Consider the following 104,800-nt stretch of genomic DNA (forward strand, 5'->3'; position numbering starts at 1 on the left):
GACAAGGGTACACGCTTGTATAACTTCTTTAAAATATATAATAAGTTGATCTTCTTAAAAACCATATGATTCGTATCAATGTAATCACTAAAGCAACATTCAATACAAAATTAATAATGACTTAAGAAGCAATAATTAATACAACGTCGCAACTTAATACAACATCCATTAATTCTCAGTACTGGAATATATGAAGTTCTGTATTAATGAGAGAGAGACAGAGAGTTATGTGAATAAGGTGGATGAGAAAGAGAGGGAGGGGGAGGGAATGCTAGCAATCTATGTTACATGGACTCTTCAAAAAAAAAAGTTCACAACACACCTCACATTTGCTCTTGTACAAATTGCTATTGCAATACATCACAAGTTGCCTAGCCAAGAAATCTCACTACCGGATAAGATTGTTACCCACCAGGCCCAGATTGTATGATACAAATATTAAAAGCTATAAAATCATGTAAATAGTACACCTTTCAGAATTACAAACAGTATGCACTCCTAAGGAGATGGAGACCAACTGAACAAAGGTTACATTCTAAGGTGAAGTTTTATTCATAAGGTACCTATTCTGTAGGATTTTGTTTTTCTCAAAATTTGGGGGTCCATGGCCCCCCAAGTCCCCATATAGGTTCACCGGCTTGGGCTGAGATAGTACAATCTATAAAGTGGCTTAAGTTAAGTTAAAGGCACTATACCATTCACGTAGCTGACCCAAATTTAGTTGAAACAATCCTTGTTGAGCTAAGTTATTGGAAAGTACAATTTAGACAGAAATTCTACAAGCCTCAAAATAAATTAGAATAAATATGACCCACCTGTTCACACTTGAATTCAATGCCAAACCATATCATAACAAAATTAACATTCTATACTCAGCAACTTTGCATTAAAAGTTCAATGGTCTAAATCCATTGATAATATTCTGAATAAGATTGTAACCACAAGGCCCCTACTGTGTATAACGAAACACAAGTACAAAATCATACACGTTTATGTTATAGAAGGTAAAACACAGCAACATTACTTGAACTTGTACGGTGCAGTCTGCAAACACTTATTAAGGAACCCATTCATGTCAAAATTACTCGAAACTGGTTGCCGGTAAACTGCCTCCACTAGCCGATAGTAATAGCTTGGTCCAAATTCCGGAAATTGTAAGAATAATTCTTCAGACACGTCCAGGTGTAACATCCATGTATAGTCCTGCCAAAAACTTTGCCACAATGTTAAACAGAACTAGAAAAAGAAGAAGAAGAAGAAGATAAAAGACAAATATAAAGAAAAAAATATCTACCTCCTCCTTGCCCTTATCATTCACGTGTTCATGTGAATCCCTATTAAATTTAAAAAGTGGTGGATCTTTTTGTGCGGCGGGTGCAATATAGAATAAAGGACTATCCGATGGAATTCTCTTTTCCCAATTGGTCATATCTGTTGGACTCTTGTTCAACATTACTTCTGAAAATATTCGCCAGGAAGTTTTCATGTTATCAAATTTTCTCATCATCTGGTATCGCCCATCCGCATCACGGAATAATGGATTATTTTTTATGAAAAACCACAAACACCTGATTAAAATAAATATGGAAAACAATGTAAGATGACAGTATTTTTGAAAAAAATAAAAAATAAGAAGGCAATTACTTACTTCATGTCTGCATGTGAGTGACAGTTTGGAAGAAACTCTGAGATCATTTTCCAAAAGAGGGTGAGACAGCTACCCCACCCATCTTTAAATGCAATTGCTTTCTCAAAGGTATTTTTGGATTTTGCTGCGGCGGCAAGTCCAACTAAAGCTAGGAGATCTGTAAGATCTTTAAGAAGACCGTCTTTAGAATCTGTTTAAAAGAATTTCAAATCAGATCAGTCTTTATCCATCATCTTTCAGTTCAATTTTAAAATTTCAATTACTTGTTAAAAATACAATATATAAACGCGTGGAATGGCCTCATTCATGAAACTGAAGAGATTTTTGGGTGTAATGGTGCATACCTATATGGAGATCATCAGGCCAGCACAGTTTAACATCATTGTTTTCCAAAACCGATATTCCATTTATGAGGTTGCCGTGGTAGCCTTCCTTTTGGATAAAACAATCCAATCCTTTGATGATCCCCTTGAAAATGTGTAAAAAGTCTGTTCCAGGACCAATTATTATGTCATCTTTGCCTTGCCAAAGATCCAGATCGGATTTATAAATCCAGTCATAGTATTCGACACCCAATCGATCCAACACAATTGTGGTTTCACCTTCTTTGTATTTCAGGTAGATGATTTTCGCAATACAGGGACTGTCAGAGTAGTTCAATCTTTTCACAAGGTTTTTGGCTTTCGCTCGTTTATCTTTTTTGTATTGAGTTACTGATATTTCTACCGCATTTCCTGTGTTCCTAAATAAACCGTAACCATTTTTGAAATTTCCATAATCATCAGGAGTTTCTTCTGCACTCCACCACACACCGCCTTTTACCTGCAAAAAAAAAAAAAAAATTACAAAAAATATTACCTAAGGCATATTCCTCCTCCTGTGAACACCTCCTGTGAACACGTTCAAACCTTGCGTGGGATAACAGTTTCTGCCATATTCATGATCCTGCACCCAAAGAAGTAAAAAACTTTTCATATTTAACAATATCAAAGATTTTCACTGCATAAAAAAATATAAATTTAATTCCATCACAGCACCTTGGTCCACTATACAACTACCAACAATACATAAACCAATTGATGCAGATGCAAATAAACTCGACCAAAATCTTGGAGACTCAACAACCCGGAGAACTGTGAGCTCAAAGGACTAACAACCCTAGCATATAATTTTACAGTATACAGGACAGTCATAAACTAAAATAGAACACAATGGGACAGTTTATGAAAAGTACCCAAGGTTCAATTAGCTAGGAGAATATATACAAGTAAGCACAATATTTAATTTTATTAAGGCACAAAAACAATATTAGGAATTAAAAGGTATCAAGATTTCAGACATACACCCTAAATGACACTCTGATATTAAAGCACGAAGATAGTTACTTATATATGAGTTTGTAATAACAAGAAATCATCATAGTGTGTGTGTGATCAGTGAAATCATCACTATAAAAGAGTTGGCGACTTTAAAAAAAAAAAAAAAACAGATGGTGTGCTGAAATTTTAAACAGCCAAACTCCTGGAGATCAAATTCTAAGAAAGACAAAAAGATTAAATTTCCCTACTCAGTTCAACAGATCCTTATTCCTCTTCCTTCTGATCATGTTTACGACACACAATATCAATGACACTATATCCAATTACAATCGTAAGCCAGGTCTGATAATTGAGATCGCAACTTATCGTTTCTCAAACCCTTAAATCCAAAATAAAGTACATGAATATATGAAATACAAAGAAAATAAAATCAATTACTCTTGAAACAATTTTTACTTACCTAAAGAGAAGTATCTAATTTTGGTTAAGAATCTGTAATCCAGATCTGAAATCGTAAGAAATTTCTCATGAGATTACGAAACCCTCTATATGTTGAATAAACGAAGCAAATGAAGAAAAGCAAATATTCACTGAAATGGTGACTTACCGAAAGAGAAGTCGCTGAAATGGTATGTTGCTCTCTCCCAAACCCTAACTCGTGAGAATTCCAATATAGAGAGAGTGATATAGAGTATATGTTCTATGAGAGATATTAGATAGATATATGAACCGAGAGATACAGAGAGACACGGAAACGGCCTCGCGCGCCAAAACTTTTCCTCATGAATTATCTTCAGGACGAAAATAACCTACCTAAAATAAGCTGCAATCCAATTAAAATTAGGGACATTAATGTAATTTCAGAATTTCGGACGAAAATTAGCTAAAATAAGATGCCACCTCAATAAAATTAGGGGCGCAATTTCAGAATAAAGAGTATTGGACGAAAATAACCTGCCACCTCATTAAAGAGCACGTGTAAGTGAAATGTTTCTCCCTCTACCTCTCACCTCATCTCTCTGCTGACATGGCTTCCGCCACTCGAGAGGAAGGCGAGGGAGTGGAGATCGAGGTCGGCGGCGAGGGAAGAGTTGTCATAACGGATGGAGGAGTTGAGGTAGAGGCAGTGGTGGTGGGGTTGGAGCCCCGGAATACACAGTGGTGGTGGTTGTGGGGGTGGGGATAGTGGTTATGGTGCTGCCGATTGTGGTGGTGTTGGTGCTCCGGAATGCACAGTGATGGTGGTGGAGGCGCCACCGGTGGTGTTGGTGTAAAGGAATGCATGGTGGTGGTGGTGGTGGTGGTGGTGGTGTTGGTTGTCCAGGCGTTGCCGGTGGTTGTGGCGGTGCCGCGATCTGTTGCAGGGGCGGAGGGGCCAAAAATTTGGGAAATTTTTAGAGTTATATGGTCCATCATGGGCCAAAAATTTGTTCCCCAAATAACCATAGCCTTTACTTTTAAACCCGATTATTTTTAATTTATTTCAAGCCCAGCCCAATAGAAATAAAAATCATCCCTCTTATAATACTACTGTAATATTAGCCCATTCAATTATATTAAACACTTTGTTTACTTTATAGGGGCTCAAGGGGGAAAAGATAAATATTAAGAGTATGTTTTGGATGCGTTTTGATATGTTTAGTAATGTCTATTTGTTATAATTTTTTTAAAAGCAACCATATAAAAATATATTTGGCAAAAAAATGTTACAAGTTTGACAAGAATAATGATTAGTTTTAAAATATCATTTAAGAATTTTTCAAAAAAAAAAAAAAAGAAAAATTATTGTTGATTACCCTTGTTAGCGAAAACATGTAAAAATACCAAATTGGTATTTCAACTTTTGGCCGCTATTCACTCAATGCAAAACAAAACATTTTTTACTAAACGTATTTTTTTCACTATTTACTGCTATAGTATTCCCACAAAAATAAAAACACCAAAAACAAGATGTTCATTGTCTCTTCTAGTCTTATATTTTATATTTCTTTTTTCAGCTTTCTGTCTTCTTGTATAGTTGAATATACCTATGCGTAAAGATATATAAATATATTATATATTGTATACAAACAATTTTTTTTCCCCATAATTCATACATCTATGCAATATGTATATTTATATACATTTGTAAATATACATATAAATGTACCCCCCACCTTATGGTTTTGAGCTCGACTCCCCTCCTCCCTAATTCCTAACTACTAACCATTGCTACGATAAAATAAAAAAATGTAGTATAAAAAATAATATTAAATTTATGTATTTTTTAAAAAGAACCAATTATTTATTCAGTTGGAAAAACTCTGGATGCATACAATGCTTAGCTCCCCCACCACTGTGATGAAAGCACACATTTTAGCATAAAATTCCAGAGAGGAATCAAGGTCTCTCGTAAAATTCCAAAAATCTGAAGCTGAAACTTCCTTTTCGATTTTCTAAAATAAAATATGCTTTAAGATCATCAGTAAATTCCTGGTTCAAGAGAAGATCAGACTCCACTTGGTGAGTGGGTGGCCTGACAATATATATATATATATATATATATATATATATATATATATATATATCTCATAGGCGTACAAAAGAATTAGTTTGCTTTTCATTCGAAGGTATTTTTCTCGACTGTTTGAATATATTCTGGACATCTCTGATCAGGCATTCAAACTTTTTCTTATTTTTATTTATAAATGATTGATCAATCATAAAGATAGCTAAATGGTTTTTCAAGGCTAGAAGTTGGGTCTAGTTAGGTTCTATTGGTACTCACAATCTGGTCTGGTTCTAATTTTTATAAAACCGCGGGGACCGATTTGGTTCCAAAATACTCTCAAATCGGTCCAGACCGAACTGAATTGTGTGCACCTCTATAGCAAACATGCATAGTAATGGTATTCTGTTTAATATACTAAAGACGGATTTAATTATATACATATTCTAGACAAATTTTGTTATGCCCCAAAAATTAAATATAACATCTAGTTCTATACACAAATGAACTAAAAAATATGTTCCCCTTTTCCACCATATCCAATATTTTTGATAACACAAATAAATAGAATCTAAAGATGAAGTCCATCACATGAAGATAGCCACCACAATGTCATAAAAAGTTCCAACCTCTCTCCAAAACATAAATAAATATTAGTAGCTAGAGACAATAATGAAACTAGTTGTCACACATCATCTTTTCACAGCTGGATCTGCCGTTACCTGAAATTAAAAAAAAAAAAAAAAAAAAAAGGTTCACAGTTCAACAAGATTATAACCTAACAAGATGACCTTACCTCATCTCAATATACAACAGTACAATCAATTACAAAATGATATTATTACTTAACGAGTATACCAATTATATAGAATGCCTATACTGAGAATCCACAATCTAATCCATCATATAATTAGCTCTCCCTTCTTTCGTTTTTTTGGTTATAAATCTTGCAATTATTTACACAAACATATCTATTATATGAATTTAACTTCGGTTACATATTCAATTATCTATATAAGAGTTTCCTAAAAGTGATCTCCACACTACTAATTGACTCTAGTTTTCTTCACTTGCACTCCCCCTTTTAAATTTGAAGAGAAGTACAAGAGGAAAAAAGGAGATTTAGAAGTACAAAAGATAGATTGCAATTTCAGATTCATAATCAAAGTTCTCTCTCTGCCCGTGTGTGAATAGGTGGGTGGGGTACCAATCTATGCCAAAACTGGAATCATAATTTAATGGGGGAATATTGCTGCAATTCATCAGCCTATTTTCTGAGATTTCAAAACAAAAAAATGAATTTCTATATGCACCAGCCAATATAGATCCTCTTTTGCATATGGTAAAAGTAGAGCAAATTAAAACCCGATCCAGATCGTAGGATCGCCTGAGATTCCAAATTACTAAATTAATCCAGATCACATTAGAAATCCCATGGAAGCAGGATCACAATAGGACGACCGGTACAATCGGAATAGGATTGCATCATATGATCCTATTGATCGTATTGTTGACGTTATAAGTATAAAGATCACTCTTTAGCCTAACTGAATTAAAAATCATAATAAAAACTCAAAACTTAAAATGTTTACTCTATTTTCCTTGATTTCTCTTTCTTTCCTTTTCGTAACAAAAAATAGCTCTCTAATTTTCCTCTTATTCTTTTTTGCCCATTTTACACCCAAAAATATACTGCCTTTTCTTTTCCTCCCTCTATTCTCTCTCCCTATATTTTGTTCTGTCCTTGGAAACAAAAAATGGTCTTTCCAACTAAATTGGTCACCGATAATTGGACAACTAAATATGTTTTTCTCTCCTTGTTTATCTATTCCTTTTTCTCTTTGTTTAGGATTTAATTTAATTGTTTTTGTGATATTATGCGACTTTGCAGAGGAATGAAGATTCAAGAAATTAGTTTCAAAGTTTTTCTTGTCTTACTATCTTAGTATCTTTTTATGTTGTTTAATCTGTGCTAGAATGTTAATTTTATTGGTGTTTAGCCTTATTCACTAGTTATTTTTATTTTTTCCTTTTGACAAGTCTTATTCTCAATTATTCTGAAAATAATTTTATTTAGAAAGCTAGTTTGAGTTGTTTTTTTACTAGTTGTATAGATTCTTAAGATTTTCAATCCTATCTTACGGCCCTGATCCTATGTGGCACCATCGATACTACATAAAATCTCAACTCACACATACTATATACTAATACAACTAAAATAATACTCTAAGAAAGGTAGAGTTCAACTCAAATATTATCCAACCTAAACAACCACAAACTTATGCATCTCCTTTGCTTATTAACCACCATTTGCAATTTCCATCAAGAACCCAAGACGGAAAAAGAAGCAGCTCCTGCTCCTAGTGAGATATCCCACTGGCTTTGTTACGTCTCTAAGGTTCTTTGCCCCGGAAAACCTAGTAGCAGAATCACCAAGTTGAGACTAAACTACCTCCAAGTTGAAATCAATATGGGAAGAAACTTATGCATAAAATAAATATTATTTTATCACCAAAAAAATAAAAATAAAAATAAAGAAAGAAAGAAAAGAAAAGGAAGAAGAAGATGACGACAACTTTTTTTTTGGGAGGAAATATATTAGCATTTGCCAATTGAAATGGAAACTAGTTCACGATAAGAAAAATCAACCAAATCCAAATCCAAATCATATAAAAATCTCAAAGGGAATTAATGATAGAGAACATTTCTTAAGACCCTGTCACTATTAGTCAAAGATTTTGCTACTTGATCTTGAACGGTTAAAAATCTCTTTGAACAGATTCACTTAATATCTTTTACCAAGAAGTATCTAATTGCGTATTGTAATATAAAATTGGTCATTTATAGCATTCAAAGATAAATGTAAAAGTTAAACAATCTTAAGTATCTAATTGCGTGTTGTAATATAAAATTGGTCATTTATAGCATTCAAAGATAAATGTAAAAGTTAAACAATCTTAGACGTTAAAATTTTGTGGGAAAAAAAAACCATGAACTTCATTTGTTTTAACTTATTATAAATAATTTTTTCCTCTTTCCTATAAATCTAACATGACATCTTATTGCTCTAATGAGTAACCAGTTCTTTCGCAAGTCAGCTTTTAATGTGTATTACTTGTTTAAATTCAATATTGTCTTCATACCTTCGGTTATATCCAATATAGCACTTTTAATTAGATTAGATTAAAATGACCTCTTCTCCAAGTAAATCTCTCTTATTGATTGCTGAGATAAATGCATGATCTATTGACTATTGTTATTTTTGGTCATCTTGATTATTAAATTAATTTTCAATTATCAAGTTCACTTTTGTTAGAATGCAAAAAGGTGTATTTTGTATTTCTTATAAGAGCATGTTGGTCATTTTCTTCTAATATCAATTGTTATATAAATACTAGTGAGAGAAGATTGACAGGGAGAACCTCTAAACATTAAAACCCCAAACACAGTGGTGCCTCTTCTCTGTGAATCTTAAATTCAACAACTTCCAAGATCAATGATTGAAAGGTCAGCACGGAATGTGCTTTAGACTTTATAAAATCATAATCGACAAAAAAAAAATAAAAAAATAAAAACAAAGAAAATCAAACAATCACTAACACTTTTTTTTTTTTTGATAAGTAATAATTGAAATAAAAAGGTGTTCAAGAGGGGAATGCATCCCTTATACAAAAGTGGAACCAAGGTTTAAGGCCCCAAAGAAGCCAAAAAAAATAATTAAATCTTCGGGAGAGGAACAAGACTTCCTCTTCACATAACTGAAAAGAGAGCGTATGATGTGAAGTTTCAGAATCGCCGTGGACGATTCTTACCAATCACTAAGACTCTTATTAAATAAGTTTTGCAGTTTTACATTAATTGACAGTGTAGCACAAGTGCTGATTCAAATGGCTCTACGATTTTTAATACTACAAAATTGTCACAGAGTTCATGAATCATCATAAACTAAAAGAGAAGAAAGACTATCCTAGATTCAACTCTCAGTGATTTTAGAATCACCAAAATGTAAAACATAAAGACTCCAGGTCAAGATTTTTCTTTCAGATATTATCCCTAAGGTTTCTTAGGAATTGTAAGGTTTTATTCTCAGATTATTGCCTGTTGGTGGGATCTGATTTTTCACCTCGTTCTTCACAACTTTATTAATCTTAGTTGATTCAATTTCGGATCCTTTAGTATATTTTCTTCAAACCTTCAGCCTTTTGAATCAAATCTTTGATTCTTCATTAATCTTCATTTTATTTTATAGATTTTTTGAGAATAGATCTTTTTCAAGAATCTTTTTTTAATGATAGAAAGAACACTTTCAGCGACCATTTCTTTTGCAATAAGAACAATGCCCATTGAAAAATCTTAAATCTTATTAGATTCAATCCTTGTGATCTCACGTACTAGAAGACATCCACCATTCATGTCTAGAGCACATGCATCCACCATTATTTAAGGTCCAAACTTTAAACTTGCCTTATTAGTGCTGCTCAATTTAAGAATTGTCAAGTAAATTATTTTACATGTCTCCCATTAGTTCCCTACAAACTATAAGTCATGTAATTCTTAAAAATATATGGCAGACTTGGCAGTTCATTATCAAACCCTTCTCTCATTTACTTCTGTCAAAAGCTCATATATTTTATATTACTAATTCATTTATTCAAGTCTCTTTTCTATTTCTAATTTTCTTTAGGCTCTATTCGGTTAGATGGAAATGGCTGGAGAGAAAAGAAAATTGTATATATATATATATATTTTCAACATTTTACAAGTTTGGAAGGCAAGAAAGAATAATTTTGAGGGAAGTAATTTTCCATAACCACTTAACTTTTCCACAAATTCTTCCTCTAGAAAACATAAGAAAATTTCTTTCTTGGAAAGTGATATGAACCAACAGCTTGCCCTTAAATTCTCTTAAAAATAAAATGTGTTTATATATAAAAAAATTTAAATAAGGTATAATGGTTCATATCTCTCTCTAAATAAACTACAAAATTATTTACTTAAATTCTCCAATAAATTTTGTTTTTTCGAGAAAAATATTAATTCGAGACAAGCTTATTTAGATATGTTCAGCAAAAATGAGAAGAAAAAAAAAAGAACAAGAAAAAGGTAAATAATAATATTTTCTTGAAAATTTTAAGCTACCAAACTATTAAATTAAATTTGTAACAAAAATTTCATTCTAACCACAAACATGTTGAAAAAATATTTTTCCTTTCTTCCACTTCAATTTCTATTACTTCCACCTTCTAGTGTCTATTTCCTTTTAACTAAACAGAGCCTTAAGATTGCAACTTCATTTATTTTATCTTTTAGTTATTTATTTATTATCTTTTTCCTATAAACTTTTTAGTAGGATTTTCTCTCAACATTGAAATATAATGTATGCTTTTTTTTTTCTTTTTTTTTTTTTCCCCTTCCTTTTCAAAAAGCTAATGATACAAGCCCCTCTACAACAATCATTTTCTATCTCTTTTTTGTATAATATTTCTATAGGGAATTAATTAATTCACAATATATAGGTTGAATGGAGCATGGGAAGTGAGTGTGAGCATGAGAATGTGATTGGGTAGATTGACAGCAAACGTGGTTTATACAAAGATCATTAGTTTCTCTTTTCGTTTTCTCAACACCAAAGGCTTCGCAACACACTGGCGAGTTTTTCAATCCCACCCTAAAACACCAATTCTCCTAGAGTTCCAAAGTGATCCTTAAGTTCTCTGTTATTTGTACTCTTTTTTGCTGAGTTTCAGGGAGAGATTATAGATCTACGGAGGAAATTATTGTTTTTTTGGCCTCTCTGAAGGTCTAAGGCGCCCTTTAGCCTTTTGTTTTGTATCTTTGGATTCCGCTCCCCTTTTTGAGCGTTTTAAATAAATTCTTACTTATCAAAAAAAAAAAAAAGACAGGAAAGAAAATTTTTACGAAGGCAGAATCGTCCCCCCCGCGCCGAAGGTAGAGAGCAAAACTAACGAAACAAAACACTATCACTATTACCTGAATATAATTGAATTTCATAATAAACATATACACATAAATATAATAATATGTTACTGGGCAATAGTTGTCAAGGATGTATAAACCACATGAGAAATCAGAAGGCCTTTTAATTGTATCAGATCAAAATGGTATACTATATTTATTAACAATGGCACTACTAGAACAACATTAAGGTGCTGTTAGATACATTTTTCTAGACAAATGACATGTCAAATATCTAAAAGGAGAAAATACTGCACATTGTAATTCTAGATAATCAACTGCTACATGCAATAAAATAAATTTTCTTTCTTCTAACAAGTGTTCTACTTGTTCTTCCATACAACTATTCACTTTCTATAAAATATCCTTACTATCTTCAATTGTTACCAACTTATTTACCATCTAAAAAATTCCATAATCCACCAAACATTCTAACCAACCCACCTAAATTCCAGCAACAATAATACTATTCAGCTTTTCTAAAATATCCTACTATCTTCAAGTATTATCTACCATAAAAAGAGTTTCATTCTATCAACCAAACACTCTAACCATCCCACAACAATGAAGAAGAGCTGTTACGCCAGTGTTTTCACCCCTTCGGGACCAGAGCTCCCTTGAAGCTAGATGTGTGTGAGGTGAGCTTCCCGTGGGGTAAAATCATGAACCTAAATGCAGCGGGTATGGGAAAATCACAACAGAATGATATGGCCAATACCTAATGAAGCTTTAAGGAGTGATAATGCAATGAGGGCCCTAAATGACTCTCTCTAGTCAACGAAACCAAATCAACGAGTTTGGGGGTGAGCGTACACTTGGGGAAGGTGTTAGGCACCCCAAGACACCCATACCAAGTACAATTACTTGCTTTACTGTTTATGTTGCTTGTGAATGTAATGTCATCTAAAGAACAAATCAATTCTAGAAAGAGCTAGTACCTTGATAGGCAGATAAAGAATGTATGCAAATAAATGGAAGAATGTAAATGTGGGGTAACTGAACTTGGAATCTATTTGAGTGCCTACATATTTCATTCATGAGTGCCATGGTGAGAATCGGGTTGAATGCAATTTGTTGAAGCTACCAGGGCGGGGGGACCTAAGGGACATCAGAGTCTAAAGAGAGAGAAAGGGTGAGTGTTTCTACAATGCGTCTTGTGGATGAGAGATTGTTTCTAGAATGAGTGTCGTGGATGGGGGAGTGACCGAACCTAGCTATGATGGCTGCCTACATATCCTAATCAAGGAGGAATCAGGTCAAACTTAGTTCGCGCCTTTCTCAAAGGGAATTTGTGCCTTCGAGGGGCGGGGAAATCATATAAACAATTCTAAAGGTCATCTGAAACCTAATGAGGGTAACTAAATGATCTCGAAGACGATGTGTGCCTTCAAGGGCAAGGGAACTCACATAAACAATTCTAAAGGTCATTCAAGTCCTAAGGGAGGGTAACTAAATGGTTTTAAAGGCAATTTGTGCATTCACAGCTGACGGAAGTCATGTAAACAATTCTAAAGGTCATTCGAAACCTAATGAGGGAAACTAAATGATCTTGAAGGCGATTTGTGCCCTCGAGGGCGAGAAAATTAGATAAACAATTATCAAGGTCATTCGAACCTAATGAGGGAAACTAAATGATCTCAAAGGCGATTTGTGCCTTCGAGGGCGAGGGAAATCACATAAACAATTCTAAAGGTCATTTGAAACCTAATGAGGGAAACTAAATGATTTCGAAGGAGTTCGAGGGTGTGGGAGAAATCACATAAACAATCAAAGGTCATTTCAAACCTAATGAGGGTAACAAAATGGTCTCAAAAGTGATTTGTGCCTTCAAGAGCGAGGGGAACATTCTAAAGGCCATTCGAAACCTAAGAGGGTAACAAAGTGGTCTCAAAGGCGATTTATGCCTTCAAGGGCGAGGGAAATCACATAAACTATTCTAAAGGTCATTTGAAACCTAAGAGGGTAACAAAGTGGTTTCGAAGGTGATTTGTGCCTTCGAGGGCGAGGGAAATCACACAAACAAATCTAAAGGTCACTCGAAACCTATTGAGGGGAATTAAAGGCAATAAAGCAATCCTAAAGGCGTTTGTGCCTGTAAGGGTATTAAAAGGCATTTGAGTCCTAAAGGAGTAACAATGGTCTTGAAGGCGATTTGTGCCTTAAGGACAAGGGGAAACATATAAACAACTCTAATTCGAGTCCTAAGAGGGGTTAATTGAGTCTAAAAGAGGGCATGAGAGCCTAAGGAGGGCATTTCAGTCTAAAGGAGGGCGTGAGGGCCTGAGGACAAAAATCAAGTCTAAAAGAGGGTATGAGAACCTAAGAGGAACATCGGAGTCTAAAAGAGAGCGTGACAGCCTAAGAAGGACATTTGACTCTAAAAGAGGGGTTATGGAATTTTAAGAGTATCCAAGAGAATATTTTAGTCTAAAGAAAGAAGGCAGAAAACTTAAGAGGGTCTTGACTGAACTTAGGATTGCCTAAGGTGTTGTTTGATAAAACTGAAAAATTAAATACTGAGAATTTCAAGAGCTGAAGTTTTTAAATGGTAATTAAAAAATAAATAATTTTTTTATTTCTTTTTGAATTTTCAGCGTTATCACTTAAAATTTTATCCCATTTTAAGTGGTGCTTACCATTTTTAGTGATATTTAAATTGCGTTATCAAACACACTAAATTGAATAAGCGTTTAATCTGTTCAGATTAAGTAATTAAGTTATCAAACAACACCTAAGTTGCCTACGTATCCCAGCTAATGCGAAACATGGTGAGAATCAAATCAAACGTAGTTCACTCATAACTATAATGGAGGACTAAGGATCCTAAAGGGCCTTTGATTTCTACGGATCTAGTAAAGCAATGGGTGCCTTTAGGAGAGACAACAATATAACTTTAAAGGCATTAGAGTCCTAAGGATCTAATGAATATGGTCTAGAAGACGATGTCGGCCTCTAAATAACGAAAGGTGAGGGCTAGAATAATCCTAAGGAGGATTCGAGTCCTATCTGAAGTGTGTCGTGTCGTATCTGTTTCTATGCTTCTTAGGTTTGATGATATCCAATTTTAGTAAAGAAATAGTAAAATGATGGAGTATTAAATTTAATAACATAATTGTTTAACATTCCTTTCTATTATTTATATTTAAAATAATAAAAGATTATATGTTTTTTTAAGAGAAACATGGCTTTTAAAAAAAAAGATTATATGGTTTTTTTTTTTTTTTTTTGGTAAGATTATATGTTGTCAAGTACGGACTATTAGATTAGACAAATATTGAAAAAAAAGGGTTAGATGAGCCTCCCATCTATATAGTAGTTTATGGCCGACGCACACAAAAAAAACCCAGTAAAAAATTCACGAAACAAGTTGCCTCATTTTTTTTGCCTTTTTTTTGGCAAGTTGTTTTGGGCAATTAAAATTTTGGATAAGATGGGAATATCAAATAAAAAGGAATTCCTTTCACGTGAAAATATTCGCGTATTTTGTGAGGGAAAAGTTTTCGGGAGAATAGGCAAGACGTTTCTATTTCCTTCCATCCAAACTCCAAAAAAAAAATTAAAAATTTTCTCTTTCCTTTCTTTTCTAATTGATTCCATCTAACCAAACAAAGCCTTAGGTTTTTCCCCCACGTAACTTAGCACGTTTAAACGAACTACTTCGACCTAATTCTCACCATGGCATTTTCGAATGAGATACGTAGGCAACTCAAATAGGTTTCGGGTTTGATTGCCCCACATTCGCATTCTTCCATTTATTTGCATACATTCTTTACCCGCCCATTAAGGTACTAAATATCTTCTTTGTATAATTGGTCTGGTCCTTAGATAACATTACATTCACAAGTAACATGAAAGGTCTTGTAACCGCACTTGATACGACAACACATTCCTCAAGCATAAGCTAACCCCTTTTGGTTTCGTCGACAAGAGAGTCATTTAGGGCCTACATTGCATTATCACTCCCCAAAGCTTCATTAGATGACCTGGCAAACCAAAACTCAATGTTAGGTGGAACCTCCAAACAAATTGGCCCTATCCTTCAGTAGTAGTCACATTTAGGTTCAGGATACTAGCCCACAGGTTCCTACAGCTCACCTCCACATGGGGATACACACGTATAGCTTTAGGGGAGCTTGGGTCCCGAAGGGGGTGAAAAATGCGAGTGCGATAGTTGGCGATTCCACTAAAGATAAATAAGCATATGCTTAAGTAGGTTTAAGCCGAAATACCTTTCATGTTGCTTTTCTTTTTAGTGCATTATTATATGCTTATTTTATTATAAATTGCTTATTGCATTAAAAATAAAATGATGGTCATGCTTGTTTTGTTACATAAACATTATAACATGTCCATTTCTTACTTGCATTGTTGTATGCTTATTTTGTCCATTGCATTATAACATGTTCATTTTGCGGCATATTGTAGAATGCCCGTTGCTTAATAACATGATCATGCTTGTTTTATTTGAATGCATTATAACATGTTCAATTCTTGCTATGTTAAAGCATTTTTAACACCCACTGGATGAAGAGAACCGTGGCAGTGGCGGTTTATCCGGGTCAATTGGTTAGAATTTTTTTTATATAATAAAAAAAAAAAACCTAATATGGGTATCAAGTTATCAAACAGGCTTTTTGGAACATGACCAAAAAAAAAAATTTTGTGAAAAAATACTAAAACATTTGAGCCAATCAAAATTATCATCAAACATCTAAATACCAAGATCATCAAGAAACCCAAAAAGAAATTATGAACAATGCGGAGAGCTAAAAAGAGTCATAGAATTACTTACAGCAGCACAGCATCTATGCTTTTTGCTTCGGTTTCAAGCATATAAGTTTTGGTGGAGAGGACACGACATTGGAGGCTACCTTGTCGTTTCTCCATGTCAACCCGTTTTAAAACTCGCATTCTCTCGCATCGAACCCAACGGCCGGAGTAAAGCCAAATCAAGTAGAACTCATCACCACGAAAATGACTAAAATGCATCGAACCAATGCAGGAACGGCAAAAGCTAGGATCTACATCCATGATATGGCCGTGGATTATCATTTCGAGATCCAAATCGTAGGCACATAAGCCGCACCTATAAGTGTCGTAGTCCACAATCTGAATCCAGTAGAGAGTGTTATCAAAGAATGCAGGGCAACTGATACGTGTATCCATTGAAGCACTAAACCTTTTGGGTAGGACTCCCCAAGAAGCATCTCTCAGATCATAGACGATGAAGAAACCAGCAATCGAACCCAAAATAATCCTCCTTGAAGTATAATCATACACTGAAAAAACAAGATGATCACAATAAAGTGGCCTCATCTCTTGAGGCGGTGGATTAATAGCCTCCCAGGTGTTCTTGCTCGGGTCGAAAACCTCGACTACAAATTGTTCCTCACCAGGTTTTAGTCTAGAAAGGTTAGAACCACCACCAAAGACATAGATCTTACCATCGTCAGCCGTCACAGCCTCAGAAAATTCTCCTTCTCTTCTGATGTTCATGGAAGGAACGGCTTGCCATTGCAAACTAGTAGTAGGATTCGAAGTGTCCAATGCAAGGACATCGCGGCAGTCGCTGTTGGCGGCACTAGTGCAGTATATGGTGGAGCCCACGGCCGCAAAGCGGCTATAGAACGAGTGATGGGGGGTGTTCTTCAGGATCGATTTGAGATCAAGCTGGTTTTTTGATCCTTCCCCTCTTGTTCTTCTTCTTTTTCTGCACAGTACTAAACCAGCTCCTGTCATCGTCCATTTCTTCTGAGTGCAATCCTTGCTTGATAACTTAATAATGTACCAATCCGACACTATCTGTTTGTTGAACGACGAAGTCGCGCGAAAATACACGGTTTTCTCTATTTCCTCCTCCTCCTCCGGCAGAGACCTCGATGCAGCGATTACCCTTTTCCGGGATCTTTGCATTAGCACGAGTCCGATTGCCGTCGCCATCGATGTCCACCGGGTTTCGCTTCGCAATTGGAATACTTGAGGCCTCAATGCGAAGGAGGCTCTTTCCTTATATACCACAATGAGCCCTAGTAATCTGTTTGCCAACCAGCGACACCGTGAGCTTATTACATGCTACTGTTTTTATTTTGGAAGGTAAAAGTGCGGTATATATTTTAGGTTTTGTTTGAAACCAATTATTTTGGAATTTAAAAAAAGAATTGGAATTGGATTTAAATTTCATTTATATATTTGGAATAAATTTGATTCAAAGTTAGATTTGAAATGGGATTTGAAAAAAACATAAATATTATAGTATTTTATTTATCTTTGTTTTTTTTATTATTTTTAGGATAAAGTTTAAACAATTCTCCTTAAATTTTAAAGAAATTTGTAACTAACCTCCTAAATTATCAAAATTACAGAAAACTCCCTAAACTATGCAAAAAAACAATTGCAGATCACCCGGGCCAAGATCCGGTGAGAAATGGCCGTTAAAATTTGTTGAATATTGTAAAAGACCATACTGCCCTTAGAAGCATGAAAGGACAAGAATACCCTTAATAATTAGCAACAAAGCCAAACACGGCTTTTAACCAAATTTCCCGTTGTGCTACCGACAACCCAGAAACGGCGCCGACGAGGACAGAGGACGGTGGCACAAGGATTTACCGATGAGCATGCGAGCTGGGTGTGGCCGACGATGGCAGCGAGCTTGACGAAATGATTCCAGTAAGCACAGTGGAGAGGACGGCATGAATGAGCCACCAAATTTCCCGTGTGTCTTTTCTCTCTCCTCTTGTAGCCGCCGAAAATTTCCCCCCTCTTAGTCAACCAGTGTTCATTGAATCTCTGGAACACTTCCTTGGAGCAGGAAGATTGTAGTTGAGTCAACTATCAGCCTTCATCGACGTTTTTGCCGGAACTGTATCACAGACCAGAGAATATTGATGGAAAGCCGGTGAGATTGTTTCTGGCATTGTTCCGGTGAAAGGAGCTGCGGAACCAATCTGGGTATTATATATATTTGTGTTTGCCTCACATATTTTGATAAAATCTCTGCAAATAAAAAATAAAAAATAAAATAAAATAAAATAAAAATAAAAATAAAAAAACTCCATATGAGAAAAAAATAGAGAGAAACAGAAATCAATAACATATATTATATATATGGATACAGAGTGATACATATATAAAAGTATAAAATCAAAACAAACCTGTTTGTGATGAGTTCAGGAGGAAAGAAGTTGAGATGTCATGCTTCAACAGCCATGAGAGATGTTGTTTCTTGCTTAATTCTTGTGATTTTGGGTTGCTTTGTTGATAGATGGATAATAATTTGTGTAGAGAGAGAAAAGAGGATGGACAGCAAGGAGGAGATGAGCAGAGCATGCAATGAAAGTGGGGGAGTTGTTGCGTTTCCTTTGCTAAGAGTCTAGAGAGAGAGAAAAGGCAAGTCTTACACCGCAGCGGCGAAGCTGTAATCGTACTGTCCCTAGTTTCCATAAATTTTGGCGAAGCTCGCTGAAATCCCAACTGAGGAAATTCGCCGGAATTAACGTCTGGGCAATTTTCCGGCGACGATTCAATTGTCTGGTTCTGATTTTTGACTACCTTTTTGTTGAATTGAATTTTGCCATCCTCATATTTCTTAAACACGAAATATGAGGATGGCAAAATTTGGCTGTGGAGATGTCGCTTGGCTGTGACGAGTTTGGCTGTGGAGAAATCGGTGAGACCCACTGAGGTTAGGGTTTGGAGAGGTCGGCGGATGAGGAGAAGCTCGGCAGTGAGGTCGCGGCGGTGCTCAGAACACGGACGGCAGTGTGCTCAGCCGGTGGAGACGGCTGGTTCCGGACGGCTGATTCCGGTGATAGGCCGTTAAGAAGAAGCTCGGCCATCATCTTCCCAAACCCATTTCACCAATTTCACCAATTTCGTCAATTTCTATGCCTCATTTGGTTTAGCCTTCCTCTGCTTCGCAGCACCACCACCACCGTAAGCAAGACCCAGATTGATTATGCACTTGATTATCTTGCTGATTGGGTCTATAAGTAATGTGGGTCTTTGAGTCAGATTGGTTTGCCGGCAATGTTGCGAAGAGAGCTCACCGGAGCTAGATTAGACACCAAATTTGAGGAAGCCAAAGCACAATTAGAAGCCATTATATATTAATTATAAAATACATAAATATCAGCCATTATTGGTTGGTTTGATATTATAAGAATATTGGAAGGGTAGTTTCGTCTTTTTCCTTTTCCGGTGGCTTGTGTGCAGATTGCAACAAATTGAAATTGAAAGCTCAGAAAAATTTCTTATAGTTATATGCGGTTAGTCGCAAACCCCCATAGTTCAGGGGAGTTTTTTACACTCTACCCTTAATTTTATTCTCACATAGCACATACCGGAAGAATAGTTATTGATCGCATCATAACTGCTTTTAACTTCTTAATTTGGTGCGAATATTTAGTCATTTAAGAGAATGTTTGGTGCGCATTCATAGAACAACTCTTCTGTTCCTGGTCATTCGTGTTTTATTAGACATCTTGGAACTGATTGCATATGGTGCTATGAACTTGAAAGAAATCTAAGATCCATTGATCAGTGCTTCATTTTCAAACACATTATCTTCAATGTCTGATACAATTTTTTATTTATTTTTATGATTATTATTATATATTGAAATACATGTTACCCACCCATCTTATTGTATGCAAAGAACCAATGTTATAAATCTTCAACTTTGAAAGCATTATTATTCTTGTGCCCTTGACCACAACTTATCTGTAGTACGTGCATCAGACTTGGACCTTGATTTGAGGCTTCAAAATGTTCAATTTGGACTTCATGCTAGTATAAAACATCAATTCATATAATCTTTGTGCATTTAAATTTTGAGGAATGTACTTCATGCTAGTAAAAAACATCAATTCATATAATTGTGCATTTATATTAACATAGAGACAACTGCATGCGTTGTACTTGTCTTATAGAAGTAACCAAATCTTAACAAAAGCTCATTAATTCCTTATTGACTGCACCGCACAACAAAATCAGCCATTAATTCTCACGAAGGGGCCGGCATGATTATTAGAAACTCATAATGCACAGAGCCCTTTGTGGGGGCAGTATTGACCTTTTGTGTGCAGTGAGCTTAGAGATGAGCTAGGCTCCAACAATAAAATGTGTTGACAAAGTTGATTGATATACAAAAACTGAAAAAGTTGATTGATAGTATAATGTATACAAAGACCTTTCAAAGTTACCAATGCTTATGACCATGACTGTTCTCAGATCCTACTTTCTGCAAGTTCACTTATTAGATACTTTTGATACAAATATTGACAATTAAGCAAAACTCAGTCATACTGAAATTTTAATTTCTCAGTTTGTTTTCAACAAGTTGATGAGAATATATTTACGTATAAATATATTTTCTAGGACTATAAAAGGACCCTCAGGACAATAACATGGACGTTAAATTCATAACCAAAAACTTGTTATCAGACGGTGGAGTTCTAGCTCTGACAATGTTATTTGTGGGATGGTGGTACTAAAAGGAGGCAGGCAAGAAAAACATTCTAGGTTGATAGAATGGTGAGTTGGATGCAATATGTATGCTTATTTATGAATAAGTTATCAAAATAATTGAAGGATGGGGGGGTCAAAGATTGAACTTGGTTTTTAAAACCCCAACTTTTGATCTGTTACATTGGTATTGTTCTTTGTTTGGGGTAAACGTACATTCACTTCTTTCTTACAGCTTCTCATAATATATGATTTGAGAACAACATTGTAACACACTTATATAAGAAGATAAATGGATGCAAGTACTCAAAATTCTCCTCAGATGGTGTTTTTGGATGGCTGTGGGTCTGTCTCACAGCCATTAGGGTTGGGCTTTTTGATTGGGCCTTGTAAAGATTTATATAGTAGGGCGACAGAATTTATGCTTTTGTGTGAGCTTTACTCCCTGTGGGGTTTGTCCCCTTTTTTGGGGCTTGATGCCTATTGGGCTTTACTTGGTTTGTCCCATTTTTTGTTTGAATTTACGCTGTAAAAAAAAGACTCTACTCTTCTTTTATGGTACTACTAGTATACTTAAATTAGCTTGCATAGAATATCATAGATAAAATACAGTCACATTAAGGCCAATGCCGGACCGATAGTTCCAAAGAATCGAAACTACCTAAAATTTACCGAATGGTAAGAATACACACCACTAGAATTGAAGTGACTTCACTGAGCTCACAATAAGAATTAAAGTTCAATGACCAAGGCAATCAATACAAATATTTCACATGAAAGCTGAAACAATTCCACAAACTCTTGTCCATGGTACATAGAGGCACCCACACTTTCAAACCCACAGTTGAAAAAAGAATATTGCAAAAATGAGTTGAAGGCTAAACACAAAGTAATATAGAGAAACATGAAGCTAAAAGTCAAAAACTAATAACAATAAATTAAACCCACAAAATTACTAACTTTTACCACAAAAGAGAGAGAGAATTTATTCATATAGACATTAAAGTACCCAAAAGGGCCATTGTTGCAGAAGAAGCTTCTCTTTCTCTGAGTATATGTACCAAAATGAAAAAGTTTTCTTCCCTTCACACACAGAGAGAGAAAAGCTGTATGTATAACCCAAAAGAGACTACCAAGTTTGAATACCAACATCAATTAACCAGCAAAACAATATGATTAAGATCATAAAATCCCAACAATCAGAAAACCAGCACAACCAGTCACGAAACGATCCCCATGTAAGCTCCCCCCGTCAAGTCATCAACTAACTCGGAAACTGACACATCAATATCACACTCTCCAAGGCCCCTTGTTTTGTTGTAAATGTTCATGATAAACTCGTGAAAAAACTTCGGAAGAAAATCCGGATAAACTCTAAAGAGCTCCTCGGAGATCTCAGTAGTGGACTTCAGAATTTTCTTAACGACTGCCCTATCCCGCTTCTTTTTCTTCTTGCTCTTTGGCCTTTTCTGTCAACAGATAATAATTTATTCAATTTTGCCAGGGAAAAAAATAATAAATAAAAGAATTTTTTTTTTTTTTTGTTTATTCAATTTTGCCAGGGAAAAGAATAATAAATAAAAGAAATTTTTTTTTGTGTACCTCCTCGTTGGCGTGATCAAACGCCTGTCGATGAAATTCAAAAACTGCTATCGCACACTCATAATCAGCCAGATACTTCACCTTTCTTATATTGCACCAGGTTTGTCTTTTATCAGATCCGATTTTTTTCAAAAAGCTATCGCACACCTCAAGCTTCCAATACCAGTCTTTCATGATTGTTGAATATTTATCTAATTTTACCTGTTGAGAAGCCACAGTTTTGTCCAACACCAAGTAGAACTTACGAACAGTTTCATATCTGCCATAATAGGATCTTGAAATATTGGGTTTATTTTTGTTAAAACCCAGAAGTTCCTATCAATGTTATTGACAATCAGTTACAGTTCCTATCAATGTTATAGACATCATCAGTTACTAATTACAGCAAAACGAAAAAAGAAATATAAAATACTAACTTTTGTTGATTCATTGAGGTGCAGCAAGGTAGCACAGTTTTCACTATATCCAAGAAAAGCGATACGCATTCAATTCTATATGTACGTTCCTCCCCAAATGGCACTCCCTCACCTGCTGCCATAGCTAACTTCACTAGATCTGAAAGATCTACAAAATCCTTATGAAATCCAGGTACGGGATCTGTAAAAAAGTTATGAAGAAGAAATTATGTACTGCAAAATTATAACTTCGTGAAAACTAATAGACCACCTCATGCAAATCCACATATCTTGCGACCACTATACTTCAACAATAATGCACACAGTTAACTTGATCCTGTATCAAGTAAGGTCAGTTAGCCTAAATTCACTTAAACATGTTTTAGATGCCTTTGAATTCGTACTCAATTTAACAGATATCTTGCTCAAAACTAACCATTTTGGTGTAAACAAGCTTCCTAAATATGTCTGAAAGAACTTGCCTACTGTGTCGGTATCATTCATGGACTGCTAGGACTTCCAAAAAGAAAAAAACTAATTCTTAATTAAGATTTCAGATGAAGCAATGTTAAACTTATTTTCATTTATCAGCAAATATTTTTGTCTATATTCATCACCAATATTGGGATGACAAAAGTATTGATGTTTTAGCTTCCAGTTAATCAACTTTTCAGATCCCAATTAGAATGCAACAACATAAAACATTAACTCAGTCACGAGTTTCAAGAGCAGATAATGTTCTATTCCGAAATCACCAAACTCAAAGAGATGGTCGTGGACAAAAATCCATTTTAGTCCACTTCACTCACTTTGAAGCACCCCATACAATACAATAAATATAATAAAAGAGTTTTATGTATACTTACTAACCAGAATGCTTACAGGGTGAATGCCGAACATATATCATATACCATACCTACAACGCGGTGATTTTACACATTCAGAGGAGACTATTTAACACAGTAAATTTTTTCATTATGTGGCATAACCAACCAATCTATAAATTAGATTTCTTTTGAAGCCAGAAGGACCACTAGTAAATTTTATCAGTTTTTAAGTGTTGTAGTATAGTATTATTTCACTCCATGAAGAATATAGGGTAGAATCTACAGAATGTATTTTCAACAAAAATTTTCATAAAAAAAATATACTTGCCAACTCAATCATGGGGCACAAACTCAAACAGCAAGTCAACTTAAAAGTTCAAATCAATTCCTCGATGCCCATGTGCAACATAAGACATCCACAAATTATGTTTATAAAGCAAATAAAGAAATTTGCATCTTTCATACTCCACAGATTGTTTAAAATAGCACCAGATAATCCACAAATTAGGTTATCTAAGAACATCTGACAATAGATTCTGGTCCTACAATAATTTCATAATTATCACCATAATTCTGCAAAAAGCCCAACCAGTGTCCGAAAACCCCACAAATATATTTCCTTTTATTGATTTCAAACTTTTGAAAAAACAAAACAACCACCCTAAGAAATTCCAGTTCATTCTTAGTGACAGAGGGACAAATAAAGAGAAAACGCAAAGAAAATGCAGAAAAATAAAATAAATTCAATTCTAAAACCTAAATAATCATTGTTAAATGCTAATAAAGGGGAAAAACAATAAATAAATAAAAAATGGCTAGTTCAGTGGTGGTATTTTTTTGCACTTAGAAATATGCATTCAACATCTTTTTTTTTTTGACAAGTAAGAAAAAAAATATGCATTCAACATTTATATTCCGTATTTCCATTTTATTTTCTAACTTCCACGCAAAAGTAATTTCCTAGACATTTCTTGTTTTCCCTTTCACTATTAGAAACCAAAAAACTTCTTAGGAAGTGGGCCCAAAATTTTCATTTTCCACCACATTCCTCCTCATGGTATAAGGCAGACACACACATTCAAAGTAGACATTTGCACCATCCAAGGTTCTGTTTGGTAATATTTCCAATAACTAATCTCCCTTAAAACATATACATGATATTGATAACTGCTTTTATCTTTTTTGGTAAGATGTATAAGCCCTCAACAGTCAAGAGATACATAAGTAACCCTTGAAATGCAAACAAACAAAGCAACCAGTTTGTTAATTCAATATATTCTCCATGCTACTAGAAATTTAGCAAACCTAAATATAGTTCAATTAACAAACAAGTTTCAATATACATCAACAATGCACATCCAGTTAATCCCAAATTTAGGGCAAAATATAAAAAACATAATTTCCCAAAAAAAAATGAGGCCAAATGAATTCTTACCTAACTGTCTCTCGGCTGGCCAGAAAAGTTTAACTTTTTTGTTTTGGTGCACAGTAACCCCATTAATCAAATTCCCGTGGTAACCTATTTTGTCTACGTAATGTTGGAGTCCTCTAAAAATTCCCCTGCACACACACACACATATATATATATACACTATTAGATTGTAGATTGTAACAATAAGTCATAAATAAAAAAATTTAAAAAAATGGTATAGAGATATACCTAAACACTTCAATAAAATCTTTTCCTGTGCCAACGATTTTTCCCTTCTCGTTTGGATTGAGGGATTTAGAGAGAATTGGAGAGAAAAGAAAGGGAAGGATAGGGATAGGTGTGTTTGGATGGAGGGAATAGAAGAGAAAAGAAAGGATTGGGAAGGATTTGGAGGGATAAGCTATCCCTCCAAATCCCTCCAATACAGTAAAACCAAATCTCTCCAAAATTGACAAGATTTGGAGAGATTTGGAGAGAAAGGGAGCTAATGACAAAAGTAACCCATACGGAAAATTCGCCGGAAGTTGCAGAGATCGTCGGGAAATTCGCCGGAAGTTGCAGAAATAGTCGGAATAGTCGCCGGAAGTTGCTTAGATCGTCGGAAAAGTCGCCGGGAGTTGCAGAGATCGTCTCCTGATTTTGGTAGATTTTGTAGTTTGCAGTTGGAGAGAGAGAAAGCCGATATGGGTTTTGACCTTCTCTTTTTTTTTTTTTTTTTTTTTTTTTTGTAGATTTTGTAGTTTGCAGATCTGTAGAGAGAGAGAGCCGTGGGTTTTGATTTTCTAATTTTGGTAGATTTTGTAGTCGGCAGTTGGAGACAGAGAGAGGAAGCCGATATGGGTTTTGACCTAGAGAGGAGATGAGATCTGTGAGATCGACAATAGGGAGATGGAGGAGGCTGAAATGATTTTGCCTTCTAACCCTACCCAAAAAGGGTAAAATAATAATTTATCAATTCTTTTCTTTTCTTCCTTGTTATCAAGGAACAATATTATCAATTTGTTTCTTTTCTCTCCTATCTATCCAAACATGAATATAAATTATAACTATCATATAAAATTAAGCATTTTGTTACATAATATTTTGAATTAATGGTTAGTTTTAAAATGTCATTTAAGATTTTTTCAAAAAAAATAAAAAAATTATTGTTGGTCCTTATAGTACACCCTTGCTACAGTGCAAAAACATGTAAAAATATCAAATTACTATTTCGATTTGTGGCCACTATTCACTAAATGCAAAATAAAATATTTTTTACTGAACATATTTTTTCACTATTTACTACTATAGTACCCCCACAAAAATAAAATTAGTCTCTTCTGATCTCTCTCCTCCTTTTTCTTAATTAAAAAAATTGATTCTTTAAAGTCCTTAATCTTATATTTCTTTTTTAGATTTTCTATCACCTTGTGTACGTTGAATATACTTATGCGTAAAGATATATAAGTATATTATATATGGTATACATAATAGATACTTTTTTTTTTTTTTCATAATTCGTACATTTATGCAAAGTATGTATATTTATATGCATTTGTACATATAATAGCCTTGTCCAATATCCTACGAGAAGAAGTATATTTGCAAATTGTAATCTAAGAGCTAAGAGACATATAATAAACAACAAATGCCCAATATCACGGAGCCAAATTACCCAATAAGATTAGCCTTGTTCCACTAATCTAAGCAATTATGGTGCTTTTATTTCTCTCCTCCTTCCGTAATTCAGTTCACACTGGCTACGTGAAGAAGCATTTGCAAATTGTAATCTAAGAGCCAGACTTGTTCCAAATTTATGGAAAACCGAACGACATATAATAGCCTTGTCCAATATCCTATTACCTGCCGAACTTTTGATTTGTTACATTGGTATTGTTCTTTGTTTGGGGTAAACATTCACTTCTTTGTAGAGGATATTGAGCTGAAGAATTCGGTTACAGACATTCACTTCTGCACTTTATGTTTTATAAGTTGGATTTCTTAGAATTCTTACAGCTTCTCATAATATATGATTTGGTATGCTGTATAATGCTCGAGGATCATAAAGAGCACATGTATCTTCGTCCTGCTGTATGACGACGAGTTCACCTCACTCATTTCTACAGTTGCTAGTCCATCACAGATTGGTGCTGTACACGTATGGCAGTTCATGAATGCTGTTTGAAAACTTGTTAAAGCTAATCTTATTAAATGTTGCATTATTTCAGAATTGCAGGTTGGTGTACGTTTCACTCGCATTGGTCATCCAGAATCAGAAAATCCACATGTTGGTGAGTTTCCTTGTTCTATTCTAATGATTATGCATATATTTATACCCCCTTGGTTAAACCATCATCATTTCTTGGATTCCAATATATAATCATGTTATGCATGTTCTTCCTTAGATTCTGTTTCTATTTCTCTGGCAGGATGGTAGCATTCATCTTTGTTGTCATTGTTATTGTCATCGTATTTTTCATTTTTGTTCTAGTCTGATCTAAACTTAAAGAAATCAGTGCTGTTATTTTGCTTCATCTTTCCACCCCGTCCAGAATTGTTCTTTCTAGGTCGAAGTTCCATTCGTTCTTTCTGGATAGTGAGTGTCCTTTGCTGTCTTGGTCACAAATTAGACCTAAGAGCTCAATCCTTATTTTTTCTGTTTTCGTTCATATGTGCTTGAGTCAAAACTTTGGGATACACTTTTACCCTGCTTATTCATCAATTTGTTTCATTCTGCAGCTGTCTTGGGCCGTCTTCCAGGCATCACTGTGTATAGAAACATTCAACAGTACGCAGAAGCATATACATACAATTGGATTGTCATTGTTAGAATTGATGCCCCAATATATTTTGCCAATACAAGTTACATCAAAGACAGGTGAAAACTAATGCTTCCTTAAAATGACATAATACATAAGCCTATTGGATATACTGCTGCAAGTGTGACACCAGCTTGTTTGTACTTTGTACTTTGTACTTTGTCGTGCTATGGATGTGTGTGTGTATACTTAAATGGACTTTGTACAATTTTTAAGTCGTGGTTCTTTCCATTTCCCTAACCGATTGATTTTTTCTCTTAGTATTAGTTCTTTGTCACAATTTCCCCATCCCCAAGCGTGTATTGTGCTATTGTAAGTGTACATTTTTTAGCAGTGACTGATTTTGAGAGAGACACTGCAGCAAGTCGTTGTGGTTACAGTATCCAATTCTTTTCAGCCTTGTTATGGCATAAGATTTTATAAGAAAGAAAAAACAAGTATATAGGGTCCAAAAACTCAATATTGGTTCTAGAATCGGAATTGAAATTGGAATAGAATGCGCAGAATTCTAATTCTTCAATCTCAATTTCAAGATGCAAATTTCATTACGATAAATGCAACCTAAAAGAAACATAATGTTTATACTTCAAATGTGGATGGTGACTACAGGTCTTACTTAAGATGAGAGGTCCAAATTTGACTCGATTCATGCCTTAATTCACATTGTCATGCCCTAAGTCACATAAAACGGAAGCAAATTCGAGAAATCACAAGTAGTATAAATAAGAACATGAGAGCGATACCCGTTTAAAAGAATTGTGTGACTTAGGTCATGCCTATTAAAAAATAATAAGAAATTTTATCATTTCATGGCATGTCTGCTATAAAATTTATCAATATTTTGCAATTTTGCAGAATTCAGAAATTATTAATTACCCAGTCAAATTAACAAAGAAAAAAGGAAAAAAGAAAAAAAAAAAATATATATATATATATATATAGTCATCACAAGTCGTCCCACATCGAAATCCAACAGAACACCTCCTCCAAGTTTAGTGCTATAAGTAATGAAGAAGTGGGAACGTGACAAATTGCCTTAAACTAATGAGTAAGGAAAACAAAGCGAGCGGTGAGAGCTGCTCGCCGCGCCCAAACACTTAGTGCGCACGAATTTTTGAAGGGGTTATAGGCTGGCCGAGTGTTGACGCTGCTTACTTTGCAGAACTCTCTCGCGCGGGCCTCCCAACCTCACACCCCCCAATCGACAGTTTTAATACTTTCTCTCACTCTACATGGTTCTATACAAATATATATATATGTATGTATCTATATGAGCATATAGATATATCATTCGATTTGGGAAGAAATCGAGGACACAGTCAACCCTCTCTCTCTCTCTCTCTCTCTATGGGTTTTGGTGGTTAATGGGAATGGAAGTTTTAATTTGATGGATATTTCCTCTCATTTTTTTTTTGTTTTGCAGGGAAAGCAGAAAAGGGATGATGAGAAGCACATGGCATCTTCACAATTCTAGCTTCTTCAATCTTTGAGCTGGTTCTATAGATTTGAGGTTCTACCTGAAACAAGTTTTTGTATTAATAACCTCTGTTTCTGAAATTCTTATTAATGACTCTTTTTCAGATTGATTATCTACCTTTACTCACCTATTGGTTTCATTCAACCATCCGATCAAAATGTAGATTTTGTCCTTGTGTTGTATTAGGGCTTGGGATGCTCTGTGGATTCGCGTATTTGGCAAACCCAGGATGCATAAATAAAAAATTAATAATAAAAATAAATAAATAATAATAAGTAAATAAATAAATCATTGCTGAGATTAGTGGGAAGGCTAGATGGAAAAAAATTTAGGGGCATATTTGATGGAAGTATACAGGATTCTCGAACCTCAACTAAGCTATGGAATGCAGAATATTGAGGTGTACTCTGCGTCGTCCTGTTTATGAAATTGCTGAAAACAGAGTTTAGAAGGAAGAGGTTGGGGAAATGCCTTGAGCCCCCACCCAAACAAGTGTATAATTGATGTTGGATCAGCCATTGTTTGGTATATAAAATATTGAAGCAGTGCATAATATGAGAATGGTGATTTACAAAATTGAAAACAAATTAAAAAAATATGTTGTTTTTTCTGTTTTTCTTGGGGAAATTGTAGAATTTGTTTTAGTGAAGTATTGGATTCGCCAGAGAGTGGGACCATTGAGTTGAGTGAATTAGTGAGAATATTTTTTTATTTTCTTTGCTGGTGGCAAACAAAGTAGAGATGTTACTGTCAACTTGTTGAAGTAGTGTTTCAGCCTTTTTGTGGTTGGTTCTTCAGAGTTCATCAAGATTAGTTGATTTGAGAAGGTTTTCACCTCTAGTTTTGACTGTATATTGCTGTGATTTTTTTTATAAGTGGTTGTAGCCGACTGCTTTTACATTGGTTTGGCATCTCTAGATATGGTCCCTAGGCTATGAATGAAGTTGACACTTCGTCTGCAAGTGCCAAAGTTGGCACTTCCTTTCTAATCTGGAAGTCCTCCTCTAGTATGACAACATGTCAACATCAAGATATGGATTGAATGGGTTTTAATTTTCTGAATTCTATGGACACCTTTATGATTCACGTGCTCTAGCTTTTTGGTTGTAACATCTGCATAACTTGTGTCTTGATGTTGCATGTTTTTCTCGGAGATGTATTAGTTTTAGCAAATGTAGTGATTGCAGAAAAGCCCTAACTATTTACCGAAAAAATAAAAAAGAAAGGAAAAGCCCTAACCCTATTTTAACTGACGGTCTAGAACAATCAAGAAGTGAGGAAAGTTTTAAGGATTCTGAAATTTTCGATAACCTATTGAAAACTTGAGATAGTGGATATAAAAAATCAAGTTCTTTCTGTGTCGAATATAACGAAGGATTACAATCTTGGTTGACATCTTTGAGTTCAACCAATTATGAGGATTTAGTATCAGTTTTATTCTTTCCTACAAAGGCAAGTAGTTTCTTCTGATTATGTGTTTGCTGGAAAATATTGTTTTTGGTTGATCCCATTAGCTGCACTTCCATTCTTTTCAGGAAGATAACGTGCCATCAATAGAAGCCCTGCATTATTTTTTTGATTTGGTAAAGTTTTTGGGCCTCAGTAGCATGAGGTAATAATTCTGTCAGTTACAAGAACATTATTTGAATCCATGTGGCGATTTCACGAGAATAAGGATTTACTTTGGGATGGAGTGCCACTGTCCTCTTTTATAAAACTTAGTCGTTGGTAGTATGCTACAACTATTGGAGATGCTGACCTTCAGCCACTAATTGTGGAATATATGGTTTTCCTTTTTCCCCTATTCATTTATTTTCTTTTCTGATGTGCGATTTGATATTGTGAAGATTGTGTAGGATAGAAAAGTTCTGTCCAGAACCCTATATAAGAAAGTGTGTAACTTCTTTTTCACTAACTTGTATTCATGTTATCAATGTCAAAAATTATATGCAAAATTATGGTTGAGGGCAAGATAACAAGCAAAAGGGTCTCAAGAAGTATTTGCACTTCGAATATCAGCCCTCATATGGAGCCTGAGTTCTTCCATTTTCCTCTTTTAATTTTTTAGCTTTTAAAACTTTATTCTTTAGGAACAAAGGTATGGATTTACAGAGAAGTAACATAGTAGTATAAATATTATATCCTTGGCTCCATTTTACAGTTATAAAAATTCATTTTCTTGGGCCAATGAACAAAAAAAAAAAGTTGTTTCTTGAGAAACAAAAAAAGCACTGCATAAACAGTGTCTTTGAGTACAACAGCTATAAGTGCTACTTAAAGAGTTCCAAAAATTGTTGGAAATGTATTTCCTAGATCAACTCGATTTCATGTGAAACAAGTTTGAGCTTGTGATGAAGAGGACTCATATTAGTTACTTACAAAAACGTCAGCTTCTTTGTCAGATTTCATCGGGACAAAGAAGGCGTAATAATGCTATCTAAAAAAATCTTCTTTTGAGGTTCTACCTGAAACAAGTTTTTGTATTAATAACCTCTGTTTCTGAAATTCTTATTAATGACTCTTTTTCAGATTGATTATCTACCTTTACTCACCTATTGGTTTCATTCAACCATCCGATCAAAATGTAGATTTTGTCCTTGTGTTGTATTAGGGCTTGGGATGCTCTGTGGATTCGCGTATTTGGCAAACCCAGGATGCATAAATAAAAAATTAATAATAAAAATAAATAAATAATAATAAGTAAATAAATAAATCATTGCTGAGATTAGTGGGAAGGCTAGATGGAAAAAAATTTAGGGGCATATTTGATGGAAGTATACAGGATTCTCGAACCTCAACTAAGCTATGGAATGCAGAATATTGAGGTGTACTCTGCGTCGTCCTGTTTATGAAATTGCTGAAAACAGAGTTTAGAAGGAAGAGGTTGGGGAAATGCCTTGAGCCCCCACCCAAACAAGTGTATAATTGATGTTGGATCAGCCATTGTTTGGTATATAAAATATTGAAGCAGTGCATAATATGAGAATGGTGATTTACAAAATTGAAAACAAATTAAAAAAATATGTTGTTTTTTCTGTTTTTCTTGGGGAAATTGTAGAATTTGTTTTAGTGAAGTATTGGATTCGCCAGAGAGTGGGACCATTGAGTTGAGTGAATTAGTGAGAATATTTTTTTATTTTCTTTGCTGGTGGCAAACAAAGTAGAGATGTTACTGTCAACTTGTTGAAGTAGTGTTTCAGCCTTTTTGTGGTTGGTTCTTCAGAGTTCATCAAGATTAGTTGATTTGAGAAGGTTTTCACCTCTAGTTTTGACTGTATATTGCTGTGATTTTTTTTATAAGTGGTTGTAGCCGACTGCTTTTACATTGGTTTGGCATCTCTAGATATGGTCCCTAGGCTATGAATGAAGTTGACACTTCGTCTGCAAGTGCCAAAGTTGGCACTTCCTTTCTAATCTGGAAGTCCTCCTCTAGTATGACAACATGTCAACATCAAGATATGGATTGAATGGGTTTTAATTTTCTGAATTCTATGGACACCTTTATGATTCACGTGCTCTAGCTTTTTGGTTGTAACATCTGCATAACTTGTGTCTTGATGTTGCATGTTTTTCTCGGAGATGTATTAGTTTTAGCAAATGTAGTGATTGCAGAAAAGCCCTAACTATTTACCGAAAAAATAAAAAAGAAAGGAAAAGCCCTAACCCTATTTTAACTGACGGTCTAGAACAATCAAGAAGTGAGGAAAGTTTTAAGGATTCTGAAATTTTCGATAACCTATTGAAAACTTGAGATAGTGGATATAAAAAATCAAGTTCTTTCTGTGTCGAATATAACGAAGGATTACAATCTTGGTTGACATCTTTGAGTTCAACCAATTATGAGGATTTAGTATCAGTTTTATTCTTTCCTACAAAGGCAAGTAGTTTCTTCTGATTATGTGTTTGCTGGAAAATATTGTTTTTGGTTGATCCCATTAGCTGCACTTCCATTCTTTTCAGGAAGATAACGTGCCATCAATAGAAGCCCTGCATTATTTTTTTGATTTGGTAAAGTTTTTGGGCCTCAGTAGCATGAGGTAATAATTCTGTCAGTTACAAGAACATTATTTGAATCCATGTGGCGATTTCACGAGAATAAGGATTTACTTTGGGATGGAGTGCCACTGTCCTCTTTTATAAAACTTAGTCGTTGGTAGTATGCTACAACTATTGGAGATGCTGACCTTCAGCCACTAATTGTGGAATATATGGTTTTCCTTTTTCCCCTATTCATTTATTTTCTTTTCTGATGTGCGATTTGATATTGTGAAGATTGTGTAGGATAGAAAAGTTCTGTCCAGAACCCTATATAAGAAAGTGTGTAACTTCTTTTTCACTAACTTGTATTCATGTTATCAATGTCAAAAATTATATGCAAAATTATGGTTGAGGGCAAGATAACAAGCAAAAGGGTCTCAAGAAGTATTTGCACTTCGAATATCAGCCCTCATATGGAGCCTGAGTTCTTCCATTTTCCTCTTTTAATTTTTTAGCTTTTAAAACTTTATTCTTTAGGAACAAAGGTATGGATTTACAGAGAAGTAACATAGTAGTATAAATATTATATCCTTGGCTCCATTTTACAGTTATAAAAATTCATTTTCTTGGGCCAATGAACAAAAAAAAAAAGTTGTTTCTTGAGAAACAAAAAAAGCACTGCATAAACAGTGTCTTTGAGTACAACAGCTATAAGTGCTACTTAAAGAGTTCCAAAAATTGTTGGAAATGTATTTCCTAGATCAACTCGATTTCATGTGAAACAAGTTTGAGCTTGTGATGAAGAGGACTCATATTAGTTACTTACAAAAACGTCAGCTTCTTTGTCAGATTTCATCGGGACAAAGAAGGCGTAATAATGCTATCTAAAAAAATCTTCTTTTGAGAAAGCACACTGGTCAGTGCTTGATAATTAACCATTGGGTCAGAGGTAAATGCATGATTTTGGAATTCATGTCTCACTCCAATGGTACTCTATGCGTATTGTCACGCCCCGCCTATGGAGGTTGTGCCACGCAGGCGACACGCAGACGCTGAGGAGGACGCTGTATGGCAACTGCATGGCAAGTGGAGTTTCTAGAGTCTTCCGGAATAGTCTAGAGTTATGTGGAAGATTCTAGATATGTAGAAATGTGTAGAAGTGTGTGGAAGGTTCTAGAGTTCTCCAGAGTTGTGTGGAGTAGTATGGAGAATTCTAGAATGTTGTAGATACTAGTAGATAAGTATGGAAGTGTGAAGAAGGTGGGAGAAGATTCTAGATAATCAATCTCCACCGTTGGTTAGAATGCATCCTAGCCGTCCATTAGGGATGGGGATGCCTATAAATAGAGGTAGGACTTCATTTTGTAGAAAAACAAGTCCTAGAGTGAGTCTTGAGAGCCTTGTAGAGAGCTTGAGTGCTAGCCTTGTACAAAGCATTCTTTGAAGTAATAGAAGTGTTCTTTCCTTGCCAACTTAAGTGTCTTAGTGTGTGTGAGTGTGCAAGCCAAGTGAGGAGAGGGCGAGTGCAACTACAACACTAGTAAGCGCACGAGGGGAGTGTGTTGGCTAAGGTGTGCACGGGAATTAGGCTGACCAAGTACTTGCGAGAGTGGAAGCAACATCTTGGTGCCGCACGGGAGCAGCTAGAGTGGTGCTGAAACTCTAAGCCCGTGACAGTTGGTATCAGAGCAGGTTCGTCAAGGGAGCTTTGTTGGAGTAGACATGGCTAGCGGAGGAGACCACCAAGTCCACATCTTAGAGCAGAGCTTGGAGGAGAAGCTTGCCACACACTTGGTCTACACGGAGACCAAGTTTAATAGGCTCGAGAGAAGGATGGCGGAGCTCTACGAGCTGATTGATGGCATCGCCAACAAGGCGCAAGAGAAAGAAAGGGACTTGCATGATTTGGTAGACGACTTGCGCGTGGAGATGGCCGAGTGCAAGAAGGAGTTCTCCCAGGCGCGCGAGGTCGTGGTGAAGCCAAGGAAGAAGAAGGCGCCGGAGCCCAAGGAGTACGATGGGGCAAGGAATGCGCGCCAGATTGACAACTTCTTCTGGCACATGGAGCGGTACTTCGAGTGCATGGAGATCGAGGATGATGAGGAGAAGGTGCAGACAGGCACTATGTACCTCACAGACACCGCCGCTCTATGGTGGAGGCAGCGCTTCACTGGTAGAGGCGCAAGAGCAGTTGACACATGGGAGGAGTTCAAGAGGCAGCTCAAGAGGCAGTTCTACCCTGAGTGCGTTGAGGACCTGGCCATGATCAACCTAAGGCGCCTGAAGCAGAAGGGCAGCATAAGGGAGTATGTGAAGGAGTACTCCAACTTGATGCTGGAGATCCCAGAGATGCCGGAGCGGCAACGCGTGTGCTTGTTCATTGATGGGTTGCAGTCTTGGGTAGCCACAGAGCTGAGAAGGAGGGAGCCTAAAGACTTGGCATCCGCAATGGCTATAGCGGAGCGCCTTGAAGACTTTAGGCACGATGACAAGAGGGCCACGTCTCCCAGGAGGGACCACGGTAAAGGTGGGGGAGACCGGCGCTTCAAGAAACGGGGCTCGCCCAAGTCTAGTGATGATGAGCACAGCGATGAGGAGAGACGCCCACGCCATGATAAAGGCAAGGACCATGGAGAGAGGTCTAAGGCTAGTGGCAAAGGGGAGCGCCGCGATAAGGGCAAGTGGGAGCCGAAGTGCTACTTGTGCGATGGGCCGCACATATTGCGACATTGCCCCAACAAGAAGACCATGAGCGCCCTTGTGAAGGATAAGGGCAAGGGCAGGGTGGACGATGCGGGCAGTGATGAAGATAGGTGCATGGGGGCTATGCAGATGCTGAGTAGCATGGCGCATGACACCAAGAAGAAGGGCAAGGCAAAGAAGGTAGCTGGGGTGCGCTATGTGGATGCGCAGGTTGGTGGCAAAGCCGTGCAAGCGTTGGTAGACACGGGCGCTACACACAACTTCATTACCCCAGAGGAGGCGCAACGACTTGGCTTGGAGATGCGCAAGACGGAAGGATGGATCAAGGCCGTCAACTCCGAGGAGGCACGCGTGAGTAGAGTGTGCAAAGAGGTGGAGCTATGCATGCAAGGATGGAAGGGCAAGGCCGACTTCCAAGTTGCGGAGATGGACGACCACGACATGGTGCTGGGGCTGGAGTTCATGGACAGGAACAACGCCGCGCCACTACCATGCCTTGGTGCGTTGATGATACTTGGAGGCGAGGAAGGCAAGGCCGCATGCATGGTGCCGCTCGTGGGCAGGAAGGAGAGTCCAGAGGTGGCAGTCAACACGATGGAGCTCGTGAGGACTTCACATCTCCCGAAGGGCGCTCGTACGTTTGGGCCAAGGACATATGCGCAAGTGCTGATGACCTGCGAGAGGCTGGGTCAGCTGAAGAAACCGTGACGAGGGCGTCACGGAAATGGGTGGGGGAGAATGTCACGCCCCGCCTATGGAGGTTGTGCCACGCAGGCGACACGCAGACGCTGAGGAGGACGCTGTATGGCAACTGCATGGCAAGTGGAGTTTCTAGAGTCTTCCGGAATAGTCTAGAGTTATGTGGAAGATTCTAGATATGTAGAAATGTGTAGAAGTGTGTGGAAGGTTCTAGAGTTCTCCAGAGTTGTGTGGAGTAGTATGGAGAATTCTAGAATGTTGTAGATACTAGTAGATAAGTATGGAAGTGTGAAGAAGGTGGGAGAAGATTCTAGATAATCAATCTCCACCGTTGGTTAGAATGCATCCTAGCCGTCCATTAGGGATGGGGATGCCTATAAATAGAGGTAGGACTTCATTTTGTAGAAAAACAAGTCCTAGAGTGAGTCTTGAGAGCCTTGTAGAGAGCTTGAGTGCTAGCCTTGTACAAAGCATTCTTTGAAGTAATAGAAGTGTTCTTTCCTTGCCAACTTAAGTGTCTTAGTGTGTGTGAGTGTGCAAGCCAAGTGAGGAGAGGGCGAGTGCAACTACAACACTAGTAAGCGCACGAGGGGAGTGTGTTGGCTAAGGTGTGCACGGGAATTAGGCTGACCAAGTACTTGCTAGAGTGGAAGCAACATCTTGGTGCCGCACGGGAGCAACTAGAGTGGTGCTGAAACTCTAAGCCCGTGACAGTATGCTACTTATATCAGGGTTGAAAAAATTAGTTGGGCCTTCTGCACTTTAGTGGTTCTAACTTCCATTTAGTACTGTTATGATTTTTGTCTAATTTCTAGGAACTTTGCGGAACGATTGAGATTTGGATTATTTGGGCTAGATGAGACTTGTAAATTTGGTTTTATTCCCTTCGTCTTAATCTTGATTACTTAGAAGACAGGTACAAATTAATCTTACCAGATCATAGCAATCTATTTTTTAACTTGATCTTTGATAGAAGTTATGGTTTTGATCCCAGCTTCTTAATATCTGTACTTATGCAATTACACTTATCAAAATACATATATATATATATCTATACTTATGCAATTACACAGTGCCTTGTTGGAAGGCATTGTAGCACAAATCATTGTCAATTATATGCTTCTGCTCCTACAATAATTTATACTGAAGCATTCAAAATATCACTCTTGCGCCAGTCCTGACTTACATGGTACGATGTTGATTGAAGAGACAGTCATATGTTGGTTGAGAGAAGTATCTTTATTCCTGCAAACACGCTGCATCGACAGTTATTGGCTTTTCCTTCTGCATTATGCATCTATTGTGAGGTTCATATTACTCAGTTTAACATACTGCAAGATAAGGCGAGCTTTAGCAAATTGAGCTTGACCACATGATTGGATTAATTGGCTTTAAAAGATAAAAAAATCTGAGGGGTGGGGTAGTAAAAATCATAACCAATCTACATTTATCCACTTATATCTGTTCACTTGCAACTATGGGCACTGACTATGTTGGTCTGGCAACAATGACTAAAACACTAGTGTCGTTGTGTGCTTGTGTGTCGGACTTCATTTTTAGCCTACTGGTCAATAATATTGTCATGATAGAGTCTGAATCGGACTCTCTATCATATTCCAAAAGAAATTATTAAGCATACAAATAATTTTAATTATCAGAAACACTGGCATGTTAAACTTTTTAATAGAGAAATTTAAGGATCATGCATTACAAGAGTACCAGCATCCTTCTGTATTAATCCTTGCATATATTTAATTTTTTTTCCTTCTGATCTAGGTCAGATGCTTATGACACATTATTGATCACGGAGGGGTAAAGACTAAAGAGGGGCAGAGGGAGTTTTCAGGGCTTCGATTGTGTGACTTCAGAGTTTGGATTTTAATTAAATATCTGTAATGACGAATTCATTTTGTTTGGATGCATAGTCTATTGTTGGTTTGTTATATTCTGCCGAACGAAATTGATTGGTCAATTATTTTCAGTGCTACTGTCTCGATGGTACTGATTGATCAGCAAAAAGGAAAAGAAGACAAACTCCTCAAGAATTCAAAGAAGTGGGCACAAGTCTTTATGCATCACCAAGAAACATCAATTTGAAAGGTAGACTTTGGATTTCCTTCAATTGAAAAATATGTCAAAAGTATTATTTTTTCTTGATTTCTAGATTATATGCAAGATTGTTAACTGTGATTCACTATAATGGTATACTGGCACATCTGCTGGGAACAAAAGGAGGAGTTGCAGCACAAATTCGATGCGCGCAACCGGTTGGATGGTTGATCATGGTCCATTCTGCAGTATGCTGTCAGATTTTTGTATGATCTTTATCCAGCAAGTGAAGAATTAACCGAACGATGCTTAAATGACATTTACAGCTAGCTATCTTGATTGGAACAGATAGGAGTGGCCAAAGTAGAGAGGGAAGATCCTAGAAGATGGCAATAGTATTCCCCACATGGAAAATCATATGTAAAGCAAGACAAAGACAGTGAACTGATGTAAGCTAGAAAAATACACTGATCAGAGCAAGTTTCTGAAAGAGCCCATGCCCAATTGGCAATTTGTTGGGACTTGAAGGTTTGATCTTTCTTTTGGTTAAATGTTTTGCTCTGCTAATTGTAATGCCAAGAAACATTAAAATAGTTAGTGAATTTACCAATATACCCATGTGTATTCACTTGAATGACCCAATGTTTTGCTCGCATCGCCACGTGCCGGTCTGTGAATGGTGGGTGATGGCAGAAGAGGATAATTTGGCTGCTCCTGTAGGATGCCATTTGGGTGTTTGTGTTCTTGTCCATTTTGGAGGATGTCTAAATGGTGGGGACCCACTCATCACGTGGAGCGGCTGCTCAATGTCAAGCCTAAAAGACAAAAACAAATAGTCATTTACAAATCTCCTCTAATCCCCTCTCCACCAATTATCATCTATCTCCCACGTGGGACTCCTGGTCCCACCCCACCATTTTGTTCCACCTTTCAATTGCTATTTCATTGTATTGCGCCTCCCTCGTGATCATATGATCGACCCCAACTATACTCTCTCTTTCTATCTCTCTCTTGTATATTCTCTCCTTGTTATGTAGTGTTGGTGAAGATCAGAAATTGTAGGTATCATGGGGGATTCTTCTGCTTCATACATACACATGGTAATTCATTGAAATTGATTTATGATTTTATTTATGTTTACTAACTTGTTTTTGGTCTTGAAGTTATTGGGATGATCCATCCCCCAGAGGAACCGGTACATGATAATTTTTTAGCATCCGTCTGGAGCAAGAATCAAAAGAACTTGGATCCTTAAGAAATTTATATGTTATCTATATAGATCTATTCATATATAATATATGAATGGTTATGTGTAAGGAAAAAATAAAATAAAATTCTTGTTCCCTATGGACTTCTATTCCTGTCTCGTTGTTTGGTTTTGAAATGATGCTTTTCATGGGGTTTATGCTACTGTTTTTGTTTCTGTAGTTTAGTTTTTGAATTAAATTTCTTATGGGTTTGTGTTTTCGATTGTTGATGATCATGACTTGATTAATTCAGGTGCAGCACCTAATAGAGAAGTGTCTGATATTCCACATGACTAAAGAAGAGTGCATGGAAGCCCTCTCTAAACATGCAAACATCAAACCAGTCATCACCTCCACTGGTTTGCCCTTCTCTCCTCTCCTCTCCTCTTGAATCTCTCATGCATGTCTAGTTACCATTTGCATGCGTATCTGCACGCTCACACATGTAGATACTTTCCAAATATAAAACTTGCATGGACTTTTTTATTTCCTAACAAAGAATCAACCCAGCTGCTAGCTACTTTGGATTCTCGGATGGTTTCCAAACTCCAGATGATTGTTTCGTCTAAAAAGTTTACATGGACAAACTTGTCTTAGGTTAGATCCTCTGCCCAAATGGAAAACTTGTATAGAAAGTAAACTTGCTTTTCCTTTTAGTCTCCTTTTGTTTGCTTGGACGTAAAATATTTTTCAGAAAATATTTTTTTATTTTTTGGTGTTTAGTTGTAGTAAAATATTTACAAAGAAAAAAAATATTAAAATTTAACAAAAATAATTTATTCATCAATTTTCGGCAAATTATTTTACATGTCCCGCCTGATGAACTCGACCTCAATTTCAACGTAGACCTTTGTCCAACACCGACAAAGTAAATAAAAGAATATTTTACCTGAAAAAGAAAAATATTTTTTAAAAAGAATATTTTATGTCGAAGACAAACGGAGCCTTAGTTTCATAACTTTTCTCAAGTGTTGTCATCACATCAAATCATCAAAACTGCATCGATTAACTATGTTAACAAAGCGACTTTGTTCATGTAAATAGTGGTTTGTATATGCAGTGTGGAACGAGTTAGAGAAAGAGAACAAGGAATTCTTTGAGGCATACTCTCAATCCCAGAGCAAGGGAGATCGAATGTCAGAGGCAGAGACGAACGAAATGATTCAGAAGATGATATCGGAGTCTTCTTCCAAAGATTCCGATGACTGATATATACATATACATATCACTAAAAATGATCTTATTATTAACCTCTGGGTTCTGGTTATCATATATGCAGTTGATATCTTAGACATGGATCCTTCGTGTGCAGCCAAACTCGAAGGTAGTTGTTTTAGTACTATGTGGTCCTAAGTAACATGATTCTATGGACAAAGTACTTGTGCGGTCCTCAACTAATTAGGTGGTCAATGTAAAGTCAAAGTTCATGCTTTCATGCAATTAACAATATCTAAGAAAAATGGTTATTGCAACATCATAGTACCTGTGCGAATTGCAGAGGATGTTACTGCAGATGGAGCTGTAAGGCCAGTAGGGTTTAGTTCTAGTGCTCTTTTGTCTCTGTTGTTGTTGTGTGTATATATAAACTGGTGTATGTAGAAAATCGCGTGTGGTCGTCAGACTAATCAGCTATTGTATGTGCGTATTAATAAATGAAGCTAAAGTGGGGACTACGTATTTGTCTACATCATTCAATTCCTTTTAAAAAGTTTTGGAAAAAAATACAATGGCAAGCTATTTGCACGAGGCTCCGGTCACTGTGAGTAATATAGATGGAGTTGTAAGGGCAGATGGCGATTTAGATTTAGCTTGCAAAAATGGTTTTTTTTATTTTTAACACATTCACTTTGCTTCCAAGGATGACTTGAAACTTTAACCATTTATTTTGATACTAACACACTCATTTAAGGTCCCGTTTGGTATGCATTTTGTTTCTGTTGTTTTTGTTTTTGGGCTATTACAGTGTCGATTTTGGCAACAAAAACATGTTTGGTGCAGCTTTGTTTCATTTTATACAGTACTAAAACACTTTGTGAACAGTGGCTCAAAATCAAAATACTAAAAAATTATTTTTTCTTGTTTTGACAACTATTGATGGCCCAAAAGGACTAAAATCATAATTGTTCATGTTTTTGTTTCCGAAATTTTCATAGCAAAATATCGTTTCCAAACATGCTTTCGATTTTTTTTCAAAACGTTTTTACAATAAAAATACTGTTTTTGTTTTAGCCAAAAACAACACATAAAACAAAGAGCCAAACAGGTCCTTAATTTCATTTTAAATTTTTTAATTTAATATTTGATCAATTTAATATAAAAGGGGGGAAAAGGGGTAAAATGAGTGATATTATTTGAAGTTATTGTACTCTTTTTTTTTTTTTTTTTCTTCTTTTAATTAGTAGAATGCTTTACTATTTTTTTTTAACAAATTTTGAAGATTTGAAATTTTAAATAAAATTGAGACACTGAAATTCATCTAATAACATGATTTTTAAAACTATTGGCTGATACCTCTGTCACGTGGTACATTCATATATATGTATACACGTGTGTGTTTTTCAAAACAACAAGTTAACTTGTTAGTTGCTATTTCACTCCACTTATAATATCTGCTTTTTTTGTTGTAAAGTTACAGCGTTTGGGCTTAAGTTGATTGCCATTTTTTAATTATTTTTTAACCTGACAAAGCAAGTCGATTGCCAATTTGTTTTGGGTTTGTGACATGATGCACCTTTGTAGCTTAAAAAATAAACCAGTCTGAGATGTGAAAGGAGTGCACGGGTCAGTATTCTAATTTGAGTACGGCACGGTTTTGGATGGCCCATCCACATTCCCATTTAACTAATTAATAGAGCGTACCCGGCCCGCCCATTTAGTCCCCCAAACTTCTTCTTTTTTATTTTTTTTCCTTAAATATAATTATTTAACTATTAAAAAAATTCATAAAAAAAGACCATCTATAATTTAACATAAAATTCAATATTATAAATTCTACAATTGCAAAAACACCAACAGACCAAAACTGAACAATAAAATAATAATAAAAATAAGAATAATTTAATAATTTATTTACTTAAAAATGACGGGACGACTTCCCCACCCTAACCCCGAACTCACGGGAGACTTTTTTACTAATAAAACTCATCCCTGTCCAAATAAGTTAAATGGTTCTCAAAATTGATTTAAACGGAAAGAGACGGGTATCCACCCGCGAGATAAATTGCCAATTTGCCATTCTTATTTAAGTCACTGATGAGTAACCCTAATTGAGATGATCTAGTGATGCTCAATTTCATCTCCCCCTTACAAATATAAACACTCTTTCATAATATTTTGTGTGTGTGTGTGTGTGACAATTTAGCGAAAACAACTTAATTAATTTGATAACTCTCTGAATTAAATTTTGAAGAAAAATAATATTTTTCATAAATTAAAAATATATATATATATCGGCACTTCAACAACAATTTTGGCTGAAAATGTTAATGCGGGCATGTGAGTCTGATTCTACCCCAATAGAGAATAACCAAACTATTCTTGAAATGACGCTATCAATGGAGATAATCCACATCAATTTCAATGATAAATATTCTTGAAATTGTACCCTAAGAAAGGCAGTAAAAAGTGTGTATTTTTATGAAAGACAATGTGTTTTGGACAAGGATTCCAAAATTGGTTGATTGTGTGGCGGTTATAACCAAATGTTGTATGTGAATTCAAATACAATTCAAATTTAAATGCAACTTCTTTGTGTACTCTCTTTTTCGCACATTCTGCCATGTGTCTTGATTTTTTAGAAACTTTGCTAATGATTTTGTATGCACACACCAATTTTTTTTTAGGGCGACCTCCTTGAGGTTTGGATTATATGTAACTAAATGTAAGGTTTGTCATTTTTTTTTACAAACACCTTCCTAAGTCAAATTTTGTTGTAAATTTACTTATTTATCCTTATTATTATATTACTAAAAATGTCAAAATATTTGAGTAAGTCAAATGACAATTTTGCCCTCTACACTTGCAACCCCACAATTTTCTCTCTTTTATGTCAGATTTTGTTCTCTTTCCACCCACTCCATGGCCGCCGCAGCAACCCCCACACCACCATCTCTCTTCTACTCTCTACCTCCACAAATTGCTGCCAAATGCTGATCAACAATTATAGACTCCAAAAGAAACTTACTTGCAACGATGAATGCAACGAAATCACCCAATTCGATGAGGAGATACGAGAAAGACCCATATGTGATGGGAATTTAGATCGCAAATTTGGCGTAGCAACATACAAATAGCACAGCGCAGAGAGGCAGAGGTGGCGTACGAGAGCAGCACAGAGAGGGTCCGATAGCGTTGTGAGCTTATTTTCCGGTGAGGTTGAAGATGCCGGAGCTGACGACAGAGACGAAGCAAAGCCAGATTAGGCCCCACCAAGTAGTTGGCGCATCATCTCTATTTACCAGCCTGATCTATGATGTTCTTCCATACAGGTGATGTAGAGGCCTTTAATTTTCAAGGGTGGAGGAACAAAAAAAAATTCATATCTTCAGATTCAAATGCCTTAAAACTGACAGATTTGAATCAAGCTTAGAATTAAAAAAAGAAAGAAATTAATGGTGGTGGTGGCTGTGATTGTGGAGGAGGCGGTAGAGGTGATGGTGCTTGGTGGTGGTGGTGGTGGTAATGGTTATGGTGCTTAGTGGGTTTCAAACTTTATTAAGGTTTGTTTAATTTCCTACAAGTGGGGTTCCTTCAACTTCCTACCAGTGCGTATATATATATCTAAAGTTATATATATATATATATATATATATATATAGTTTAGGGAAAGTAATCTATTAAATTTGGGGTTACCACCAATACACTTGCCACCACCAACACCAAAGCATTTTGAGATGAACATTGAATTTTCATACAATTGTAAAAGCTTAATTGAATCTTGTAAAGGTCCGGGTTTGGAAATGGCAATGGTGGTGGTGGTGGTGGTGGTGGTGGTGGTGGTGGTGAATGGAGAGAGAAAGGAAAGGGAGAGAGAAAAGGTCAATTTTGTCTCTTAGAATATTTTTTTTGTAATTTAATAACACAATAAGGGTATTAGGGTCTTTGTTATTTATTTGAAGGGCATTTTGGTCCGTTCAACTAAATTTTATGACAAAGAGTATCAATTTTTGCACGGAGGGAAAGCCTTTGCAAAATGAGGCAAACCTCAGGGGACGCATTGCAAAAAATATGCAAACCTCAGATTTATTTACAATTATGGCAAATTTCATAGGAGGTCATTGTAGTTTGCCCTTTGTTTTTTTTACACTCATGTACTAATTTTTATGCACAACGGTAAAAAAAAAAAAAAAACGAAATAAGTATTTCAAAATTTTAAACAGTATTTTATTTCCACATCAGCATTTAAAAGTTCATTTATTTATAAATTCACGACTTCGACTTCCTGTAACTGTTTAATAAGGTCACCATTTTATTGTATATACATAATTTCTGCATAGAATTACATTTTATTTTTGGGAAGCTAATTTAATTCAATTCTTATAAAATTAAGGTATGTTAGGCGATTACCAAAAATAAAAGATAAAGATAAATCAATGGCGAAAACCAATCAAAATCAATTGAAGAAAACCAAAGGCTTTAAACACTGATCAATTATAAACTTCACATTCAATTACAACACCAACATTTTCACACGAGCATTGTTCCACACTACAATGACATGGCAAACCCAAGTCTCTTTCAACAAGTAACACACACTAGAGGGTGAGATAAACATTGAACTGTGTGATTGTTTCCACACCATCTGTCATGTGCTGATCTTGATGATGAATTGTCACAATGGTAGCATACCCTTTTGCGTTCTCATACTTCCCGGTCCCCCCGATCACAGCCAGCTGCGACTCGTGCGACGCCGTCCGGTGGACCCCAAAGAAACTAATGTTGTCCTCCACCTCATGATCACCGCCGTGGAACAATGCTGTTAGGACAATCGTGTGGCTGCTACCATCCAATGAGCTTGACAGGTAGAATCCTTGTGCTTTCCCGATCACAGAGGATCCGAGTTCCTGCCCTTCGGTTAATTGGTTGTCGACGACGGTGATCGTGCCGAAGATGATCTGTTGGAGGGTTGTGCCGGCCGGAAGTTGGCCCGCGGTGACAAACGGTAAGTTGCCGCCGACAGGTACATTGTTGTTACCATTGTTTTGTATGGAGGTTGGTGAACCATTGAGGCCTACAAGGAACGGGGCATTGTCATTGTTGATTATGCCATTCGCACCATTTATAAGTGGGACACCACCGTCCAATGGGAAGACTTGACTGTTGGGTACGGAGAAAGGAATGCCGTTGAGATCGGAGTTGGCCACAATCCCTGTGACAACCCTGCCTGATGGGTGTGATCCCCCTAGGATATCATGCATGAAGAAAGACAATGCAGGGTGTTGTGGGTCCGGATTTGCTGATGTGGCACCAATGGTGCCAACCGTAGCGGTCCCACCAGCTGATGTGGCTGTAGGGGTTGCTACCGGTGCCACACTGGCGACAGGTGTTGTCACTGTATTGGGCACACCAACTGATGTAGTGATAGGAGTTGCCACTGGGGCCACATTAGCAACAGGTGTTGTCACGGGATCAGGTAGATTAGCTGTAGGAGCCACGATGGCACCAGGCACCACCACTGGGGCGGGTCCAATTGGCAATGTGGCGGAAGGGGCAACTATTGGTGCCACGTCACCTATAGAAGCTGGAATTTGTCCACTTGGTAGTGGGTTGGCTGGGTCCACCACAGGTGCCACATCAGAGACATCCGTTGCCGTTGGATTGGATGCATCGGGTGTATTGACTTCGATTGGGGTTTGTGGGTCCACTTCATCAAGGATACGAGTTGAGTTGGCACAATTGAGGTTGATGGCAAGCAACAAGAGATAGATGATAGTGGCCTTGAGTGTTTTGGAGATGCACGCTTGAGTTTTGGCCATTTTGGTGTCTCGAAGAGAAGTGAGAGGGTCAGCAATGAGATGGTGATCTTGTTGCAAATCAGAGCGAGCCTAAATGTGCATATATAGTTTGAGGAGTGTGCAATGAGGGAGGTGGGGTTGATGGGGTGGAGTGGGTACATGCCCTTATTTTATAGGGTATGTTCTAGTTGGGAAACCCAAACCACTACACAAAAGAAGTCGTACAAAATTAAAATGCTAATGACAGAATTTTTTAGAAGGCCACTGTTAAAGGTATAAGATATTACCGACTCTCCCACTAATTAACAACCCTTAACTGAGAGAATCATAATAATTTATGAAAGATTTCATAGTGTTTGTATATATTACCTATAATGGCCACGTGAGCCCACTTTTTAATGGTAGCCTTTCAAATGAGTCCACTTTTTTTTTTGAAAAGAAAAATAGATAGTTTTATTTGTCATTTTTGTTACTATTAATTTTTAATATGTCCAACGTTAATTCGTAGCCCAAATTGTAACCGAAGTTTCCCACGAATGGTGAAATTACTATTAAAGCAATTTCCCCTTTTTAATTAATTATTATTATTTTTTATTATTTCTCTTTTAATTTCTTTTACTAGCAGTTTTTCGTGCATAATATAAGTTGTTTCAATGTATAAATTCCACAATTTCTCTCTCTAAATGTTCATCGTTTCTACAAACTCTCATACCTTTCAATGCCAATTTCTTTATCTTATTTACACACACATATATTGATATATATGTATGTCTTTTTTTCCTGAGACATGAACTGTAAACTACTCCAACTTTACAAAAGGTGCCAAACTAACTGGACGACTGTCCAATTTTGTTAATTTTTGTTGTGATTATATAATTTTATCTTTATAAATTACCTAAAGTACCCCTTAGTGAAGTTTCTATGTTGAAGACGGACCCTTCTGTGTGTGTGGAAAACTAGTGTTAAGAGGCCCATAAGCATCCACAAAACAATCTAAATTTCGAAAAAAAAAAATCAAAACAATCCTTCAGAAACTTCAAATGCATTCCCTTTTCTTCTTCAGTATCCACGATGCCTCCCTCTCTCCTCCTCGCAGCCTCCGCGCACGGCGGCGACGCCGACCCACCACCAGCATAGTGCCAGGCCTGAGATCCAAGTCCCTAATTCTCGTCAAAATTTGGTGTCTGATTCTTATTTGGTGTTACATTTACAGCTGGGGTTTCGCCGTTCTTGGTGAAATGAAACTGTAGGGTTTATTCTATTGGGGACACAGTTCCCTTGTGGAGTGTTCGTGGGTTTGGCTCTGATAGACTTCCTGAGCCATTCGAATGGGATTTGATCTCCAAAGACTATCCCTTTGCGTTCATATTGGCGAGTGTTGGGTATTTGCTCACTATGTTAGCCAATTGTGTCATTCTTCATATAGTGACATCCCTCTGCAAGGTATAACTTTTTATATTGTACATTCATTTGCTTTCTCAGATTTCACACAATACCACACATATAACGATTATGATTTTCTACTTGAGAGTTAGTTAATGAACTGGTAATTTTGAAAGGACAGAGATATATTACGGAAATTGACTCTGGCACTTAAAAATGATTATGGAGTAGCCTTAAGATTTGTGGAGGTTTTGAAGAGAGAGAAAAAAGAGAAGAAGAAGCTCTTTTTGTCAATTATCTTGTTGCAAGTAGGAAGTTATTTTTTTACCCAAAATGATTTGCGGGCTTCTAAAAAAAGGGCAAACCTCCTGTCCACAAGGCTCTCGCCATTGCTTAGTTTGATGGTCAGATGTACAGAGCCTTAGTAGGTTGATCATTTGAAGAAGTGTGAAAAACAGAAAAAGCAATTATTAGTTCCAAAGAATACAATACCATTTGTTGGATTGGTTTTGGGGGTTTGGTATTTTTTAGGGCAAAATTATAAAATCAACAAATTAACGAAATTGTATAGGTGCCCAATCCAAGGGTGTAGTTTGGAAGCTTTTGAAAATTTGATGGGTTATTTGCCACAAAAAAAAAAAAAAAAAAAAAAAAAAAAAAAAAAATTCAATGGTGTTTTCCTTGAAATTTGAGTATTTAAAGGGGGTTTAGTGTAATTTTGCCCTGTTTGTACTAGAAGTGTTAAAATCATTATATTAATTATAATTTACATAAAATATTCATAGCATATATGACTGAAGAGTACATATGCACAGAACTTCAATTGCATCATCAAGTGCTTTCTGTTTAATAAGTGCATCTTGAAACTGGACCAAGCATGTTAGAGTTTTAAACCCCTTTCAGGATAAACCATGGAACTTCTCAAATTGAAAGATAGCCAACAAATGTTTCTTCTGACACAATTTAATTTCCATGTCATTATAATGTGCCAGATCTAATTTTTCAGCGGAATAATTTTCTTATTCATTTTGAATGATTACCTGCATTACATGTAAAATCATCAGACTTGGGTTTTATTGAACATACTTGATTTGCTTTCCCGAATTAATCATCACACTGGGATTCATGGAACATACTTGATTTGCTTTCAACATTCAGTACGAGTTTCAACATTCAATATATGATTGAATTATTTCCTAAATATTGTAGTTGCTTTTTTGCATCTGTCTAATTCATAGAAGGTGTGTGACTGTGTCAAATATATGCAACCTTCACATGTCAAGGGTCAATAATTTTTGTGTCATTTGAAAGAACATTCTAATATGTTTCTTGCAGTATTTGTGCAGGCATCTTATCCTTCAAACTGGGGTTACATCAATATAGGAAATCGAAGAGTACATTCTTTACTCATTTTTTTCTTCTTTGGTTGATTTCTTTCTAGTTCTCGCTGAATCAATCTGTTTGTTATAACTTACGTAAATTTTAAAAAACTGTCTGTTATGAAATTTATGAAAATTGGAAAAGCCAATTTTACTTTTACACAAAAAGTAGCATATATAGGCTTAATTATTGAAGTTGATATCATGTAACATCGGCAATTATCAAGTACATTATAATTGAAATTCCCTTTCAAAAGGTAACTCTCTAGAGGGTGAGATAAACATTGAACTGGGTGATTGTTTCCACACCATCTGTGGTGTGCTGATCTTCATGACGAATTGTCTCAATGGTGGCATGCCCTTTTGAATTCTCATACTTGCCAGTTCCACCAATCACAACAAGATGTGACACGTGTGAGGCCGTGCGATGGACCCCAAAGAAACTAATGGTGTCGTCTACCTCATGATCACCACCATGGAACAATGCTGTTAGGATGATCGTGTGGCTGCTACCATCCAATGAGCTTGACAAGTAGAATCCTTGTGCTTTACCAAGCACAGAGGATCCTAGCTCGTGCCCTTCGGTTAATTCGTTGTCAACCACAGTGATTGAACCAAAGATGATCTGTTGAAGGGTTGTGCCAGCTGGAAGTTGACCGGCTGTGACAAATGGTAAGTTGCCACCCACGGGTACATTGTTGTTACCATTGTTTTGTATGGAGGTTGGTGAACCATTGAGGCCTATGAGGAATGGGGCATTGTTACTGTTGATGATGCCATTAGCACCATTTACCAGTGGGACACCACCATTGGTTGGGAGGACTTGACTGCTGGGTTTGGAGAAAGGAGTGCCGTTGAGATCAGAGTTGGCCACAATCCCGGTGACCACCTTGCCTGATGGGTGTGATCCACCTAGGATATCATGCATGAAGAAGGACAATGCAGGGTGTTGTGGGTCCGGATTTGCTGATGCAGCAGCAACTGTAGCTGTCCCACCAGCTGATGCAGCAGCAGGAGTTGCCACTGGCACCACAGCAGCTGCAGGTGCTGCTACGGTATCAGGCACATCAACAGTAGGAGTGACAGCGGCACTACTGGTGGCAACCGTAGCAGTCCCACCAGCTGATGTGGTGGTAGGGGTTGCCACCGGCGCCGTTGTCACGGCATCGGGCACATCAGCAGTAGGAGCCACCGTGGTGCTAGGCAGCACAACTGGGGCTGGTCCACTTGGTGACGTGGTGGAAGGGCCAGCTACTGGTGCCACAGCACCTGCATTGGCTGGAATTTGTCCACTTGGTAATGGGGTGGCAGGGTTCACCACAGGTGTCACATCAGAGACATCTGTTGCCATCGGATCGGATGCATCAGGGGCATCTGCTTCGATCGGAGGTTGTGGTTCCACTTCGTCAAGGATCCGGGCTGAGTTGGCACATTTGAGGGTGATGGCAAGCAACAGGAGATAGATGGTGGCCTTGAGTGTTTTGGAGATAAGCACAGGAGTTTTGGGCATTTTGGTTTTGTGAAGAGGGGCGTTGAGAAGAGAAGTGAGAAGGTCAGCTGTGAGATGGTGATCTTGTTGCAGATTCGAGTGGAGCCTGAATGTGTATAAATAGTTTGAGCAGTATGCAATGAGAGTTGGAGTTGATGGGATGGAGTTGGTACATGGCCTCATTTGATAAGGTATGTTCTAGTTGGGAATATCAAACTACTACACAAAAGATGTTGGAAGTATGGTTTTGTTGGCTAGAACCTTAAAGTTTCGTGAATACCTGCCATAAGTGCATTTTATTTATTTATTTACTTTCACGACACGATTTAGAAATTCTCCTAACGAATTGAAATCTGCCTTGAAAACATATGGTTGACGCTTTTCTGGAATTTAAACCATCAAAGAACCAGTCAATGTGCTACCACACAACACAAGGACACTTGTACCATTTCAATGTTTAGCCATAAGTATACTATAGAAGAAAAATAAGGAAGCAAAACTGGAAGTATACATTACCATAGAAAGGGAAAAACTGAATTAATAATCTTTGCCAGATGTATATATTTTTAATTCAACTGTTAGATTGTTTCATATAACATATGCTCGATGGATCTAAAATTGAATTTGAGTTCCACAAAGCCAAACATTTCCACATTAAAAAGCATTCGAATTTCACAGAATTAGCACTGCAAATTAACTTCAATTTTGCACAACTAGAAGCAGCCTTAATGATAATTGAAAACTTTGTTCTGCTTGCTGCCTCAAAATAGAAGAAGCCCACCTCCTTATTTCAGGTTTGGCATAATATAACCATATAGTAGTTCTCATAGAATGAGTGAAATAGAGATAGGATAGAGAAAGCTTCATAAAGGTTTCTTTTACCACTTAAAAGCAAAGTAGTTCTTTTTATTATTATTATTCTCTTAATGAACCCAACAGAGTGATGAAACCTCATAATCTAACCTCGTGGCATATATGATTGAAGAGTTTATATGCACACAGCTTCAATTACACTGTAAACCCCCAAACTACTCAACTTGAAAGGCCTAATACCCAATAAATGTTTCTTATAACAAAATTTATTTTCTAATTTCCATATTATTTTTCCAGCAGGACAGGTTTCTTATTCATTTTGAATGACCAGAGTTTACCTGCATTGCTGTTTAATTTATAAATCATTGTCATCACATGTAATTGAAATCATCAGAATTTCGGGTTTTATGGAACATACTTGATCTGCTTTAGTGAATGAATCATCTCACTTGAGATATATAAAACATGATTTGCTTTCAACATTCAATATGAGTTTCTGTGAGTTTATATTCTTCTCCATTATTCCTATATCTGGTTCAATTTGTTTCAAAAAATTGTAGATATTACTTTTTTTGTCTGTCTAATTCATATTATTCACATGTCAAAGGAGGATGAAATCATCCCAGTATATTTTTTGTAAAATTTGAAAGGATATTCAAATATATTTCTTGTGGTATTTGTGCAAGTGTCCTGTTCTTCAAACTGTTGCTACATCGGTTTTGGGAATCTATAAATAGATTCTTTAGTCTTTTTTCTTTTCTTTTATTTTGGTTGTTAAGTTACATTAAGTTGGAATTCACATAACTATTTCATATCATGTAACATAGTTGATTATCATGTTCGTTATAATTGAAATTCTTAATATTCGAAAATATTTTCTTGAGATTATTTAATTGAAAAACAAAAAGAAGAAATTACAAGCTACAATGTTAATTATGATTAATATGTCATCTGGCAGGTGGGAGGGCTATCAACCAAGATAAACATTGAAATGAAGCAGCTTGTTGGCTCCTTCACTTTCTTTTCCAGCAGCAGTAGAGCTCACATTCACAGTCCTAATCGTCGCATAGCCATTTGCATTTTGATACTTCCCAGTACCACCAATGACTGCAACATGTGACTCGGCAACATCTGCACGGTGCACCCCAAAAAATCTCAAGGCATCCTTGTACTCACTTTCAGCATAAGTTGTTGTCATTGCCATCATATGACTACTTCCATCTTCTGAGCTTGCAACATACATCCCCTGTGCTTTCCCTAGTAACCGCGAGCCAAACACAGAACCCTCAAACAATTCCGAGTCAATTCCAGTTACTGTCCCAAACTCCAATTCTTGAAGAGTTGAGATAGCAGGAAAAGATATACTGATTCCCTGCAAATCAAGGGTTTGTGTTGAAAATCCGGATGCGGATACAGTAGGGTTAGGATCAGTCAGAGGGATGCCTCCATAGGGAGGGAAGAGGCCTAGTGGTTTGGAGAAGGGAAGAAGACTATTGACCTTTGTTGCTGCTGGTATCAGGGAGGGGTGAGACTCCCTAACCACATCTTGCATGTAGAAGGTGATTGGATGATGGACATGGTCGCGGCGGTGGTGGTGAGTTGGGGATGGATGATCACCAAGGGTTCTAGCTGAAAATGATTGATTGATGCTGGTGAAGAACAAGAGGAACCAGGCTATGGTTGGCATGGTAGAGAGCTTGGACACCTCCGTGAAGATATAAAATGCAAGTGGTTTTGTATACTAGTTTGTTCATTTATAGATATAATATATATTTGTGAGTATAGGGAAAATTATAAGTTTGGTTGAGGTGGGGTGGTTAATATTGTAGTAGTAGGTTGCTTGATATACCAAAAAAAAAAAAAATTTAAAAAATAAATAAAAGAAAGAAAAGAAAAGAAAAAAGAGGCATGAAACTAAGAACATTTGAACTGGTTACTATTGTTGGAACTTTAATTAGCTACCAATGGTCCACAACCTCTCTCTATAGATAGTAAGCATGTGGATTCACCTGATATGGAATGGCTTCTATTTTGGATGTTTGTGTGATCCTAGGACTCTGGGAGTACCAATGAATATTTCTATTTTTTTATTTAAGGATTAATAGTAATTTTTCTTTAATTATTTTATGGAGTACTATTTAATAACTTAAAATCATTGTAGCAATGATAATTGGACAGGCCAACATAACTCCATGGTGAAGCCATCAACAATCTAATTTTACAAAAAAAAAATGTAAAAAAACATTTTAAGATAATAGTGATTAGAATAAAAAAATAAACTAAAATACAAAAATTACATTGGAAGACATTATTGATTAGTTCAAGAATGAAGAAATAAGCAAATAAACTTAGCAAAAGTGTATGACAGGGTTTTGACAGAGTTTTAAGAGAGCTGTATCCGAGAAGATCTTGAAGTGGAGAGCGGGAATGGGCCACAAGCGGGTGTGTCCGTTTTCAAATCCTGTGTCTTTAGTTTCCCCAAAAAAAAAAAAATATATATATATATATATATATATAGAAGCAGGAAAAAAGCTAAAATTATAAATGATAATGGACTAAAAACTTTGGGCTTTGCCGCCCGGGCCCACTTTGCACACCCGCTCGAACTTTGAGATATATTATGGCCCAAATGCGGAACTCAATCCAGCCCAACCAAGTTTACAGCCCGACGTTTATATATTTTGTGACGAAAGGTCAACCTCCCCATTTTTTAGGGTTTCGAAGAGAGCAAAGAGCAGCCTTCGTTAGCTTTCCTTAGACACCGAAATGGGTAAGACACGAACTTTCGAATCTTCTGATTTTGGTGTCTTATGAGTTCTTGTTTCGAATGTAATATGTGTATATGATGCAATTGTTGATATCTGTTTGTTGTGTGATCTATGAATTGGATGCAACGAATGATGAATAGCGAGGATCAAGGTTCACGAGCTGAGAAACAAATCCAAAACTGAGTTGTTGAGCCAGTTGAAGGATCTCAAAGCCGAGCTCGCCCTTCTCCGGGTCGCCAAAGTCACCGGCGGTGCTCCTAACAAGCTCTCCAAGATGTACTCTTTCTCTCCCTCTCTCTCTCTATATATATATGAGTGTGTGTAGATCTCATTTAGCTGTGTCGAATTGATGTATATCGTTTTCTTGCTGTTTTTGTGCTCTTCGCTTTCAACCTTTATCTCCCTCTCAATATGTGTGTATACATGTATTCATATTGGTATGTCTTAGTTACTTGTTGATTCATCTAGAAATTTATGGGTGTTTATCTGCTATTAGTTCTCGGCTGACCCATATAGTTTGCGATAACTCTCATCCTGAGTTTTTAGTACCTTCATACAGAGATTTAGATTTGTGTTTATACATATACGTAAATGATATTATATATATATAAATGTTGTCTGATTATACCTGGTTTACCTTTTTGAGTTGATAATCAGTGATATTGGTGCCTATATTCTATTCATATGCTTCTGGGTTTCAACCTGCTTATGGGTTTGTTATCTGTTTCTCTATCTGGTATGTTTTGTGCTTATGTGATCGTGCATGATTTAGCTGTGTTGTTGGTTGTATCAAACACATCCTCGTTGGTTCATTGGTTTTGTGATGCTTTTTTATCTGTCTGTGGATCTCAAACTCTTTATGGTCTGTTTAGATAACCTTTGAGTTTTGTTTTTCCCTTGTATGACCTGGGTATGAATTTTTCGCTTGTTTGAATGCAGAAAAGTGGTGAGGTTGTCAATTGCACAGGTGTTGACTGTGATCTCACAGAAACAGAAGGCTGCTTTGAGGGAAGCTTACAAGAACAAGAAGTACTTGCCCCTTGATCTGCGTCCCAAGAAAACCAGGGCTATTCGCAGGCGTCTTACCAAGCATCAAGTATGATTTTATTTATGTGGTTCTTCTATTTTTGTTCCTGTTCATTGTATCCTTTTCTAGTTATGATTTATATTGTGTCTGGTTTCTTTTTCAAATTATGCTAACTAGTGTTGTTATTTGAAAGTTTCCGTGACATGGTCTCATAAATTCCAATTTCTAGGGCCACATTTTCACACATTGCAATATTATAAAAAGAATTTGAAATTCAATTTCTCTTTAAACAAATCGATAATTTTTTATATCAGAAAATTTCTCTTTGATTGTTGAAGAAAAGGTTGGTAAACATGCAAACTTAAATATGGAACTCGCCATCATTCGAAATCTGCCAAAACAGTGTTTTTTTCATTAATTCGCTTTGTGTGCATTTACAAGTCCTTTTTTCATAATAAGATTAGCTTTTAAAATTATCAAAAATTATTATTTTTTCCCAAAATTTCCTCGAGAACAAGAAAAATGTATATTTTTAACAACATTAGTTATGTATGTCCCTTTGGTAGCTTATGGAATATGAAATATTTTTATGCTAAAACAGTGGAAATAAATTAATTAAATAAATACTGATTAATTACACATGGTTTTGAAAATACTTCCAATTGAGTGTTGTTTTCAATAATGGTATTGGAATTTAAAAAAAAGAATATATAGAAATTTGGAAGTGTGGACGGGAAATTTATATCTATAGTTTATGTGATGAAAGTGGAGATAAATTTTTTCTATAAAATTACTCAGGTTGCTATGTTGAAAAGATATCTGAAACTATTGTGATCCTTGTTCTTTTTAACACTTTGCAGTAGTGCATTTTTTTAAGATCAATGAGCCTTTAAGGGCTTCTGCTGGTTACAAGTATGGTGTTACCATATGCCAGTGAGTTGTTCGATATTAGATCTCATCTCTCCCTCAATTAGTCCCTTATGTTATGCATAACTTGAGGCTAACTCGAATTATCAATTGTCATTGTTTCCTGCTGTTGCTGATGGTACTTCATAGTCCCAGTCAGTTTGCTGATATTTAGTTCAATGGTGCTTTAAGTTTGCGAGACCTAAACATTGGGTTTCTGCTAGTGTCTTATGTATGTTAAGTAAACATTTACAAAGAATTAGCAATGCCACTTCTTTCTTCTCCTTTTTAACCCTATGAGGTTTTTAATTCTATTTTGCACTGGTTGTCTTGGTTTTTTGTCTTTAAGATGTAGTATGGAATTTTTCCTAAACTTCACGTCGCATTGCATGTTGTAATTGGAAAATGGCTGTAGTTTGAACCTGCAGCTAGTTGGTGCTTATGCCTGTAAATATGATTTTTAAGGTGCTTTGTTTAGGTGTGGATTCTTTCTAAATTTGTGTTGTTGCTTTGTTTGTGCAGTTGTCTCTGAAAACTGAGCGGGAGAAGAAGAAAGAGATGTACTTCCCAATGAGGAAATATGCTATTAAAGTGTAGGGTAGGATCTATTATGGAGGGTCTTTTGGTACTGTCCGCAAAACTCACTCCATTGATGAATCTGGAGTTCTGTTTACATTTACTATTATTCTGATGGACCTCGAATTTTGAGTGTTTTTCTTTGATTTTTGTTGCTAGTGAAACTTCAGAGGAAGCATCACCTTTTTTATTTCCTAGAATGAAATGTTCTTTTATAGATTTCTATTCTGGATGTCACTACTAATATTCTGATGAATTGAAGTTAATTGACACTTTTGGAAAATTCATTAACGCTTCTGTTGGACTAGCAGTTAGTTTCTGTTGTGGCATGCCGGCCTGACATGCCCGAAAATACCTCAGGACTGGAGAACGGGGTATGGTACCTCGGGATATTGTAGAACTTTTCAGCCTCCGACCCCACTTACATACTTCCTCGTATGTATCATCATTTGCTCGTGCCAAAATCGTTATACCTACTGAGAGTGATATCAAAACGCACATCTGAATGAGTTTAACATGAAAATGCATACCTGAATGAGTTGCGTTCGTAATGGATGGACTTAAAAAATGTTATCTTCATTCATGTATTTGAATCTGATGTGTGTAAACTGTAAAGATTATTGCAACTCGTTTTGCATGCACAATTATGTCGTTCAATATGGGTAAAGTTTGGACACAAAATCAAAGGCAAATTTCATGAAACTCCTAATACTATCACTTTTTGTATCAAATACTCTCAACTTATCTTATTAAACCCTTACACACTATGAAAATTGATCACATTGCACCATGCTTTTGATATACCAAATCAATTAAAAAAGTCAAAATATGTATTTTGTCAAAGTACAAAACGACTGCGTTTTGTGTGTTGATGTGGGCCAGGGAGGTGAAGGAGAGGTGGGCCAGGGAGGTGAAGGAGAGGAGCCGAGATCGCTGCGCCGACGGTGAGGACGTCGTGATCAAAGGATTTCCGGCAGCGGTAATCAGAGATGACGGGTTGGGCAATGCACATGGGTCTAAGCAGTAACTTGAGATACCAAACGTTGAATGGAATCGAGTTTTTGCTTGCCAAGGGGCTTCCACCTGTAGTATTTAAAACCTCGGTCATCATATTGAGAATGTTGAATAATGTTCTTGGAGGGATGTCATTTGTAATCTTGGCAAGATTAACAGGAGCTCAGAGCGTTGACGGCGGGAAAACAGTTATAGCTGAAGAAGGATTAGTTGCAGAGAAGGAGAAGTTAGTAAACGAGAATGAGGATTCGCAGAGCAATCTTTCTTCTTCAAAGTGATTTGGTTCATCTCATTGGCTGTCATTAAATATGTGTTTTTCTTTTCTCTGAATAAATCAGACTTGGTGGTCATTGTATGCAAAATGATGATCTAACTTCATGGCGTCCTAGTTGGTAAATCCAGCTGATTTGTAAAGTGATATGCTACTGTTGAGGAGTCTGAGTTGTTAATAACTTTCCGGTTCTGTCCACAATTAACACATATAAACTGGGCTGTTAATCGAGATTTGGTAATTAACAGCCTTAATCATTGACGGGCAGACACTTAAAGAATGTAGGGTTTCTTTTGGGTGATTGGCTGGCTCTTCCATTGTTTGCATTGTCTGCTAATTGTGATGGTTATGAGTTGAATTTGCAAATTTTATTACAAGCAATTAATTTTGAATCTTTTTTATTCTCAAGTAGTGTTTCTTTCTCCCTAATCATTTATAGTTAATATGTTTGCTGCAGTAAATATTGAAGTTATATCTTACATGATTTTTCATTTATTTTACACAGTTACATTTCTGCATATATATATATTTTTTCGAAGATGGGTTTCAGTTCCGAAGCTTGGAGTACCACTCCACAGGGTTTAGCATTGTTGATTTTGGTGGTGGGTGCAACGCGATCAACAACAAGGACGGCTTGCGGCCATCCGATATGTGGAGTTGTCAATAGTTGGAGATGGAGATGAGGGCCATCAAGAGGAGGCAAAGCCGCCGCCTTCCGGCGCAGATTTATGTCTAGAGAGAAATCTCCGATCAATTACAGGCAACCAAAGCCGATGCTAAACAAACCAACAATGATTGATCCCACGTCGAGTATGTTGAAAGTAACGCTGTCTGGTGTATGAGGTAGAGTTGCAGGTTCTTTATTGAGGAAGGGCCTCTCGTAGCCGAAGACGACTCAAGAGGCGGTCGTTTGGTGCTTTGGTGACTTAAATGTCATCAAGGGTATTTTAGTAATTGGTAAAATACTTATTTTGGCTTTTCTGATTTGGTATATCAGAAGGGTAGTTTTGTCCTTTTATCACAGACATGGTGTAATGTAATCAATTTTTATAGCCGGAGATTTAATAAAGTAGATTAAGGGTATTTGATACAAAAAAAAATACTAGTATTGAAAATTTCGTAAAATTTGTCCCAAAATCAAAGAATATCCTTCTTTATGTACCATACTGACTTCCAAGGTCTAAAGTGAATAAAATAAGAAAAAATGTACATGATTCGACTGCATATATCTACTAGGTCACATGTCATTATTCGGGGAGAATTTTGAGGTCTAAGCGAAGACAAGTCAGAAGCTTTTCTATCATGTTAAAAAAAAAAAAAAAAAAATGGTGAAAAAGTTTCAATGATGTTTTTGGAGAACAGTTTTCAAAAGGCTACTTAATTTTGTATTCTGAAAATTTTAGTGATGTCTGCTTATAAAAACTGTTATTTTGAAAATTATTTTTTAAAAACTTAGTTAAAAAAATAATATGTTTTTAGAGAACTGGGCATGCTTGATTTATAATTTTAAAAATAATTTTTAAGAATTTAAAAAACAGAACACTGTTATCATATAATAATCTTTTATGATTCTCTGTAAATAGTTTTCAGAAAACAGTTTTTAAAAAATTAAATCAAGTAGAATTTTTTTTTTTTACAATTTTTCAATTTCAATTAGTTTTCATAGTTAAAAACCAATAAAGCAAACCTATCTCAATTTGTTGCAAATATATATGTAAGTAATTTATTAATTATTTTTAAAAAATTTATCTTATGATTAACGTTTTTATATTTGTAATTTTATCCATTTGGGAATGGTGCTAGACTGCTAGCGGACCCATGTTTGGGACTCAAATGATTGTTTGTAATTTTGGTTTTTATGTCATGACTCATAGAATTAATTAATATTTGTTTTATACTTATACACCCCACTTTCTAGAATGAGAATAAATAGAATATTTGTGAACTTGTGTAAAACACAAAAAGCATAAGGGCACAATTGCAAAAAAATTCAACCGAATGGGTAATATTCTGCGCCAAACAAACATCAGACACTTCTCTGCAGTTTCCTTTGTTGTCCTTTGTCAAGTCATCTTCCTTCTACGTGCCTTCCCTCGCTCCACTTTTCTACAAACCCAAAGACTTCCATAAGTCTCAGGGTCTCTCAATCTCTCCTCAAAATTCATTTTCTAGGGTTTGCCGTTTGTCTCTTTCTGCTCAAACATGGCTTCAGCTACGGAAGAAGGCACTCTCTCTCTCTCTCTCACACACACACACACTCATTCACTCTTAAGAGTCTCCACTGTTTTGATAGATTCTTCAATTTCATATATGTTATTTACATTTGATACTTAGTTCCATTTATTTTCTGGGAAAATATTTTCATGGAAATTTTCTGCTAGAAAGACTTGTTGTATAGGGACTATATTTCTCAATGCTTATAAAATTTGCTCTCTTTCTCACACACACCAAGTGTCTCCACTGTTTTGGTTGTTTCCTTCAATTTAGTATCTGCTCTTTACATCCTGTACTTGGTTCCATTTATTTTCTTGGAAATTTTCTGCTAGAAACGACTTGGTGTATAGGGATTATGTTTCTCCTTGCTTAAGTGTTAATAAATTTTGTTCTACACCTGATATAGAAAAAACAAAATCATTGGAAAATTTTCTGTGATATTGTTTTCTGTTAAAACAATCAAACAAACAAGGGAAAGCAACTTTTAGCTTTGGAATCGAGCAGTTTCATCTGTTATTTACATCCAGTAATTTGTTTCAGTACTGAGGTTCTGTTTACTTTCTTGGAAAAATGCTTTTAAGAAAAAAATTCCCGAGAAAGGAATTAAATTAGGGTCTATGTAATTCTCATTGGAAAATTGACAGAATTTTTTTTTGCTTTTTTCTGTTGAAACAAATGGAATTTGTTTTAGCTGGGAATGTTAATTCGTGATTTATGATTCTGCAGGAGGAGAAAGAGATTTGGAGAAGGGATTGATGACTCCCAGACTGAGCCAAAACCCTCTTGCCGAGGCATCGCCATCGCCATCGCCATCTCCATCTCCATCCCCATCATCCGCGACTGCACCTGCTCTGGTATTATCGAATTCCGGCAAGCGGATTGATCAAGCCGGAAAGAAGAAGTATGTGAAGCAAGTGACTGGCCGGCACAATGACACCGCCCTGCATTTGGCAGTGCAGCGAGGTGATCTAGCAGCAGTGAAGCAGATTCTTGATGATATTGATTCAAAAATGTTGAGGACTCTGAGTGGAGCGGACTTTGATGTTGAGGTTGCAGAGATTCGAGCATCACTTGTCAATGAGGTGAATGAATTGGGAGAGACACCAATGTTCATTGCAGCAGAGAAGGGTCATCTTGATATTGTGAAAGAGTTGTTTAAGTATTCAAGTAAGGAAAGTATCTCAAAAAAGAATGGGGGTGAAATGGATCCTTTGCATATAGCTGCAAGTCAAGGACACCATGGTGATAATCTTAACTTTGTTCAGTTATTCGTTCCACTGTTTTAATCCTGCTTATTTTGGAATAATTTTCTCATAGTCATTGGCTGGTTTTATACATGTGTGGCTCTTTTAGGTGCATTTATGTTTAAAAACTCTGTTTATAATAAGAAAATGAAGCATTGGGTTTTCTGCTCGGAATAGGGTCTCCTTAGCATCAGTTTGTACATTTAATGGAGGAGAGGATGAGCGGATTTTAAAGTAGTCTTGGCGGGGGTTTCGAGGTTAAAGGATTCCAACCTCCACCCCCACCCCCCAACCACCAAAAAAACAATCCATTAACCTACTCATCCAACTAAAAGGCGGAAAAGAACACATATGTTACCATGTTGGCAATTATTTATGGTTGCACTAGATTGGTTAATCTTATTTGTTCAATCATTCAATGTTCATGTTTAGCCAGTATGTTTTGTTTGTTTTCCACAGACCGTTGTTCTTTTCTTTTTTTTTATGGCATAAATTTTGTCGGATCCGACTGGAGAAAACCCAAAGGGGATTCCCCCGCCTTCCCAATAATTATTAGTTATGAACTGGTTAGCAATACCTGAAAATAAAGTGGCCTTGCTAATGAAACCATATCTTAAATAAAATTCAGCAAAATATTTGTGTTTGATTGGCCTAACCAATGTAAATTCCAAGCAGCTTAGCAACTTGGTTTCCGGTAAGTTGCTTCTAATTGTTGTTTTGGGAATAATCGAGGGCTTGTATGATCACCAGTCCAAAACTGTAATAAACGTTTCCGTCTTTCCCATGTTTCTGCGAAGCTGCAAATCATGAGAGGTCATATTCTATCTTAGCTCAGTTTTGATCAAACATGAAAATTGGCTAACTGGCTTACTTGAAGCTGCAAGCCGAGAGTATATCTCACCACATCTAAGGATTACAGGATCTAGAGAGTGCTGCCCTAATAACATCATTATGTAGCAGCTCAACAAGATCAGCAAGAGGGCTCAGATAAACAGTCAAATCCCTTCAATATGTCTGTCGATTAATTTTCTTTGAAAGCTCATACTATTCTCCGTCAAGATTACTACCTTGGCCCTGTCTATCGTCTGTATAATGAAGTTCGTCATTTATTGACTAAATTTTCGGGATTTGTCTTTCTTAGAATTAAAAGAAAAATATTGATGACTATTCAATTCGCCTATACCTTTGAGATTAAAAATAAATAAATAAATAAATAAAGATTTTCTCGTGAAATGTTCATTATTATCAGCATCTGTTGTAGCAAGCAGTTGCACTGAATCATTGATGACAGAATATCCTTCTGCAACAACCTCACCACATTGGCATCTCAACTGCAACTAGTTCCTCTTCCAAATACAATTTTATTGATTTTGCCCCTGATTTTATTTGAAATGAGATCCTGATGTGTAATGCTTTTGCATCATTCAAAGAGAGTCTATTTCTGCAGAAAATATGTTAGAAGTTTGGTCATGGTGTTCAAAATTCTCTTTTGGAGCTTAGTTATTTAATCATGCACTTTGTAATGCAAAAAGTTATATTCCAAAGTGCTAATATTTCTTCAACTTCCTATGTTAATCTTCTGCATGACCAAATATGTAGATATCACAAGGCTTTATTCACTGAAAGATGTTTCTGCCCTATGTTGAATATTTTCTGTACAAAACCAGGCCAGTACATTTATTTGGTTCGTTTGTTGCAGACATTGTTAAGGTGCTATTAGATTATGACCCAGGGCTCAGTAACACAATTGGACCATCAAATGCGACCCCTCTTATATCCGCAGCTTCCAAAGGGCATGTATCTGTGGTTAATGAGCTGCTGTCTAAGGATTGTAACTTGTTGGAGATTTCTAGATCCAATGGGAAAAACGCTTTGCATTTAGCTGCCAGACGGGGACATGTAGACATTGTGAAGGCGTTGCTAGACAAAGATCCACAATTGGCAAGAAGGAATGATAAGAAAGGACAGACTGCACTGCATATGGCTGTAAAAGGGGTTAGCTGTGAAGTGGTGAAATTGCTTCTTGAGGCTGATCCAGCTATTGTCATGCTGCCAGACAAAAATGGTAGCACAGCATTACATGTAGCCACCAGGAAAAAGCGAGCAGAGGTATATTTCGGTGCTACTGAATTTTCATGCTTTAATTATGTATTTTTTCAAAGTTCAAGAGTCTAATTTCTCCGTACTAAACAACTAGTGATATAAATTTATTTATTTCTTTTTAATGAATTACTAGTTTTTCCGTCTTCCTGTGGTGTGGGGTTTCTTTTTATTTTTAAACTGGATAAGTATATTTTTCACCATTTATTCCAAACAGGAGGTTTGAAAAGAGCTTAAAGTAGTTATATCTAATTTTTCTGAAAGACGTGAATTTATGGCTTCCATATACCAAATTGTCATCGTTTGTCTCTAAGCTTCATTTTCCATGACTGAATTTCAGTACACTATTTTCTACACAATCTTGATAGTTAATTAACAAGAAATTCATATCAACCAGCATAGGTGCTGTATAAAGTTGACTTAAACTTGCCAAAGAGAAAAGGTAGGTTTCCTGTGTTCAGTCAGTCTCTCTGCTCCCCTCAATTCTCGTAGGTTAATTCTTCAAGTGATCCCACCTGATTGTCCTTTATTCCCTTTTCACAAGTTTTCATAGACTAAGAATCTAGATTGAACTTTTTAAACACACACTCCAAATATAAAAATTACATTACCAAGTATTGATTTATTTTTACCTTTTCCCTTGCAGATAGTGAATGAGTTGTTACGACTCCCTGACACCAATGTTAATGCGCCTAACAGAGATCACAAGACAGCTCTTGATATAGCTGAAGAGCTTCCCTACTCTGAAGAATCCTCAGGTATAAAAGACTGCCTTTATCGCTTTGGTGCTGTCAGAGCTAATGACCTTAACCAACCAAGGGATGAATTGAGGAATACTGTGACCCAAATCAAGAAAGATGTCCACATCCAGCTTGAGCAAACCAAGAGGACAAACAAGAATGTTTATGGAATTGCCAAAGAGCTGAGGAAACTCCACCGAGAAGGGATCAACAATGCTACCAACTCGGTGACTGTGGTGGCTGTGCTTTTTGCAACAGTTGCCTTTGCAGCTATTTTCACTGTGCCTGGTGGGGATCTTGATAATGGGATGGCTGTGGTGGTGAGCCATACTTCTTTCAAAATCTTTTTCATCTTTAATGCCATTGCATTGTTTACATCCTTGGCTGTTGTTGTAGTTCAGATTACATTAGTTAGAGGTGAAACAAAAGCTGAAACACTGGTAGTTGGAGTGATTAACAAGTTAATGTGGTTGGCCTCTGTGTGCACGTCGGTGTCATTTATAGCCTCCTCTTATATAGTGGTTGGTCGGCGGCACAAGTGGGCTGCAATTTTGGTTACAGTTGTGGGGGCAGTGATAATGGCTGGGGTTCTTGGCACCATGACTTATTATGTGGTGAAGTCAAAGAGGACACGATTGAGAAGGAAGAGGGTGAGGCATGCAAGGAGTGGATCCACCTCGTGGCATCACTCCGAGTCCAACTCAGAAGTCGACCGGATTTATGCCCTTTGATGTGATAATTCCTAGCCTTCAGTTTCAGATTTCTGGGTTGCGGATTGAATGGAACGATGGGTGTGTAATAAGACTGAAGGTATTTAGGTGCACTTAAAGACCCCTACATTTGTTAAGAAACAACAATGCTTCCATAGCGGTAGCATCTTATGCCTTGGTTTATTTTATGAATCCCTGCAGTTGGATGACTATTGTAAGTTAGATGTTAGGTCTGTTGCTGAAGGAAAAAAGGGGGGAGGAACACTGGTTTCTTTCCTGTTGTTTAATGCTGCATGTATAGAATCATAAGACCTGAAAGTGGGTTGGAAAGAGATAAGAGAGGGTCAGAAAGTTCCAGATTCTGTGGAAGGCGTTGAAGATTCTTGTGTTCAGTTTGTGCAATTTGTGGGTAAGTTAATATATCAGAGCCAAATTTGGAAGAAAACATAAATAACACAAGCAAGAGACTTCACTGGATGGTTATATGAAGCTATGCCCGGAAGTGGATATTTCAGCATTGTGAAGAATTCTACTTGCTCAAAGGTTTCAAGTCTTCTCAAGTGATACTCATAGCTCGCAGAGGGACTCTGTCTGGTAGTATTAAAATTTTCTCAATGTTCAATATCATCAAGTCCAATACCACAACTGCAAATGGTGGTGTAGATTAAGCCTAATTGATGGTTGTACTTTAGTTATATAGAGATCTCCTGGACCATTATATTTATCAAGTATATATGAAATGTGCTCTTCAAAATTATCTGCTATGGCCTTGATGAAACTTTGTGCACTCTCACTGGAGGCTTAACTTGGTAGATCTGATAGTGGGAGACTGCTAGTATATGTTTTTGAGTGGAAAGGTAAAAAGATGCATTTCTACTGGTAACTGCTTTAGTTGCCTGAAGTAATCTAAGAGCTATTTACATCTTTCTTGATTTTAAATATGAAAAAGATTGAGATTTGATGAAATCGTGGTTCAAATCTTCAATTTTCTTTGAATAGTTAATAACCTAAATATTGTTAAACCTTGAAGTAATAGAGTGACCTAGGGAACTAAAAATCTTTATGATATTTTGCTAGACAATTGGGAATTCTGATTTTGAAATTAATGTCTTGGAGCAATTACTATTGCAAGAGAGCGAGACTTCTTCATATAGGGGATTTGGGACCTCAGCCCACCTGCTGCTTGAGGGTTTAGGGCAGTCTCCGACAACAGTCCGCTAGCTGTATAGCGGGCTGCCAGTCAAGGGAAATGCACCCCTTGCTGGGCATTAGACTTCTCTTTCACTCCAAAATTGACCTTAAGCACAATTCTAGTTCTCTCTTTTTCACACACCCAAGAAGCGGTGAAAACATATTTTCTCCTTTTTTTCAGAAGATACTTTTTGACAACAGTCTGCACAGTGCTTTGAGGGGAAAATATTATAACCTCTTTTGCTTTCTAGGTTTATTGATTCTTAGGCATATGTGGAAAAATAATCTAGGGTATTGTTGTATTATTATTGCTTGTATAATTGTTGCATGTATTGGTTGAGTTAGCTGCACTTTCTTTTTTTTTTTTTGGGTGGAGGAGGTGTCCCCAACTGTAGGTGAGAATAATCTTTCTTTTCACTGTTTGGCTGAGCTAATAAGGAGAGAGAGAAGAAAAATGGAGATTTATATGTCCTTCTGAAGTTTTATGAATGTAAACAAATTCTGAACCTCCATATTAAGGAATTTTTTTTCTTTTCCTTCACGTCCATAACTATTTTTCTTTTTTTGGGTAAGGTCATGACTATTATTCTTGTGATCATCATGTTTTTTAATTGTTAATGAATCATCATAACAGGTTATAAAGAGAAACTGTGTGGGGTTTTCCCGTATGTCCAGAAATAAAGGAAAGGTTATATTTAGCAGAGCTTGATCCCCCATAACAGTATTTTGCTATTTGAACTTTCTAAAGACATCTATATACTGAAAACCAAAATACTAGGTTCAATTTGGCCATGAACACCTTTTCCGACAGGAAATGTTCTAGTATTCTTTTACACTAACAGAAGGTGCCTGAAGCCATTGCCATTTAATTAGGGACTTAAGTACTGCAGACTCTTTCCTCCACCTAAAATGGCAAAACCTGACACTCCAACTAAGGTCGAACATCTCACCTAATGAGGTTGCAATCTGCAGTCCACTTACATTAACTAAATGCATCTGCAAGGAAATAAGATGGAAACTATGTTGTCATCCTGGAATGGTTCACTGGCTCCATTTCTTTATTGGTAGCAGATATACTGCACTTCTTTTTTTGTTTTACTTAGGTACATTAACATATTTCCTATGTTAAACCCAGGTGGGAAGATGCTTGCTATCGTTGTTTCTTCGGAGTGTTTATGTATATATAAATGTCATCTTAGTAATAAAGATGAAGAATGGCAAAGCCATTTTGTGCTCTAGATTCTGTTGTTTTGTTGACATTTTATTTTGCTGCAAGCAAATAAAAATTAAAAACACTATCATATGATAATCATGTAAAATAAAGTATTGTTCAGCTATGTTACATGCACTCGGGTACGTGTGTCGGGTGTGAGTATGTATCCATGCGTTGCACATGTCAAGTCCTCAGACAAAGGACACATGGACATTGCTAAATATTCATATTATTTAATGTTTTTATTTTATTTCGAGAGTAAAATCATGTCTTTAGGTAACATAGTGTTTAATATAGGCATTTCACTCGTTATGAAGCAATAATATAATAAATTGAATTACTGAATATGTCTTTCAGATGCATGTCCAACCAAAAGGGTCGGACACATATCCCATACCCATGTCCAAGTATTGTGTATCCCACACGGTACTTCACTTACCTTAGGAAAGTCCATATTTGTTCACTAGCTTAGCACCATTATGCCTGAAAATTGATATTTGCAATTATGAGTAGAATGACTTGAAGTACTTGAAGTTTATAATTTACCTTATTATGTAATCTTTCACAGGCCTGACAGGTTGATAACTCACCCATTTACATTTTAATGCACTTCTGTTCATGGCCATTTTAAATTGGAACAACAGGAGGAGGACAGATTGATATAATAACAGATGGTTTAAAAATCTAGCAGATAAGTGAAGCCTGCTTTTTCCTTCTTTCATTCTCTAGACAATTATTGATGTTGGGTGGGGAAAAGGGTTTCTTGTTATATGCTTGTCAGTACCCCATAGTGCTTGGCATAATCAAAATTAGTTATTTACTGCTTTCTCTGTGTATCTAATCTTGTCAAATATCTGGCTGACATGTTTACTTGGTTTAAGGTTCATTGCACCCACTTGAAAGTCAAAAGGTGAAAAAAATGAACTTTCTGAAAGGCTGTTTGTCTGCATGAACATATTTGATGCATGCAGGTCGGATGCTGTTTGGAGGTAGACAGGTGGGTTTTTTGGCATAAAAGTCATGATTGTTTCTATTTTCAATTGATTAGAAGGAACTTACTAATGATATTTATCTTTGCCTAACCTGTAGTACTTTGAAACTATTTTATTGTTCAGTTCTTAACCATGTCAATTCATATATTACTACACTTTACAGTAAGTAATGAATATTATTATTAGTCTGTGATGGTTTGAATATTGGCCTTGGGTTGTCTGCAATCAATTTTTATTTTTAATCAAAGTTAAGTGGATGTTCTTGAGACTTTAGGAGGCATCTTTGGATTTGGGATATTACAGTGTTTCAGGGTTGTAGGTCCTTAGTTTGGAGGTAAATACATGCTCTCACTCACACATCAGAGCTAAACTGTAGTGAATCATTAGTTGAAGATATTATGAATTTCCTTTCCTGTTTGGTGGCTGAGATAAAGAAATAGGAAAATAAAATAATTTAAGCTTTACATCTTAAAATTTTTATCATGAAGGGGTGGGACAGCTGCCCCCCACCCCCCAAAATAACAAAGAAAACATGAAAAATAAATGAGAATTTAAAAGGAAAATCTTCAACAACCACTTAGATTGGCTGAGATGAGTTGTTATACTTCAGAAACCTGTAAAAACAAAAATAAAAAACAGACAGAAGATCACTCCCATACGATTGCATTGCTTAGTTTTAACAGTCTCAATCTGTCTTATGTTATCCTTTGGTTTGAACAGTGTAATAAATTCTATAGTCAAACTGAATTTATTTCAGCAAATTGAAGATTTTCCTGAAATGATTGGCATGATATAGGAAGGATTATAAATTTTGTTTTCACTTGGTCTTTATTTGCTTGTTTTTCTCTTAATCAAGCACTTTATTTTCTTGAAACTGCAGAGACTAAATAGTCCAAATGTCATTGAAAATCAAAATTAATGAAGTGAGATTTTATCAGCTCATTGAAGTTTCAATTAAATCTGTCAAGTACAAGAAATTTTGTACTACGAGGTTAATTTTCTTTTGCATAATACCCAAAGTAGCTTTCTGAATAAATGACACTATTCTTTTCTGTCATCAGGAAATTGGAAACAACTACTGACCATTAGGTAGACAAAACATAAAAATCATTAATCAACAGAAATTGTAGAGTTCTTCCTGAATTGTACTTTGAAATTTATTTTGAGAATAACTTTCATGTTGTACTTGCTACTAATTTTGTTTAAGAAATGGAAACTTCTATCAGTATTTTCACAAACTTCCACAAGATGGTGTGTTTTAACAATACACAACAGCCGTACAAAACTCTTAATATTGCACTGAAATGATGACCAGTTCATAAAATCATGAAATTGAAGAAGGAGCGCATTATAAACCAATCAAAATTTGTTCTTCAACCCCTGCAAAGTCCCGGTCTTTCTTGATCCTCGCAGACTATTTTCGAAGCTGACAATGAGTAAAACCCGACTTCACTTGCTGTCTTTCTCAAGTGTGGCTGCTGCTGAGACCTTTTGCAATGAGCAATCGCTCCCTGAATTGAATTTTCGATATCTGACTTCACACTGCCGCTTCTCTTGAAAAACTGCAACTCATGAAACTCATTTGAATTACTCGAGCTTGAAGATGAAGAAGATCCAGATGAAGATGAAGACGACGAAGACTTGACTGTTGAAAGCCGTTTGATTGCCCCAGAGAACGACCTCCTATGGCGACCCCTGCCATCTGCAGCAATCTGCTCTTTGTTGAAGCTCCTTGTGACAGTAATTGGCATTTGGTATGTGTCTTTCTGAATTTGCCCAAATGGAGCCTTCTTTGTCATATTCATATCCTTGTTTAGAAACTCCTTGGTATTTAAGACTGATTCTTCGTCTAAATTTCTCGCAGCTGATGTGCAGGACTCGTCTGAGCAACCAGATTTACTGAAAAAGGACTTAAAATAAGCTCCGGAAGCCTTAAGCTTTGAACCAAGCGAAGACTTCTTGATCAGCTTAAGCTTTCTGGTCCAAGACTTTTTCGGGTTGTCACCAATGAAACCACTTGCTTCAGTTGAATACTCGAATAAATACTCATATGGATTCAGTTCTCTGCTAACCTGGCAGGATTCAGAAGGTGAGATATTGCAGGATTCAAATGGGGTATTGTTTGTAGGTGTGTTGGTGGTAGTTGTGGTTAATGGAGTACTGAAAAATTCCTCAAAGTCATCTTTTTTGTGGTCATAAGAGGTGGAAGCCTGTAGGAGTTTTTCGACCATTTGTAAACGGGGTGGGAGGTGTAGAGGAAGGAGCTTTCCTTTGTAGAAAAGCTCATCAGCTGGAGAAGTTGTGGTTTCTCTCTCTGAAGAGCTTGAGAACATTTGGAACTCGAATTCTCGAGGGTGTGGAGGGGAACTCATGGACTGACAGTAGAATTGGGAGTATGAACTAATTTCCATGTCTATGTAGTCCTCATCTACATGGTCACTTGAAGAAAGGTTTACAGCCATCTGTGTGTTTGTGTGTTTCTCTCTCTCTCTGTGTCTCCTCAGGTTCTTATGGTTGGGGAAGCTGGGCTTTGTGAAGGGGGAGGAGGGATAGAGCATCCTTTAAAAGTGTTGGCAATGCAAAAAAGTTATTGGAATTGGGAATTATTAGAATTTTGGAATTTCTTGAATGCTTCCAAATATAAAATTGAGAACGTTATGGTGGAGTTTTTGGTAATGGCCCAACATTGTCCCATGCCTTTTTTATCTCTTTCCTGAATCAAAAATCTGTAGCTCATTTTTTATTTTTTTATTTTTGAACCTTTGAAAAAAAAAAACTATTACACATTTAAAAGGACTCATTTTATGGATTCTGCAGTAACCATTTCTCTTTTGTGGTTCAGGTTCCTTAGAAAGCACTTTAGGAGAAATCATCATGACTAACAAGTTTTCTATTTGGTGGGCCAATATGCTGATTCAGTGTTCTTGTTCGCACAAAGAAAAAGGTAATATTTTTATTGGTATGACCTTATTACATAATCTATTTTGATTGATCAAGGAATCAATTCTGGTTTAAAGTATTGTTATCAGTAAAGTGTGGTCTCCATTCTGATTAGAACTGCACTTACTCTAAAAATTCTGAGACTTGTTGGAAATCACAGGTTGGATTGGTCCTACCATGACCGCATGAGAGTCTTGGTTTCAGGTCATTCAGGGTTTGTTGAGTTGAGGTGTGCAAGAATAGGGAAAAACATTCTGATTTTCATTAATTTATAACAAGAGTGCTGCTATTCATTGTGGGAGTCACGGTAACCGACTACTCACACGGGACTGTGCAGGTGAGAGTCAATGTAACCAGGGCTCATGTAAGTAGTCAGTTACCCTGGCTGTCGCAACAAATATAATTATTCTTATAACAAGTATATGAAAATGCCCATATTTATTTATTTATTTGTGAATTGAAACACAAGTTATTTAGATTAAGAAAAAATAAAATAAAATATTTTATATGGGTGATTGTAGTGGAGGTTTAAGAGCTTGAAACCCCACTTCCTTCTGATAGCATTTGCTATATTTTTTACTAAAATAAATAGCAGCATGCATATAGAGAACATCAAAATATTGTTATTAATTAATGTGACATACATACACCAATCTATGCCCCTGTTGTCTCTATTTGAATTTGAAACCATCCCAGTTCTCAAAACCAGGTTTTCTGCACTCTTAACAATATAATAATTACTCTCTCTCTCTCTCTCTCCAATTAACTTATACACTAAACTCAAAAGAAGCCACTATTTGAAATAGAAAAATAGAATAAAATTTAAGAAGAACTAGAGATTAGTTTTATACTTTACCAACTTATGCTGCTTTTACTGGATTCCTGGGTTTGTTTTTCACTTTCTTTATCTTACTTTATAAAAATTCTCCTCGATTTTTTCCAATGGGTTCTCTTCATATAAACTGATCAATACCTTTGCATCTTTATAAAAGTTAATAAAATATACATCTAATCAAAATCTATTTGTGTTTTATGTGTGTGGACTGTAGAGTGAGAGAGAGGGAAAGAGAGAGAGGGGGATGGTTGTTGACCTCACACTAAGAACCAAGCACATGATCCGACATTTTATGGTGGGAAAGGGATAAGAATGGAAGAGATGCCTGCAAGCTCCAGAATTTTGTTTGTCATTTCTTTTTTATAGTTCCCGTGTTTAATTTCCGCTTTTTATGGAGGTTTGTAGCCTAATGGTATTTTCTAACTTTTCACTTTATAGAGTAGAAAGTTGTGAGGTTAACTTGTGTAGGGGCTAATTCAGGAGTAAATATTTGTTGTGCCCGGTGCACCGGGCACATCACAATCGTCCGTGCAACACACCCGCGGACATCAACGGTTGTGATGTGCCCGGTGCACGTGCACCAGGCACAACGAATATTTACTCCAAATTCAAGGTGTAAGTTAACTAGGATCTTCTTTTGTGTCATTTTTGTACTGTGCTTAATGCAACAACTTTAAATCGACAATACAACAATTACATAAATGTGTTAAATTCTCGATTTAATAATATTATAATATTGCAGCACGATGTAATTTGTTGTTGCATGGGTATTGCATCTTTGATATAAATATGTTGAAGTTATTGCATAGGTGTTATATTTTGTAATGTAGTTATATTGTATTGTGAAATAGTTGTTACCCACGAGGAAGTTTATAATATCCCCAGTACCTAGATGTGGTACCTCCGGCCGGTGGAGAGTCATAGAAACTCTCCATCTTCTTTGATAATAGTGAAATGGGGAGTTTTCAAGAGAAATAATGAACGTTTATTAGCCAGGAGATAGACAAAGATCATGAATTTTTTGCTGCCAATGTGAAGAAGGAAAAAAAATAAATAAAAGAACACAAGTGACAAGGGAAAGTTTACCTACCAAAAAATAAGAGAAGTTCAGGTGGATGCCCTATTACAGAAGTCCAAACAAGTCGTTATACTTGATACTAAAATACAAGGAACACATTATTAACCTAATAATATGAGAACTTGTAAGCCAAGTTCAAGGTATCTTCATTTGTGTTCTTTGGGTGCATACTGCCAGCCATAACAATCCAAGAAAATTGCTGAAAAATTCAACATCAAAAAGCAGGTTGATAATCAACAAGCTCTCCACTTCACTCATTAAATTATCTTAAATTTCTCAATTTCAAGTTTTAGTTGCTAGAAATGATGTATGTCTTTGTTATATAAGGTTGTACTATATGAAACTGTGATTCGATTGGGATGTTTGGTCAAATGAGAATATCACTGACAAAAACATACGATATTGATTCATTCGGAGTCGTGTTGTTGGCAAATCTAAACTGCCAGATAGAAAGAACAATTCATTTTTCTTCTGAGAAGTATTGATACGACACCACAAAATCATACAACAAATTTTAGAAGAATAGAATACGTAATGTAACAAGATAGATATTCTTTTTGTTTTCTAAAATTTTATATTATTTTTCCAATTAACTCATTATATATATTTTAAGATTATACTAAAACTTCGTGTTTAAAATAATAATTGTAAAACTACTATCACGTCATGCTCTGAAAGTATTTCGAACGTGTTCTTACTTCGTCCATGTCTTAATTGCGTCTAATTAAGAAAAGAAAATACTTAAATTGTATATCACTTCTAATCATGTTAAACACGTATTTGGTCGTGTCCCATGCGTGTCAATGTCGAACACGTGTCCGGTGTCCGAAACGGCATAAATTATAAACTTCAAATTCAAGCACTAACTCAATTATAATTCCCAGGATTGCAAAACTATCATGCCATATTCTGAAAGTACCCAAACGTGTTATCCCTTCGTCCTTATCACAACCGCATCAAATCCTGTTAGACAAAAGGGGAACAGTTTCTTTCCAAAAAAAAGAAGAAAAATGCCTGGGGCAAGTATAACCATAAATGTACCCATCTGAATGACCCACCAGACCAGAAAATGAGGACACCATTGTTCTGTGACTGGATAGTTCACGGAGCAAGTAGAGCCTCCCTGATTCGATAAGAGGTGCACCATTGCCAGGTATCCCACCGGCACCACAGAAGATAGAAAGATGGCACAGTTGCAGGCAAACACTTTGAGCTGTCATTTTAGAAGCTGCTGACTTTTGAAGGATTTGAAGTGGACAGGCTTTGAGTCCACTAGCTTCTGTACCCTTGTGTTGAAAACAGGGTAGTCCCCTGCACAATGATGGTGCCTTCAAAGATGAAACAAATTTCAAACAACTATAAGAGGAAAGCCTTTTCAATGTATCAACCATATAAACTATGTTCACATAGGCCCCAACTGCTTTTCTTGGCTAATTATCCCTTTCTAAAGAAGCATAAGGTTCCCCACCCCCCAAAATATCATTTTGATGATGGTTCTCTCCTACTTTGGAGCACTCACTCAATATCATTTTTTTAAAAATAATAATGATAAAAATAAATAAATAAACAAACATGTTTTTAAATAACATATTCTATAATTCTTTGGAAACAATTTTATGTTCGTTAAATTCTTGAAAACCGATTTCAGAAGCCTAAACCATATGAGTTCTAAATTTTTTTCATTATAAAAGATTAGAATTGGCTTGAATTTTACTTACCATGGCGATGCCATTTCTGCAAGACAACAATTCTGCAAGACAACAAGAGTTCAACTTTGATCGTTTTTTTTCCTGGGGGAGGGGAGACTCGAACATGGGCACACCTGTTAAGAGAACAGGGCGTTCAACCAACTAGGTAATGCCCCCTCAATAAAAATACACCAAGTTGATTATTACTTACCAGAAATAAACAATATCTCACACATGTTTCAACAATACATCTCGGAAATTAAGACATGTTAAAGAGTATTCTTTACATTTTGATCAAGTTTTTTTGTACACTCAAGTCACTTACATCATACAAGTTTTGAGAATTTACATGAACAAAATGGACACGAACTCCGTCCAATGTTACAAGGAACTGCTTCCAAGCCAAACAGCGGCTTAAAGGAAAGCTGGGTAGACTCATCTTTTATCATACACAAATAGTTGCTGGCATGTTTATTAGAAATAAATAGAATGATTGTTGTTTTTGATCTATTTGCTTCATGCTGGGCCGCCGGATCTCAATTCCTTTTCAAGCTCATCAAATTCCCAGCCGCTGATTTCTTCTGTTGAGTAGTCTTTATTAACCTTCCCGAATTCGGATTCTAGTTTTGCTAATTCTGCTTCAGGGTCTAGCACCTGCTCTCCCTTGACTGCAGGTGACTCGGGATGCTCATCTTTCTTAGCTTTTGGAGAGTCCGTTGTTTGCGTTGGCAGGCGGGATGAAGTTTCCGGCGATTTTTCAGAAGGTGGAGTCTCTGGCTGTGCGTCTGGATTCTCCAATTCTAAATTTGGTCTCTCGATAGATTCAAATTCCTCTCTTAATTTTTCAATGTTGTCAAATAGCTCTTTGATTCTTGCATCATCTTTCCTGGGTGAGGATGGACCACATATTCCGATTTCAGGAAATTGATGCATAAAGCACAAGGGATAATATAATAGGATCCAATATGAAAAAAAAAACAAGCTATAACACAAGCACAAAGCACCTGGAGATTTTCCCTTGTTGAGCGTAGAACTGTTCTTTCATGTTATCCACTACACTGAAGGTAGTTATAATCTGAAATTAGAGAACAAAACAAAGGTACTACCGCTGGTTAGTTGTCACTAATGCCTTTCTTCCTTCTTAAACCAAGGGTTGCGCCATTAAACCATTTATTTGGGGACAGAGGGAGTATGCAGACAACAATTTAGGATTCAGAACCATTCAGTGATGGAATAGAATAATAATCAATTGAAGATAAAGAACGAAACAAATGTGGAAGACAAACTTTACCATCGATTCTGGAAGGCATAGGTAAAATTAAAGGCCTGCTTGAGGTAATGGCACCTTTCACTCTTCACATATCATTTAACACTAGAAATTTGTCATCCTTAATTAAGCCATTACTTAACCCCCCACCCCCCTAAAAAAATAAAAAATAAATAAAAAGGGGGAGTCAAGCCATTTAAGGAAATGGTTTAAGTTCAAAACCTTTAATTTGTCATTTCAAGGAAACATAAGGCCATGTAAGAAGAAACATGGCAAGTCCTTTGTTTTTCCTAATTATATTCATTCAGCAGGGGGACTTGTACATGAAAAATGCTTTGTGTGAATGGAGCCACTCAAATTCGGAATGACCAAATAGGCCTTTAAGATATGGCAGAGTTTAAGTTGGGAAAAGATGCAGATCTGCACCCAAAGGAAGCGTATTACCAAAGCAGCACAAATTCCAACAAGAATTTCGATGTCCACAACATTCTTAGAAAGTTAGAAGTAGCAAACTAAACATGCAACAAAAAATAGGTCTACAAGATTGATCAAATCGGTGTATCACTATACAATTTCGAAGAACTTAAATAATGTATTGCAGTACTTCTCACTTATAATGATTAATTCAAAGAAAAACTGGTTTCAAATTTGCACACCATATATGACTGCAACAAGCAATGAAGGATGATAAGTCATAAGGAAAGGGGTAAAAATGATATCTTACTGAAACAAAACTTTCTTTGCCAGAAGAGAATCTAAAGATTGAAGTTCTGATCGGGCCAAATTGAACAAAAAATAAATAAATTATAATGATCTCATATATGAAAACAGTAACATTTTTACCTTAACCTCATAATCTAGATATTCCTCCTCGAGATTTTTTCTTGGGTTTACTGCTTTGGTATCCTCATTTTCCACGCTAGCTGCCATCCCTGACCTGTGAATGACATGAAAAATTTCAGAGATGTGGTCAAATAGGTCATGGTCATATCACTGCAATAAGCAACATTACCCTTCAGTTAAACTCTTTAAGTTCTCCACAAATTTCCCAATTCGATCAATAGAAGGCCTCAACTCTTTCTGCATAAGATATACAAGTGCACAAGAGGTACAGTAAAATGAAAAACTTGATTCGTAGCATTATAAGTCATTATGTAGTAAATTATTCAGATGAAAGAATTTATTAGTACCTCATAAGCAGAGAGGAGATCAATTACCAAGTTCACAAAATAACCCTCATGTCTCTCCAATTCATCACTTGAAAATGTAAAGAATCAATTAGTTACAAAAGCCGACAAGTATTTTAGAGATGATATAAATTCATAAGAAATGCTGAGAAAAAAGAAATAAAAATAATTAAACTTTGTCTTCAAGAACCATAAATTTAGAAGCAACTCCATACAACCAAGAGTGGTAATGCAAAAGTTAATAAGCATGACAGAAGCCAATAACATACTTGACCTGCTTCTCCTTGCTCTCTGTGTATGAACATTGAAGAGCCCAAGTATCTTCCAAGAAATTGATCCAAGTACTAAGCACATCTGCTTCTACCCTACATGAGGCTATAGATCTTGACAGCTCATCTTCCTATAAATTTTATCATGGTAAGAAAACATATTAGAAACGAGAATGAACACTGTATAATGTTGTTTGATAACCCAAAATTAAGTGATTGAAACTGAAATTTTCAATGCTCTAACTATTAAGTGCATATAATAGACCACAATTAGTTATCAATTAAAAGGAAAATTCTACCCGAAAGGGTCTGAATTTTATGAATTTTAGGTCATAGACTTGACTGATCACTCGAATGTATCAAGATATGGTTTTAAACTTTTAACCAACTCTGCAAATTTATCTTTAGAATTTTCAGTTCTACAAATTCAGCAGTTCAGAAGATTAAGCCCTATTAATCCAGTACTAAAATATTGACAGTTAATTTTCAGTTTAACCAAAGAGCACCTATATGGAAGCAATAAAGCATAAACTCTGTAATGAAAAACAAAAAATTTAAATTTAAATAATAATAATAATTTTAAAAAAAGGATCGAATCTAGACATCCTTAATACTCCCTCTGTCCCAAAAAAAAGTCTCTTTTGGGGAATGTAGCTTTTAAGAGTGTAATTTTTTATGTTTTTTTAGTATAGTGGTATGAAATGAATTTCCTAATATGCCCTTCTAAAATTTGGTCTAGACATTCTTTGACTATGACACTTATTTCGAGACAAGAGGGTAAATTAGGAATATTAAAAATATAGTTCATTCAATTTTGAACCATGACGCTTATTTTGGGACAACCAAAAAAGGAAAGGTGGACACTTTTTTATGGGACGGAGGGAGTAGTTAATAACTTAATAATCTCTATGAGAAAAATAAAAAATAAAAAATAATAACTTAATATCTCCAAAAGTACCTGGAAGGGGTAAAAAACTACAAATAAAATAAAAATAGACCTTTGTTTTCAAAAGTGCAACAATCTGATCATTTGCTTCATAAAAGTGGTCCCTTTCTTCAATGGCATTGCGAAGACGTGCTTTAGCAGCAGCCAAGGAGATATTGACCTAAACCATATATCAGAAGAATAAATATGTTATAATGGAAGAAGTGAATATGCAGAGCACAGCTGCAGAAGAAAGCGTGGAATAACAACAATATTATGTACCAAAAACAATACCAATCAACCTTCCCCATCAATATAATTTCAGACCCAAAGACTAGCACTGAGAATTGATTCATACAAGGGCAACATACAAAACAATTATGTTTTCACAAAGTTAACTCTAGAGAGCACTATCCAAAGTTAAAAAATTATATAATAATCGATCAGTGGTTCTTTAAATTACGAAAGCTGAGAGCAATACGATCACTAAATTTTTAAAAGAATTTTTGCCAAACTGGTGCCCAGAAAATTGACTCAAGCACTGCCTTAATCATAATGCCAAAGGATAAGGCCTACGCTTGGTTCAACATGACTAAGGTGCACCAAACTCGATAGTTCCTCATAATCACAAGACTTATTTGGTCCAATTAAAATCAGAAACACTTGCTTGGAAGTGTTGTTACTCTTGCTCATTCAGCTACTAGGTTACTATTTATATAGCCTCTTGGCAGCCCCTTTTTATGAGTCATTGACTCATTGATTAAGCTATGAGTGATACACCATCCTCAGTTATTACTTTTAACCATGCTCTTCTACACCATTTTGGTTGATGGTCAGAATGAGTTACTCTTCCCCAGAACCTCACTTGCTGTAGCCAGTGGCCTAAATTCTGTGTGCTAAAATGACTTTATATATATATATATACACACACTATGTCTCTAAAAAAAACTATAAAGCTTAGCCAGTGCATTAATGTAATGCCCATTGTTGTCATGACTTTGATAGAGATGGTGCCAAACTTTTTCTTTTCAACTGTTTTACAATGTAGCAATATTTTAATCTCACTAATTCAAAGTAAAGTTGACGATTTGGAACTTAAGCAATACAACCATCTTACAGTGTGAATCATACCAATTGGGCAAATTTCACAAAGGTACTTAAAGTTGCTAATCGCTGGTTGAGCACATTATAATTGTTCATGTTCACATACAGTCTCTCAAAAATATGTTGAATTTCAATTGGTCATTTGACTCATATTCTACATTTGGATGATGCCCATGAATTGGTAAACAAGAAATTCGAGATCCGGTGAGCTTCAATTAAATATAAAGAGATGTTCTAGAAACATAACAAAAACAGTGTATAAATTGGAAGCTTCTGAAAATGCATAATTCGAGCCAATATGGCTACCCAAAAGGTGAGCCAATGATGTAAAATTGAAAATAATGCACTGCTGCATACCAAAATTTCTGAAAGCAGTAAACCAAACATTTTACATCCAGATAAAGTAGTATGGTAAGTAAAGTAGAATCTGTCAACATCACTCAAGCAACTCTATAAGTGCCGTTGCTGTTGGCCAATATATATATATATATATATATATATATATATATATTCAAATACATGACCAAAATAAAACTTCATCACACACATTTGCCTATCTTTACTAATATTGATAAAAATGTCACAAACGTGCACTGATCTTTTAATTCATAACAGAACAGACCCTCAGAACATAAAATAGCTTGACACAGCTACTTTCTATAATGTTGCATATATAAGGAAACAAATACACATCTATTTACTACAACCAAATTGTATGCTGTGGGTTTGAGAATTGAGACTGCCTTGATAAACACGCAAGTCTCACAAGAAAATGACAATTCTCACAATATTCTGAATGCAAAGAACCAAATTGCAATCATGAGTGAGAGTTTCACCTACAGGCTAGTACAAAAGGTTATAGGGTTAAAACGTTGGAGGAGTGTTTCCCCACCAAGTATCACCTGTAATGCTATAAATCAACAGAACACTTTGATCTTCAAAGGAGAACATGTTCACACCAAATTCACAAATGAAACAATAAGGAGCTTGTGATGTCCATGATTTGAAGGTGCAAATTATAAAACCTTTCTCAATGCATTTGCATTCTAATTTGTTGTTTTCAGCTCATATATTTTTAATGAATAAATTTATATCTTTTCTTATAAGTATCTGACAGTGATCTTAGCATGGAAGTAGAATATAGTATGTTCATCCTGATATACTACAAACATTCTGTATTATCATGTTCCAATACAGAGCACTGAATAGAACACCAGCTAGATCCATTATACAAAAAGGAAGCATGCATATACGGCATCATGCATGTAACTCAAAACAGTAAGCTGAAGAAAATGACAGAGTTTAGAAATGCTGGATCATAGAAGATTTTATACTGGAACCAAAAATGAAAGTGTAATAAGATTATGACAAGTTTATTAGAGTCAGTCACGTTGCATTATCACTGAAGAAAATATGGGTGACAATCACAAATTCATAGTGGTGTATTAGTGTCAACCAGCTCAATTTCAGCGGTTCAATTGTGAAATGAAATAAATGGATGGTAAGAGAAATAAACTTTTTTAAATACTTTATTATTATATTCAAGCGTTTTTAGTAGGTTACTTCAATGCAATCGTATGGGACCAATCACTAACATAAGCATGTTAAAAACACTGCAAGATGAGGAGATATGACCTACAGAATTTATGGTATCAATATCTGATAATAATCACAATAGCATGTCTCTGATTAAGGCTATCTTTCACTTCAAAAAAAAAAATAAATAAATAAAAATCAAGGGGAAAAAGAAAAGACCAGAAAGAAAAAATATTACAGGATAAAAACCTTTTTCAGTTCAGCTTCGAGTTCATCTCTTTGTTTCTCAAGTCCTGATATCTCAACTGCTAAATCCTAGCAACAAAACATAGAAAAAAAGTCTTTAGTTTATCTCATAAACAAATGAAACCCTAAATAAAGACAGTTTGCATGCTTGGATGCACAAATTAGACAAGTTAATAGCTATTAAATGACTAGATTCATGTTAAATGTGACCAAAGATCAATCAAGTATGCATAAATATATGCACATGATGTGACAGTTCTGTGCAGTTCCTGTCAAAAAAATAAGTTGAAGCATTTCAATCAAACCATACGATTATAACTGTCTTCAATTTCATTTAAAAAACCTTTATTTACGCTGTATTTCAAAGACAAGGCAATTTTTGTACTTTATTACCGATGATTCAAGGACAAATCATGATGCCTAAATTGACATTGCAATCTATAGAAAGTTGCATGGACGCGGATATGACATAATAACTAAACAAGTAGGATGAAGACATGGAGCGTATGACAATGCATCTATGCCGGAAAAAACACATTATGACAACTGATCTGCTCCCCCCCTCCCCCTCTTCCTTTGATTTTAACCTTCATAACACCCCACTTCTTTGTAGTTCAAGCTTTATCATTTTACAAAAGAATTTATTTAGGTTATGCATATTGTGTTTTACTTGTAATCAGCTGTATTATCCCAATGCTTGAGATGATTCCAAAACGTTCAGACAGGTTCGGAGATTCCTGCCATTTGCCCAAAACCTAAGTTCCTTTCCCCTTTTTCAATCATGGGCACGTCCAAGACATGTCATATACATGTCCAAAAGTTCTGCAACATACTGGCTTCTGGTATGGTCACATTAGTAGAAATATCCAACTTTTTCAGAATTCATAATTGCCAGAAAATCTTCTAGTTATTATATCTTCTGCATTCCTGAAATGCCAAACAAGCAAAGAGTGCAATTCACTGAAAACAAAGTACCTTCTCAATTTCACCAACTTCCGTTGCTTTGCCCACACGAAATTTTACTGCCTCCTCTTTCTGATATCTGTTGAAAATAGATTAAGAAAAAAGAAAAAGTAGTATTCTAGTATCAGACATTAATTACAATGAGCAATAACACACCCGACACAGAAAAACTCCCTGATTTAAGCAAATACTAAAATATTGGAACATGACGAAAAAGAAAATTTTAAGTGATGCGGCAAAAGGGTTGCTTCACATGATGTTTCATGGCCTTGCTACTAAGGCCTGCATTTCACATTAAAGTTACTACCCCCCACCCCAGGGACAGAGCCAGTAATATTTATTTGGGGGGGCCAAACTAGTAACATAAAATTAAATTTTAAAAATAAAATAATATAATTGTAAAGATATTTTTAGTGCACTTTTAATGTTTACTGTTAAGAGCATTACTTATCAAAATATTGTTAAGAGCATGTCTATAAATGATATGAGAAGAACAGTTGAGGTTGTGAACTGTCGAGCAATTTTTTTTTTTTTTACTCTCTCTAATTCAGAACAAATAATGTGTGTGTGTGTGTGTGTGTGTGTGTGTGTGTGTGTGTGAGTGTATGAATAGAGTATGTTCTATAGAAAATTACCATTAATAACTATAATTTAGAACCATAAATAGAGCTTTGAATTTTTTTGTTCTTTTTTTTTCAATGTAACAAAAAAAATTATGATTAAGTAAAATATTAAGATATAGCTCTGAAAGTATAACAATTAAACCTTTGAGAATTTTTCTCATTGAAATTAAAGCACATGCAGTTCTTATATTAAAAATATACCTGTGGTCTGATATGCGCTTCTCGGCCTTTGTGGAGGAATTAGCAAGAGATTCTGATAAGACTTTCAACTTATCAACCTGCTTATTATTTAAATAATAACTTTAGTCTTTATTAAGATGAGCATCCTGAATCAAGACTTATCAAATAGTGAAGCAAAGTGCTAATTTTATAGGCTAATAAAAAAAAAAGAAACAATGCCTCGTTTTTTGCAGATCTGAGAATGAAGGAAAACACATAAGCAAGCATCACATATATAAAGATGATTGTCGCGTCCACAAGTGTACAACACCAACTATTAATGGAGAGAAGTTAAGCAGAAGGAAGAAAGCACCAACACAACCGCATGCTTTCACAAACCTACAGCAAGAAAGTTTTATACCTTTTGAGCATGAATCTCCGAAGAGTCTCCACTACTAATTGATTTCTTCTTCAGTAGAAGTCCTTCTAATTTGGAACAAACTCGAATATGTGCAAGAGCTTCTTTCAGAGCCTATTGGAAAAATACAATGATCAGATTCTCCTGTTCATATATCTGCACTCACCAAATGGTTAATACACGGTACATGATTTTGGAATCCCCGTGCCTCAGAACTATTTTACAATTATCTCAATTCCAATGATTGGGATCCAAAAGTAACATTAAGATATCGGCTGAAATAACAATTTTCTTGCTTCACATTAAAATCAATTATTTAGCAGCAAGTCTCACACTCTTAATATTCCATGTTTGATTATAGTCATATCAACTCATCATCCCATCAAACTAAAAGAAGGTTTTTAAAGAAAACAGTAAAAGGAAAATATCACATTAACCAGAATCACCTGCATTGTTGCAGCAGTTGATTCTTTGGAAGCTGTTTCATGACCACCAATAGAATCCCTAGTTGTTGTCATTCCATCAAGTGTCTTCCTCAGAACAGAGGCTTCAGCATCTATTCTGCAAGCAGAAGCAGCTCATACATAAGAGATATCACAACTTATTAATGTTTTTTCCCATTTAAAACAATAGATTACATCTAACACACAATTTCAAAATACAAACACACACACATATACACTGATGCTATGTTTGGGAGCACCGAATCGGCACTATGGATTTGGAATTGAAGGAAATTTAGTTCGAAAGTTAACTGAATTTCCTCCAATTCCAAATCCAAGGCGCCGTTTCGGTGCTCCCAAACACAAGGTAAGAATTATCTGGCAGTATTCAGGCTAGCAACACAGCCCAAATCAGGTGAGATTTGAACCTTCTTTCCTCTGCTAGTCTGGATATAGAAACAGATTCTAATCAAAATTATGACCTTCCTGATAACAAATACTTCTCCTATTTTCTTTTTCTTCTCCCCCCCCCCCCCCCCCCCCCCCCCCTCTTTTCTTTTCAAAACTTTGGTGTGTGGATATGTATATGCATGACAAATTTCTCAAAAGAACTCATGAATTGAAAGACTAAAAACTAAGAACTGGTCTTCCAAATTTATCATGTGATTTGAGAAACCTTTAGTTAGGACGAGATATGTTCAAGTTCAACACAACATGACTATGGCATGATTCTCTTTGCTGCACAAGTGTATCAACAATCATGCACATCTGTCACATAATGGCATGACCATAAAAAAATTTACCTATCAAAAAAAAAAATGGCATGACCATAAAAAAATGGCATTTTAGATTCTAAGAGATTGCCCTGTCAGAGACCCCAAGTTTTGCAAACAGAAACGTCCATGTCAGCACCAATGTTAGTTAAAATTAATACATTATTCAAGGAAAAGGCAAGAGCTTCATGATATCTATTACTCATACAAAATAAATTAATTAATTAATTAAAAATTAAAAAAAAAAAAAAAATAGATCAGGATTGCCACTGATAGGGAGAAGGGAAAAAAAAAAAAAAAAAAAAAAAAAAAAACACCCCCCTGGTTTTCCCAATTACCTTCCAATATCAGCATTTATTTTCAACCCTGTGATGGCACCTTGTGCAAACTGGAGCAATTCCTCCCGCTTCACCTAAAAAAGTCAATGGTAAAGACTTACAAGCCTAAAAGCCTAAACTTCATATACAAGAATAAGAAGAAAATTGCCAAAAGCACTGAAGGTCCAAAGTGACTCCAGAGCACCAAGGTACACATAAACAAGTATAAAAATGTATGTATATAAAAAGGTAAGTGCAAAGTAGATATACATATATATAATATCAATAAGTTTAAATCTCATAAATATATGGTTATGACATAACAGTTCTGTGACTACTTAAGAGATGTGCCCAAGGCAGGATCTATCAAATTATTTTGGTAAGGGCCAAAATGAATGTACTACAAATAATATTATCGATGTAAATGTAAATATTTAAGTTCCCCTTCTCACAAAATAATTAACAGTAAATATATATTTCTTTTTTAACTTGCACGCCAACAGTACTTGCTACTTTCCAAGAGAAATTACCTACAATTTTTTTACCTAGATCCATAGCAGCTACGAAGGCATTCCCCATTCAAGGGTTCAAAGAGCATTCACCAAGAAAACCCTCACCCCTTTCCTCCTCTCCATGATAGAAAATGTTGTTAACATATTCAACAAGGTCCAAAGATTAGAGAAAACAAGACTTCACCATAGGGAGAGGAAGTGTAAAGGTAATGCATGTTAACCATGATGATACCATCTTCTGCGTACATGCCTCCTCAGATATTGAGCATGTTAAAGCAAATCCTTAGTCGCCTTAACATTGTCTCCAGTATTAAAATAAATAAATAGATTTCCAGAGAGAGCAATGTACTTGGTCTTAGCATTAACAGATCCTACATAGCTATTTTAAAAGGGTGTAGGGTATCTTGGTCTTCCTGAAGTGGTATTCATTAATTCGGGTTTCTGGTTCATATTGAGAAAGAAACTAGTATATCTGCTATGGAAAAGAAAAATGGAAATAAATAAATGAATAAATAAAAAGAAGAAAAGGAGAGAAAACAAGCTAACCTTTGGCGGCAAAATTACTTTAACTCAATCAAACTTAGAAAACGTGTAGAAATGTTGCAATTAACTAAGTCAGATAACCACTAAAAGACCCTCAAGGGGTTTCAGTTGGTCTGGGCTAGAGAACATGAAATGTGATCAGTGGTCAAGTGGACTCGAACAGAATAAGGTGAGCAGAATTAAAGTTGAATGAAACCAGGTTTTGCAACTGTGATTTCAAGAAGTGTATTTCTGAGTGCTTAAATGCTTTGGAAGTCACTTCTGGAAATTAATAAACATAGTATTCAACCATGATCAGTTATGTCTTCATATAAACTAGTGGAATTCTTATTTAGCTGATTGGGTAACACAGAGGAGCTCAGAAAAGTTTCTTCCCAACCCTGTCCTTTTTTTCTCAATCACATCCAATTAAGGATGGATCTATTAGAGAATACCACTTCTGGCTCAACTTATGATGGGGCAATGTCCATTTAGCATTGGGTACAACAAACTCCTCTATATCTCCTGGTCCAACACTGCTTCTAGCCTTCTATTGAACACGTGTGGTTTCCCGCCCCCCCTCCCGTATAAAAAATTATAATTTTCCATTGCCAGAACAGGGGGAAATTTGCTTAGCATATGAGGATACACAGCTATAAGGTAAATATATGTGCCTTGCTTATTATACAAATCAATGTTCCCTTTTGAAAGAACTGAATAACATTGCTCCAAGAAAAAAAATTGTAAATCCATGAGGTTTTTCAGCCCTTTACCAAAACTTCATCCTGGTAACTTGAAAAAGCTTTAGCAAGATCCTGTATACTGCTCACTATCGCATTATGGATTTCTTTTCCTCCCGAAAGACAAAGCCTGCATCAATTAAGAACAGAGAAAAATTCAAATACAATTGAAGTTAAGCCTATTTATTAAAAGCTAATAATGCTGCAAACCCTGGCAAAGAAAAATATATCTTCAACATACTTGGAGCCAAGTCATAAACACACTATAAAAATTGTGATAGTGAACAAACTCACTCAAACATTTCCAAGAGTAAAGAAACTTCCTCCTCATTAGGTGCTTCAAGAATCTGAATCACAGAAAAGAGTTGAACTGCAGTTAACTTCCACGATCAGCAATAAACAAGCCCAACATAAAGTTCTAAAACTCATGTACTATATCACATCGATATATTTTTAAAACTTCAGCATGGTGACTATCTATAAATTCTGATCAATCAAGAAATTCCAGTCCTTCTCCATTTATTCCAATTAAATATATTGTCAAGAGAAATTTAAAACGAAACATTATATACATGAGATTTACAACTCATGCTAAGGTTTGCACCTCGCTCTTTGGCCTAGTAAATACCTCGTGTTGCAGTTACACCTTTAATAACACTTAGAAACTTCAAGCGCAAAGAATGTGCATCAATGCTAGTGCTTGGCGTGAACAAATTATTAAATTTGTTGAAGACAAACAAAAATGCTTCTCTTCAGCGAAAATACCGAGAAGAAATTAATTCACATACCATAGATATTGCTATGCCCTCCAAAGCTTGACTGGAGAGAAAAACATCCCGAAAGTTCATTGGTTCGCCCCCCAAATCAGAGTCATAATAGTGAACCTATCCATGATTAGCAAGGTTAGAGACAAGAAACTTCATCAAGAGGATTCCACACATGAATGGTTCATTTAATGTCGGAGTTATACTTACATTTCAGAAAGTGAAAATATAACAATTATTTGTCAAGACTAAAGGATTACTCAGAATAATCAATTTTTTATACTTGGGATCAATAATACAAATTGGTTAACGAAATTAATAGCAAAATCGAAATAAGGAGGACAAAATGGAGACAGACTAGTGATACTCCATGTGATAAAAAAAAAAATACCAAATAAGTTGAAGAAAAAATTTCTAGGACAGTTACTTGGCTAGCTACCTTATATGGGACATAGTGTCGGATATTAAAAAAGAAATAAGAAATTGCATTCATGTAGCTGAAATGAAATGTTGAGATGTACGATAGGAGTGACTAGAAGAGATAAGTTTACTGAGACGAAAAGATTAGGAATAGCACTTGTCAATGACAAAATAAGAGAAAAAAGGCTTAGGTGATATAAACATATACAACTTAGACCTACAGACTTCGCTTCACCTGCTGCTATACTGACTGCTACTGATGAAAGTCATCCCACTTGAACATTAGGAAGAAAAACGGAACCTAACGGGGCGGGAAGCGCTTTTGGTTTTTCATGTTGTCAAAGTGCGCGATACCAAATTCAATGGTGCTATGAGCAGAACAGGAGGGGCGGGCTGCTCCCCAGGGCCTCGTTCATAGATAGGAGTAGGGCACTGGTCTTTCAACAGACCGATTTCAAGGGGAAAGGCTTAGGTGATATAAACATATACAACTTAGACCCACAGATGCACTAGTGAATGCACCAGTGAGAAAAGAAAATTTATTTTACACTGAAGGTAAACTTGGGATGAAGGAATTAGAAATGACTTTAAAAAATTAAATATAAGTGCAGACATGGTGTGTTATAGAATAGAATGAAAAAAGAGAATTTATATAGTCATTCCCATTCATTTGTGGCATGAATAATAGACGTTAGTTTATGCACCAAATCTGTCAGTGAGGGACTTTATTTCTAGAAGACTTGATGGGTGCACACAGTACACAAATTAACACAATTCTCCAGACTTAATAAGTAATTTCACAAGCAGCCATGAGAGTCATTAATGTGGGAATCACTCTTAACTCAACTTCTACATAATCTCCTTCGAGTAAGGGGTTCATTAAAAAGAATTTCAATTTTTTAAAATTCAACTGCTGTAAATTTAAATTCAAAATTTGTAAATTTAACTGCTGTAGGGTAGGTAGGTCACTTCCAAAATTAGAAAATTGACACCACCACAAGTAATTATTATGCATTTTATACTGCAAATTCAAATTATTTATAAAAAAGGAAAGAAAGAAAGTAATATGATAACTACCAAATTACAATGCATTAGGCATCAATGACATAGAGCGTGTCAGTACAATTTTTCATATGAAGTGAGACTGGAGTTAACTAAAAACCACACAAACAAATTACAGTTTGATATTTTACCAATGAGAGAAGACAAGCAAAGTATACAAAATGACTCACTAAATATGGTTTTTTAGGAGTATCCTTCATTTCTTCAGAAGGATGCTGCTGCTCAGTGTTCCTTTCTTTATTTTCAAGGGGAATCTGAGATAATTCCTCAATTTCTTTCAGTGCAGCCAACCATCTTCTCACCAACTGAATTCTTTCCGGTCCCCTAGAAGAAACAGAAGCTTCCTCTAATCTTTTAACAGTAAGCCTAAAGCTTTTAAAATTCCGTGGCCCCTGCAAATCATGCAACTTATAAATGTCAAAGAAATTGCAAAATAATACATCCATTAATTAATTACAGAGAGCTTAAAAATCTAAATGGAAAATCAGAGAGAGATGCTCAAGAAATGCAAAAGGATATGTTCCCTCCACTGTCATTGACATGCAGTCATGCACATATGACAAAATTGAATGATAAAAATAATCTTCTGATAAGAGGATTAAAAAAATCCCATTGCCTTCATGAAACATGAATTCAAGTTCCATAAAACTCAAACCTGTCTCTTTCATTTCCTCAAAGTCATACGATCAAGTAAAAACCATTCTTAAAAATGCCTTGATTACCTTACTTAGAAATAACACTTGACTTCCAGTATTTAGTTATAAACACAGCTTTAAATCCCGATATGCAGCAAGGTCGTGGTTTAGCGGTATAGAAAGTTTCAAACTTTTTTTATCTCCGAGACTCTAAAAACCATTCAAATGCAATGATATGAATGATTTAATCCCAATGTGTCACGCATAAATGTTTCTAATTGGTTTTTATAAATATGATGACACCCATAAAGATGCTACACTAATTCTACTGGAATTTACTGTTGTGGTTTTGTGGAGTCTGATTAGGTGGAAGATTTTTAGGAAGATTTAATTATATGGAAACTTCAAGCGTACTGAATTTTAGGGAAAATTCAATTTCCTAATCTGTTAGGGAAAATTCAGTTTCCTAATCTGATTTGACTTTCTTATTGGTTTAAGGAAAATTCAGTTTGCTAATCTGATTTAATTTCCTTATTGGTTTTGGATTCTAAAAAAGGCAAGTTCTTGTATGACAAGTTTGGAACTCTATAAATAGGGGTGAAAATTAGAGATAAATTTGTGCCAATACAAGAGAGAGCAATTGAGAGAGATTGAGAGAGAATTCTCCTTCTAATTCTTCATCTTTTTCATAGTGAATTTGTTCGGTGTGCTCTATGGACGTAGCCCTAAGATTTGGATGAACCGTGTATATCTTGTGTTCTTGTGTGTGATTTTTTTATTCTTCGTGATTGCTTGTTTATTCCTTAAACAATGTTGTTTATTTTGCGTTTCCGCCACAACAACTGGTATCAAATCCGGTTGATTGTGTAGTGCAACTACATTTACAGACTTTAAGTAAAACTTTATGCTACTTGGCTGTTGTTAAATAAAATAAAAAATAAAAAATAAAAAAAAAAGGAAGAAGATAAAGATAAAGTATAACTTCATACCCAATAATTCGTTTTCATTTCTTACCAAATAGAACAGTTCCATTTCTTTTCTTTCGCTTCCTTTTTGTTCGGAGAAAAAATTGAATCAATACTTTAAAGAACATAAGTAAATAAAAATTAAAAATGATAAAAATGAAAAGCTCCAATATCTTATCTCAGCTATAACTTTTAAGGACCATCACTTACCATGTGTGAGCCATAAGAATGATATATGAATCAGATCAACATTCACAAAATTTTATTTGCCAAGAAATCCTTCTTTGATAATCTGGTTAAGCAAATGAATGACAATTATGAAGAGACTGGCTGAGAACCAAAAGCCCCAAAAGTGGCGGAAACTAAAAAGCCCCAACAACAACAAAAACAACATGAGCTAAGAAAAAATGATAATTTCAACATCCAGCTGCCAACACAGTGCACCTGAGACACCATCATCAACCGCCTCATCAAGATGCTCTCCACCTCTTACATCCTCTCAGGGTACTATAGATCCATGCCCAATGACAAGGACACTAGCCACCCTGTTCTTGAGGGCTGACAATTACACTGGGCAGAGCCAATGTTGGATCACCAACAACCATATTGCCTCTCTCTCTCTCACACACACACACAATTCCAGTTCCTCAACAAAATCCCCGATCTTTAGGATTTGGACTATGAGTGTCTTCACATGATCAACTAAATAAGTTCAATCTCAGAACAACTGCAATGAAACTAGCAAGAGAAAACCAGCACAGCATTTCAATACCGTGAGTTCACTCAGACCACAACCATGACCTTTCTTACTTCTCCCATAATGTTACATAACAGCCGCTACAGCTGTTAAAGTGTGAATTTTATCACACCGCTTTGTTAGCCTGCAACCCGAATTTCAAATAGATGTTCTAAGCAGAGACTACATTTTAGACAACTAATGCCTTTCAGCTCATCTCGTTTAATTCACTGAGCTCCAATATATAAATATACCCATATATTTGTATCTGTGCAAGCATCAAAATACCAATCCCTAAATGCAGAAACGAAACAATTTCATCTTGCATTTGCATATACACCTAACTAAAGTTTCAATCTTCAAACAATCTCAACAAGCATAAATGATTTTAGCTCGTAAATTAATAATAACGCAACAATTTAAACTCAAATTATTATGTAATACAACGCAAATACAGAACAAAAACAAAAACTACTTTCAAAATATATATATAGTGAGAATGAAGCTGAGAATTTACCATGCGATCTTGGATGATTTTGGCGCCTTCAGCGACGGCTTGACCGGCGTGTTGGACGACAGTGTCAGCGTAGTTCTTGACGGTGCGAGTGAGGTTGTTCTTGTTCCCAACCTCCACGGCTTTGTTCACCGCAGATCTCAACCACGACATTGCAACAAGTAACAACGCACTGTTACTGTTGTTAGGGATAATTTCAAACAAAATGAAACACAAATTGATATATATATATATATATATATTAATTATATAGACACGGTCGTTGATTATCGAAGTGAAGAGGAGAGAGAAACAGAAGAGGAGATCGTGCACGGAAGGAGTTTTGTTGGGGGGTTTTGGACAGTTCGCTAATGGAAATTGGTAAGGTACAGACTGGGTCAGATTTTCGGCAACAGTTTTCGTCAATGGCCAAAGTGGTGTCGTTTTTGGTTTGTTTTGTGGAAAATGTGACCTAACAGTCTACATTTGTATTGATAACAATGATAAGGTGAAACCAATTGTCAATTGGAATGCCAAGACATTTTAGTAGGCTTGTAGATGAATAAAGTTCATGGGCAATAACAATAATAATAATATTTTTTCACATCATAATAATAAGGGTTAATTATAACACACCCTCTGAAGTTTGATATAATGACAGTCATATATAACTTAGCTGTTTTTTGAACAGAGAGACCCCCTGTGATAATTTTGATACAACCAAGCCCTTAAAACGTTTAAAAATACGAAACTGCCCTTCAATATTTAATTCATTTTTATTGTAAAATATCACAACTGATAAAAACTCAAATTTACCCTCCTATATATACACTGTATACACTATTACCCATATATATACATTATATACACTATTGGAAGAGCCGAGGGGAAAAGAGACCAGCCATATCGCTACCATTACCACCCATTGCAGCCACCACCAGTCCATAACCACAAAGAAATCCATTATTACAACCCAAAATTTAGAAACATATTATTGCAAGACCCAAAGAAATTTGATATATATAGGCACACAATGTTATATACACAAAGTACATAACCAAAGAAACCAACATAGAAAATCGATCATATATATTGTAAGCATATAAACCCACCAACAGCAAGCTTATCAAAATTTCTTACTTCACAACTATGTTCTGTCATATCGTCATCTCTCTGCACATTGATTCTTGAACCACAAACATCTATTCCTCCTCTCTTTCTTCAACCCAATCTCTCTCTCTAGCAATTAAAATTACTGGCCGACGTTCGCAACAGCGAGCCGTCTCCGGGAATCGCCGATTAGCTCCCCGATCCGAAGCATTAACGCCGACGTCCGCAACGGCGAGCCGTCTCCGGGAATCGCCGATTAGCTCCCCGATCCGAAGTGTCAACGCGTTAAGGAAGTCTCGATCGCCACCGTTGTTGAAGAGAAGAAGCTTCATCGGGTCGTCTTGAACCACTGGAAACTCGAGGTTTTGTCAACCGAGTCTAACTCGGCGGTGATACGGGCGGGTTCAATGGCTGACTAGTCAGAGTTGGATGCGATCTCAAGAGTTGTTGACGGAAACCAACAGTAGCGGCAATGGTAATGGTGGGTTCAATTAGGATTTTTTGTGGGTTTTTTCCTGGGTTCAATTGGCTGGGTTTTGGTTTTTCATGGGTTCAATTGGCTGGATTTTTGTGATCTTTTCATGGATTCAATTAATGGGTTTTGGTTGTGGTGGCAGAAGTTGCAGTGGTGGGTGGAGAGAGAGAAAAAAAGGGGTGGGCAGTATTGGTGGGTAGTAGTTGCGGTGGTTCCGACTGGTGGGTGGTGGTTGCAGTGGTGGCTATGGTAAAGGTTGTGAAATGGTAGCGGTGGGTGTCAACAAGTCGGGGTGTGGTGGCTGTTGGTTTATGTAGGGTATTTTGGTCAATAAAAAATAATTGTATTGGATAAATTGGTAATTGAATGTGTCAAAGGGTAATAATGTCAATTCACCGTGTCTAAGGACTATTGGGGTGTCTTTGTAAATTTTATTAAACCTGAAGGGGTGTCATCGTTCAAAAATGGCCCAACTTATATATAGCTGTTATTATGTCAAACCTTAGGGGGTACCGTTGTAATTAACCCTGATAATAATAATAATTTTTTCTTCTTACCTCCGAATTCTTCTCAACGCTCCTATTGAAGTGTTTGAACTTGGAAGATGCAATGTTTAACCCTCATTTCATAAATACCCATTCCATTTATACATTCCTTATATGAGTTTTACTTCTATAATCAAAATTGTGTCAAAAGTACATTTCTTTTTGGTGTATTTCATTGTCCAAATTTTTAACATATTTATATTATAATCATACCATTATAGTGTGAAAATATCAAAGAAACGATGATTAAAACAACGTTTTGATAAGTAACTGATGTAGCATGATTAAATTTCAGAACGCTACACGATGGAGAATACAAGAGGAATTTAATCCAGTGCAATCAGATTTTAAAAGCTTCAAATTTGTGTTTGAGATACAAAAACAAATACGGGAGTGTATTTTAATTTTTAAATCTCTACCAATCAGAATTTGAAAGCTTCAATTTTTATTTTTATTTTCTCATTGTCAAAAGACAACTTTTTTTTGCGCCACCAAACACAAGTTAAAGAGTGAGTTGTCTCACTTGTGTTACATTTTGACTAGAATATAATAAAGCTTTCTTGTAATTTATTTTCCTCTTTCATGGTCTTTGAGTAAAATATTCTGCCTCGTCTGATCTCATCCCATTTTTACACGTTGGACAAACAATGCCAAAAAAACAAATTAACTTGCTAAATGCTAATTGCACGGATAATTGAAGCTTACAATGATATGTTTTAGTTTGGGAAGGGCGGATTTCAACCTATAATTAATAGAGTGGATGCACCATAAATCTTACTCTTTTATCATTCGGACAACACCACCACAATTTTCACATTATTTAAATAATATAAATATCGATCCTCAAATAATTTGTCTTGTTTTGATTTGACATCTCTTTTATGATATAATACTAGTCCATTTATATTTATAATAAAATAATGAACATCTTGTTTCTTTTTTTTTTTCTTTTTCTTTTTTTTTGTCCATGACAAAAGTAATGTCCTACAACATTTATATGAAACAGAACATCAAAACACAAATTACAATCAGAACAGACAAACTAAACAACCAAACAACAAAAAACCCACATGACCCACAAAAACAAATATGATGTGATAAACACAAGGCAACACCAAGATTATGAATCGAGGCTGATGTGTCAAACACATTGCAACACAAATATATGGATAGACACCCTTTCCACGCACCATCATGACACTCGGTAACAAGTGGCCCCCAAACAAACACCACACAGTACACTGAAAGCCCACAGGATCACATGTCGCAGTACACTAAAAGCCCACAGGAGCACCACACAGTACACTGACAAGTGGACCCACCTCAGCACACGCGTGAACCAGACACCAAAGGAACAACAACAACCGGACACAACAGGAAGCCACCGTCATCGGAAAACACCGTAAGCGGAGGCCATCGGGAGGTCGATACAGCATCTCTATCGACCAATATGACAACGATTGAGAGATATCCCGCAAAGGGATTTGAGAAGGAATTGCATGGCCAAAAGAAATCCAGGAAGGAGCCTGTACGTCATTGAAGGAATTATTCAGAGGGCTCCCAAATGTGATAGCAACAGGGCCATTAACAACCAGATAAGAGAGTAGTAAACTCCAAAGCGGATGGACATCGTCCTCATCAAGGCCGAAAAGACCAGTGCCGACGTAATGGTGGCGGGAGTGCCTCAAAACCCCATAGACCAAAGCCACGGAGGGATCCGCAGCGCCAACCACTGCTTGAAGCAAGAAAACCCAATCCAACACCGAGCCTAGATAGATACCAACACAACACAATGAGAAAAGTATAACTAAAAGGTATATAATAACTATAATACCTGGATCAAAGGGGAAACCCGACGCAGAAGTACCAATCGTGTGGCCACCGGCCAAAACACACGATCCAGTAAACTGCAGGAGAGAGGAAGCCCTCCAAAAAAATAAAATAAAATTTGCGGGAAAAGAAAATGCTAGTAATGTTATTGAGTACATGCATAAAATTTTATAAGAGGTTAAAATAATAAATGTTGAATAGTAAAGGCAGGACAATAATAAATTATTGGGTTCTGAATTTTTCCTAGAATGTGAATGATTGATTTTTTTAATATTTTTATTTCTAGCATTTTCTCATTTTATTTTTATTTTTTTCCAAAAAGGCCAAGCAATTGGATTAATAAAAGGAGGAAGTACAGAAAAGGCTAGCCTACTAAGATATTGGCCCAAGAGAATCCACTTAGCATACAATCACCTAAGAAAGGGTACAAGACGCCCAGTCCAAACCAACCATCATTATACGTGCTTTTTATACAATGACAATGTTACCCCTTTTTTTTGTGTATAAAATACAATATAATATATTATTATAATACAAGGGTATTATTGATTTTTTACACATAAAGTCACTTTCCAGCACCCAACAGGTTCATGGGAAATCACAGACGATGAACCATTTATCTATATATAATTTGCCTTAACCTCAAAAGTAAACATCGTAGTTTACCTAGATGTTTAGGTAACTAATATGAATGAATAATGTTATTATAAAAATAAGAGTTTTAATTCTCTTCCTCTATGTGCAACCAAAGTCTCAAAAGCTTCAAATTTGTGCTTAAGGCCTTTCAAAAAGAGACCACCGGAAAAATTTAGGGTATACTTGGTTTATAACTCTGAAAATAGTTCTCAAAAACTCAGAAAATAGGAAACAGTTTTCAGATAACTATAAAAAACTGTTCTTTAAAAACATGTTTTTTTTATAACCGAGCTTTTACAAAACAATTTTTAAAAAATTGAACTAAGTAGAGTTTATTGTACAATTTTTTATTTTCAATTTTTCGAAAACAAAAAATTATTTCATAATTACAAACCAACCAAGCCCTTTATAATTTCCCTATCTTTGTTTTTTCCAAACGCAACTTGAAACTTTGCTATCAAAAAACTGTTTTTTGACCTTCCGAAAAAAAAAAAAAAAATTTGTTTTTTGTGCCACCAAGCACAACTAAAAGTGAGTTGTCTCACTTGTGTTACATTTTGCAAAATTTTGATTATAATATAATTTTATAATAAAGCTCGTTAAATACAAACCAAATTTTGAATTCCTTGCAATTTCTTTTTCCTATTTTCCATTTAAAATTAACAAAAATAGGGAAAAGTCAAACTTGCCAAGTGATGATTGTGATCCTGTCACACTGTAATGTTTGAATAATTGAAGCTTGCAATTATATGGTTTTCGATGTTTTTTAAGGTTGATGACGAAGAATACGAAGGGTGCTCCATAAACTATTAATTCATGAATTTCTCTTGTTTTGACTTTGTTAATCTCTCTATAGAATATAGTCCGTATATGTAATATAATAAACATTTTGTTTGACTTTAACCTCCATATATACACCTTTGCTGACCATATAAATAACACACACACACACACACACACACACACTCTCTCTCTCTCTCTCTCTCTCTCATGGAGAATGCAGGATGGATACTGATGGTGTTCCCGACCTTTCAATTGCTTATAGCTTCTTCACAAGGTAACTATCACTCTCAAATTTCATATTTTTTCGAGGGCTGAAAAAATTCAGCCTCTGTATACTTAGGTGGGTGCTGTTTAATAAAATTAAAAATTAAGTACTCAAAATTTTAAATGTTAATTTTTTTTTTTTTTTTTTTGAATTTTCGGCATTAAGCTCTTAGTATTGTCCTTGTCACTTAAAATTTTATTCCATAAAATTCTTTCCCATTTTAAGTGCCGCTTACCATTTTAGTAATATTCAAATTGCAATATAACTCAATTAATTGATTAAACGCTTAGTCCGTTCAGAATTAAGTGTTGAATTGAGTATGATCTGAGCTTGAATTGCTAATGTCATGCTATAAATATTTGGCTCTTTTTTATGTTGTAATAATTACTTAGATGCTTCTTCTTGATGTAATTAACATGTATATAAAAAGGGCAAGGGCCACGCACTTTTTGGTTCATGTTTATGACTTGAAATACCATCTTTTTGCCTAACAACTATACAAGAATGAACTAGAAAGCAATAAAAAGATAACGCTTAGTACTCCAAACCATATGCATCAACAAACAAGTACTCCAAAGTCCAAACACAACAAGAGACACCAAAATAATGAAAAAGTGTGTATTTTGTAATAAATAAAATAAAATAATAATAATAAACACCGATTGGGGCTTTCTAAATTAGGTTATATTGTTCTTTTTCTTTAATTAAATTTTAGTTTTATTAACTTTTGTTATCAGAATTTTGTATATATCTATATTTTTCAGTGATTCGTAGGGTTTTCAACCCTATTCCTCTCTCGTTTCTATTTTACTTTCGTTTCTTGCGTCGTCTAGATATATTCTGGGATCATACACATTGTTTGAGACACCGATCTCTTGTCCAATCTTTCAATTTACATATATACACACATTATCTACATCACTGAATCGATAGAGGCACTGTCCGTTATAGTTGTTGGACCCTATGCATATGGTGCACTGTGAATTTAATAAAATAAGTGAGGCTCCGGCTATTGCGAGATTTGATAGAGTCAAAATAGAGTCAGATATATACACTTACATGCATGAATATTATTTTTTTTATTTCGAACTCGTGACCTTCTCTCCCCCATTTGAAAGTGAAACCCACAAATATACCTATGAATTTGTTATACTGCCATAAACCCCATTTGGATATCTTTTGGGCCTAGTCTCTCACGGGCTTTGCCATATAAAAACCCATTTGAATATATTTTTGGGTTAGTCTCTCATATTACATGTATAATAACTTTTTGAACTTTATTCTCTCTCTCTCTCTCTCTCTCACACACACACACACACATATATTACTATACTTACATGTCCCGCAAGTCACATATATATTCTAAATTGATTATAATTACATTTACAGAGGCGGGGGCGGATGGAACATTGATTGCGGTAGTGAAAATTATCGCGTTGGTCACGACTTACTTGTGTGGGAAACCGACGAGGACTATCCTTAAACCGGTACAAACGTATGACTTTCACCAAAAAAAAAAAAAAAAAAATTGAAGAGATGAACACCCTCCGATTTTTTCCTGACAATGCACAACGAAATTGTTACAATGTACTTGCATTTCCACAAACCTTAAGGTACCTCATTCGAGCCGGGTTTTACTACAGTAACTACGATAGTCTCTCTGCACCTCCAACGTTTGACTTATACATCGACGGTGAAAAATGATCGACAGTCAATAATTCGTCGAACCGAAAACAACCGATTTACCATGAAGCTATTTATATGACTCATGGGTCAGGATACCTTAAGATGTGCTCAGTGCAAACCCACTTTGGAGAGAGGTTGTGCCTTTATGGCCAATTTGCACCCTCATATAGAGACCAATGCCACTGTTGATTATAAGAGATAGAGAGACAAAGAGAAAGACAGACATATATAAAATGTAAAGATTCTGTATATTGAACTGTTTGTAATACATATACAAGGAGAGATATATATAGGTTAGAGATCACGAACGGCTATACAACAATTATAGTAATAATCTAAACAACGGCTATAATAATGTAATTATGGTAGCAATATAAACAACGGTTATAATATAATCCAATTATGTTAACATCCTCCTTCAAACTCAAGGTGGTAGAGCAAAAACCAACTTGAGTTTGGAAACTAATTCTTGAAATCGGCCTGGCGGATGAGCTTTAGTAAAAATGTCAGCAATCTGATCAGCAGAAGTTACAGAATGAAGGCGTATAGTGCCCCGAGCAACATGTTGACGCACAATATGACAATCAATTTCAATATGTTTGGTGCGTTCATGGAAGACATCATTATGAGCAATGTAAATAACATTCCGATTATCACAATAGAGAACAGTGCCAATGGAATGAGAAATACCCATATCTGTTAAGAGCCATCGAAGCCAAATGAGCAAGGACACGGTATTCGGCCTCTGTACTGGACCTGGAGACGACAGATTGTTTTTTTGCTGCGCCAAGAAATAAGAGAGTTCCCAAGGAAAAAGCAGGAGCCAGTAGTGGAACGTCGGTCAGTCGGATTACCTGCCCAATTAGCATCAGAGTAGGCACGTAACTCAAGTGAAGAATGAGAAGAAAAATGAAGCCCTTGAAACATAGTCCCTTCAATGTATCGAAGGATACGTAGTATAGCAGTATAATGAGTAGATCGAGGTGCAGATAAGAACTAACTGACAAGATGCACAGCATAAGTAATGTCGGGTCGAGTAACAGTAAGATATACCAAACCGCTAACCAACTATCGATACAATGTAGCATTACTGAGGAGTGTACCATTTAGAGGAGTGCACTTGACATTGGTCTCAAGTGGAGTAGGAGCTGTTTTACAATCCGTGAGTCCAGCACGAGCAAGAATGTCAGAGGAATACTTGGCTTGGGAAAGATAATAGCCATCCGAATCAGAGAAAATCTCTAAGCCTAGGAAATAATTAAGGCGCCCAAGATCCTTCATATCAAAGTGATGACTAAGAAAAATTTTGAGTGCAGAGATACCTACAAGATCATTTCCAGTGATTATCATGTCATTAACATAAAGTAAAAAAAGAGTAATACCAGGGTTAGTTTTGCGGATGAAAAGACTGGAATCATATTAGCTTGAAGTAAATCCAAAATCTCCAATTGTAGTACTGAATTTTGCAAACCACGCCCTTGGAGAGCTTGTTTAAGACCATATAGTACTCAACGGAGTTTACAGACTTGGTATGGAGAATGGTTATATCCTGGAGGGGGTTTCATATATACTTCTTCAGTGTGATCGCCATTGAGAAACGCATTTTTCACATCCATTCGAAACAATGTCCATTTGCGGGCTGCTGCAACAACCAATAAACTACGAACAGAAGTAAGGCGAGCAATAGGGGCAAATGTTTCCTCATAGTCAATGCCATATTCTTGGATGAAACCCTTTGCAACAAGACAAGCTTTGTATCGTTCCACAGTACCATCAGAACGAGTTTTGATTTTGTAAACCCATTTACAGCCAACAATAGTTTTGTCATAGGGAAGAGCAACTATGTCCCAGGTCGGAGCTTGTGCGAGAACCTGTAATTCTTCTGCCATAGGTTGCTGCCAAAGGGGGTTAGAACTAGCCTCACGGTAGGATTGATGCTCATGATGAGACATGATAGTAGAAAAACACTGAAAATCATGTAAATGGCTAGGAGGTTTTCTTACCCGATCAGATTGGTGAGGAGGTTTAGTAGTAGTGATGATATCTGATGAAGAAGATTCAGTAGCAGGACCATCAGATGAAACAGATTCGTCAGGTAAGGCCATTTGTGGGAGCTCAAATAGAGATTCAGTAGCAGGAACATCAGATGAAGCATATTCGTCAAGTAAAGCCATTTGTGGGAGCTCAGATGGAGACATTATATCTGGAGTAGTGGTTGGGATCAAAGATAAGGATATGATATCTGTGTCGACTGGGAAAGGTTCAACTAAATAATAGGTAAAAAAAAAGGGAGTAAAGATGAAGATAGATGTAATTTGGAGAGAGAAGAGAATATTTTGTGTTCCCAAAAGATGATATGACGAGAGATACGAAGACGTTTGGAAATGGGATCCCAACATCTGTATCCTTTGTGTTTAATTCCATAACCCAAAAAACAACGTAAATGAGCCCGAGGCTCTAATTTGGTGTGTTCATGAGGTTAAAGTAAGACAAAATAAGCACATCCAAAAACTTTGAGTAGATTATAAGCCGAAAGAATCCTATATAAGCGTTCATAGGGAGATTGATTGCCAATAATAGGCATTGCAACACGGTTAATGGTGTATACAGCAGTGAGAGCTGCTTCCCCCCAAAAACGCTCAAGGCAGGAACTGGATACGAGGAGAGAACGAACAGTGTCTAAGATATGCCTATGTTTACGTTCAGCCCGCCCATTTTGTTGGGATGTGCCAGGACAAGAAAAGTGAGAGATCGTGCCATGTTGGCGAATGAATTTTAGAAAATTTATTTCATTGTATTCCATAGCATTATCAGCGCGGAAAATTTTGATGGATCGAGAAAACTGGGTTTTGACCATGTTTGCAAAATCATAGTAAAGTTGAGGTAGTTCAGAGCGATTTTTCATAAGATATCACCAAGTAAATCGTGAGTAATCATCAATGAAAATAACAAAGTATTTGGATCCTCCCATTGTAGTGTGAGGAAAAGGTCCCCATACATCAAAGTGAACTAGGTCAAAAGGAGCAGAAGTATAGACGTGCTTTTATTGAAAGGTAAAGCAGGTTGTTTTGCAAGTTGACAAGGCAAACAAGTTACATCATCAATTTTAAGTGAACCTAATCGACCAGTTGACATTAAGGAGCGTAAACGCCCAACAGACACGTGACCTAATCGGGAATGCCAAAGGCAAAGTGAGGGAGTATAGGTTGTTGAAGCAACAGTGGAATCTATAGAGAGCCGATGAGAAGGAATGTGGAGATGGATGAGCTCAAAGAGACATCCCACTTTACGGCCTATCCCAAAGGTCTGCCCTGTCTATGGATTCTGTACATGACAACCGGAAGAAGAAAAAATTACATTAAGCCCAAATTCACATATTTAACCAACAGAGATAAGATTAATTGTAAGTTTTGGTATATGGAAGGTATTTGAGAGTGAGACATTGGGGGTGGAAATTTGACCAATGTGATTGATATGTAAGTGAGATCCATCAGCCGTATGAATTATAGGTGTATTGATGGCAGGATGATGTTTAGAAAACATTATAGACTCAGAGGTCATATGATTACAGCAGCCAGAATAAAAAAACCAAGAATTACCTGAGGTAACTGACATTACAGTGGAAGGAGGAGTACCATTATTAGAGAGAATCTGCTTAAGAAGATCCTCGATATCATTGGTAGACATCATTGTGACTGTAAGAGCTAGAGGACATGAAGGATGAAGATGGATGTCTGTGGCTGGATGAAGTACCTCTGGAAGAATTGGTGCAAGATTGCTAGTTCTTGGACAATCGCTCTGGTAGTGACCTGGGCCTTTCTTGTGACAAAACTTGCAGATTCTGGTGGGACAGGTTAATAAAGCGTGATCTGTGTTGTGACAGTAGGTACATTCTTTGGGAGAGGAAAAAGATGAGGCTGTTTTATTTCTGAGATAATGAGTAGCAAGAGCTATATCGGTAACCTGAGGTTGAGATGTATTTAGACGAGTTTCTTTTGAAAGAAGCTCGGTTATAGCCTCTGCTAAGGTAGGCAAAGGATGTCGATGAAGGAGAGAAGCTCGAACGGGTTCAAATGAGGGTTGAAGAGCCATGAGAAACATGATGACACGTTGCCAATCTTGATAGGTAGTAAACTTTGTAGCATCAGTAGCACACGACCAAATAGGTTCAAAAAGAGATAGTTGATCCCAAAAAGCATGTATTTCAGAGACAAAGGTACTAATAGATTGACCAGGTTGTTGAGTTTCGTTGTGAAGATTGGTCAGAAGTTGATATTGATGGGCGAGATCAGTAGTGATGTAACAGAGCTTTAAAAAATCCCAGATGGATTTTACAAAATTAAGCCAAATTCAATACTAATGGATGAGATACAGATGTTACGAAACTAAGTAATAATTCGATGATTTTTGTTATCCCATTCTTCAAGACGATCACCATATTTTTCTCTTGTTTCTGTTTCGACTTGCACTGGCTCAAAGAGATCACCGGTAATAAAGCGCCATAGTTTCTTACCTTTAAGAAAACTAAACATAGCTTAAGACCAAATAATTTAGTTTGAACAACCCTCCAAGGTAGTGCCAATAAGATGAGAAATTTCGGACCGGTTCATAACTTAGAAATATATGAGACTGTGTACATGGTGAATAGTTCTGATTGCTGCCCCCAATAGTTCTGACTACAGCCCTAAAAATAAGCCTGATTTAGGCCCAATAGCTCAATTGTCCCATAAATATAACATAATATATTATACTATAAATATATAA

General features: G+C 36.0%; 11 protein-coding genes, 1 long non-coding RNA gene and 1 other non-coding gene across 14 annotated transcripts; 5 read left to right on the forward strand and 8 right to left on the reverse strand.

The window, feature by feature from the left end:
• Nucleotides 1-5,910: 5,910 nt before the first annotated feature.
• LOC132270996 (uncharacterized) lies at nucleotides 5,911-17,509 on the reverse strand. Its single transcript, XM_059772215.1, has 2 exons — nucleotides 16,224-17,509; nucleotides 5,911-6,177 (listed from the first exon to the last, which is right to left on the reverse strand). Exons 1-2 carry the CDS (start codon nucleotides 17,369-17,371, stop codon nucleotides 6,174-6,176), a joined length of 1,152 nt encoding a protein of 383 aa, XP_059628198.1. The 5' UTR covers nucleotides 17,372-17,509; the 3' UTR covers nucleotides 5,911-6,173.
• Nucleotides 17,510-17,778: 269 nt separating this feature from the next.
• Nucleotides 17,779-19,194, reverse strand: LOC132268550 (uncharacterized). Its single transcript, XM_059769382.1, has 2 exons — nucleotides 18,586-19,194; nucleotides 17,779-18,427 (listed from the first exon to the last, which is right to left on the reverse strand). Exons 1-2 carry the CDS (start codon nucleotides 18,872-18,874, stop codon nucleotides 18,273-18,275), a joined length of 444 nt encoding a protein of 147 aa, XP_059625365.1. The 5' UTR covers nucleotides 18,875-19,194; the 3' UTR covers nucleotides 17,779-18,272.
• A 2,662-nt stretch (nucleotides 19,195-21,856) lies between these two features.
• Nucleotides 21,857-26,067, reverse strand: LOC132270997 (uncharacterized). 2 transcript variants are annotated; one of them, XR_009469624.1, is made up of 5 exons: nucleotides 25,381-26,067; nucleotides 25,156-25,280; nucleotides 22,915-23,095; nucleotides 22,499-22,845; nucleotides 21,857-22,365 (listed from the first exon to the last, which is right to left on the reverse strand). XR_009469624.1 is itself a non-coding variant. In XM_059772216.1 (5 exons), the coding sequence occupies exons 3-5, from the start codon at nucleotides 22,981-22,983 to the stop codon at nucleotides 22,117-22,119; spliced, it is 633 nt and encodes a 210-aa protein (XP_059628199.1). In that variant the 5' UTR covers nucleotides 22,984-23,095; nucleotides 25,156-25,280; nucleotides 25,381-26,067; the 3' UTR covers nucleotides 21,857-22,116. The 2 variants fall into 2 exon arrangements, 1 of the variants encoding a protein (XP_059628199.1); XM_059772216.1 differs by having other exon boundaries at nucleotides 22,499-22,813.
• A 2,634-nt stretch (nucleotides 26,068-28,701) lies between these two features.
• On the forward strand, nucleotides 28,702-29,539 carry LOC132270999 (uncharacterized). The gene is made up of 2 exons (XR_009469625.1): nucleotides 28,702-29,208; nucleotides 29,374-29,539. It is a non-coding gene; the product is annotated as an uncharacterized LOC132270999 (long non-coding RNA).
• LOC132272311 (U12 minor spliceosomal RNA) lies at nucleotides 28,982-29,140 on the forward strand. Its single transcript, XR_009470040.1, has one exon. It is a non-coding gene; the product is annotated as a U12 minor spliceosomal RNA (small nuclear RNA).
• A 9,873-nt stretch (nucleotides 29,540-39,412) lies between the features above and the next one.
• On the forward strand, nucleotides 39,413-41,788 carry LOC132270998 (uncharacterized). Its single transcript, XM_059772217.1, has 3 exons — nucleotides 39,413-39,956; nucleotides 40,357-40,462; nucleotides 41,164-41,788. The coding sequence occupies exons 1-3, from the start codon at nucleotides 39,924-39,926 to the stop codon at nucleotides 41,310-41,312; spliced, it is 288 nt and encodes a 95-aa protein (XP_059628200.1). The 5' UTR covers nucleotides 39,413-39,923; the 3' UTR covers nucleotides 41,313-41,788.
• A 4,068-nt stretch (nucleotides 41,789-45,856) lies between these two features.
• Nucleotides 45,857-47,077, reverse strand: LOC132269948 (dirigent protein 9-like). Its single transcript, XM_059771173.1, has one exon. It carries the CDS (start codon nucleotides 47,075-47,077, stop codon nucleotides 45,857-45,859), a length of 1,221 nt encoding a protein of 406 aa, XP_059627156.1.
• A 3,006-nt stretch (nucleotides 47,078-50,083) lies between these two features.
• Nucleotides 50,084-51,494, reverse strand: LOC132269949 (dirigent protein 24-like). Its single transcript, XM_059771174.1, has one exon. It carries the CDS (start codon nucleotides 51,488-51,490, stop codon nucleotides 50,084-50,086), a length of 1,407 nt encoding a protein of 468 aa, XP_059627157.1. The 5' UTR covers nucleotides 51,491-51,494.
• A 1,596-nt stretch (nucleotides 51,495-53,090) lies between these two features.
• LOC132269950 (dirigent protein 25-like) lies at nucleotides 53,091-53,807 on the reverse strand. The gene has a single exon (XM_059771175.1). The coding sequence runs from the start codon at nucleotides 53,805-53,807 to the stop codon at nucleotides 53,091-53,093; it is 717 nt and encodes a 238-aa protein (XP_059627158.1).
• Nucleotides 53,808-54,789: 982 nt separating this feature from the next.
• On the forward strand, nucleotides 54,790-57,620 carry LOC132271000 (large ribosomal subunit protein uL29-like). Its single transcript, XM_059772218.1, has 4 exons — nucleotides 54,790-54,890; nucleotides 55,029-55,164; nucleotides 55,828-55,984; nucleotides 57,344-57,620. Exons 1-4 carry the CDS (start codon nucleotides 54,887-54,889, stop codon nucleotides 57,416-57,418), a joined length of 372 nt encoding a protein of 123 aa, XP_059628201.1. The 5' UTR covers nucleotides 54,790-54,886; the 3' UTR covers nucleotides 57,419-57,620.
• A 3,096-nt stretch (nucleotides 57,621-60,716) lies between these two features.
• Nucleotides 60,717-66,447, forward strand: LOC132271001 (ankyrin repeat-containing protein ITN1-like). The gene is made up of 4 exons (XM_059772219.1): nucleotides 60,717-60,906; nucleotides 61,623-62,138; nucleotides 63,840-64,249; nucleotides 64,887-66,447. The coding sequence occupies exons 1-4, from the start codon at nucleotides 60,885-60,887 to the stop codon at nucleotides 65,709-65,711; spliced, it is 1,773 nt and encodes a 590-aa protein (XP_059628202.1). The 5' UTR covers nucleotides 60,717-60,884; the 3' UTR covers nucleotides 65,712-66,447.
• A 3,648-nt stretch (nucleotides 66,448-70,095) lies between these two features.
• LOC132271002 (probable membrane-associated kinase regulator 4) lies at nucleotides 70,096-71,815 on the reverse strand. The gene has a single exon (XM_059772220.1). The coding sequence runs from the start codon at nucleotides 71,642-71,644 to the stop codon at nucleotides 70,460-70,462; it is 1,185 nt and encodes a 394-aa protein (XP_059628203.1). The 5' UTR covers nucleotides 71,645-71,815; the 3' UTR covers nucleotides 70,096-70,459.
• Nucleotides 71,816-75,814: 3,999 nt separating this feature from the next.
• LOC132271003 (uncharacterized) lies at nucleotides 75,815-93,148 on the reverse strand. The gene is made up of 18 exons (XM_059772221.1): nucleotides 92,731-93,148; nucleotides 90,048-90,269; nucleotides 88,420-88,515; nucleotides 87,926-87,978; nucleotides 87,665-87,761; nucleotides 85,879-85,952; nucleotides 84,771-84,885; nucleotides 84,328-84,438; nucleotides 83,949-84,025; nucleotides 83,137-83,203; nucleotides 82,165-82,230; nucleotides 79,349-79,456; nucleotides 78,351-78,481; nucleotides 78,085-78,151; nucleotides 77,907-77,974; nucleotides 77,738-77,831; nucleotides 76,632-76,702; nucleotides 75,815-76,513 (listed from the first exon to the last, which is right to left on the reverse strand). The coding sequence occupies exons 1-18, from the start codon at nucleotides 92,878-92,880 to the stop codon at nucleotides 76,144-76,146; spliced, it is 2,037 nt and encodes a 678-aa protein (XP_059628204.1). The 5' UTR covers nucleotides 92,881-93,148; the 3' UTR covers nucleotides 75,815-76,143.
• Nucleotides 93,149-104,800: the final 11,652 nt, after the last annotated feature.

The sequence above is a fragment of the Cornus florida genome, unplaced genomic scaffold, assembly GCF_030987335.1.
Source record: "Cornus florida cultivar Cherokee Brave unplaced genomic scaffold, ASM3098733v1 CherokeeBrave_3.0.0_Hap2_Chr08, whole genome shotgun sequence".
Lineage (NCBI taxonomy): Eukaryota > Viridiplantae > Streptophyta > Magnoliopsida > Cornales > Cornaceae > Cornus > Cornus florida.

Bases quoted from the DNA above. Each gene is read 5' to 3' on its own strand.
- LOC132270996 (XM_059772215.1), bottom strand. From the start codon at position 17,371: ATGGCGACGGCAATCGGACTCGTGCTAATGCAAAGATCCCGGAAAAGG.
- LOC132268550 (XM_059769382.1), bottom strand. From the start codon at position 18,874: ATGGAAACTAGGGACAGTACGATTACAGCTTCGCCGCTGCGGTGTAAG. The intron at 18,428-18,585 runs GTTTGTTTTGAT...TTTTATTTGCAG, and splicing joins CCTGAACTCATCACAAACAG to AGATTTTATCAAAATATGTG.
- LOC132270997 (XM_059772216.1), bottom strand. From the start codon at position 22,983: ATGCGTATCGCTTTTCTTGGATATAGTGAAAACTGTGCTACCTTGCTG. The intron at 22,814-22,914 runs GTTAGTATTTTA...TAACATTGATAG, and splicing joins ACCTCAATGAATCAACAAAA to GAACTTCTGGGTTTTAACAA. The intron at 22,366-22,498 runs GTACACAAAAAA...ATCTGTTGACAG, and splicing joins TTGATCACGCCAACGAGGAG to AAAAGGCCAAAGAGCAAGAA.
- LOC132270998 (XM_059772217.1), top strand. From the start codon at position 39,924: ATGGGGGATTCTTCTGCTTCATACATACACATG. The intron at 39,957-40,356 runs GTAATTCATTGA...TGATTAATTCAG, and splicing joins CTGCTTCATACATACACATG to GTGCAGCACCTAATAGAGAA. The intron at 40,463-41,163 runs GTTTGCCCTTCT...TTGTATATGCAG, and splicing joins ACCAGTCATCACCTCCACTG to TGTGGAACGAGTTAGAGAAA.
- LOC132269948 (XM_059771173.1), bottom strand. From the start codon at position 47,077: ATGGCCAAAACTCAAGCGTGCATCTCCAAAACACTCAAGGCCACTATC.
- LOC132269949 (XM_059771174.1), bottom strand. From the start codon at position 51,490: ATGAGGCCATGTACCAACTCCATCCCATCAACTCCAACTCTCATTGCA.
- LOC132269950 (XM_059771175.1), bottom strand. From the start codon at position 53,807: ATGCCAACCATAGCCTGGTTCCTCTTGTTCTTCACCAGCATCAATCAA.
- LOC132271000 (XM_059772218.1), top strand. The intron at 55,165-55,827 runs GTACTCTTTCTC...GTTTGAATGCAG, and splicing joins CCTAACAAGCTCTCCAAGAT to AAAAGTGGTGAGGTTGTCAA. The intron at 55,985-57,343 runs GTATGATTTTAT...TTGTTTGTGCAG, and splicing joins GGCGTCTTACCAAGCATCAA to TTGTCTCTGAAAACTGAGCG.
- LOC132271001 (XM_059772219.1), top strand. From the start codon at position 60,885: ATGGCTTCAGCTACGGAAGAAG. The intron at 60,907-61,622 runs GCACTCTCTCTC...ATGATTCTGCAG, and splicing joins GGCTTCAGCTACGGAAGAAG to GAGGAGAAAGAGATTTGGAG. The intron at 64,250-64,886 runs GTATATTTCGGT...TTTCCCTTGCAG, and splicing joins CCAGGAAAAAGCGAGCAGAG to ATAGTGAATGAGTTGTTACG.
- LOC132271002 (XM_059772220.1), bottom strand. From the start codon at position 71,644: ATGCTCTATCCCTCCTCCCCCTTCACAAAGCCCAGCTTCCCCAACCAT.
- LOC132271003 (XM_059772221.1), bottom strand. From the start codon at position 92,880: ATGTCGTGGTTGAGATCTGCGGTGAACAAAGCCGTGGAGGTTGGGAAC. The intron at 90,270-92,730 runs GTAAATTCTCAG...CATGATTTGCAG, and splicing joins AAATCATCCAAGATCGCATG to GGGCCACGGAATTTTAAAAG. The intron at 83,204-83,948 runs GTATATTTTTAA...TATTTTCAACAG, and splicing joins AAGCGCATATCAGACCACAG to ATATCAGAAAGAGGAGGCAG.